Source organism: Silene latifolia, chromosome X, assembly GCF_048544455.1.
Source record: "Silene latifolia isolate original U9 population chromosome X, ASM4854445v1, whole genome shotgun sequence".
Lineage (NCBI taxonomy): Eukaryota > Viridiplantae > Streptophyta > Magnoliopsida > Caryophyllales > Caryophyllaceae > Silene > Silene latifolia.
The window spans coordinates 92614977-92759155 of record NC_133537.1 but is presented as its reverse complement, the minus strand read 5'-3'; the positions used below and the strand labels follow the sequence as shown (position 1 = coordinate 92759155).

At 38.8% G+C, this 144179-nt stretch overlaps 1 protein-coding gene across 1 annotated transcript; it reads left to right on the top strand.

The window, feature by feature from the left end:
* The first annotated feature begins 39431 nt into the window (after positions 1-39431).
* LOC141617862 (uncharacterized) lies at positions 39432-108721 on the top strand. The gene is made up of 3 exons (XM_074434996.1): positions 39432-39809; positions 40032-40366; positions 108550-108721. The coding sequence occupies exons 1-3, from the start codon at positions 39432-39434 to the stop codon at positions 108719-108721; spliced, it is 885 nt and encodes a 294-aa protein (XP_074291097.1).
* Positions 108722-144179: the final 35458 nt, after the last annotated feature.

The window sequence follows — 144179 nt, the reverse complement described above, 5'->3', positions numbered from 1 at the left end:
TGTTTTATGACTATATTCACATGTAAATTTTACGTTATAGTCCTGCAATTAAAGGGTAGTATACGGATATTAACCCACAAGACATTGCCATAATTGTCAGATCTTCGGGAATGTGCAACATGTTCCTCCCTCATTGCTTTACACCATGACATCTCCCTGACCATTTTCTGCTTGGGGAATTGACATCATCGGCAAGATCACTCCAGCCGGAACAGGAGGTCACTGTTTCATCCTAGTAGCAATAAATTATTTCACCAAATGGGTAGAAGCGGCTTCCTACACCCGTCTTACAGCCAAGAACGTGGCAAGGTTCATACAAACCAATATCATCTGCCGATATGGTTGCCCACATGAGATCATCAGTGACAATGGGTCACATTTCCAAGCTGAGACTGAACAATTGCTACCCAAGTACAAAATCAAGCATCACCACTCCTCGCCATATAGACCACAAACCAATGGCGCGGTAGAGGCAGCAAACAAAAACGTTGTCACAATTCTCAAGAAAATGATTGACAACTATAGAGATTGGCCAAGCAAGATACCCTTTGCTTTATGGGGATACCGTACATCCATTAGGACGCCCACTGGGGCTACTCCTTTCTATTTGACCTACGGCATGGAAGCCGTACAACCAGTCGAGCTAGAAATACCATTCTTGCGTATTTTACTCGAAAGCCAAATACCTGAAGCCGAGTGGAAGAGGGATAGATATGAAGAACTCATCCTCCTAGATGAACGAAGGTTACATGCATTACATAATGTGCAAACATATCAGGCGCGTATCAAACGGGCCTTCAACAAAAGGGTTAGGCCAAGGAACATCAAAGAAGGAGACTTGGTCCTCAAATCAAGTAGGGCTCTTTTACCTGTCGATCCACGAGGAAAATTCAAACCCAATTGGGCCGGGCCATTCCTAGTCAAGTCCATACTTCTAGGGGGTGCGGTTAGGATCACAAACCTAGACGGGAACGAATTTGCCAACCCAACAAACCTTAACCAATTAAAATGTTGTTATGCCTAGAATATGAGCAAAAAACGCGCCTCATGGGACCTCATGTGTCGCTCTTGTGGCACGAAATAATCGGCCCCTCGCCAAGTTGAATCAAGCTAATGTCATCTTGCTCTTGCACTTTGACAATTTGTCATTCTCATATCATCAAATAAACTAAATTGCATTCTCGGAGTAAGTACAGCACATGCTTATTTTCTAAAGTTCATTACAAGCTCTTGCTTAGAACAATTATTCTTTTATATTTACTCGAACTACGCGCAAGGGTTTGATTTAATTTTTTTAATTAATACGTAGGCAATCCTTCACGGGATACAACCCACTTAATTATTTTAAATGTAAATAGAAGGACATTTGCAAATGCATTTGAAATTCGACAAGAATAATGAAAAGAAAATCATAACGGTTTCATAACCAATTAACCTCTTTTATTTCATTAATAATAATAATACGTTACGTAATAAAATCATAATAAAAATAATAGGCTATGATTCTAAAAACCCCACCTTCTTACTACAATAATAATAATAATAATAATAATAATAATAATAATAATAATAATAATAATAATAATAATAATAATAATAATAATAATAATAATAATAATAATAATAATAATAATAAATAATAATAATAATAAAAACTTAGGCTATTCTTCCATTTTCCCTTTGCCTTTGTCCTTCTTATCATACTTCTTGTCACGACCTCGAACCGGACGCTCTTGCGCCACTTCCGACATAATCACCAATGGTCTCTCTCGTGGTCTCGCTTTGCCATTCTTGTCAACCACCATCTCAACGGCAGGAGAAGTCTTCGGTTTCTTCGAAGGATGAACAACTCGAAACCCGGCTTCTTCCTCTCCCTCAGTCAGATGCTTCTCCTTCTCCTTTTCCACCTCGCGAACCTTGTAGTCAACAGGTTCACACTTCCTCGATCTCTCGCGCTCCTCCGGAGTGGTAGCTTTCCTCCACCGCATATAGGAATCTGACACCCATATAGCACTGACAGAAGAATTCAAGAACCAAATGTTCCTCTGAGCCCATTTGATGGCCCATTCTCTCCGACTCTCAGTAGTAAGCGTCACGGCAGTCTGCGGAACAGTGTCAAACTTCGGGATCCTCTGCTTCAATCCAACCTTCCTCATCAACCTCTCCGGGAAAATGCATATCATGAACTCCAAGCCGGGAATGCAAACAGATCGGGTAGGATCCAGGGAAGATACTCCAGTGACAGATTTGAGGTGCCACCATGGTACGATCCATCTAATTAAGGGGCCATCTTCACTCTTCAGTTTATTCTCCCAGTAGTTGCACACTCGAGTAAAGTCCACCATGTAAAGCCTAATCCTCATTGCAATTGAGCGAGCATGATAAGCAGGAGCATAAGCTTGGGGCTCGATCAATCGAAGACGCTCCATAAGCCAGACCTACCAAAAGCGGGTATTAAAAAGAAACGAACGAAAAAAAAGCTTCTTTTACCTGCAAAATAATAGGACTTCCCAAGTAAGGTAGGTCGCGATTGGCTTTCCTGTTATCCAAACCCAATAGGATCTCTCCTAAGCACATACAAGCTGGGCTCCTGCGCAGCTCCATTTGCTCAATCAAGCTCAAAAGACGAGGGTCGCCCCTCATGTCCTCATCAACATGACCTTGAAGAACATATACATGCAACTGGCAAAACCCGAATGCCCTTCGCCTCGCAACATAAGAGACAGTGGGATCAGCCCTATTGATGAAGCGATCGATGAAATCCAATATTCGCACTCCTTTAGAAGTCACAAGACGGTCAACATCCACTCTGGCCAATCCAAGCAAGTCTCTAAACTTATTCTTATACCCTTGAGAAGTGGAGGGAATAGCAGGCAAATGTTCCGGATCCCAACCACCAATTGTAGCAATCTCCTCGGGAAATGGGCAAATGTCGCCCCCAAGAAAAGCAAATACGTGATAATTCGGGTCCCAAGAGTCACGACAAGCATCCAAGAACTGTTTGACTACCTTGATCAATTTCAAGCTCAAAAGTGCTCCAAAATTATAAGCACTCATGTCATACTTTTCCACACTAGAGAACTCATTTGTCCATTCTTTTGGACGAATCTCAAGAGTGTTCATGATGTAGGCTTATTTTGGGAGTTTTGTGTAATAAGACGATGAAAGACAGAAGAATGGTGTGAATAAAACCTCCCTCGACGTCTCTATTTATACTAGAAGCTGTTTCCTAAAATCCGTCAGAACGGACGCCTCAGAACAAAGCGCAGCAGTGTCTGCGCCTCTTCGAGGGACGCAGCTCTTGCTGCGCCTCTTCCTCAGCTCTTTTTCTGTGATTTTCCGCGTTGGATCTTTCCTAAATTCCTCAGCGAATAATTTCCTATTCATACGGGTTATTATTTTGGTAAATGCGTCAAGTTACCATATTTCGTGTTTCCTACTTTTGCGGGCACGCATCTCGGGACGATATCGACATTTTTGTCATTTTAGCACACTTGTACATTTCCTTTTAATTTTCTTTTTTTGGGAAATCATTTCACTCTCCATTTCAAACTTATATGTTTTTTCTTTTTTCTTTTTTTATGGGGTAACTCTCCCTACCGTCCGGCGATTTCCGACCAAATTTTTGCATCTTCATTTCCGACGAAATTTTTACGTTTTCATTGCCGGTCATATTTTTGCATTTTCGAGTCATTGTTTTGCGCTAATTTAGGCCATGTGTACAAATATATGTTCTATGAGATTCCTGTGTAAATTTCGGCAGCATGACGGCGTAAACCGTCGTCTACCAAACCTGTTCAAAACTAACCTGCAGGTACAAACAAAGCAACTCAGCAGCAAAGGCACTCAGGCCATCATATATACAACAAAAAAGGGATATGTACACCAAACTCGGGGCTCAAGCCCCAAAACAAAATCCAGGTGTCCAAAAGTGGGTTCTAAAAATGTATAAATGTACAAAAATACAACCAAAAAACAAGAAGCAACGCAGAAGGTACTGCTGGTCGCCGTCTAGCTCAGCAACTCTCGCCTCGAGAGCAGCAACCTCGGCGTCACGAACCTCAAGCTCCCTCAGCAGGCGAGCCGTCTCCTCTCGGGACTAGGCAAGCTCTCGCTCCAACTCGCGCTCCCTCTGCAAACAACAAAAATTGGCTCATGTCAATCACTCCAAACATAAAGGAAGATTAGAAAGTTCAAAATAAAGTAAACGGAAGGTTCATACCTGACGTCCTCGGCCACCAGCAAGTGCCTCGACGGCAGTAGCCCGTAGCCGGTTGGCTACCCTCCACAAAGCCACGAACCAGGATGGCTCGACCTGCATTTCAAAAGAAAAATGTTTAGCAATTGGACAAACTTGAGCAAACGTGTTCTTACACGAAATCATATAAATAAGAAGACTCACCCTCCGGATCAGATGCTGCCAATCGTCCAAGCCAACATCTCTCACCGCCACGTCAAAGTCACATAGCTCAGAGATCGTCGTCATCCCCGTCGTGTCAGTGTACTCAAGAGTCTCGGGGTACTCTGGGGGCTCGATGCCCGCCGCCTCGACCTCCTGCAAGATCAGATGACTTCCGTTAACCGATGATCTTTCATCATATTCTCAAACAATCATAAATGAAAGAGGGTAAAGCACTTACCACAACCGGCCAGTACGCCAACCTCCCGTAGACGAACGCCGAGTAGTCCTCACCAAGAAGAAGGAGAGAGTCGCCGCCGACGCCAGCCAAGTCAGCCTCCCTCTCAGCCTCAGAAGGCTCCCTAAACATCGTCCGAGGAGGATCGATGGGAACCGTCAAGACGTCCCGAGAGCACTGTCGAGTCGGGCGCTCACCCAAGTACCACACATGACCCATCGACGTCCTCAGCAGCAGTTGGCTCGAGATCCTGGGTTGAACGACCTCAGCCACGAAAGGAAGAGCGCCAGCGTGCTCCTCCCAAGGCCTAGGCACCCACTAGAAAAGCAAACGAAGGGACATTCTTATGATCAGTTCTAAAAGTAAGAGAAAGAAATACAGACAAATGTAAGGTAAAATACTCATGCCGTCCAGCTGAAGAGCGTTCACCTCCCACCGACAGACGTCGTGGAAGGAATGTCGACTCCTCGTGCGGCACATCAACCAATCCCTCACAACGGGATAGACCTTCTCCACCGGCTCCGTCCTCTTGGGCGCGAGGCCTGGAAAGTAGGAGTACACCCACGCCTGTAAAACAAGATAATCAACAACGATCTTTCGTGATTTAACAAGAAAAGGAAAAGATCTTTCATGAGAAGAAGTGAAGGTTCATACCTCCAACAGCAGTCCAGGGCCGACAGCTGCAGGAGAAGTCCCCTTCTCCATCAACTCCGGACGAACCATGGCCCTCATGAAGCGGATGAGGACAGCAAAATGAGCAGTGACCCAGTCCCAACGGCCTAGGGAGCTCAGGTCAAAAAGAAAGGGAAGAAGCTTCGTCGAAAGCCTCTCTCCCTTGTCTCCGAGGTAAATCGAAGACAGAAACCACCAGAGCCACAAGCGGACTCTCTACTCTGCGGTGTAGGGAGGAGGAGCCGTCTCCCTCCCCTCTATCACCACCAACGCCGAGGTCTTCCCCGCGAAGTAGTCTCGCACGTAAGAACTAGGCACCAAACCAAGTACCGCAGCCGCCTTCGGCGCCAAGTTCCAGCCGATCAGACTCCTAGCCTCCGCCGAGTCAACCCTCATGGTCTCTCCGCCACTCCACCACCTCGGTCCCCACACGGCGGACTAAATCATGTCGTAGTCCTCCAACGTGACCCCCACCTCACCAAAAGGCATGTGAAACGTGGAGGTCGTGTCCCAAAACCGGTCCAAGAAGGCTCGGACGAGACTGAGGTTAGCCCGAAGCTTCCTCATCGCAATATCCCTCCAAGCCTGCACCAAGGCGCCGAACGCTCCCCGCTCGATCATGGCTCGCTCCTCAGCCGACAGCCTCTCGTAGCACCCCATCACCGTCGTATAGCCCGAGAACGACCTGATGTTCCCGGCCTCCTATGTTTATTTGAAACAAAAGCTATCTTTAGCTCAAATGAAGGAGAAAAGGAATGAAAGAAGATGAATGAAGAGTTATGAATCCTATTTACCAAGCTCTTCACCGTCCTGTAGGACAGGTGACCCTCCGTAGCCCAAAGCAGGTGCCTACTGTCCCAATCTCAGCCCACGCAGGTGCTCCCCTCAGCTGGCTACCACCTCGTCCAATGTTGGCCCGTCTCGGGGCCTCCTCCTCCTCAACAACCTCCTCCTCCAGGACCTCCTCCTCAGCAGCCATCACCGCAGTGGTGAAAAGCTCCTCCAACGCCTCCTCAAGCACCTGAGAAGGGTCAACAGCAGTGTCCACGTCCATGGGAGCTCTCCCTGACGTAGAAGCCTCATCACCTGCAAAATTAAAGTAAATTTAGGCCGCGTCAAGTGACGACAAGCCTTGATTAGGGGATTTCCGAGTTTTCGGATCTCCGTAATCGCTCTTTTCTAGCGATCATTGGCAATTTTCCCACAAACCTGTCCACTCATGTGGTAATTTGGGTCAAGTCAAGCCTAAGTTGAAGCCTAGTCATGGGTTCGAGTCGGAATTTCGACAGCATTTCGTTATAACGGCGATTATGCCCTAGAGAGTGTCCCGAAAAAGCCGTCGCCAACCAAAATTCCGAGATGGTAGGAAGTTTACCCATAATACAAGGATTCCAAATATCAAATTTCGTCGCAAATGGGCGATCCTAAGGCTATTTTCGAAGCAATTTACGGTTTAGCTGTGAAACCGTCTCAATTTCACTCAAATGCGCAAAACTCAACGAAAATTCGAAACAAATACATGGTTATGATCCTTATATTACCAATTAGCCATTTACAAAGTCAATTTCGCAAGGCAAAATCATTTGGAGGAAAAGCCCCAAATTTTCGACTATTTAGGGTCGAAAACCCTAATTTTGTCGATCCCATTTGATCAAATGCGGAAGATAAACGCAAGATTGATATACATACCTCGATTAGTCATGGCAAATGCAAGTTTTTGGATCAAATTTTGACGGAAATGGTTGGAATTTGAGAGAGTAATTGAGATTTTATGTTTCGAATAAATGAAATGAAACCCCTGTTTCATCGGGTTTTTACGCAGAATTGCCACACCCAGGAATAGACGCAGCAGGAGCATCGCCTCTTCCAAGGGACGCAGCTATTGCTGCGCCTCTTCCTCGGCCTCCCTTCATACGAATTTTCAAAAATTCGTTATGAGTTCGTTATTTTGTGGGCCCATCTTTGGTGCGCCTCTTCCTTGATGCCACATCGAATATTTGGTCCGTTTGACGTATGTTCTTCACCCGGATCCACATCTTCCAAGCCAATAGCAAATTATCGCCTTTTTTATCCAAGACCTAGCTTGTCACAATGAGCAAATATTCTTTGACAGGTGTTTCGACACACCTTTATTCTGTTCCCCCAGCGAGAGTACACGGATAGAATTTCCCTCTCGAGACATGGAGATCAGTTCTCGATTATGTTCCCCCAGCGAGAGAACACGGATAGACTTTCCCTCTCGAGACATGGAGATCAGTTCCTGATTATGTTCCCCCAGCGAGAGTTCACGACCGACAGATACTCCCTCTCGAGACATGGAGATCAACATCGACCCCAAATCTTTCCGAAATTTGTTTAAAGCTGAACACAAGCAGATTTCTCCCAGCAGTTCCAGACTGTGTCCTGCTGCCTTATCCCAATATCGCGTTTTGTTTCCCCTGGAGTTTCAAGGAATTTCAGGTATGGTCTCTTCTTATGGCTGGAGAGCCTCCTTACGTAGTCTAATGGACTTTAAACGACCCTCCCCGATAGTCGACAGACTCTAAAATGTTCTCAACGACAGGTCCTTGGCTTGGACCCCTTGAGCCACCTCGCGTCGCCGTAGTCGTCAGGTTGTAATCTTCGATTGACCTGATGGCTATACTTTGACTTTCGCCTTGTCCAAGCCTCAGTCAAAGTGGGGGCTCTGTAGATACCTCATTTCTGCACCTCCCGCAAACCACCCGGTGATGATTGGCCGCATGTTTGGTACGCGGAACGATTTGTGACAGTTTGTAAGTTTATCGTCAAGTGATCGCTCAAACATTTATGTCTACCTCTTAATTGTCATCTACGTGCCGATACGGTCGTTTTGGCAGTAATTAGAGTACATTTGGAGTCCGTGCCTAAAACCGTCTTCATTTTATGATAACCGTTAAAAACTGAGTCAGAATGTTCTGGAATGTTCCGGATATTTCTATTCCGTATTTTATAAATCTTTTAATCTTTGGTAAACAGTTTCCCGTAATATTCACACAAAATATTAAAGAAAACCAAATTATTCCGTTATTCCATAAACTAAACACGGAAATCTTTCTTCCGCAGGAGGAAACCACTTAGGAAAGGACGCAGCAGGTGCTACGCCTTTTCCAAGAGATGCAGTGTCTGCTGCGCCTCTTCCCAAGTCCTTTTCTGCATATTTTTCGTATCTTTTTCATATCTTTTCGAGATTCATTTCCAAAGTTTCTACGAAAACCCTATTCCTCCGTGTGATTAGTATAAAAAGAGACCTTCGATCTCACATATTTCTCACGCGAGTGTCCGCCCTTCTCTTCTCCCTTTGCATTCTAGACCACGTTCTTACTTTTTGGCGTCTACATGCTTTAACTTTCGACCATGTAAGCTCAGATCTTTCTGAGTACCAGCCTCGTTTTGCATGACTGACCAATTTGACCAACTCCACCATAATCAATTTTAATCAATATTAGTCTTTTTTCCTTTTACGAGGGCACTTTTGTTACATTCGAGTTGAGCATCACTAATCGTAAACTTAGTTCATCTCGTTTCGTCAAACATGTATGTCTGAGGGTGTAAATCTCTCTTTTATTTATTGTTCTTTATTTTTGTAATCATATTGTAAGGTTTATGTCGAAAATATAATTAAAACCGATTTCTAAAACCCTTTGTTTAAATCCCTTTTTACGGATTAACAGGAGGCAGACGTCGAGAAGGGACCCAGCAACTGCTGCGCCTCTTCCTGAGGTTGCCGCCGTTCCTGCTTCTCTTCTTCTTCCTTCGTCTTTTGTTGGTTTCATCTCTTGTTTTCTCTCGTCTGTGTTTGTTCTTATTTCGTTCACATGATAGTTAACAATATTGTTCATCATCTTTAACATATAATTCGTCATTACCACATAATTTGTCATTAAGTTCCCGACTTAAATCCCTTATAACCAATATTTGCGGGTTTTCGTCGTTAAAGTCAAACCGGGTTGTAGAAGTTCGATTCATTCATGTTGGGTTTATGGAATTCGACCTTTGATATATTCTTATCCGTTTATTATCATGTTCATCATTAGTTCATCAATAATTCATCATATTCAACCTAATTAATTAGTTAGTTTCTTAATTTGTTAATTATTAATCTCATTAATCATGTAATTAATTCGTTCTAGTTAGTTTCATCCATTTTTATCGCTTTTATGACCATTAATCATATGTAAATAACCTGCTAATCACTTCCATCCGAGTAAATAATAATAATCAATCATTAAATTCACCAATGAACATTAACGACTTGCAATTCCGGCTTCACAGCCAGAACTCAGCCAAGGAACAGACGTAGCGACTGCTGCGCCTCTTCCAGAGGGCGCAGCTCTGCTGCACCTGTTCCTGGCTGATTTCTGTCTCTGAAATCCCGTTTCTGCCCTGACCTAGTTTTAGTTACATATTAATTAACTATTACTCGTATTATCACCCTTAATTCATGTTCGTTAATTTGTTTATTTATTCTTTTCTCAAATTGTCCGTTTTAAAGGTATTTTCGACATAAACCATTAACTCGATTGTAATTATTGTAATTTTATTTATTGTATTATTATTGTATCACTTGTATTGTATCACTTGTATGCCTTCACATGTAATCGATCCTAAATCTCAACTTTGACTCAAATGCATGTTAAATTAATTGTTCACCAACTTAGTCTAATTCTTCACATGCTAGGATTAATCTAATGGATGTTGCATTGCATGCATATAATCGACAATATATCGAGTATAAATAATTTCCCTAATCATTAGTAGAGGCCGCTATCGAGGCGGGCGGGATTAGGTGTTCGATCAAAAGAGCTTCCTAATATGTACCCTCACCCCTTACTCCAGATCTCTGTGAACATCCGTGTTCATTGGCATCCACGAGAGTCATTCTAGGCATAGAATGCTAAGGGTAATGAGTTCTTGGCGTTCATGTCACTACTTTGTGTCTTGACATGGCACGAGGTATTCGAACGGTTTCCAATTTTCCACAATAAATTGGTGGCGACTCCACAAATGCAAAACCTTATTTCCCAAGCGCCCCCGTGGCCCATGTCCACAGTGGGTTAGCCCCGTTCAAGTGGTACCTCAGAAAGGAGGTACCACGGTAGTGACAAATGAAAAGAATGAGCTAATACCCACAAGGAAAATCACCGGTTGGCGTATGTGTATTGACTATCGAAAATTGAATTCCGCAACAAGGAAGGATCATTTCCCCCTACCATTCATTGGCCAAATGCTTGAGAGGCTATCCTCCAACAAGTTCTTTTGCTACCTTGACGGGTATTCGGGATTCTTTCAAATCCCTATACACCCGGATGACCAACACAAGACCACTTTCACATGCCCTTATGGTACTTTTGCATATAGGAGGATGCCTTTTGGCTTGTGTAGTGCCCCCGCTACTTTTCAAAGTTGCATGATGAGTGTCTTCTCCGACTACCTAGAGACCATAGTGGAAGTTTTTATGGATTATTTTAGCGTTTACGGAAAGACTTTGACTTATGCTTGCATAATCTTTCTCTTGTATTGCAAAAATGTGAAGATGTTAGTCTCGTTTTAAATTGGGAAAAGTGTCACTTCCTGGTCAATGAAGGAATTGTTTTGGGTCATTTAATCTCGGAAAAAGGCATCGTGGTCGATAAGGATAAGGTTGAGGTGATAGAGAAACTCCCACCTCCCGTGAATGTTAGAGGGGTGAGAAGTTTTCTCGGTCACGCGGGTTTCTATCGCCGTTTCATAAAAGATTTCTCAAAAATCGTGAAACCCCTCACTCAACTCTTACTTAAAGATGCCCAATTCCATTTCAATAATGAGTGTGTTGAAGCCTTTAATAGAATCAAGGAAGCACTAATCTCGGCACCGATCATTCAACCACCAAATTGGGAACTACCGTTCGAGATTATGTGTGATGCTAGTAACTACGCCGTTGGAGCGGTTCTTGGCCAACGGGTAGGGAGAGCTCTACATGCTATCTACTATATAAGCAAGACTCTTGATTCTTCCCAAGTGAACTATGATACCACCTAGAAAGAGCTTCTTGCCATTGTCTATGCTTTGGACAAATTTCGTTCCTACTTACTTGGATTCAAAGTGATTGTCTTTTCGGATCACCATGCCCTTCGACATCTCTTGATAAAGAAAGAAGCAAAACCAAGATTGTTGAGATGGATTTTGCTTCTTCAAGAATTCGACTTGAAAATAAGAGATAAAAAGGGAGCCGAGAATGTAGTGGTGGATCATTTGTCAAGGATCCGGTTTCATGATGAAGAAGGAGAAATACCGATCAATGACTCTTTCCCCGATGATATCTTGATGGCTATTCAAACACAACTTGAGAGACATATCACCCCATGGTTTGCCGATTATGCTAACTATATTGTTGGAATAGTACTCCCTCCAAACTTAAACTACAACCAAAGAAAGAGGTTCTTATTCGAAGTAAAGAGGTATTTTTGGGACGACCCAAATCTTTACAAGGAGTGTAGTGATGGGCTCTACCGAAGGTGCATCCCTCAATGGGAGATTCAAGGAGTCTTGGAAGGATGCCACTCATCACCTTACGGTGGACACCATGGAGCAAGGAGAACCATTGCAAAAATTCTTCAATCGGGCTTCTATTGGCCTACGATGTTCCAAGATGCAAGGGAATTCATCCTTCATTGTGATGCTTGTCAAAGGACGGGGAATATCTCTTTGAGGATTGAAATGCCACAAAGGGGCATAATAGAGGTGGAGATCTTCGACGTTTGGGGGATCGACTACCAAGGGCCGTTCGTGACATCCAAAGGAAACAAATATATCCTTGTGGCCGTAGACTACGTCTCAAAATGGGTGGAGGCAATTGCCACCCCTACCGATGATGCAAAAACGGTCACTAAGCTCTTCAAGAAAATAGTCTTCCCAAGATTCGGAGTCCCTAGAGCAATCATAAGTGATGGAGGAACGCATTTTCACGAGAAGAAGCTCACATTCCTTTTGACCAAATATGGTGTTCAACATAGAACCGGCTTAGGATACCATCCTCAAACAAGCGGTCAAGTTGAAGTTTCAAATAGAGAGATCAAGCAAATTCTTGAGAAAGTTGTAGACAAGACTCGTAAAGATTGGAGCATGAAGCTTGATGACGCTCTTTGGGCTTATAGGACGGCCTATAAGACTCCCATAGAAGCTTCCCGTTACAAACTCGTCTATGGGAAAGCATGCCACTTGCCAATTGAGTTAGAATACATAGCTTTTTGGCCAATCAAAGCTCTCAACCTTGATCTCAAATTAAGTGGCCAAAGGAGGATGATACAAATCCAATAGTTGGAAGAATTCCGACTACAATCTTATGAGAATGCCAAGATTTACAAGGAAAGGACAAAGTTACTTCATGACAAGAGAATTAAGCAAAAGGCCTTGCACAAAGGAGATAAAGTCCTTCTATTCAATTCCAGATATCGACTTTTTCCCGGGAAGTTGAACTCTAGATGGATGGGTCCTTATGTGATCACCGAAGTAGGAAAGTATGGAGACTTTGAGATCAAATCGGAAGATGGAAGCAAATTCAAGGTCAATGGCCAAAGATTGAAGCCATATTATGAGGGAGCATTCATTGGAGAGGTCGAGGTAACCTACCTCGGGCCTCCTCATCCTTGAAGAGATAATCAAAAAGAGAGTTTTGTGGAGTCCTCCCTAAACCACCACTTGTAAATATACTAACCCTTCTTACTTGTACTTTTAATTTTATTGCATTTCTATCATAAACATGATTCTTTCTATGAGAGTAAGTGAGGGAGGGTCACTAATCATTTTGATGAATGAAGGAACTAATTTTCAAGTGTGGGGAAACATTGGTATCCGAGTGAAATAAAGTCAGGAAGAATCCGAGCGTCCCGAGAGGAAGACGGTCGTCCAAGCAGGAAATCCGAGCGTCCCATGGAGAACCAGCTCGTCCTACGAGAGCTGACAAGCAGCTGTTTAGTTCTGACCTGAAATCCGAGCGTCACAAGTGTTGATCCGCTCGTCTTATTCCGGACGCCCGTCGCGTTGGAAATCCGCTCGTCTAGTTGGCAATAATTTCTGGGATTTCTCGCTGTAAGAAATCCGAGCATCCCGATGACGAAGCCGCTCATCCTACTATTGAAAGACGCTAGTCCTGGCTGCTTCAATATCTGGAACTTTTCTCTGTAAGAGAATCCAAGCGTCCCACATAGAATCCGCTCGTCCCAGCACCTAGAAATTCGAGCGTCCCGATGATGAATCCGCTCGTCCCCCTGCGTCTTTTATTCCTAATTTTCGCAATAAAATTTCTCCCCCACCACACAATTTCTGACACCTCATCCTTCTTTCCACTTACAATATAAAAACCCCCTCTCTTATGACTCCAAAACATATCTCAATCACTCATTCACTCCACAAAAACAAAAACCCCCAAATTCTAGGGTGTCAAAAAGATTAAAAAGCAAGATCTACTTCACAAAGAGCATCTCCATCTTTCAACAAATTAAATTCCAAATCTACAGTCAAAGAATGGGACCAAGAGGATCTTCATTTAGGGAAAGAAGAAAACCAAGAGTGAGAGGAAGCTCATCTACTTCTCACATCAACACTCTAAGGAGGGAACATGAAGAGATTGTGGATCTCACAAAGCTTGACGATTTTTCCAACATTGAGTTTGTGAACGATGTTCAAAGGCTTGTCTTTCACCGACTACTTGGTAAGAATATTCTTCCTACCAAATTTCTATGCCATAAAACATTAAGAAAGCTTGGAATATACCATCAAACGGAAGCCCTTTTTTACTTGTTTGGTCTTTCTACCTTGTTTCACTTACATGAGCAAACCTACCGACCTCTTGTTCTTGAGTTCTTAAGTTTCTTAAAGATCACAACTTTGAACAAAACAATTTGTATAGAGTTTAGATTAGAGAATGTAACAAGGATGATGACTCTTGTTGAGTTTGCAAATGTACTCGGTTTTGATGTTTCGCCTACCCGAACATCAAGACCTAAAAAGTATAGTGTGGCACCATTGTGGAGAGCCATGACCGGTCGAGACTTTTTGTATATCAAGGAATGTTTGGCATTTCACATCCAAAACCCTATTCTAAGGCTCACTTACCGGTTCTTATCCGAAACTATTCTTGCACGCCAAGACCCGCCAATTGTGAATGAGCTTGATCTCGTATTCATGGAATCATATCTTGAGATCCAAGGAAGAAGTGGATATCATTTTAATGCACCACTCGTAATCCTTGAGAAATGGGCTAAGTTTCGAAATGGGGACGACGATGGGATGAAGCATATCGTCAATGGACGACTCATTACAAGACTCGCAAAACACTTCAATCCAAGGTTTAATGAGAATAATGAGTACACTCCCTTTCCAGGAAATACAAGGATAAATGAGGAGCTAATCCTTGTGCAACATCATTGGATAACCCACGAGGGTTTCGAAAAGAAAATCAAATGGATAACAAAAGGGAGCAATCCTATCTACTTGCCAATGAACGGTTAACCAAAAATTTCACCAATGAGGGGCCCTCTATCCCCAATCACGTCATACCTCATCCCCACAAATCCGAACCAAGCAAATTAAGCACCACCACAAACCCAACAATAACAAAACGAGCCACAAAAACACAATGAAAAGATCAAGATACCTCCCTACCCTTTTCAATACCAACCATACAATCACCCTAACCCCTTCATCCTTCCCCGAGACGATTTTATGACGGGAATTCTCCAAGACATACATCTCCGCCAATATGAAGCCGCCATGGATAGCTACCATGCTCTATACCCACAATTCCACCATTTGGTTCAATAAGGGAAGGTTAGCGAGGAGGGAATGTTTTCCTCTTGGGCCCAAATGGACATTCTCTTCCCAAACTCGGCAAGGTCCAATGAAGGAGCAAATGGGCAAGAAGGCGAAGGGGGTAATAAATCTTATGGTGGAGATATGGTGGAGCTCAATAGTGAGGGAGATGAGTTCATGGACTTTAATGCAAGTGATGCATCCAAAGAGGCTTGGGATAGTGACTTAGAGGAGGATGATGGCCATCTCTAGAGATATATTCATAGCTTGATGGAGCGGGCAAGAGGCACCCATCAAGGCTTATGTGAAGTTCCCTTTATCCCTTCTCTCTTTAACTTTCATGAAAAGAATTTAATGTTTTCATAATCTGTTGTACCATATTTGTTTTGATCATTTTATGGAGTCCTAGCAACATTAGAGGACTAACACCTTGGCTTCATTAAGGTGTTCTTTATCTTTGTTCCTAACTTGTAAAATCCAAAATGACAATCTTTAGTTTCATGCATTGCATTCCATGTGCATAAACTCCCCCGAAATTCATGACATTAGAAATAATGTCTATTTTGGTTTGGGGAAGTCCATGTATATGCATTGGGAGCTAATTTAAATTATGCTCTCCGCCATAACAAAAACGCATGCATCATGTAGTGTAGCTTAGTATAGTTTGCAAATCATGCATATTCATTGCATAATTTCCTATCGTATTGGCCATTGAGGACAATGCCCATACTAGTGTGGGGATGGGAAATTCTAACTTGACTTTTATTCAAAATCCAAAAAAAATCAAAAATTTCGAAAAATCCAAAAAAATTGAAAAATTGAAAATCCAAAAACAAGTTCATTTCCTTTGTAGTATAGATTTGTATATATTGTGTTTGTTCATCCTTGTTCACATTGATTGACTACGCCACATCCGAGACATGAGGATATTGAAGACCGCATGGTATGATCTTTCCAATCTCCTTTTTCCCTCTTTATGTTAATGACTATGTGGCTTTATTTTGATTGATGCGATATAAAAAATGTGAATTTAGTATTGCATTTAGATTATTTGGCATATTAGTTGGTAGAAGCATATGCATTAGGATGTATAAATGTTAGTTGCATCATGGCATGTAGTTTGCATGTTAAAAAAATTTTGTGAAACCGTTTATTTCGGAAGCTTGACAAGTGTATATAAGCCCTATTAGATGCTTTTTCTTCTTAAGACTTTGCTTGTTAGAATACTTGTAAAACACCCTAGGATGTGTCATGCTAGTATCCTTTGACCCATGGATTAAGGCCTAGTCAAGAGTACCTTGTGGTGTGATAACTCCTTGGCTACCGTTTATTCCAAGGTGACCCTTGAAACCATGCAACCATCATTCATCCATGATCTACCATACATTTTGTCATCAAAGGGAATGGGCACAAAAATTGTTCAAATTTGAGTTCAAGAAATGAAATGAAAAGTCAAAAAGTTTGCAAATTTCATCAAAAGAAAAGAGGAGTAACAAAAATAAACTCCTATGCTTCAAATATAAGGCACCCTCGTTACTAATTGGGGTGAATTTGAAAATGTTCAAAAGAAAATGCAAAAATTGAAAAGTTGTCGAGTGTTGAAATGACAAAAATCAAAAGAAATGGCAAAAACAAAGTGTTCTCGAAAGTTAATGCCACAAGAAATTGGGGGGAAAAACAACAACAAAAGCAAACTTCCACATGAAACTCAAATACAATTGATCCCTTTATCCATCGTATCCATTTTTGTGCATGGTAGAGAGGGGACGACCCTTCTTCTTGTCTAGGCAAGAAGGGGAATTCCGCGATCCTCCAGTGTTTCTAACACCATAGGTAGTTTATTCTTGACAAAAGCATTTAACTATTGAGGACAAAGGTACCCTAGCTTGACACAACTTGGAGGTGATTTATTGGTATCCTTCTGGGCTTAGTAGTTTGAAGAAACCATATCTATGAAGGAGTGTGTACCCTTGAATTCCTTCCCCTTTAGATAATTTCCGCCACTTAGATGAGGAAAGTGGCTATTCTTTTTGTAGATACATCCATTAATTGGTTTTGTGTGCTTTAATGATTGGATGTGTCGCCATTTTAGCAAGACCCACCTTGCCTTACAAGAAGGCATTCTACCTCATGGTTGTCTTGTTGTGAGTTGAAGGGGCGGAGTGAGACCCGCTAATTGTCTCATATCGGCTATATTAGTAGGATAGTTTAAATAAGGGTCCTAGTTTTGTCACCTCTTTACTCGGGACGAGCAAAGATTCGGTTTGGGGATATTTGATGTGATCAATTTTTGAGCATATTTAGTCCCCGAATTAGCCTCGTTCCTATGCTTTTTAGTGCATATTTGGGTCATTTACTATCTTTAGTCCTTTATTTTGCATATTCTTTGAGGTTTTGTTTCCTTGGTAGGAGAGGAGTGCAAACCTTGCATTTTCATGGCAAAATAGAGCTAAATTGATCGAATCTAATAACCAATCATCAAAGAGAAGACAAGACTAGAAGGCCTTTGTACATAATGTAGTAGATGGGCAATGATGAAGAAGATCCTTGCATCCCCGACAAATTCCCGGAGGATTGTTGGAAGAAGAGAAGAAGAAAAGAAGAAATGGAAGCTGAGCCAAGATCTGAGCGTCTCACCCACCAGGACGCCCGTGCAGCAGCTCCCCAAGACGCTCGTCCAAACCACTAGGCCGCTCGTCCAGAAGCTCCCCAATCCGCCCGTCCCGACCCTTGGACGCTCGGATTGTCCTCTAGAGAGACACGTCCTCTTCTTTCTTCATTCGAGATGCGCATATTTTTGGAAGACTAGCTAAAAGGAGACCCGCATCTTTTCTTGAGAGGAGCGATTCTTCAAGAACTTAATTGTCATTTAAGCCCTTAGTAACCCTAATTTGTGCACCTAATCCCCACTATAAATACCCCATTAGTCTAATTAGATTATCATGTTTTTCTTATCAATCTTTAGTGTAGTTTATATTATTCTAATCTCTCTTTAATCTTGTAATCAACTTCTAATCAAGTATTAATACAAATCTCATTTCCTTAATTTCTCTTTTGTTCATCTTTTGTTTTGGGTAATTGAAGATTATTTGGGTTTATTGGGAGATTGACATCCTTCCATCAATCATCAAGTACTTTTATTATTCTTTGCATTATTATTTTGGAATCATCATTAGGTATAATTCTCTGAATCTCTTTTTAATTATTGTTAATCATCTGCATTTATTCATCATGTTTTGCTTTGTTAATATGATTGACAACCTTGTTAACATGTTAAACTTGAAAATGAGTGAGTAGTTTCCTTAACTAGGGTTAATGGGTAATTAGGGGAAACCAACATGGGGGATGATTCATGCTTAATTTAATATGTTTTCATAATTTGTTTGCTTGCTTGTTGTGATCTCAGCTTATGCACATGTTATGTTTGATGAAATGCGAGCCTATGAATCCTTGCATTTTTTACCCATCACTTACCATTTCGATGAGACTTTTAAGACATAAACCAACTCAAGTCTCACTAGACCATGCATATAGTTGAGTAGGGAGGATTAAGTCGACTTGTAGGTGTTGTACAATCTAATCGATTCGGCTCCGGGACCCAAACCTTCCGAGGATTGTAAGATATAAACCAACTCGATCCTATCACAACAATAATATCTTGCTTTTAATTTGAGAATATGTTTGTATGATCAATTCCCATAAATCCCCTATGAACCCATGACACCCTAGTGCTTTTAATCAATTGTTTACATCTCATTTTAGTCATCTTCTTGTTTACTTTAATTGTTATTTAGTTTAGTAATCTTCTTATCTCAACCCAAATTGTGACACCCCTAGACACCACTACTTGCAATCGAAAATCCTACATCAATACCCGTCCCTTGGGATCCGACCTTTACTTGCCTCTTTACTAGTAGTAGAGTTGTTTGTGAAGTTATAAATATTGTTTTGGTCTAGGTGCTCCTAACGACAAGTAACCAAAATCTAAGCTCAAAGCGGACCGACCACTCACATTTGTAATCATTTACAGGGGCTTAGAAACGTAGAAAAGCTGAACAAGGGTGATGTAGATCTCCGACTAGGAAATGGAGCTAGGGTAGCCGCCACTTCAAAAGGGACTTATGTACTTGTTTTGGCTAATGGCTTTGAGTTTTACTTGCATAATTGTTATTTTGTACCGTCTTTATCTATGAACAACGTTTCCATTGCCATGTTAGACATGGAAGGATTTTCTTTTGCTATTAAGAATAATTATTGTGAAATTTCTAAGAATAACTTGGCCATAGGCCAAGGAACTTCAATTAATGGCATTTATGTTCTTGAAACTTTAAACTCGAGCAAAGATATCTATAACATACAATCCAAAAGACTCAAAACAAGTGATCCAAATGAATTATACATTTGGCATTGTCGATTAGGTCACGTAAACGAGAAATGCATCAAAAGGCTAGTGTCGACTGGAATTATTAGGCCATTTGATTTTCAATCATATGGAATATGCGAATCTTGTCTCCTTGGCAAAATGATTCGTGCTCCCTTTAGTGGTAAAGGGACACGAGCAAGTGATTTGTTGGGACTAATACATACCGATGTATGTGGTCCAATGAGTATCACCGCCAGGGGAAATTATGACTACTTCGTCACTTTTACGAACGATTTAAATAGATATGGGTATGTTTATTTAATCAAATATAAAAGTGAAGCTTTTGAGAAATTTAAAAAATTTCAAAAAGAAGTAGGGAACCAATTGAACAAGAATATTAAAGCACTGTGATCCAATCGTGGTGAGGAATATCTTAGCAATGAATTCAATTCTCACTTAAAGGATTGTGGTATTGTATCACAACTCACTCCACCGGGCACACCTCAACTCAATCGTGTTGCCAAAAGGAGAAATCGAACCCTACTAGATATGGTTCGATCAATGATGTTGATTTACCAGATTCCTTTTGGGGATTTTCCCTTCAAACAGACGTTCACCCACTCAATCGTAGCCCGACTAAAGCCACTGAGAAGACTCCATATCAGATGTAGAAAGGGAAGGTCCCCAATTTGTCTTATATAAAGATTTGGGGTTGTGATGCTTATGTCAAAATCAAGACTGACAATAACCTAGCCCCAAGATCCCAAAAGTGCATCTTTGTAGGTTATCCAAAAGAAACACATGGTTTTTACTTCTACATCCATCACGAAAACAAAGTGTTTGTGGCTCGTGAAGCTGTCTTCTTATAGAATGAGTTTTTTTCTAAGAGACAGAGTGGGAGAATTTTTGAACTTGACGAAGTTCAAGAACCACAAACTGGAAAAGAGGTGCAAGAAGATGTTCCTTCATCGTCTAATTAATTTGTTATTCCTTCCGTACCTAGGAGGTCAGGTAGGGTTAGTCACCAACCCGATCGATACATGGGCATCATCGAGTTGGATGACGAATTGGGCATCTTACTTTTGGAAAGTGACGAACCCGCAACCTACAAAGCTGCAATTTGTAGTCCGAATTCAACTTTATGGCAAGAGGCCATGCAATCCGAAATAAAATCTATGTATGAGAACCAAGTATGGGACTTGGTTTATTTGCCTAAAGGTGTGAGACCCCTTCAATGCAAATGGATCTTCAAGGTAAAGAATGGTGTAGAAGGGCATGATGATGTCTACAAAGCGAGGCTAGTTGCAAAAGGTTTCACCCAAGTTCATGGTTTACACTATGACGAAACCTTTGCCCCCGTAGCCATGCTTAGATCAATTCGGATTATGTTAGCAATTGCCGCGATTCATGATTATGAAATATGGCAAATGGATATCAAAACCACCTTCCTAAATGGGTATTTAGAGGAGGAAGTTTATATGGCACAACCTTAGGGTTTTGTACATCCTAAAAATCCTAACATGGTATGCAAACTTAAGAGATCCATCTATGGTCTTAAGCAAGCATCAAGAAGTTGGAGTCATCATTTTGATCATGTTATAAAAGAGAATGGTTTCACTCGAAGTGTCGAAGAACCATGTTTATACATGAAGTTTAGTGGGAGCAAAATCATCATTCTAATCTTGTATGTAGACGACATACTTCTCATTGGCAATGATATACCAATGCTTACCTCGTTTAAGGGGTGGCTGGGGAATCATTTCCAAATGAAAGATTTAGGAGAGGCACAACGTATAATGGGTATCAGGATCTGTAGAGATAGATCTAAGAGGATATAAGCACTAAGTCAACAGTCTTATATTGATAAGGTTCTTCGACGTTTCAACATAGACAACTCCAAGAGGGGTTTTATCCCAATGGGTAGTGGGGTTACATTGAGCAAGTCTCAGTCACCCACAGAACCTGAAGATGTGGAACGCATGAAATTGATCCCCTATGCTTCCGCCGTGGGATCAATCATGTATGCCATGATATGCACTCGTCCCGATATATTGTATGCTTTGACCATGACAAGTAGATATCAAGCCAAACCAGGTGAGAGTCACTGGATAGCCGTCAAGAATATCCTTAAGTACATGAGAAGAACTAAGGATTCATTCTTGGTGTTTGGAGGAGATTCCGAGCTAAGTGCGAAGGGTTACACTGACTCGAGCTTTTAAATTGATAGGGATGATTTGGAATCCCAGGCTGGCTTTGTTTTCATGATTAATGGTGGGGCGGTTAGCTGGAGGAGTTTCAAAGAGTCGGTCATTGCGGATTCTACTACGGAGGCTGAGTATATTGCAGCGTCTAAAGCTGCTAAGGAAGCCCCGTGGATTAGGCAATTTTGGAGGGTCTAAGGATAGTTCGTACTGCCAAAGATCCTATCACGATCTTGTGTGATAATAGTGGGGCAATCTTTCAAGCTAAATAGCCCAAGTCTAGTAGACACGTACTTAGAAAATTTCATGTAATTAGAGATTTCATTGGAAGGAAGGAAATAGCGATTTGTAAAGTTGGGACGGATGATAACATTATTGATCCTTTAACCAAGCCTTTATCGCAGGCTAAGCATGACCAACATCTTATTTCCATGGGTCTGAAACGCATGCCAAGTTTGTATTAGATTATAATATATGAAATGAAAAACTTCGTTTTTGGTTTATATATGATAATCGCATTTATCGTTTGAGTTTCTTTATGCAAACTCATTTATTTATTACTTTGTTATATCCAAATAGGTTGTTGAGACAATTTTGAACCCTATTTAAGTGAACTGGATTAACATAGTATTCGCCCCTAGTTACTTAAAAGAGATGACGTTTCGAAGTCACTAGAGTGTGATGCGATTGATGGCAAGTTCAAGTGCCATAAGGTCATATGGGATGACTAGTCGATCACATAGACAGACTGTATAGGACACTCTGGCGGGCAGTGACCGCTTATAGAGTTCTGTAAATTCATAGAGCCTGGTCGTGGCAAGAGCTACTATAGTATTCTTATGAGTCAATTCTTTTGACTAGAGACTATTCGCCCAAGTTGGCACAAGTTTCTAATTGGCTTTGATTTATACTCTACGATTGTCGTAACTAAAGTCAAATGAGTATATTTTGGGTTATGATGAACTGTGGCTAAACGAAGGGAATAGTGAAATAGGAATTGTCCACCCCCATGTCAGGGTTGCTTGAAATCTCAGGGCCACTCGAAGAGTAGTGAACTGCAAATGCGTGGCCACGCTCGGAAGATATCTACGGTAGATAATTCCGGTCAGACAGTTACTCTCCAGATCGAGGAAACCACTCAAGATATGATCAAATGCAAGTACGACCTACAAGACACCTTGCATTGAGTGGGAGATTGTAATAGGATAAGAGAATTGGTGACACACACTTGTCTCGGACAAGTGGGAGATTGTGGGAGTATGTGTCCTCAACAATAGTGCGATCACATGTTTAAATCTCAAAATAAGAATACTAAGGGATGATTCATTTATATAGTCAACTGGTCAACATTAATCAGTAATGATTGGCTAACTAGAGTTTGACATTACTGTCGTTTGACGGTGGTGATCAGTTGATCCCTTAAGGTCACACCTATATGACAATTCCCCTAATAGACTAGTTGATTAATAGTATGTTGATACAAGTTAATCAATTCCTTAAATTTGAACAATTCATTTGTGAGTGAGAATATTTATATCTTATTGTAATTTGATTAAATAAGATTTATTTTAGTAATTAAAAGATTTTATTACTAAAATTGATTATTGTTTATGAAACAATTAAGTTAAGAATGATTGATTGATTATAATTGCACAATGTTGTGAATTATAATTGTATGACCCATTTTATTTATGTGATCAAGAATTACTAGACAATTTGTTATATGTAATTTAATTAATGTATATAATGATATTTATTTGATAAATATGCATTAAATTAACTAATAACATGTTATATACTACATGTGACATATTGTGTGACAAATGACAAATTGACAAAATAAAATGGAATTCCATTTTATATGTAAACCGAAAATGGAGGGGTTGTAGTGGATAGTGGGTGATTTATTTTAATAGTTAAAATAAACATAATCATGACCCTAATGCACTAGCCTTACATCTATAATTCTTGTGAATAACAAAAGAAAAAGAGAGAAGGCCATGCATTGGCCTTTACATATAGAGAATTTCTTCTCTATATTTTGATTCATGCAATATTCATTCAACTTCTTCACACATCTCTCTAAAATGGTTTTGGAAACTCTAAATTGTTCATCTAAAATTCTAATATAAATATATAAGATTACTAGTGTAGTAATAAAGATATTATTAGAATTAATTTGAAGGATACTAGTATATTAATCTAGTTAGTTAATATATTAGTTTAAGGGTTTTGTTTTGGGTGCAAGAAGAGGAGGATCTCTATATTTGGGATTTGGGAGGATCATCCATTACACTTAAGCTCAAGAACAAACAAGGAAGGTGTCCTTGTTTGTGCCCTTATTTCGAACCAACTACAATGTAAGAACCATTGTTTTGTTATTTAATCTCTACTTTAGTTATGCATGCACTAGATCTTTAGAACTCATATTAAAATGTTAATTAGTTCACCATTAGAAAAGTCTAATAATAGGTATATGAACCTAACATATTTAATTTCCTTTCCTTTCTTCAAACACCAAACAAAATAATTTCCCTCACTTCAACCTTCAATCCCCTCATCCAAAAACACCATTTTCTCATCCAAATTCACCACAATCAAATCCAAACTTGCTCAAATCAAAAATAAATCACTCCTTTATCAACAATAAGACCATTCAAACATCAATTTCTTCACAAAATCAATCAAATTTTCTAGGGTTAGGTGAAAATCCGAAATTCCCAAATTGATTGAGCATTCAATTGAAATTAGGAGAAGAAAGGAGCATTCAAGCATAAACTTGGTTTGTTGATTCTAATTTGAAAGAAGAATAGCCATGGCAAGGACTAAAGGAGGCATCAAGGCAACAAAAACACCAACTTTATCCAAGAGACAACAAGCTCTTGCATCAAAGGCATTGGTCTTGGCTCAACAAAGGGAGCAAGCTTTGGAAACCGTCAATGCTATCAAGGAAGCTAATACTTCTATCCCGAAGGTGGAACAATTGAAAAACTATCTGGAGGTAAATTTCATTTCCGATAAGCATAGGCTTGCATTCGAATCCCTAGCCAAGAAAAAGATTTTAGCTACTAAATTTGTATGTCAAGATGCTTTAGGTAAATTGGGTGTCCTTGAGCAAACAAAGGCATTCTTCGAGTCTATGGGGTTATCCACCCTCTTTGAAATGAATTAGTTAACATACCCCTCTTTGACATTGGAATTCATTAGTTCCTTGAGTGAGTATAGAATTGAGACTCGAGATTATGTCGAATTCCGCCTTGAAAACAAGAGTAGAACAATGCATAAAAGTGATTTTGGTAAAGTGTTTGGGCTTAAGGACGATAACCGATTAATCAATAAGCCTTTAGAGTTTGACGCCAAGCCCATTTGGCAAGCCATCACCGGTCGTGAGTTCACTACTTTTCGGGAGTGCCATGCCTTGTACATTCATCATCCGGGTATTAGGTATTGGCACAAGTTCATGGCTAACACTTTGATTGCTAGAAAAGAAGCCAATCACTTGACCGAATTAGACTTTGTCTACCTTGAGTCCTTTTTGAATGTTGGTGGGAAGTCCAAAAGTGAGTACAATATTCTTCAATTATTGATCAAGAGATGTTTGGACATTGATAATGGGAAAGATGGCGCGGCTTTCATTGTTAATGGAGGCTTGGTGGCAAAATTGGCAAAGCACTTTAACCCGGATTTCAACAAAGACAACACTTACAAATCGGTTAAAGGAAGCAAACTTCTTGATATGAGCAATTTGATCCACAAATTTCTATGGGTCAAGCATGAAAACATAGACCAAAAGTACCAGTGGCTCATCATGGATGCCAATTCCATTATCTTGCCAAGCAAGATTTGTCGCATCTTCACCAACTGAACCAACTACCTTATTCCTGTTTTCGAAAATGCCGAGCGCATAATCAAGCAACAACAAAGTCCAAGTGAAGAACCCTCCTCCTCCATTGTTACACAACCATATCCCTTTGCCTACCATGATTTCAAACCGAGTAATGTTATGGCGGACAATGACTATTTGACAAAATTAATGCAACATATGCATAAGGAAGCATACAATGATCGGGTGAATGCCTACTACGCCCAATATCCACTCCTCTACCATCTTGCTAGGCAAAGACTCATTGATCCTTTGAGTTCTTTGCCAAATTGGGTGGATAGGAAAGTGTTGTTTCCTAATGCTTCTCAAGATGAAGAAAGGGATGATCGGGAAACAAGGAGAGAGGAGGATGAAGATGATGAGAGCGAGGAAGGTAACGGGTCTTACCATGATGAAGATGATGAAGAGCAAGGTTCTAGTTCTAGTGAAGAAGATGTTGGTGAAACCTCTGGTTCCATGGAGGTAGATGATGATGTTGTCGCGATGAGCGACAATTGATGGTTGACAAGGCATGAAGGACGACATCATATTGTGTGGTTGATGGCTTACACTAGTATTGACCTATTACATTGTGATCTCCTACCCCTCCTTTTTCTTTGTTTTTGTCTCATGTTTCTATAACTTGTATACTTTTTAACTTGTATCATTCAGAGAGTCACTTTGGACTCTTGGTAGTTTTGAGTTTTTAGTCCTAACACCACTCAAAGGACTCTTACCTCGGTCACATTGAGGTGTCTATCTTTTTGCTTCCACTACGAAGAATCTAAAATGACAAATTTCATTCATGCATTGCATTTCATGCCTTGTGAATGAACTTCCCTTCTTTTTGCACTAGAAATAGTGTTTTGTCCGGTTTGGGAAAGTTCACTCATAGGGAATGCGAGCTAATCTAAATTAGATCTCCGAAAAATAGAAAGCATGCATCATATAGTTTAGCTTAGTTTGCATCACTTGTATATATTTAGCACATGTAAATATTTCACATATAATTTGCATTTAGTATAGAATCATGCATCATTTCATTGCATTTGCACAATTCCCTATTATTTTGTCCATTGGGGACAATGTCCATTCTAAGTGTGGGGATGGGGAATTCTAACACTACCTAACTCAAAAATTTTAAAAATGATAAAAATTTTAAAAATTTTAAAAACCCAAAAACATGTTCTTCCCTTTTGTAGTGTAGAAATGTATATTGTATATACTTGTTGTTTGTGTTCACTTTAATCACATTGGACCGACTATGCCACATTCGAGGCATAAGAAACATGAATACCGCATGGTATGATCTCTCCAAATCTCCTTTTTCCTCTTGTATGTTAATGACAATGTGGCTTCTTTTTGTTTGATGCGATGCAAACCAATGTGCTCATAGGAGTTGCATTTAGATTAAATGGCATACTAGTAAAAGTAGCATATGCATTAGGTTGTATATATGCTTGTTGCATCACGGCATGTAGTTGCATATTAGGAAAATTTTTGTGAAAATGTCTAGTTGGGAAGGTTGGAAAATGTATATAGGCCCTTGTAGATAATTTTTCTCCTTGAGCCTTTGTTTGCTAGAATACCCTCAAAACACCCTAGGATGTGTCATACTAGTATCTTTTGACCCATGGACTAAGGCCTAGTCAAGAGTACCTTGTGGTGTGATTACACCAGGAAATTTTCTTGACATATCATAATATCATAAGACGGGAAATATGAATCACGGATTGTTGCATCGTTATGTGAATTGGTTGTATATATGTGAACTATATGTTTATTAAAGTTTCATGTCTAGAGATATGCGGTATGTGTTGCCCTTAACCTTTAGGCATAGAATTATGAAATTGCATGAATTAACGACTAAACATGTATCAAAATAATTAATTTATGAAAAAGAAAAGAGGAAGGCCGTGGGGGGCCGTGAGCGCTATGAGTCACCGTGGTTGGTCGGGCAAGACCAGCTCGATCAATTACACATTCTTTTGTATGCAGGAATTTTATCTTCTACCTTATACCCGAAAAGTTCTTTAGAACGGAAACTTATGTTTCTAATTTTATCTTATTAGAACCCGAATGGCACCCAAGAGAGCTACGCCTATAGCTATGACTCAGGAAGAGATCTATAGGCTCATTGAAACCAATGATGCTTTGACTGCTGCTTTACAATCAAAGACCGCGACGAAGGATCCTGCTAAGATCAGTGTTGCTATTGCTCGTCATAATCCAATGAAGTATGATGGACTTGGTGAACCGTCATTGCTGGGAGATTAGTGTAGGGAGTTTGACAATCTCTTCGAAGTATTAGACTATCCTGAGGAAATGCAAGTAGATCAAACTGCTCACTACTTGATGTGGGGTAATATCCGTATAATACCCTTAAATTATAGGACTATAACGTAAATTTAATATGCAATTTATTGTCATAAACGAAAAACAACAATGAAACGATAAAGATTAAGAATCAACCTCGAGTCCTTTGTAGTGCGGCGTAAAGAACAGAAATCAAAGTAGATTTCCTCCTAATCGTTGCACCCAAGACCGTCTGAGACTATGCCCTTGTGCTAGAATTACTCTCTAATTGACTTGCAATATTGAGAGAGTTGTTATGTGAGTTTTTCCGATGTCAGATCTGAATTTTGAGAGGCAATGTTCTCAAAACCCTAATAATTTTTCAAATGAATCACAATTAGGTTACAAAAGAGAGAGAGCTCTCTTTTGTTTGCTTGGTTCGGCCAAACCGAGTGGAAGAGGAGGAAATGGGCTTTCATTTTCTCCTTATTTTAACTCGTGGTCCGATGCTAAAATGTATATGACGCGGTTTTATTATAAATCGTCATCGGTTATCGGTTATTAAAACATCAACTAATAACTCGGGTTAGTTGAAATATTAATACATGTCCGACAAAGACAATATTGTATAATTAATTCAATATACATTAATTAAATATAATCGTTTATATTTAATTTACGAATTAATCATTTAATTCGCCTTAGCCCATTTTATTTAATCCGTATTAAATAAAATATCTCAACATCGCATTTTGACTAATTATTGGTCAAATAACTCGGACTAATCGCTTAGTCAATTTTACGCATCAACATGACTGTATTTTCATACCGTCACATCTCTCAAACGTATCCTACAGGTGTGACTTTTAGGGACCAGTTGATCACCGCCATCTGTATGACAATAACGTCAAACTTATCTAGCAAGCCAACCGTTATTGATAAACGTGGACCAACTGATTATAATACAAAAGTATACCCTTTGATCCTTTTAGAGATTTATAAGTCCTTGCACTAATCGTAAAGGATACCAAAATTAACGAGCTCCCACTTGTCCGTACAAGTGTACGTGCAATGACGTTATCCGCACTAACTGGAGGACACCACCTCCAACAAACTCCCACTTGTCCGTACAAGTGTATGTGCGATAACCGATTCTCATATTCATTTAAAATTTCTCCCACTCAATGTAAAACAATTTGCGGATCCGGATCCGCAAAGGTCGTATTTTACAATCGATTTGTATCAAGAGTGGTTTCCCCGACTAGAGAGTAACTCAACCGATAAAACGAATCAGATTCGAGCATGGCCATGCATTTCAGATTCTGACTCCTCGAGTGGCCCTGAGAAATATCGAGTACCCGATAAAGGCTGAATATTTCCTTCAACTCGACTCCTTCCGATCTAAGCACGAAAGATGAAATGACCCGAAAAATCTACTTGGCCCCTGTTACGGATGACCGTGAGAAAGAAACCAAAGTCACCCAAAATCTGCCTTAGTCTCAAGAGACAGTCGATAGTCAAAAGAATCGACTCTTAGGATCACCATGGAGGTCCTATCCACGACCGGGCACCGAATGTTATAAAACATTTAGGACTCCACGTCGATGTCACAATTGTGTCCTACGAGATATCCGTATAACTCGCCTTTGTGATTGGTCAGTCAACCGTTTGACTTATGGCTCGTTGAACCCACCATCAACCAACGTCACAAAGTAATTACCTTGAGTTATCAGCTCACGTGGGCAATTAAGGACTAAAATTATAATGTTTGTTCAGTTCACTTTGTGGTGTTCAAAATTGTCGTACAATTCCACATGAAAAACAAAATATATAAATATCAAAACGATGATGTCGTATAGAGTACACAAGAAAATGAATCTAATCCATAAAAGAGTACTACAACTCAGGAGCACGTTTAATTCCCATGGAATTAACATGCCCTTCATGCTTATCTTGTCGTAATGGTTTAGTGAGAGGATCTGCTATATTATCATGTGTAGCAATCTTTTCTATCACTACTTCCTTTTGCTCCACGTAATCTCGGATTAGATGAGCTTTCCGTTGTACATGTCTAGACGCGACATAGTACTCGGACTCGATCGTAGAATCTCTTTGTAACACTTTGTTTGGAACTCTTCCAAATGATCGCAGCGCCATTAAGAGTAAAAACGATTCCGGATCGAGATTTCGAGTCATCTCGATCCGTTTGGAAGCTAGCATCTGCGTAACCGGTTGCGCATAGCTTTTGATCGCCTCCATAAGTCAATGCCCAATCTTTAGTCCTCCGTAGGTACTTAAGAATGTTCTTGACAGCCATCCAATGTGATTCACCTGGATGCTGATGGAATCGACTTGTCATACTCAATGCATATGCCACGTCCGGACGTGTGCATATCATGGCATACATGATTGATCCTATAGCCGAAGCATAAGGAATCCGTGTCATGCGCTCTTTTTCTTCCGTTGTCTCTGGTTCCTGAGACTTGCTCAAATGCACCCCTGGAGCCATAGGAAGAAACCCCTTTTTGGAGTTAGTCATGCTGAATCTCTCTAGGATTTTGTCTATGTAAGACTCCTGACTGAGAGATAACATACGACGTGATCTATCTCAATAGATATGGATGCCCAAAATTCTTTGTGCCTCACCCAGATCTTTCATCTGGAAATGGTTCTTCAACCATACTTTTACCGAAGTTAAGAGAGGTATGTCATTCCCAATCAGGAGTATGTCATCAACATACAATATTAGGAAGACAATCTTTCGCCCACTTGACTTGATATATAGACATGGTTTCTCGACTGATCGAGTAAATCCATTGTCTTTTATCACTTGGTCGAAACGATGATTCCAACTCCTAGAAGCTTGCTTAAGTCCATGAATGGAGTCCACCTCGGATTTCACGGCCTCAAGCCAAAGCTTTGAGTCGGAACTAGTCATGGCACCTTTATAAAGTATGTCTTGACCGATCGTGGGCCGAGCTTATCCTCGTGTCTCCACTTGACATAAGCCTCGCAGCCCCAAACCCGTATAAAGGACAAGTCAGGGACCGTTCCCTTCCATAGTTCATATGGAGTATTGTCAACAGCTTTAGACGGACTTCGGTTAAGTATTAGAGCAAATGACGAAAGAGCATAACCCTATAATGAATCAGGTAATACCGTGTGACTCATCATAGATCGAACCATATCAAGTAGTGTTCGATTTCTCCGTTCGGACACACCATTCAATTGAGGTGTTCCAGGTGGAGTTAACTGTAAGGCAATCCCACAGTCTTTGAGGTGTTGATCAAACTCGTGAGAAAGATACTCGCCACCACGATCCGAACGTAGTGTTTTAATCTTTCTACCCAAAGAGGTTCTATACCCTATTCTGGTATTCCTTGAATTTCTCAAAGGATTCACTTTTGTGCTTCATTAAGTAGACATAGCCATATCTACTTAAATCGTCCGTGAAAGTGATGAAATACCTATAGCCTTCTCGTGCGGTGATTGACATAGGGCCACATACATCCATGTGTATGAGTCCTAATAGGTCAGCAGAGCGCATTCCAACACCTTTGAAGGAAATCCGAGTCATCTTACCGATGAGACATGATTCACACGTGCCAAATGATTGAAAATCAAAAGCGAGATAGCTCCATTCTCAGATGAGTCATTTAACGCGTTTCTCATTAATGTGTCCCATACGGCGATGCCATAGACACGTTTGATCTTTGTCACCAACCTTTAACTTCTTATTCATTACGTGTAATATTTCGGTGGTCTGATCTAAAACATAAATTCCATTCATGGAGACTGCCTTGCCAAAAATCATATCGTGTAATGAGAAAATGCAATTATTATTCTCTATTACAAATGAAAAACCAAGTTTGTCAAGTGCGAAACTCAAATAATGTTTTAGAAAGACTGGTACATAATAGCGATTATAAAAATAACTCAAATCCGCTAGGAAGTCGATCACGTATGTTCCCCTCGAGACGGCAAACAATCGTGCTCCATTCCCGATACGCAGTCCACATCACCCTTTACGAGGGGTTCGATGTTCCGAGCCCCTGCACATTATTACACGAGATGAGAACCACAACCAGTATCTAGTACCCAAGTTCCGTAACTTGCGTGGTTAATCTCAATCATATGAATAAAAGTAGAAAAGGATGAAGACATACCAACGGGTTTAACGCGACCGCTTTTATGTCCTCATGATAAACAGGACATGTACGCCTCCAATGCCGAGTCTTGTGGCAATGATGGCATTCCATGTTATCGGTCTTGCTCTTTGTCGCGCCCGATGAGTTGCTCGACTCACCAGGCCCACTCTTACCTGATCCCGACTTCTTAAACTTCGGTTTACCTCTTCTAGGCCTGGCTGAACTTTGCCCTTACCCTTGCCATTGTTTGTCACAACGAGAACATCCTGTTTAAGGCTCCCACTAAAATTCATGTCCTTCTCGGTGCATACGAGAAGGGAGTGTAGTGCGTGAGGACTTTTCTTCAAATCATTCATATAGTAATTGGCTCTAAAGAGCGCAAAACCATCGTGGAGTGAATGAAGCATGCGGTCAATCACAATGTTCTCGCTGATTTTACAATCAAGCGTCTCCGCTTCTCGACATTCTCAATCATGCGAGAATGTGTGGGCTAACCGTTGGCCCTTCGGAGTTTCGCCTCAAAGAAGCGACCGGTAAGCTCATAGGTCACGATTCTCGGTGCTTTCGAGAATTCCTTAGTGAGCGTAGTGAAAATCTTGTTTGCACTTTGGGCTATGAAGCGTTTCTGCAAATTGGATTCCATTGCAAAAATAAGTACGTTCTTTACCGCACCCGCTTCCATGGCGAAATCGTTATACTTGTCGATCTCGTTAATTCCACCGTGGGGCCTGGGTTTGGTGGGATGGGCTCGATCGGATATTTGAGCTTCCCATCAGCAATGGCGGCATTCCGTAATGCCGCCTCCCGATCCGTGAAGTTTGATCCATCATTCTTCAATCGAGTAGACTGATTCATCTGATCCATGAAGATCCGAAGCCAGGACTCACGCTCCAATGTGACACTTGGCATTGGGTCGTTAGTAAGACCAGCCATATTGTTATTAGCAGTTTAAAAGTTCGTGATCTACACTGAAAAAGAAAGGAAAACAAAAACGAAATAAGCAACTCATCGAGGTGATTTAAGTCTATTTAAAATTCATTTTAACGTGTAGACTCATTGCACTTGCATAATTGATCTCCCTCAAGAATAATACAAGTGATCCCAAGACTCAATTTCCGTAAATTGATAAGCCAACTGTTTAGCTAATTCTTCCGTAAGAACTCTTGGTCGATAGATTTCCGTAAATCCTATCTATAGTCCACCATGGTCACAGGATCGTACGAGTGACCATAGCGTTGAGATAAAATAGGTCAATCGGTTCCAACTTACCCGACGTAGAAGGGGTCATATTATGCCTACCGACGAAGAAGGGACTCATTGGAGTTTGACCTATAAAGACTGTTCTCAATTTTTGTTTATACGAGGAAGATCCCATCAACTTAGTTTTAATTCATTTTAAGTGAACGAAAAATCTAGCAACTGCGTGAATGAATTAATTTAGGTGATGGCTTAAAATGATCGTGTGACATAATAATGTCAAAGAAAACTAACGCGTAACCTCTATATGAGTCAGTTTTCATGCAATTATTAGGTGGTTTGGTTTTTAGGCGGAATATGATGCAATCTATCGTTACGATAAAAAATGAAAGAATGCAAAACGTAAATAAAAATTCCTAGTGTGGCCTATCCTAGTAAAAAGAACAAAATACAACTTTGGAATCCACCGTTGGACCCAAGAAGCTTGTCTTGATGTTCCATCTTTGTCCATGTAGCGGGAGTGAGCATCCGATCTCCATCTTTGGTCTTCTCAAAATTACAATTAAAATTTACAAAATATAAACCTATTTACATTCTAAATAAAAAACTGTAATTACAATGAAAAACCAAAACGGAGATACAAGATCTCAAAATACAACCAAGACCGTGTTCCATCATTACGGTAACACGTTCTACTAAGGCCACACTAAGTTACAACTGTTTGTAAAAATAAATAAATACGTAATAAAAACATTCAAGGCATTCAAAATAATGATAAATAAAATGCATCAACTAAAAACAAATTCATTCGTGACATAATTCCGTAATTATGTTAAATTTATCCAAACCACCAAAGATAATTAAAATTATGTGATAAAACCGCTTCTATCAGTTTAATTTTAATTCATCATAATCCGTTACTTTAAATGCTTTAAAATAACTAAATGGTACGTGAGTGAACTGTTTCACTATCAAGCGAATGCATAAGATCCGTGTTATGCATAAAACATGGCCGAAAAATAGAAGAACATGAAAAAACCCTTTTTTTTTCCTTTTTTCTTATTCACGGCTGGACAAAAAAACAAAAAAAATTTTTTTTTTTTTTTTAAGATCCAGCAGCTCATACCGAGAGCAAAAAGGCAAAAAAAATAATTTTTTTGCAGCTCATTGCCCGTGAGCCTTAACAAACCAAAAACAATGTCGATTTGTCAAAAATAAATCAATTGAAAATGTAAACTAATCCGTATTAAAACCAAATTACAATTGACAAAATATTAACATATTGTTATGAATATCGATTACAAGAACAATATGCAATGAACGATTGAAAACAAAACATCGCCCGATCGCACGGTAAAAGTTTGTCACGGTTTTCAATAAACAAAACAACAACAATCACAACCATGTATGAACAAGGCACGGTTTTCAAGAAAGGAAAAAACAGCAAAAAAAAAAAAAAAAAAAATTGCCGAGACAAAAATGCAAAAATGCCACACGGATTTCAATGCAAAAAAAAAAATTCTGCGAGATGAAAAATAGGCTCCGCACGCTATTTTTAAGAGGAAAAAAATATCGATTCAATTCCGTTTGATGAAAATCACATAGAAAAATTTACGTGGCCTCGCTCTGATACCACTTGTGGGGTAATATCCGTATAATACCCTTAAATTATAGGACTATAACGTAAATTTAATATGCAATTTATTGTCATAAACGAAAAACAACAATGAAACGATAAAGATTAAGAATCAACCTCGGGTCCTTTGTAGTGCGGCGTAAAGAACAGAAATCAAAGTAGATTTACTCCTAATCGTTGCACCCAAGACCGTCTGAGACTATGCCCTTGTGCTAGAATTACTCTCTAATTGACTTGCAATATTGAGAGAGTTGTTATGTGAGTTTTTCCGATGTCAGATCTGAATTTTGAGAGGCAATGTTCTCAAAACCCTAATAATTTTTCAAATGAATCACAATTAGGTTACAAAAGAGAGAGAGCTCTCTTTTGTTTGCTTGGTTCGGCCAAACCGAGTGGAAGGGGAGGAAATGGGCTTTCATTTTCTCCTTATTTTAACTCGTGGTCCGATGCTAAAATGTATATGACGCGGTTTTATTATAAATCGTCATCGGTTATCGGTTATTAAAACATCAACTAATAACTCGGGTTAGTTGAAATATTAATACATGTCCGACAAAGACAATATTGTATAATTAATTCAATATACATTAATTAAATATAATCGTTTATATTTAATTTACGAATTAACTGTTTAATTCGCCTTAGCCCATTTTATTTAATCCGTATTAAATAAAATATCTCAACATCGCATATTGACTAATTATTAGTCAAATAACTCGGACTAACTGCTTAGTCAATTTTCTGGCATCAACATGACTGTATTTTCATACCGTCACATCTCTCAAACGTATCCTATAGGTGTGACTTTTAGGGACCAGTTGATCACCGCCATCTGTATGACAATAACGTCAAACTTATCTAGCAAGCCAACCGTTATTGATAAACGTGGACCAACTGATTATAATACAAAAGTATACCCTTTGATCCTTTTAGAGATTTATAAGTCCTGGCACTAACTGTAAAGGACACCAGCCCCAACACTTGAAAGGAAAGGTTGGGTTGTGCTGGAACCGCAACAAGGCAGTAATTAGAGAGGCATGGAAAGAGAGTGAGGAACCGTTTGTCTCATAGAGAGGTTTTAAGGATACCTTAAGGGGCACGTTCGTACCTGAGCATGTTAGGAGTAAGATGAGGTCGGAGTTTGATTCATTTACAATGACAGAGGAGATGACCATAGAAGATTATCATAACAGATTCATGGAGTTAGATGAGTATGTGTCGGACTTGAATTATGGGGATGAGGTGTTGGCTTTAAGTTTTGAGAAGGGTTTAACTACGCGTATAAAAAAAAAACTGGCTGCTAGAGAGCCAAGTACCGTAGAGGAGGTGTACCAAAGAGCAGGTCATGTTGAAAGAATTGCTGACATGGTGAAGGAGGAGAAGAAAGACAAGGGTGAAAAGAGAAAGGTGGAGACTACTAGTGAAGGGGCTGGAGGAAGCAAGAAGCAGAATGACAATCAATATCGTTCGTTTTATGCCAGTGAAGCCGTGAGTGGAGGCGGTTTCGGCCGTAGTAGAGTGACAAGCGGAGCGAGTGGTGCGAAGAGGCCACATTGCTATGGATGTGGTAGGTTCGGTCATAAAATTCTCGAGTGTCGAACCACTGCAAGAAGGAATAACATGAATAATATGAATGGAGGTTTCGGTGGAAGAAATTTCAATGGATTTAAGACACCAGCGCCTAGCTATGGAAGCAATCGTTTTAATGGATCCTGGAATAACCAAAGGAGCTATAACAATAGCAACAACTTTCAGAATCGCTTTAACAATAGTCAAGGCAATGGAAATAGAGGGAGCCAGAATTGCACCGGGAAGCAAAGAGTGGCGTCGGCATCACCTGTACAAGGAGGCATGAAAAACAGTGGCAAGTTATTCATGATGGGGAAAGAGGCAGCTGAGGGAGATGCTCATGTGGTTTCTGGTACTTTTCTAACCAACTCTAAACCTTCTTATGTTTTATTTGATTCGGGAGCGACCCATTCATTTATATCAAGTGACCATGTTAAGGTGTTGGGATTAGTTGACCCAGTAGTAATAAAAGATGAAGTAACAATACCTTCTGGGGAGTCAATATCATGTACCCATGCATATAAAGACGTAGATATTCTTATCGGCGAAGTTTTGTTTTCCATGGACTTAATAGAGTTTCCATTGGGTGGTTTTGAGATTATTTTGGGAATGGATTGGTTGAGTAGAAATAAAGCTTTTATAGATTGTCATCAAAAGAAAGTATCTGTAACAGGACCGAAGGGAGTAAGAGTGTCTTATAGAGGATTTATAGTAAGACCAAAGGTGAGACTTATATCAACAGTTACCCTAAAGTCGTGTTTGAGGAAGGGAGGAGAGTTGATCTTGTGTCATGTAAAGGACATGCGTGATACAGCGAAAGGTGCGAATGAGATTCCAGTGGTGATTGAGTTTCAGGATGTGTTCCCAGAGGAAATTCCAGGTTTACCTCCACAGAGAGAGGTGGATTTTAATATTGAGTTGAAACCACGAACGGGACCTATTTCTAAAGCACCTTATAGGATGGGACCTAAGAAGTTGGAGGAATTAAAGAAGCAGTTGCAGGAGCTGCTAGATAAGGGATATGTAAGGCCAAGTGTGTCGCCCTGGGGAGCACCAGTGTTATTTGTTAAGAAGAAGGATGGGAGCATGAGATTGCGTATAGATTACAGGGAGTTGAATAAGGTGACGATTAAGAATAGATACCCTTTGCCTCGAATTGATGATTTATTTGATTAGTTGAGGGGAGCTGGAGTTTTCTCTAAGATTGACTTGAGGTCGGGTTATCATCAGTTGAGAGTTAAGGAAGAGGATGTACCTAAGACTGCCTTTAGGACGAGGTATGGACACTACGAGTTTGTATTTATGCCTTTTGGTTTGACTAATGCACCTGCAGTTAGACCTGTCAAAAGATGACCCGACCCGAAAAACCGACCGAAACCCGCCCGAAAATAACCCGACCAAACCCAACCCGAAAAAATGTGAACCCGAAAATTACCCGACCCGATAATGACCCGCACATTTAGGGTCAAGACCCGACCCGACCCGTAACCCGACCCGTTGATGGGAAATTTTATTAAAATTTAATATTTAAAGCAAATTATACTAACATAAAATGATTAAAAATATTCCAACTTTCAAAATATTAAATAAAGCATGCTGATATATGTTGTAAAGCATAGTTTTAGCACATGATTAATTAATCAAATGATTAGCAGATATATAGTCGGTACTCACAATTTGTCACGCACCGTATAACAACTTATCAGTTCAACATTTCGCACAAAGTTGTGATGATATCATGACTATAAACAAGAGTATCATTGAATTTTGGTATCAGACGAAAATATTTTGAATCTTCCAATTATTGTACCAGTTGCAACGCACAAGTTTTACATTATAATTAAGTTAATTACCCCGTTGCAACGCACGGGTGTGAAACTAGTAAATATATTATATATGTTATGTAAAAAAGGGAGACTACTAGATAGAAAAATAAAAGATAAATTGATCGTGAATTTAAGAGTAAATAAAATGATAGAAAAAAAATCTCGAAAAAAGAGATGGAAAAATAATAATTTATACAATTATTTAAAAAGGAGCCACTAAGACCCGTTTTGACCCTAACCCGACTCGAAACCCGTATAAACCCGACTCGCCGGAACCCGTATTATTAAAACCCGAAATTGACCCTAACCCGACCCGAAACCCGTATAAACCCGTATTTTACAAACCCGAAACTGACCCGACCCGTATTTTACCCAAACCCGAAATGACTGAACTAGTAATCTGCCCGCCCGACCCATTTGACAGGTCTACCTGCAGTATTTATGGATTTGATTAATAGAGTGTTTAGTCCTTACCTTGATCAGTTTGTAGTTGTCTTTATTGACGATATATTGGTGTACTCTAAGGATAGAGAGGAGCATATGAAGCATTTGAAGATTGTGTTACAAACTTTAAGGGAGAATGATTTGTATGCTAAATTGAGTAAATGTGAGTTTTGGTTGGATAAGGTAGCATTTCTGGGCCATGTAGTTTCAAAGGAGGGAGTGTCAGTTGATCCATGAAACATTGAGGCAGTGTCTAACTGGGAAAAACCGAAAAACGTGGCAAATGTAAGACGTTTTCTGGGGTTAGTTGGCTACTACAGGAGGTTTGTGAAATATTTCTCTAAGATAGCCAAGCCTTTGACAGCTTTGATGAGGAAGGAGAACAGGTTTAAGTGGGATGAGAGTTGTGAGACGGCTTTTCTAACTTTGAAGGAGCGCTTTACCACAGCTCCTGTTTTAGCTTTACTTAAAGGAAGTAAGGATTTTGAGGTGTATACCGATGCTTCGAAGAATGGATTGGGGTGTGTACTAATGCAACGAGGGAAAGTGATAGCCTATGCTTCAAGACAATTGAAATCGTATGAGGAGAATTATCCAACGCACGATCTCGAGCTAGGGGCGGTTGTGTTTGCTCTTAAGTTATAGAGGCATTATTTATATGGAGCTACTTTCAAGGTATTTTTTTATCATAAGAGTCTTAAATATATTTATACTTAGAAAGAGCTTAATATGAGACAGAGGAGGTGGATAAAATTGATTTAAGATTATGATATGGAGATAGTTTACCATGAGGGGAAGGCTAATGTAGTAGCAAATGCTTTGAGTAGAAAGTCGGTTCATGCTTTATGTTTAGCTATGTCGCGGGTTAAGTTGCAAGATGAATTAAAGCAAATGGGAATTTGTTTGATAAGAAAAGGGGATTCAGTTGGGGATTTGACGGTTGAACCGGAGTTGTATGCTGAGGTCAGAGAGAAGCAGAAAGGAGATCCAAAATTGGAGAAGTCGCGTGCGGCCGTGGAGGAGGACGTGCCGTCACGGTTTGTCGTAGGACTAGATGGTGGTTTGAGATTTGATGGAAGGTGGTGTGTACCTGATGATGAGGACTTGAAGAGAAAGATTATGACTGAAGCACATTCTACACCATATTCTGTGCATCCAGGAGGAGCTAAGTTGTATAAAGATTTGAAGGAAACGTTTTGGTGGCCTGGGATGAAAAAGGAAGTTACTGAGTTTGTTTCTAGATGTTTGGTTTACCAAAGGGTGAAAGGTGAGCATAAGAGACCACAAGGTAAGGTACAGTCTCTGAATGTGCCTGAATGGAGGTAGGAGAGAATTTCTATGGATTTTATTGTTGGTTTGCCTCGTACTCAGAAAGGGAATAATATGATTTGGGTGATAGTAGATCGTTTGACTAAGACAGCGCACTTTATTCCTATGAAAGACACGTGGAGCAAGGCTGAATTGGCTAAAGCATATGTTAAGAATATCGTGAAGTTACACGAAATTCCCAAGGATATCGTTTCTGATCGTGATTCAAGGTTTATTTCTAAGTTCTGGCAAGAGTTGCAAGAGTGTATGGGCACGACCTTGAAGATGAGCACTGCATTTCATCCAGCTATGGATGGGCAGACTGAGAGGACTATTCAGACATTAGAGGATATGTTAAGAGCTTGTGTCTTGGAGTTTGGAGGTTCATGGGAAGAGAGGTTAGATTTGATAGAATTTTCTTATAATAATAGTTATCATGCTAGTATTGGTATGGCACCTTTTGAAGCATTGTATGGAAGGAAGTGTAGGAGTCCAGTTTGTTGGGATGACATCACTGATGCCGTGACACTGGGGATGAAGTTTATTCAGCAGATGGTCGAGCAAGTGCATGTAATTAGATAAAAGATGAGAGCTGCACAAGATCGCAAAAGAGTTATGCAGATTTGAAAAGGAGTGAGATTGAGTTTGCTGTAGGAGACAAAGTGTTGTTGAAAGTTGATATAACTCCTATTACGCACATTTAGTCCCCTAACTAGCCTAGTTCCTATGCTGTTTAGTATGTATTAGGGTCGTTTCTTGTCTTTAGCCCCCTTCTATGCATATTCTATGAGGTTTGGTGTCCTTTGTAGGAGAAGAGCACTAACTTGACTAGATGGAGTGAAGCAAAGCTAAATTGAAAGCATTTAACGACCAAGCACTAAAGAGGAGACCAATACTAAAGGCCTAAGTCAATAAAACAAGTAATTGGGCAATGACTAAGGATCCCCACGACCCATGAAGGATCCCCAAGGATTGAAAGGGGGCCATTACAAGAGGAAATTGCTTGGAACAAAACCAGGAGTTAATTGTTTGGCTTAGAAACTAAGATAGATAAAACGGCGTCGAAAAATCAAGTAGTCTAGGCTTTTGAATCACTTCAATAAGAGTCCGGATGAGGAAATGACGTCCGTTTTACAATCCGATCTCAAATAGACAAGCTACCCGTCGGGACGCCCGACCCCACTCCAGGTCGCCCGGATTCACATGCAGGGAGATTTTCTCAATCATGGAGTCGTGGGGTTCCTCCTAATACTTTCAAGGCTCTAATCCTCTTTCAAGGGCTTAATCGTCATTTAAGCCCTTAGTTAACCTAATCCTTGCACTACTATATATACCCCTCTTATATTTGTTGGAGATTAAGCTTCCTTAGTTTAGATTAAGATTTCATTAGGACTAGATTAGAATAGATTAGTATTTAATCTTTCCACAAATTACACATTAATCTTTCTTTAATTATTGTTCAAGATTTATTATTTGGTAATTGAAGATTATTGGGTTATTATTGGAGAATTGACAACTCTTCATCAATCAATCAAGTTCTCTTCTATTATTCTTTGCTTTCCATTTGTTCATCTTAATATTGGTACAATTCCTTTAATCTTCACTTGCTTATTGTTTATTGTTTCACTCTATCATCATGTTTATACTTGTTAAGATGATTGACACCATTGTTAACATGTTTTCCATGATAATAGTGAGTAGTTTCCTAACTAGGGATTAGTGGGGGATTAGGGGAGTTAATCATGAGGAAGATTTATGCTTATTGAGTACATATGAATGCTTGGTTATTGTTTTCCAACTTATGCACTTGTCATGTTTGATGAAATGCTTGATTGACAACCTAGCATGTTTCTCTTATCCTTTCAACAAGACTTGTAATATATAAACCAACTCAAGGCTTGTTAGACCATGCATATAGTTGATTAAGAAGAATTAAGTCGACTTGTAGGTGTTGTATAGTCTTAACCGACTCGGCTCTAGGACCCAAACCTTTCTAGGACTCATTTATGTTATATCACATTAATAGGGAAAACCAAGTCGACTTGTAGGTGTTGTACAGTCTTGACCGACTCGGCTCCGAGACCTAAGGTTCCCCTAGAAATCGTAACATATACATTAAATCGATTCCAACAATAATAATTTCTTGCATCTATGAAACTTGTTTGTTTGATCTCACCATGATTCCCCTATGATCCCATGATTCCCTAGTATTGTTTATCATTTGTTCACATCCTTGTTTTATTGTTTGTTTATCTTTCATTGCTTTCATTAGTTTAGAATCATCAACCCAACCAATCGTGACACCTTAGTGCAACTACTATTAGATTGAACAATTTGAGTACCCTTGTCCTTTGGGTTCGACCCCAACTTGCTTGATATGCTAGTAGTTGGGTATAAATATATTTGAGAGCGGACAACGACACGTTCATCAAAATGGCGCCGTAGCCGGGGACGGTGTTGTGTATTTAAATCGTTCTTTTGTCTAGTTTTAGTTGTGCTTCTTCTTGACGGATCTTGGTTCCTTGAGGATTTTATTTCTTGTACTTGCTTTATTTCATTTGTTCAACATGTCTACTTTAACCTTTTGGCAATTCAAAAATGAGTCATTTGATGAATATATTGCAAGATTTGAAGGTTATATGACTCATGCTTGGTATCATGGTTTTACTCTTTCAAATTATGAAGCATGTTGTGTTGTTTATAATGGCATGAACCTTGAAACCCGCAACTTAGCATTTCACTTGAGTGGTGGTAGGATTTGTGAGATGTGTTGTGAGGAATTTTGGGAATTTGTTGAGTTCATGGCCACCGAATGTCTTAAGCAAACTATACATGACATCTTTGAAAGTGCCAAGGAAGGTATGATAGAAGCGATAAAAACCACATTTCAAAAATTCATTGAGGAAAACTATGATGAAAATGAGATTTTTGAGAATGAGACACCTTCCTATAACCTTGAGCCAACCTACTATGTGTAGATACCCAGTATCTACTGAGACTCCAACAAACACCCGATGATTATCGGACTACAACATGTTTTGAAATCGCGGCGTTTGATCGACAGTTTGTATACAACTCTACGACGTAAAACTTAAAACGATTTCGAAAATAAAACATTTTAAAACATTTCAAAAATACCTGGAGTGTTTAATGCATGACGACTGGGTCGCAATGACACTAACTAGAGTAAAAAACGACACCGGACCAAAAACCGACTCAAAAATTCAAATCCCGACTCCAACAACGAGTCAAACCAAGTCAACCACCAAAAACAAAACATTTCAAACCTTCTACCTTAAGTTTTCCCGGATTCATGAATGGTCGAGTACCAAACATGTGACTACAAAACCTAGGATAGAACAAATCATGATTGTGTTTGTTGTGAAAGCGACAACTCACCTCGAAGAACCGCGACGTGGCTCGCGCCTCTTTGAGCAGCCCAAGTGGCCACGTCACTCAAAACTCACATAACCACTCATTTTCCTATAAATACCCCTCAAATTCCCCCCATTTGAGACTTACGCGAGTGTCCGCCCCCTCTTTTCTCCCTTAAAATTCTCGACTCGACTTCTTAAGTCACAATCTGACGCGTGTTTACGACCTACCGATCGTAAATTCAAGCCTTACACATTGTTTGGTACCGTCATCGTGCGTTAAATCACTTGACCGACTACTTCGACCACTACAACGTCACTAAACTTAAAACACTCTTTTTACTTACCAAAACGGTTATAAACCGAGTCTTTTCCGACCAAACGAGTTGTTACACTTACGTCGGTCACTCGCCATAATCAAACATGTAAGTATGAGGGTGTAAAAATCCTCTTTTATTATGTTTTCATTTGTTTCATGACTATAACATGCTAAAACGTGCATAACATGAACCAAAACATGGAATAAACGAGCCAAAACTGATTTTTGGCCTGAAGTAGAAGCCCCTTGGTTCGCCGGCTAGCCCGCGCCTAAATGGGGTGTCCAGGTCAGAGATCAACCGTGTTTGTTCTCGTCATTTCCCTTTAATCCATTTTCATATTTGTAATCGGTTTTCACCATTTCAAATATTTTCAAACCCTTTTTATTTTATTTCATTTGTTTTAACCATAAAACATTTTTCACCCTTGGTTTCTCATACCATGACGGTTAAATCCGTGTTTCGGTGATAATATTTGGTTAATGACATTTAAAAGGTATTTAAAATCTTTTATTTCATTTCTTTATATTTTGAGAGGCATTTTAAAGCCTTTCATTATTTCTTTACATTTTCAAAACAAATATATTAGTCACCGACACAAAGTCATCCTTGGTTCTATATACCATGCTGGATTTCAACCCGGGTACGATGACGAGTATCGACTAATTACATTCAAACGAATTTAAAACAATTAGTTCATAATTATTTTCAAAACTATTCATATCAAGTTTGTCAAATCGAACCCGACACCGAATATTATCAAAATAATGATGATTATTCGGCTCTAGTTCTTCAAATCAACAAATGCGGTCTAAACGACCCTTTCAAATCAAACCGGGTCCAAACACCCATTTTCCAACGCGTTTTTCAAATGGTCAGAATACGGCATATAACCGTAGGCTAGCCCGCGCCTGAACAGGCCCTTCATTTCTCATTTTCAAAACCAAGGAGAGGCCCATTATACCGCCGGCTGGCTCGCTCCTCATATAGCTGTCCGGTACAGGGTCTGTTCCCTTCCAGCATTAGTCTAGGATGATCCCGACTCAATAGCCCGGATACAGGACGGATCAGATAACTATTTACTCGTTCAAAATCATGTTTGCAAAATACCAAGACAAATGGATCACGTTATGCACCCTAAACCTAATACGGTAAATGGATGTTTAATTTCCGTCTTGCATGTAAATCAATCATTAATCCAACTCGACATCTTATACTTGATACTTGGATTAAATCAACCGACTTATAAAGCTCTCACATGTTAGGTGTAAATTATTGGATGCGCATTCATGCATTAAGCCATTTTATCAACTTTTGCATTCAACCAACCAAGATCGATCAGTAGAGGCCGCTACCGCGGGCAGGATTGGGTGTCTAATTAAAGGGCTTCCCAATACGTACCTTCACCTCTTACTCAGAAGCTTTGGATAGTGGAAGACCTTATCCAGGGCATACAAGAGTCATTCTAGAGATAGGATGCTAAAGAGGGGCGATTTCCTTATCTTTAGTACCTATGTCAAATGTTGCTTTGTGCTTTGATTTGACAGAGGTATAAAGTGGAATTCGAATGGATTCCAGGCATCCCACAAATGCTTGGTGGCAACTCCGAACATCTCTAATCGTTTCGAGGCCCTTACCGAGACGAAACAGACCGATCTAAAATGATCCGGTCGAAAGCATTTTTCGCCGCCGAGCGTGGCTTTCAATAGACAGCTGCATGTCCACAGATTGGCCTGGCGTGCAGGTGGCCCGTGACTATGGACCGGTAGGTGGACCCCCAAATCCACAGACCGAGACGTGGCCCATGTCCACAGATTGGCGACTCCGCTGGGGATAACTAGGACACTTATGTCTTTGTGATCCCTAGATGGTGAGACTCGAACGAGGTCTCGGTTGGAATGCATTAATTGATATTACGGTCACGGACGGGTTCCTTGTCCGGGCCCACAACCTAACCCTTTTCGACCAATTGGCTCGTCTCGTCGGTGTGAGTTTTTCTCATCCCCGCGTTTCGAATCTTGATTGATTCAAGCATACCGTTGACGTTACACATTTCTGTTTCGTCAAAGAGCTTTCATCACCTTCGAGCACGAGGCTAGGGCACCCTCCTTACACATTTTGTTTGGATTGATATCCCTCTCGCAAATCGGGGTTTGATTGCTTGGTGAGTAACCCACCCTCTTAAGCCAAAACCGGTGTCAGCATAATGCATAATGTAATGAACTGTGAGTGCTTATGTGCTACTTGATCATAAGCCCTTCCGTGTCATTTCAAACTTTCAAAAACACCTTTTGGCGCCGTTATAATGGCCGTTTCAATCCTCGGTCTTTCGCCGACCGTTGCACGCCTTTCTAGGCCGTCGTAATGACGATTTTCAAACCCGGTTTTATAACCATTTCAACACGCCTTTCTAGGCCGTCGTAATGACGATTTGCAAACACGGTTTTTTATAACCATTTCAACACGCGTTTCTAGGCCGTCGTAATGACGATTTTCAAACCCGTTTTTTATAACCATTTCAACAAGCCTTTCTAGGCCGTCGTAATGACGATTTTCAAACCCGGTTTTTTTAAAAAAATTTCAACACGCCTTTCTAGGCCGTCGTAAAGACGATTTTCAAACTCGTTTTTTTTATAACCATTTCAAGTCACCTTTTTACGCCGTTATAATCGCCGCGTCTAGACACAGATTTTAACCCGTTTCGCGCCGACAATGGCTCTTTCAAAACCCGAGAAAAGCACACACCCTTTTCTCGAGACACTTTCGAGATCCCGAGGACCATGCACCGTCCCCGAGACCTCTTCAAACATTTCAAACCCGATTTTCAAAACATAAAATTTTGAATTTCAAAAAAACCGACTTGGGAAACAATACACTGTTTTCCGAGCCGATTCAAACTCAAACCGTCTTTTGCAAATAAACTTAAGACAACCCTTTCAACCGATCGACTTGCGGAGATCCCTATCTTCGAAAGCCATCCTTAAAGCGACAAATGAATCTTTTTGAAAATTTCTATTTTCGAAAACTTCAATCCGCCCTTCCAATTCCGCCTCGTGTCTATCGAGTCGAAGCAAACGTACTTATGGGTCTTTACTTATGAGTCGTCTCACCACGAGACCCGTCCAATGGCATCACGCCTTTATGTTGGACTCGTGTAAAAAAGGTTCGGTCAACACCGTCACGTCATAAATCGAGTCAGCACCGAGGAACCACGCACGATCACCCTCATCTTGTTGAGTTTGATCTTTGTCTCGTCCTTTGTGTTGTCTGCGTTCAGTCTTTGAACCGTGTCAGATTGAGTTGTAATGTGAGCCGTTTTTCTGCCTCAGAGCCATGGCCCCATCTTCAGCTTCGTCCAACAACAATGATAACAACAGAGATGTCACGACTGATCAACTAGCCAGCCTGCTCACCACTCTTAAGGTCACCCTGGATCGCGTCGAGACCCGTATCGATGCCCTGGAGAACAAGGAAATCGGAGAACATAATACTCCACCTCTGACTGAAACTGAGAAGAGGCTGAAGCTCTTGGAAGAACAGCTCCTAGCCCGGGGTAACAATATCCATCTTGAGAACAACCGAAGGGTTGAACCTGTTGGGGATCAATTACCTGACAACTTTACCCTGACTGATGTACCTAAGTTAAAAGGAGTGGAGTACTCGCTCAATCATATCCGTTCCTTCAAAGACTACATGGCCATCAAAGGAGTCAAATAGGAAATTTTTACCCGGATCTTCCCCTCCTCCTTGGAACCGATCCCTCGACAATGGTACTACTCCCTTGATCTGAAAAACCTTACTACTTGGGATGAGGTCGCTGTTGAGTTTGCCAAACAATATGCCGACAATGTCGAAATCCTGGCCAATACCCGTACTCTCGAAGTACTAACCCAGAACGATAAGGAGGGGTTCACCGAGTTCTTAACCCGTTGGAGGAGGGTGAGTACTCAACTGGTTAGTAAGCCAAGTGAATCAACTTTGGTGGAAAAGTTCGTCAACAGTCTCCGCCCAGTGTATGCCAACTTACTGAGATATCAAAATATCAAGACCTTCCGTGACCTGCAAATTCTGGGGACACGTATTGAAGATGACCTCTGTTGGAATATGTGTCCTCCGACAATAATGCGATCACGACTGATGATCATGATGATCACATGTTTAAGTCTCGTTAAAATGAATACAATTGGGAAGTAATATTGTTATCACAACTCGGTCAACATATATCGGTAATGATTGGCTGACTAGAGTTTGACATTACTGTCGTGTGACGGTGGTGATCAGTTGACCCCCTAGGTCATACCTAAAGGGCAACACTCTTAATTGATTATTTAATTAATCGTATAACGTTGCGAGTTAATTAAATTACTTGAAAATTGACGGACGATGTTGGAAGTAAAATTTACGTATCATATTGAAATGTGATTAAATAAGATACGGTCTGAGTAATTGAATTGTATCATTACTCGGATGAAATAATTGTTTAATGTAACAATTGAATTGGATGAATTGTTATAAATACAATCAGTTGTAATTTATAAATGGTAAAATATTTTGGCACAAGTAATTATAAAATTACTAAGTCGATTTTTGTATGTGACGTATTTTTGATAATACGTTGATTTTTAATATGTTAAAAATTACATAACAAATTTATGTCACATATGACATGTGACATATTGACAATTGACAAAAATAATATGGAATCCATATTATAGAGTGGGCCGAAAATTAGAGGGATTTAAGCTAATTATATGTTGTTTGTAATTAGTGGAAAACACAATGATTAAAAGCAAACCTAGCCATGCAAGCCCATTGTTCCTTGTGAAGAACAACTTCTCCATGCATTGGCTCCCCTTATGTCCTCCTCTTACACGGTTTGGAGAAGGCAAATGCCATCATTGTTTTTCCTATAATTTTCACCTAATAACACTAAAATGTTTTAGTGTATTCATTCATTCAACTCATCCAAAAATATAGAGTTCTAGTGAGAAGAAAAATCCTCTCTTCTTCTCTCTTAAAAACCGAAATATATAAGAGTTTTATAAATATTTTGGTTCAGTTTTCTACCTTGATTAATATTATACTAGTATTGTAATATTAATTAAAATTAAGAGAAGCCTTGGGTATAAAGCTTGGGGAGAGATCTTATACTTAGATCTTGTTCATCCATAAGGGAATAGCTCAAGAACAAGAGAGAAAGGTGATCTCTCTTGTGCCCAATATAACCGAAATATTAAATGTAAGGACATGATTTCTCCTCTATTTATATTATTGTTTGCATGCATAAAATCCATTTTAATTTTATGACAAATTTCTTTAGACATATATGAGTATGTTAGTATGTATATGAATCTACATTTCCTTCAATCGGTATCAAGAGCCACGGTTGTTTGCATGCAAATTGGTTAAAAGTTTTTCCGAGTTATAAGAATAACAAATAAAACTTTTAAAATTTGTGTTATTATGATATATCACGAAATTATTACATGCATGTTAATATTTCTGGTCCTAAAATGTTTTAGGATATTTTGGTTAATTTTTCGGATTTTTATTGTTCATAATTTACAATAATGGCATTTAAATGTGATTTTATGAGTAAAAATGTCATTTTTGGTCTAAAAATAGCTATACTTCGAATTTTCACTTGGTTTTTTGATATGTTGTCACATATATTATTTTGAGATAACCTGTAAATTTTCATAATTTTTGGACTTGTTATGCTCGAAAAATGAATTTTTCTTTATTAAATTCGGATTTAAGTGAAAAATAGGTTAAAATGAGTTAAATTTCGAATCTGGTCATAGAAAATTAATATGTTGTCACATGCAATTTTACAAGATGTGTGTAAAATAATTGGCTATAAAGAAGTCTTTTTGCATGATTTATGAATTTTTGAAGAAAAATAGCATAAATAGTGACATTATTAGTGAAAATTAATAAAACATAATCTATGACTTAGGAAAAACGTGTAATGTTGCAATTTATTATTTTTTTCAGATCTAAAATTGAAAAGTTAATGAAAATAATTTTTCCATGTTTTTATGATTATTTTATTAAAAATCGATAAACCGCAACATTGTTTTTCCGGAAAAATTTCGAATTTTTTTTTTAACCTAAGATTTTGAACATTATGAGTGTCATGGAAATTTTCCAGAATGTTCATGAGTTTAAATTTCAAATTTCAAATTTATTTGAAATTTTGTGATTTATTTGAAGTTTAATAGCTTATTTTTGTAATTTTTGGTCCATTTATGAACAATTTTATAAAATATGGGTTAATTATGGTCAAATTATTAGTGAAGACTATATTTTGAGTCCTAAGAGGTTAGGGTAATTAACTTATGCATAAATATGAGTTTATGTAATTTTTGTGATTATAAAACGTTGAAATCACGCAAATCCGTAAAAACCGAGTAATATATGATATTGGCTATTTAAAGGCGATTTAGCATAAAAATTGAGCATGTTCATACATATTATAATGCTGCACTTTCTTTATGATTGTCATAATTTTAATTTATGTAATTTTTGAATTATGTAATTTTACTTAGTATGGCCTTAGATTTAATTGGTATTTCCCGAAATGTATGGGAATATCGATTCGGTTGTAATTTTTATTGTGATCTCGTATCACCGTTTTGTAATTTAATAGATTTATTTTATTTTAGTTACAAATGTATAATAGGAAATTATGTAATTTATTATGTAATTTTATTCATTCCGGAGTTCCAAAAGACGGATTACTTCAAGAATGGCGATACATAAAGACGGTGTTACCTCGAGATGCGTGTCACAACCGAAGTTCAAGGGACCAATGGAGTTGGTTTCCGAATATGTAATAGATAAATAGTTTTCTATTTTAGGATAGGCCATACTAGGATTTATTTATCTTTATGCTTGCATTTTATTTTATGTCGCATGCATCGCTAAATCGCCATAACTAAACATGCATTCTTATTTTATCGAGTTTATCGACCGTGTCAAATATAATTATCGTAGTTCACCGCTTTAGTTCACTTAAAACGTTATAGATAATAAATTGACATGACCTCTCGCTAAAACTATCAATTGAGACATAGCCTTACCAAATAGTAGAAACCATGAAAACCTATTTCGTGAGGGAGTGCACTCGGCCACACCGGGGTACAAACCTTGTTACGTAGGGGAAGTGGGTGATAAATGTTAATCCACCGAATTCATGTTGATGAGGGATGTATCGGCCCCACTGTGCCCAAGTTAATGTGGGTTTGGATCATGGACACATTTATTCGAAATTTGGATTGAACTCAACAAAAGTATTTGATAAGGGATGTATCGGCCCCACCGTGCCCTTGTCGATGTGTTTTGGGCTATAGATAATTGTTAATGTAATATTATCGACCAAGAGTTCTAAAAGTAGAATCGATTAAACGTTAATCCACCGAGTTATATTGATAAAGGATGTATCGGCCCCACCGTGCCTAAGTCGATATGAATTTGGGTCTTGGAATCATTTATCTAGTTGGGTAGAGGTCACTAGAAAAATGCATATAACTTGTTTAAATCATACATTTTTACGAGTATTATTAAAACGACAATTGTTTTACTCCTTATATTTTGTTTTGTAGACCACTTCTTTTTCATAACAAATGGCAACACCAACTCCTAATGCTACACCACTCGCTACTTTATCTTGGCTCCGATCTTTTATGGATCGATGTAAACTTGAAAAGAATGGGTCAAATTTCTCCGATTGGGATGCCCAACTCAAATTAGCCGCCGAAGGTGACGACAAGCTTCGTTACCTTATCGAGGCCTCTCCACCCGAACCCTCCACTAGGTCGACCGCGGCCACTAGGGAAGCCTATGAGGCTTACCAAAAGGAGTCCGCCGCAATGAAAAATGTCTTAATATTTGCGATGGAGGTGGACCTCCAAAGGAGAGCCTTCAAAATGGGCAATGCTAATGAGATTTACTCCAAACTTGTGACCATGTTTTCACAAACTCCGCGGATCGTCCAATATGAGGCGGCCGCGGCATTCTTTGATCTCGACTTCAAAGAGGGCCAAAAGGTTAGCCCTCATGTGCTCAAACTCATGGAGCTTGTAGAGACCTTGAAAATTCAAAAGGTTGAAATCCCCAAAGAACTCATCGTAGATAGGATTCTACACTCCTTGTCTAAAGTCAAGGCATATGTGCAATTCCGGGTGAATTTCAACATGCAAGACAAGGATGTGTCTCTTGAGGAGTTTCACAAGTTACTTGTGCAAGCCGAGAGGGACATGGGGTTAAATGTGAACCCTCCCAAGGATGTGCTTAACATAAGCACAAAGAGTAAGGGGAAGTTCAAGAAGAATGGGAGAAAGGGCAAGAAGCAAGCTCCCACATTCACCAAAGCTAAGTCTTGTGAAGCTAGCACCTCCAAAGTCAAGAAGGGTCCTCTTGATAAGTGCCATTATTGTAATGGCATGGGACATTGGAAAAGAAATTGTTCCAAGTACCTTGGTGATATCAAAGTCTGGAAAGATCACTCCAAAGAGGTAAATGACTAACCTTCTTTTATGTTTCTAAATTCAACTATGGTATTATGATGCAAAGTTGTGATAATGTATCTCCCTTTTTATTGTAAATAGGGCCTCCACCAAGCAAAGACAAAGGAAAGGAAAAACAAGCATGAGAAACCATGGAGAAGCTTAGGATAGCTTTTATGGAGCTTTGTTTTTCAATTGTCTTATTTTAAGTAATGTTTTGGATTTTAGAACTTTAAGTTTCCGTGTTCGACATGGAAAAGTATTTTGGATAATGAGTTGTATTTTGGATGATGGTGACTTGGTTTGCAACCCAAGTCACCCGTTTTATCATTTATCCTTTATGTTCTAAAATTTCATCTTTAAATGCTTGCTCCTTGAAACATAAGATTAGTCACTTAAGGTGATCTAATAGACAAATATAATGACGGGTTTCATTATATGTCCACATGCTTAAGGCGTGTGTATGATCATTTATAAAGTGATTTTGAGTCTATGAACTCTCTTAAAAGTATATCAATCACCAAGTACTCATATGAAATCAATTAGTCAACCTATGAGGTAGTTCTCCTTATATTTCAACATCATTATTTTGTGTCTCATATTAGCTATCTTTGAATTTTTAGTGTATTTATTCTAAAGATAGAGTGGGAGAAAAATGAGGACACAACACACAAGGCAAGATTAAATTGTGTACTTGTGTAAATAAAGATCTACGCAAGAGAAAATGATTTGAATGAAGGTATATCTATGAAAATAGTATACCGAATAGATGAGATCTATGGTCTCAAGTTATTTCTATATGACTAAAGAGACCAAGTGTAATAATCATAAGAGTATATTCTCAAGATAACTACACGAGGAGACCAAAAGAAGTTTTGGAATAAAATGACTAATGTAAAGTCTTAACAAGTTTTTGACTATGTTTATGAAACATTTGACCAATAGTTTCAACCATGAGATTTACTTAAGAGCCTAAATGAATCAAAGTAACATACTAGTTATGATCGAGTTGCAAAATTGATATACCGATATCTTCAATGGCCAAAGTTTTTAACCACGCAAATGTCATTGTTTAACCTCACTATGAAATGGTTAAACCTCCTTCCAAAGGGTATTTGCGAAGGATGTGTTCTAAATATTGTTTATATTTGAAAATGACATTACTACACGTCATTATGACATGAGTGTGTTGGAGATTTAAAATCTCTTTCCGCAAGGTTAAGATGAGACCACTTCAAAATAGGCATTTTGAAAGGATATGATGGGAACATATATGGTTTTATCTTAATAACTTGGCAATGCAATTTATATTTCAATTCTTGAATAAATTTTCGATTGAGAAGTCAATTTCGAAATGTGTAGAATTGAGTGGGAGTTAGGAAATTCTCATGTGAAGACATGGAATGTAGTGGGAGCTATCATCCTTTGAATGTTTACAACTCATCACTCATTAAAGAATGACGAGCTAATACCTTCTTTCATAAAGAAGCTTTTGAGTTTTCAATTCTGGATGAAAATGGACAATGATGAATCCAATTACATCAAAGGATGTTGGATTAGTATTAAGAGATACACATCGTATCAACATACACATAGGTTATTCATATGAATGAAAATGGGATTACCATTAGCAGTCATGGTAATTCATTGAACCTAAGAACGGTTGATCTCATGATTATCAATAACTAATGTTTCCGCCATTAGAATAATCATGTACGTGTCCAATTGTGAATCATATGCGTAAGAGCATGATGATTGATTGGTGAGCCATAATAGAAACGTCATGTATTCTCAAGAAGAATCCGATGAGCGATTTCGGTGTTTAACGGAATACTCCATTATGTGATAAGAGGTTGCACATATTGTAGAAAATCCGAGCACATATGAGGATTTAAGAGAATCCCAATTCTTTCAAGCCTAGAAAGAGAAATGAGAAGTTTTGGAAAGATGCTTGGTTAAATAAGAGGTTATTCAAAAATCAATCTTTCCTAGTAAAGCTAGGACTTGTGAGAAGTGCTAAGCTAAATAATCTTGTCAATTGTTACAAGATTCTACAAAACATATACCTAGTGCATTGTGTGTGGATAGAATACTTGATCGGTACAAGTTGTATTATTCATCGCAAATTCGTTCGTTATGAGATGATCGATAAGAAAGTTCTTTCAAGTTAAAGAACCGAAACCAAGGTTGGGAACCTTGATGTGTACTTGGTAAGATTCATGTTATGAGAACATGAATGTGAAGGAAATTGCAAGTGTAAGAAGTTTGAACACATGGACACATGAGATGTTAAACTTCTATTGCAATCAATAAGTGTTTACACTGACGATATACATCACAAGGTTGTAATATGATATTGACTACCCGAGTGTGATGTCGACATTTGTCGTTTGAGTTATTAATAACTCACCTTGTACATTGTTATATCCAAACGAGTTGTAGAGACAATTGAACCCCGTTAAAGTGAACATGGATTAACATTGTTTTTGCCCATAGTTACTTATATGAGGTGACGTCTCGAAGTGACTAGAGTGTGATGCGATTGATGGCAAGTTCAAGTGCCATAGAGTCATGTGAGATGACTAGTCGATCACATAGGCGGATTGTTAGGAACATTTTGTCGGGCCTTATGACCGCTTATAGAGTTCTGGCAAATTTATATAGCCTGGTCGTGGCGAGAGCTACTATAGTATTCAAATGAGTCGATTCTTTTGACTAAAGACTATTCTCCTAAGATGGCACAGTTTCAGATTAACTTTGATTTGTGTTACTACGACCTTCGTAAATGGGGTCAAATGGGCATATTTTGGGTTATGATGGCTGTGGCTAGTCGAAGGGAATGAGTGCGATAGGAATTGTCCACCCCTAGTCGGGGTTATAACAATATCTCGGGGCCACTCGAGGAGTAATGAATCGAAATGCGTGGCCACGCTCGGATGGCATCCGAGTGGATAAATCCGGTCAATCGCTTATTCTCCGGATCGAGGAAACAACTCTCGATATGATCACTTGCAAGTACGACCTGAAAGACACCTTGCATTGAGTGGGAGATAGTAATAGGACAAGAGAATTGGTGACGCACACTTGTCGAGGACAAGTGGGAGATTGTTGGAATATGTGTCCTCCGACAATAATGCGATCACGACTGATGATCATGATGATCACATGTTTAAGTCTCGTTAAAATGAATACAATTGGGAAGTAATATTGTTATTCAATCGGTCAACATATATCGGTAATGATTGGCTGACTAGAGTTTGACATTACTGTCGTGTGACGGTGGTGATCAGTTGACCCCCTAGGTCATACCTAAAGGGCAACACTCTTAATTGATTATTTAATTAATCGTATAACGTTGCGAGTTAATTAAATTACTTGAAAATTGACGGACGATTTTGGAAGTAAAATTTACGTATCATATTGAAATGTGATTAAATAAGATACGGTCTGAGTAATTGAATTGTATCATTACTCGGATGAAATAATTGTTTAATGTAACAATTGAATTGGATGAATTGTTATAAATACAATCAGTTGTAATTTATAAATGGTAAAATATTTTGGCACAAGTAATTATAAAATTACTAAGTCGATTTTTGTATGTGACGTATTTTTGATAATACGTTGATTTTTAATATGTTAAAAATTACATAACAAATTTATGTCACATATGACATCTGACATATTGACAATTGACAAAAATAATATGGAATCCATATTATAGAGTGGGCCAAAAATTAGAGGGATTTAAGCTAATTATATGTTGTTTGTAATTAGTGGAAAACACAATGATTAAAAGCAAACCTAGCCATGCAAGCCTATTGTTCCTTGTGAAGAACAACTTCTCCATGCATTGGCTCCCCTTATGTCCTCCTCTTACACGGTTTGGAGAAGGCAAATGCCATCATTGTTTTTCCTATAATTTTCACCTAATAACACTAAAATGTTTTAGTGTATTCATTCATTCAACTCATCCAAAAATATAGAGTTCTAGTGAGAAGAAAAATCCTCTCTTCTTCTCTCTTAAAAACCGAAATATATAAGAGTTTTATAAATATTTTGGTTCAATTTTCTACCTTGATTAATATTATACTAGTATTGTAATATTAATTAAAATTAAGAGAAGCCTTGGGTATAAAGCTTGGGGAGAGATCTTATACTTAGATCTTGTTCATCCATAAGGGAATAGCTCAAGAACAAGAGAGAAAGGTGATCTCTCTTGTGCCCAATATAACCGAAATATTAAATGTAAGGACATGATTTCTCCTCTATTTATATTATTGTTTGCATGCATAAAATCCATTTTAATTTTATGACAAATTTCTTTAGACATATATGAGTATGTTAGTATGTATATGAATCTACATTTCCTTCAACCTCCAAAAGGGTGTCCTAGCCAAGACCATTGGCAGAGGCTACCAGGGATCCACATCAACCGGATCTCGCCCTTATGGTTAAACGAACAAGATCGATGAGGTTAACCTCGTTGAACCATCTGCTAAGAGAGCTGAGCGCCCACAAAGAGTGTTCACTAATATAGGGTCAACCTACGCAAGTGCTCTGAAGTGGCTCATGGACCAGGGGAAGTTACAACCAATCGGACCCACCCCGGATCCGACCGACGCTAAGAAATCCTGCTTCTGGAACCCCAATGCCTACTTTCAGTACCATGAAGGAAAAGGGCATGATACTGAAACCTGCTTTAAACTCAAACGCATAATTCAGGACATGATTGAGAAAGGACATTTGCCTTAAACCCCACAAACTAAGCCAAACACCAAAACAAATCCTCTGGGAATCCACGCCATCTCCAACGATGAGCCAACCCTGGACTGCTCTCACCTCATCCTGCCAGTTAATGATGAGGAGAATGCCTTGGAGAAAGATCCGTCAGACGGGGTGTTCGTGTTTACTGCTGCCACTATGCTCACCATGTTCCAACAGGTTGAGGAAGCCATAGCCTGTCTCTCCGAAAGGATCACCCGACTTGACGATGCCTACCGTCAACTTATCTTCAATCCTCCACTACCGCGCCCAAGGGAGAGTCCCCCGAGCGCCCAAAACTAACCACACCAGGACGGATTGCTCCCGCGACCATTCTGGCATGCACCTCACAACAATCAACCCCACGAAAACTACCCTCACAATAACTACCCTCATAAAAATCACCCTCACAAAGATCACCCCCACAAAAATATCCCTCACAAGAACTACTTGCCAAGGAATACCCCTCCAAGGTGCCTTCGAGATCCTGAAATCAACGGCATCTGGAGAGATAATGTTGAAGACGTCTATATCATCCCGGGGAAACAGAAACGGACGAAAGAGATCGGTCACCTCACCCGATCCGGACGCCCCTATCAAAACCCGAACAATCCAACGGTCGTTCCAACAACGAATGACCAAGAAGTCCCGGAAGTAGACATTCAACCGAGGGCTCCTGAGAATTCAATCCTCAAACAGCTTCAGAAAGCAAAAGCTGAAATCTCAATCTGGCACCTGATCGCAACGTCCTTTGAGAATCGACAAGCTTTGCTACAGGCCTTGGGAAAGTTAACCGTGCCCTCCACCTCTTCCCCAGAAGAAATAGTGGCACATATGACGGGGGACGCCCCTGATCTGAACAACCCAATCGTCTTCTATGACGAGGATATCCCTCCCTTCGGAGCCAATCATAACCTTGCCCTGTATATCACCGTACAATGCCTCAAGAAAAATGTACTCATGGTCCTCGTAGATGACGGATCCGCAGTGAATGTCATTCCTCTCAAGACCGCTCACAAGCTGGGTATTAAGGAAGCTGATTTGGTCCCGATAAATCAAGGAGTACGCGCCTACGATGGCACTCGTCGCAAGGTCACGGGGCTCGTCACTCTGACCGTCGCAACCGGACCACTGTTTTGTATATATTGTGTTTGTTCATCCTTGTTCACATTGATTGACTACGCCACATCCAAGACAAGAGGATATTGAAGACCACATGGTATGATCTTTCCAATCTCCTTTTTCCTCTTTATGTTAATGACTATGTGGCTTTATTTTGATTGATGCGGTATAAACAATGTGAATTTAGGATTGCATTTAGATTATTTGGCATATTAGTTGGTAGAAGTATATGCTTTAGGAAGTATAAATGTTAGTTGCATTATGGCATGTAGTTTGCATGTTAGAAAAATTTTGTGAAACCGTTTATTTGGGAAGCTTGACAAGTGTATATAAGCCCTAGTAGATGCTTTTTCTTCTTAAGACTTTGCTTATTAGAATACTTGTAAGACACCCTAGGATGTGTCATGCTAGTATCCTTTGACCCATGGATTAAGGCCTAGTCAAGAGTACCTTGTGGTGTGATAACTCCTTGGCTACCGTTTATTCCAAGGTGTCCCTTGAAACCCTGCAACCATCATTCATCCATGATCTACCATACATTTTGTCATCAAAGGGAATGGGTACAAAAATTGTTCAAATTTGAGTTCAAGAAATGAAATGAAAAGTCAAAAAGTTTGCAAATTTCATCAAAAGAAAAGAGGAGTAACAAAAATAAACTCCTATGTTTCAAATATAAGGCACCCTCGTTACTAATTGGGGTGACTTTGAAAATGTTCAAAAGAAAATGCAAAAATTTAAAAGTTGTCAAGTTTTAAAATGACAAAAATCAAAAGAAATGGCAAAAAGAAAGTGTTCTCAAAAAGTTAATGCCACAAGAAATTGGGGGGAAAAACAACAAGAAAAGCAAACTCCCACATGAAACTCAAATACTATTGATCTCTTTATCCATGGTATCCATTTTTGTGCATGGTAGAGAGGGGACGACCCTTCTTCTTGTCTAGGCAAGAAGGGGAATTCCGCGATCCTCCAGTGTTTCTAACACCATAGGGAGTCTATTCTTGACAAAAGCATTTAACGATTGAGGACAAAGGTACCCTAGCTTGACACAAGTTGGAGGTGATTTATTGGTATCCTTCTGAGCTTAGTAGTTTGAAGAAACCATATCTATGAAGGAGTGTGTACCCTTGAATTGCTTCCCCTTTAGATAATTTCCGCCACTTAGATGAGGAAAGTGGCTATTCTTTTTGTAGATGCATCCATTACTTGATTTTTTGTGCTTTAATGATTGGATGTGTCGCCATTTTGGCAAGACCCACCTTGCCTTGCAAGAAGGCATCCTACCTCATGGTTGTCTTGTTGTGAGTTGAAGGGGCGGAGTGAGACCCGCTAATTGTCTCATATCGGCTATATTAGTAGGATAGTTTAAATAAGGGTCCTAGTTTTGTCACCTCTTTACTCAGGACGAGCAAAGGTTCGGTTTGGGGATATTTGATGTGATCAATATTTGAGCATATTTAGTCCCCGAATTAGCCTCGTTCCTATGCTTTTTAGTGCATATTTGGGTCATTTACTATCTTTAGTCCTTTGTTTTGCATATTCTTTGAGGTTTTGTTTCCTTGGTAGGAGAGGAGTGCAAACCTTGCATTTTCATGGCAAAATAGAGCTAAATTGATCGAATCTAATAACCAATCATCAAAGAGAAGACAAGACTAGAAGGCCTTTGTACATAATGTAGTAGATGGGCAATGATGAAGAAGATCCTTGCATCCCCGACAAAATCTCGGAGGATTGTTGGAAGAAGAAAAGAAGAAAAGAAGAAATGGAAGCTGAGCCAAGATCTGAGCGTCTCACCCACCAGGACGCCCATGCTGCAGCTCCTCAGGACGCTCGTTCAAACCACCAGGCCGCTCGTCCAGAAGCTCCCCAATCCGTCCGTCCCGACCCTTGGACGCTCGGATTGTACTCCAGAGAGACACGTCCTCTTTTTTCTTCATTCGAGATGCGCATATTTTTGGAAGACTAGCTAAAAGGAGACCCGCATCTTTTCTTGAGAGGAGCGATTCCTCAAGGACTTAATCGTCATTTAAGCCCTTAGTAACCCTAATTTGTGCACCTAATCCCTACTATAAATACCCCATTAGTCTAATTAGATTATCATGTTCTTCTTATCAATCTTTAGTGTAGTTTATATTATTCTAATCTCTCTTTAATCTTGTAATCAACTTCTAATCAAGTATTAATACAAATCTCATTTCCTTAATTTCTCTTTTGTTCATCTTTTGTTTTGGGTAATTGAAGATTATTTGGGTTTATTGGGAGATTGACACCTTCCATCAATCATCAAGTACTTCTATTATTCTTTGCATTATTATTTTGGAATCATCATTAGGTATAATTCTCTTAATCCCTTTTTAATTATTGTTAATCATCTTCATTTATTCATCATGTTTTGCTTTGTTAATCTGATTGACAACCTTGTTAACATGTTAAACTTGATAATGAGTGAGTAGTTTCCTTAACTAGGGTTAATGGGTAATTAGGGGAAACCAACATGGGGGATGATTCATGCTTAATTTAATATGTTTTCATAATTTATTTGCTTGCTTGTTGTGATCTCAACTTATGCACATGTTATGTTTGAAGAAATGCGAGCCTATGAGTCCTTGCATTTTTTACCCATCACTTACCTTTTCAATGAGACTTGTAAGACATAAACCAACTCGAGTCTCACTAGACCATGCATATAGTTGAGTAGGGAGGATTAAGTCGACTTATAGGTGTTGTACAATCTAATCGATTCGGCTCCGGGACCCAAACCTTCCTAGGATTGTAAGATATAAACCAACTCGATCCTATCACAACAATAATTGCTTGCTTTTAATTTGAGAATATGTTTGTATGATCAATTCCCATGAATCCCCTATGAACCCATGACACCCTAGTGCTTTTAATCAATTGTTTACATCTCATTTTAGTCATCTTGCTTGTTTACTTTAATTGTTATTTAGTTTAGTGATCTTATTATCTCAACCCAAATTGTAACACCCCTAGACACCACTACTTGCAATCGAAAATCCTACATCAATACCCGTCCCTTGGGATCCGACCTTTACTTGCCTCTTTACTAGTAGTAGAGTTGTTTGTGAAGTTATAAATATTGTTTTGGTCTAGGTGCTCCTAACGACAAGTAACAGAAATCTAAGATCAAAGCGGACCGACCACTCACATTTGTAATCATTTACAGGGGCTTAGAAACGTGGAAAAGCTGAACAAGGGTGATGTAGATCTCCGACTAGGAAATGGAGCTAGGGTAGCCGCCACTTCAAAAGGGACTTATGTACTTGTTTTGGCTAATGGCTTTGAGTTTTACTTGCATAATTGTTATTTTGTACCGTCTTTATCTAAGAACATCGTTTCCATTGCCATGTTAGACATGGAAGGATTTTCTTTTGCTATTAAGAATAATTATTGTGAAATTTCAAAGAACAACTTGGCCATAGGCCAAGGAACTTCAATTAATGGCATTTATGTTCTTTAAACTTTAAACTCGAGCAAAGATATATATAACATACAATCCAAAAGACTCAAAACAAGTGTTCCAAATGAATTATGTTAGGTTAAAATACCTATTATTAGACTCCTCTAATAGTGAACTAATTAACTTGTAAATTATTTGTTCTTTAGATCTACTGCATGCATAACAAAATGAAAGATTTATAAGAAAAACAATGTCCCTTACATTGCTAGTTGGTTCGAAAATATGGGCACAAGTAAGGTCACCTTCCTTCACTTGTTCTTGAGCTAAATATGATGGATGATCCTCCTAAGACTCCAAGTATAGAAGCCACTCCAATAAATTTCACCCAAAATTAATCCCAAAAAATTCCTACTAATATTAACTAGATATATAGTAGAAATGTGACCTTAATAATACTAATGTTTCTTGTATTACTACCTCTAGTAATAGATGATGAGTATTAGTATTTTTAGAGAGTTTTTATGATTTTGCATGTTAGGAAAGTTAAGACAAAATAAGCAAAAACAAGTAGTGCAAAATGAGCAACAAGTGCTCATATAAAGAGCACCAAAAACCGGTGGCTCCATGCCAAAAGGGGGAATCTTTTCCATTTGTTTTTACTTGTTTGTTTATCATGGGTAGAGTGTAGGAAAAATGTTTGTAAGATGTGTCATAGAAGTGTCTCAATCACACTATATTCTAACAAATGAACAAGACAAAAAAAGCATCTATTATTCCCTTCATATGACTGAAATATAGGACCCATTTTGGTCCATTTTTGCCTTTTGTCATTTGTCCCACAAATGCTTATAAGTCATATGTTTAACAATCTTACATAATTAATTATTAATGTAATCATTAAAACTTAAATATTACAATTAATAATATAATATAAACTCTACTTTTTGAGTAGTATACTACCATTATATCAACATATAGTGGGTCCCATTATTACTAGTTAGTTAAAATTACAACTTCTTGTAACTTTAAATAACTAATTACCTCTACCTCAAAACGTATATAATACCTCAACTAATTTAGTAATTTAACACTTAATTACTAAATTTAATCTTATTTAATCACATTACAATAAGACGCAAAATTACACTCCCATAATTAAGGAATTAATTAATCTGTATCGCATACAATTAATTAAATATCTATTTGGGCCTCATCCTATAGGTGTGACCTAAAGGGATCAACTGACCACCACCGTCACACGACAGTAATGTCAAACTCTAGTTAGCCAATCATTACCGATTAATGACGGTCAGTCGACTATATAAAGAATCATCCCTCACGTATTCTTAGTATGAGATTTAATTATGGTATTTAAATCATGTGATCGCACTATTGTTGAGGACACATTTCCCAACAATCTCCCACTTGTCCTCGACAAGTGTGCGTCACCATGTCTCTTGTCCTATTACAATCTCCCACTCAATGCAAGGTGTCTTGCAGGTCATACTTACATTTGATCATATCTTGAGTGGTTTCCACAATCTGGAGATTAATTGTCTGACCGGAATTATCTATCATAGATACCTTCCGAGCGTGGCCGCGCATTTCCAGTTAACTACTCCTCGAGTGGCCTTGACATTTCAAACAACCCTGACAAGGGGTGGACAATTCCTATCGCCCTATTCCCTTCGTTCAGCCACCGTCCATCATAACCCAAAATATACCCAGTTTGACCTCATTTACGAAATCGTAAAGTATAAATCAAAGCTAATCAGAAGTTATGCCAACTTGGGCGAATAGTCTCTAGTCAAAAGAATTGACTCGTAAGAATACCATAGTAGCTCTTGCCACGACCAGGCTTTATGAATTACCATAACTCTATAAGCGGTCACTGCCCGACAGAGTGTCCCATACAGTCTGCCTATGTGATCGACTAGTCATCCCATATGAGTCTATGGCACTTGAACTTGCCATCAATCGCATCACACTCTAGTCACTTCGAGACGTCACCTCATATAAGTAACTAGGGGCGAATACCATGTCAATCCAGTTCACTTTAATGGGGTTCAATTTGTCTCTACAACCCATTTGGATACGACAAGGCAGCGGGTGAGTTTAATGAAACTCAAACGATAAATGCGATTATCACATATGAATAGTCAATACACTATTACTACTTCATATTCTATAATCTTTAATGTATTATTAACACTAGTTTAAAATGCAATACAAGTTTGGCAAGTGGATATACCCGATATCCATATATTCCAACTTTATTAATTGTTATTTCCTTCCATTCAATTGTCATCTCTAATGACATGAATTTATCGAAATATATGTCTAGATTTTTTACTGGACTTGGACTCTTTAACTTGAAAGATGCTCCCAGTGTTATCGCATAATATGTGACAAAATCATTTGTAGAGGGATTCACCCTTAATCCCTTCATTGACGATTTTATCACAATTTACTTAGATTCCTTTTGTTGAATTTGCAATGCGCGATACTAAAACACCTTTCTTAGTCTCTTACTCCTTTGTCAATGATGTGACCATAATTAGAGCACATTTAGTCCCCGAATTAGCCTTGTTCCCATGCTTTTTAGTGCATATTTGGGTCATTTATTGTCTTTAGTTGTTTGTTTTGCATATTCTTTGAGGTTTTGATCCCTTGGTAGGAAAGGAGTGCAAACCTTGCATTTTCATGGCAAAATGAGACTAAATTGATTGAATTCAAATGACCAAGCATCAAGGAGAGACAAGATTAGAAGGCCTTTGTACATACTATAGTAGATGGGCAATGATGAGAAAAGATCCTTGCATCCCCGAGGAAATCCCCAAGGATTTTATGAAGAAAAAGGAAGAAAAGAAGAAGAAAGCAGACTGCCCAGCAATCCGTGCGTCTTCCCCAGAAGACGCCCGTCTCCATCACCACAATCCGCCCGTCTTCACCCCAAGACGCCCGGGCAGCAGCTCCAGAAGACGGCCGTCTTCACCCCAAGACGCCCGGGCAAAGACCACTGAATTCGCCCGTCCCGTGCTAAAGACGCCCGGATTCCAAGGCAGACAAATTTCGTTTCTTCAAGCTTCAAGAAAGATGCCCATTGATGCGTGTCATTTATATGATGTTTTACACCCTATTTTACACGCATTTCAGAGCTCATTTATGTAGTTTAAGGCTACTATTTGGCCCATTTCGTCTACTTTCGTATTTTTGTGTAATATTGCAGATTTATGCGGAAATGAGTAGATTTTGAGCCAAATCCGTCCCCGAGTATCTTGCATTGCATCTTACGTGAAGTATTTACTCAAGGAACGAGCTTGGTGAGCATTTCAAGGCCCGAAAGATAAATCCACGAGAAGTTAGAAGTCCAGAATCAGCTAAAGCAGTCGATCGACCGCTACCTATGGTCGATCGACCATACCACGACTTCCAGGAACTACTGTGTATCGCAGACCAGTCGATCGACCGATCCCAGTGGCCGATCGACCAAACCGATACTTCAGACGTGAATTAAAAGATCGAGGAACTTGAAGCCCATTGTATTTAGGTTTTGGAAATAAGAGCTACGTTGTATTCTATATAACATAAGCTAGGTATTCAGAATAAGTATCCAATTATTAATCAAGTTTTATACATTCAGTTTTCATTAAGTTCTTTATTAGTTTTTAGAATATCAAATTAGGGTTCGGGATACTGTTTCGTACAATTTACTCTCGCATTTGGTTTGATCTTCCTTCTGAAATTCCGTCCGGTACTATTCTGTTCTTATTCCATTTTATTACTTTATTTGCATTCTTAGACATAGCATTGCTAGTTAGTATCCCAAGGTCAATTATCGTTTATGTTATTTGCTTATTTAATCGTTGCAAGTATGAATTAAATAGTTTATTTCGTTATCATTATTGTTGTTTTTATCAGTACCATGAGTAGCTAAATTAATTGTGCTAGGATGTAGGGGAACTGTAGGTTAGGCGGCATTAGATTTAACACGGCCTGAAATCGCATGCCGGTCGATCGACTGGGTTTCCTGGTCGATCGACTGGCCACGCTGAGATTGTTTCGTTTTAATTGTTTTAATTGTTGTGTTTGACGAATCGAGTGGACGCGACCAGTTGAATACCTAGGATTTGACCGACCCAATAAAGACCGGAAGATAGGGGAGGGAGATAGCCTACTTAATTAAGACGACTAGATTAATTAGATCGAAAGATAGATTAATTTAGACCTTTAGTCACTTTTCAGGACGAAAGTCAGTATTAGTGGTATTAGGGACCCGTAGCGAGATCGAAAGATGCTACCTGTGAGAGTGGACCGAAAGGACCTCTTATTCTCCCGTCTCACGTGATTGTTTTGGACCTACTTAGTATGCTGCCGCCGAAACTATAGTGAACCGACCATCCTTGCACCCCTTTTAATATTTGTTTTATCCGTCTATTTAGTTTATTGTCTTTTATTGCCCTTAGTTATAGACTAAATCAACTAAACCCCCACATTCGTTACCTTAGAATAGAATTAGACAACTAATAATTACATCTGCCTCTCTGTGGTTCGACCCTGTTACCACTAGCTTTAGTTAGTCTTAATAGGAAATATAAATATTATTTTTGGTACTCACAACGACGGGTATCAAATTTTGGCGTCGTTGCCGGGGAGGCAATTGTTCTAATTTTTAGTTGTTTTATTTTAGTCTGTTTCTTAGTTTAAGGGACATTCGTTCCTTAAACTATTCTCAAATTCTTTTTGTAGTTTCTTCTGATGCGCAGGTCACAGGGTGGTGAATTAGTACCGATCAATCCCGAGATTGAGAAGACCTTGCGTGAGTTGAGACGATCATCTAGGATATTGCCGACAGAGGAAGAGCTGAGTACTCTGTCTAGTTACTACGAGAACGAGCTATACGAGGAGGATCCACCTTCATCACCCATTTCCACTTCTTTAGCTGAGACAGTTACATCTCCAGAATTTCCAGTCATGGCTGAAGAAGCAAGTATAGCAAGTCATTCTGAGCCGACAGCTGCAAACCTATACAAGGGGTTCGAATTACCGGGAGCTGATAGGAAATTCGAACCGAAGCCTGCTTATATAAACTTGGTTGAGAGGAACCAATTCGGGGGAGCTGCACATGAAGATGCAGCTAAGCATATAGAGATATTTATTGATTATTGCTGCTCTATACCCCCGCCGACCGGTGTGACCCAGGACCAGATAAAGGAGACTATGTTTATATTCTCACTCCGCGATGCTGCAAGGGAGTGGTACAGAGATCTGGACCGTGATGCTAATGGGATCATCGACTGGAATTCTTTGGCCTTGGCATTCTACAAGAATTATTTCTCTGCCTCGAAGACGAATGCTATTAGAGCTCAAATCAAGAGCTTTAAACAGGGGCCTGATGAGAACTTTCATGAGGCATGGGTCCGTTTCAAGAAACTGGTCCGAACCATTCTGCATCATGGGTTTGAGAAGTGGAGCCTATGCAATCAGTTCTATAATGGGCTCTATGATGATCAGAGGGCTATCCTGGATGCGACAGCTAATGGCAGATTCCAGGAGAATACGGGGGAGACTAAGGGGTGGAAGATCATTGATGACTTAGCCACCCACAAAGCTGAGTATGGAAATTCCCAGGGAAATCAAAGGAGAGCTGCTGAATCTCCTTCTGTAGCTGCATTAGAAGCTCTCACGGCGAGATTTGACAAGTACGAGTTGGGAGGAGCTTCAAAAGGAGGGATTTACCATGTAAATGCTTTTTTGTGACGGTCCTTTCGTCTCAAAAGATGTGGAGCTGAGGGACATGTTTCAGACAATTGTCCTAGTCCCTTTGAGTCTTCTGCTGCCTTTCAACATTATAGGCAGACAAATACTTACTATGAGCCGAATGTCCACCCCAACTTGAGGTGGAGTAGCCAAAATGTCTTGAATCCGACTCAACCTCCACAAAGAAAGAAAGAAAGAGCAGCAAACTATGTGCCCCCTCATAAGCAACAACGGACCAAAAGCCTCCGTATGTCCCACAACAACAGCAACAAACCCAAGGTTCTGATTTCAATGAGTTGAAGAATTTGTTGCTGAAGGAATCCCAGGCTAGAGAGGTCGGGATGAAGATGTTAGAAAGCCAAATTGCCCAATTGGCTAGCAAGAATACAACTCGAGCTCCGTGACATCTACCGACTCAAACTGATCAAAAGGAGACCCTTAATGCCATTACCTTGAGGAGTGGCTCTACCCTTGATGGACCCATTATGGTTGAGGATGTCACTGAAAAAGATGAGGCGGAAACAACCAAGAAGAAGGCAGTGGCGAATAAAAACAAGAAAAAGACGATCAGCAGGTATGTCAGTCGATCGACTGATATACCCGGTCGATCGACTGAAGTGCGACAAATAGTAGCTTCTGGTCCTGTTGAACTCAGTTGATCGACTGACCAACCTGGTCGATCGACTGAGATTGCTGCTGAAGGTGATTCCTTTCGTCCTCCAATGCCCGATAACCTGAGGGATCACTTGTTTCGGGGTACTACTGGCCCAAAAATATTGAGGACAGACCCAACTGCTGATGGGTCCGTTCCGGTTCTGAAGTACGACCCTTTGTCAATTAATGGTTCACATTTGAGACGGTCTGAAGAAGGGTCGAGCTACAACAAGGAGAAGGTTGTGGAGTTCCAGCCTAAGTCCACCGATGTCGGCATGAGAGATTTAGAGGAGAGGGCTAAGTTTCTACTTTCAGCCCCCTATCCGGAGAGATTGGTGCCGACAAAGGAACAGGTATCATTTAATAAGTTTGAAAAGGTTATTCGTAGTTTAAATGTGCAAGTTCCTTTCCTTGAATTAGTCAATCAAGTGCCTGCTTACACGAAATTCATGAAACAACTCTTGTCTAAAAAGAAGTCACTTGAAACTGTGCCTACTGTCGCACTCACTGAGGAGTCATGCTCTTATTTGACCCATACTGCACCCCTTAAGCTAGAAGACCCGGGTAGTTTTTCTGTCCCATGTAATATTGGCACCTTTCCTATAGAGAAAGCCTTATGTGACTTAGGAGCCAGTATTAGTGTAATGCCCTTGAGTCTTGCTAGGAAGCTCAAATTGACTAGGTTTGCAGTAACCAAAATGACAGTACAGATGGCCGATCGCTCTGCGGTCCAGCCAATAGAAGTCTTAGAGGACATTCCCGTGCAAATAGGAAAGTTCTTCTTCCCTGTTGACTTCGTAGTACTCGATATGCCCGAAGATGCCCACATTCCTATTATTCTGGGTTGACCATTTCTGCACACTGCTGGTGCAGTAATTGATGTTGGTTCGGGAACTTTGACCTTTAAGGTAGGCAAGCATTCCATTGTCTTTTCCCATACAGCTAGGAAGAAAGACCCCATGTGGCCTGTAACTTGTAATACAGTTTCTGAAAGAAATCTTATTTTATACTTCCTGATATGCCTGTCTCTATTCCTACTCCTGTTGTGACACCTCCGCCCCAGACTGGGAGCAAAGTGGAGGAAGATTCTACTGTTTTAGATATTGCAGGAGCTGGTTTGGGGAAGGAAGAGCTACATGTTGCTCCAGCTGTGAAGGAGCCAGTTGTTCAAAGAGGTGGTCTAGGATGCCTTAGCTATGGCACTGATGAGGAGCCTGAAGATGAGCCAGTCAGAGCAACGGAGTCTGATCTGGATTCCGACGAGTGAGAGGAGGTCATTGAGTGGGAAGATGTCCGACAGGTTGATCCGTTGAGTTCTGCTGAGAAGAGTGCCGCTGAGAAGATGAGCACTGTTGAGGCTACCTCTTGTAGCCAGAAGCCAGTCAAGTGGGCCATTCCATGGCCGTTCTTGATCAACTATTAGTTGATTAAAGCTTTTTCACAAACTTTACATTTTATTTGCTTTCGTTGAACCTTTTTATTTATTGCTTTTGTGTGCGCGAGACTTCGCATTTTATTTCGGTTGCTTAGGATTTTAAACAATTTAGATCGTTACTTTGGGTTTTGCGCAATTTTGGGTGTGTATTGTTGTGCATTTGCAGGTTTTTAGACCTTATTAGCTCATGTTCTCGAGCAAATTGAGAAATCAGAAAGTTACAAAGATATTCCTGGCGATCGACCGACCCTTATGGTCGATCGATCGAGCCGCATGCCCAGGAGCTTCATTCTGTTCACCTGGTCGATCGACTGGGTGAGATGGTCGATCGACCGTTGCCTGCTGTTGTACCTGTTCACGACCTTTCCCCTGCTGTGTTTGGTCGTTTTGCGGAATTGAGGGAGTTTTTCCTTCTCTTTATTTTCCGGCATAATTCTATTTTCTTCAATTTCTTCATCTTATGCACATTATACCGCTTCAAAAATTGTTTTCTCGGACTTATTCGTGGTTCTTTTGTCTTTTCAGGTACTTATTGGTAGCACTGCTGGCTACTGAAACCTCCTAGCTCACGCTGGTTTGGGGAGGTTTCCTTTTGCTGCACTTTAAACCTTGTGAGTTCCCGAGCTTCACTTCATGACTTATTTACTTAATTTTCTCGCAAATTCCCGTTTCTCTTTTCTTTCATTACATGATTTTGCACAATGGGGACATTGTGCGATTTGGTTTGGGGAAGGGTTTTGCGTCGCATATCATTTGCTTGCATTCACGTTTACATTTCAGTTTGCATTTGTTTATTTCATTTCTCATATATACAAAAACTCAAAAAAAAATTGAAAAATTTCAACAAAATTCAAAAAATGCACGTTTATTTTAGCATATAGGTTGAGTCGGAACGGTAGTATTTCAATGACGACATTGCATTTGCATCTGTTTTTTTGCCTAAGCCTTGCTAAATCGACATGTTATTAGTAAAATCACATATGCATAGTCTACGAGTTTTCATTACATTTCTTGCTGAACTTGAGACTTGACTTAGATTTTTGGCAAACTACTTATATTTCTGAGTTTTAGAGCCTATAACTGGTGACATCCATGACCAGTTCATCTAGGATTGTGAGTAGTTACTCCGTATGAGACATGTTACATAAATGTGCATAAATATGAATTTGATTTTCTTAATACCTGTATGCATTCGGTTTGTGGTTAGTTGACACATGTGGTAGAGGTTTCCTTTATTCATTTTGCCCATAAGCCCCACACCGCCAAAAAATAGCCTTTTTGTCCCATTACTACATCCTACATTTAGCCTGCCCATGTCAAGCTAGTAGTTTACGTTCTGGGATTGTTCCTTTGTTTTTTTAGCATATGCTCATGTTTGAGATGTTGTTGTTGGGGTTGGTGTCCTTAACAGTTAGTGCAAGGACTTATAAATCTCTAAAAGGATCAAAGGGTATACTTTGTATCATAATCAGTTGATCCACGTTTATCAATAACGGTTGGCTTGCTAGATAAGTTTGACGTTATTGTCATACAGATGGCGGTGATCAACTGGTCCCTAAAAGTCACACCTATAGGATACGTTTGAGTGATGTGACGGTATGAAAATACAAATGGTGTAGATGCCAATTTTGACTAACCAGTTAGTCTGAGTTATTTGACTAATAATTAGTTAAAATGTGATGTTGAGATATTTTATTTAATACGGATTAAATAAAAATGGCTAAGGCGAATTAAGCAATTAATTTGTAAAATTGAATATAAGCGTTTTATATTTAATTAAATGTATATTGAATATAATTATACAATACTGTTTTGTCGGACATGTATTAATAATTCAACTAACCCGTATTATTAGTTGATGCCTTAATTTCCGATAACCGATAACAGTTTATAATGAAACCGCGTCATATACACTTAGCGAGTTATGGACCGGACCACGAGTTTAAGTGAAGAGAAAATGAAAAGCCCATTTGGGCTCCTCTCACTCGGTTTGGCCGAGGCTCCCATAGACAAAAGGGGAGTCTTCTCCTCTTGTCTAACCCAATTCATTTTGCTAAAATAATTAGGGTTTTGGGAATTGTGCCTCCTGAATCCCGGATCTCTCATCCAACACAAACTCACAAAACAATCCCCTCGATATTGCAAGGCAATTAGGGGATTCTCTCTAGCACAAGGGCATTACTCGGACATCTTGGGTGCAACGATTAGGAGGAGATCTAACTTGATCTCTCATTGCCTTTTGCACTAGGACCGAAGGTTATTTCTATATCTTTGTCGTTTCCTTGTTATTTTCGTTTCATGACTATAAACTACATATAATTTTTGCGTTATAATCCTATAATTAAAGGGTATTATACGGATATTACCCTACAAGTGGTATCAGAGCGAGGCCACGTAAATTTTTATATGTGTTTTTGATCAAACGATTGTTGAAACGATGAATTTTGTTCAAATATTGGCCACGGCTGCCTCCTTTTTGTCTCGGCATTTTTTAAAAAAAAAAAAAAAAAATTGCTGTGTTTTTCTTGGGAACCGTGTCCATGTACATGGTTGTTGGTTGATTTTGTCTTGTTTTCTGTTTTGATTTAATCTTTGCATATTATTTGTAATCGATATTCATTGAAGTATGTAAAGATCTATCAATTGCAAAACGAAAAAAAAAAAAAAAACGTGTGGCTGTTTTATCTCGGCTGTTTTTTTTTTCACGGACTGTTTTTTTTGCATTGGAAACCGTGTCAAGTTTACACGGTTGCATTGTCGTTTTTTTTGGTTTTGTTTACGATTTGTTCTTTGCAATTGTTGTTTTAAACGATAATTACAACAATATGTGAAGATCATGTCATATTGTAGTTTGAATTCTAGACGGTTTAGATTAAATTGCAATTGAGTTTTATCAAATCGTTTTGTTGTTTGATCACATGTTTGATCTCGTTTTAGCCGATTAATATTTTTTTTGGCCTTTAAAGGCACTCGGCATTTCAGCCGAATTTAAAAAAAAAAAAAAAAAAAATTTTGGCCACTGGTACTGTTCACGTTCAGCAGTACAGAAGAAAAAAAAAAAAAAATTTCCTGTTTTTTTTTTCCGGCCCCTTTTATTGCATAAAACGTTTTTATGCTCTCGCTTGTTAGTGAAACGGTTCACCCACGTAAATTAAAGTTACTTTAAAACGTTTTATTGTAACGGATTATCTCGGATTAAAATTAACTTGACTAAAGCGGTTTTGTCATGTAATTTTAATTATCTTTGGTGGTTTGGATAAAAAATTTAACATAATTACGGAATTATGTCACGAATAAATTTAATTTTTTAGTTGATGCATTTTAATTTATCGTTCTTGTTTATATTTTGAATGTTTTGAATGCCTTTTAATTACGTATTTAATTATTTTGCAAACGGTTGTAACTTTGTGTGGCCTTAGTAGAACGTGTTACCGTAATGATGGAACACGGTCTTGGTTGTATTTTGAGATCTCGTATCTCCATTTTATTTCTTTTAATTACAGTTTTTATTTAGAATGTAAATAGGTTTATATTTGTAAATTTTAAATTGTAATTTTTGAGAAGACTAAAGATGGAGACCGGATGCTCACTCCCGCTACATGGACAAAGATGGAACACCAAGACAAGCTTTTCGGGTCCAACGGTGGATTCCAAAGTTGTATTTTGTTCTTTTTACTAGGATAGGCCACACTAGGAAATTTTATTTACGTATTGCATTCATTTATTTATTCTTGTAACGATAGTATGCATCATATTCCGCCTAAAAACCAAACCACCTAATAATTGCATGAAAACTGACACATATAGAGGTCACGAGTTAGTTTTCTTTGACATTCGCATGTCACACGATTTTAAGCCATCACCCAAATTAATTCATTCACGCAGACGCTAGTTATTCGTTCACTTAAAATGAATTATAACTAAGTTGATGGGATCTTCCTCGTATAAACAAAAATTGAGAACGGTCTTTATAGGTCAAACTCCAATGAGTCCCTTCTTCGTCGGTAGGCATAATATGACCCCTTCTACGTCGGGTAAGTTGGAACCGATTGACCTATTTTATCTCAACACTATGGTCACTCGTACGATCCTGTGACTATGGTGGACTATAGATAGGATTTACGGAAATCTATCGACCAAGAGTTCTTCCGGAAGAATTAGCTAAACAGTTGGCTTATCAATTTACAGAAATTGAGTCTTGGGATCACTTGTATCATTCTTGAGGGAGATCAATTATGCAAGTGCATTGAGTCTACACGTTAAAATAAATTTTAAAATAGACTTAAATCACCTCGATGAGTTGCTTATTTCGTTTTGTTTTTCTTTCTTTTTCAGTGTAGATCACGTTCTTTAACTGCAAATAACAAATGGCTGGTCACTTGAACGACCCAATGCCTAGTGCCACATTGGACCGTGAGTCCTGGCTTCGGATCTTCATGAATCGGATGAATCGATCAACTCGATCGAACAATGATGGATCAAACTTCGCGGGACGGGAGGCAAGATTACGGAATGCTTTGCCCGCCGACGGGAAGCTCGATTTCGCTTGAGCCCATGCCGTCACACCCAGGCCCCACGGGCCGGAGTAAACGAGATCGACAAGTATAACGATTTCGCCTTGGAAGCGGGTGCGATTAAAAACGTACTCATTTTTGCAATGGAACCCAATTTGCAGAAACGCTTCATAGCCCAAGGTGCAAACAAGATTTTCACCACGCTCACCAAGGAATTCTCGAAAGCACCGAGAATCGTGACCTATGAGCATACCACTCGCTTCTTTGATGCGAGACTCGAAAAGGCCAACTGTTAGCCCACACATTCTCAAAGATGATTGAGAATGTCGAGAAGTTGGAGACCTTTGATTGTAAGATCAGCGAGAACATTGTGATCGACCGCATACTTCACTCACTCCACGATGGTTATTCGCAATTTAGAGCGAATTACTATATGAATGATTTGAAGAAAACTCCCCATGAACTCGCACTCCTCCTCGTACGGACCGAGAAGGACATGAAGTTCAGTGGGAGCATGAAACAAGATGTTCTCGTTGTGACAAACAAGGGAAAGGGTAAGGGCAAAGCTCGAGCAAACCTAGCGGAGGTAAGGCGAAGTTCAAGAAGTCGGGTTCGGGTAAGAGTGGGCCTGGTGAGTCGAGCAACTCATCAAAGTGCGACAAAGAGCAAAACCGAAAACATGGAATGCCATCACTGCCACAAGACTGGGCATTGGAGGCGGACATGTCTTGTTTATCATGAGGACATAAAAGCGGGTCGCGTTAAACCTGTTGGTATGTCTTCTTCTTCTACTTTTATTCATATGATTGAGATTAACCATGCAAGTTACGGAACTTGGGTACTAGATACTGGTTGTGGTTCTCATCTGTGTAATCATGTGCAGGGCCTCCGAAATCTCGAGCCTCTCGTAAAGGGTGAGGTTGACCTGCGTGTTGGGAATGGAGCAAGAGTGGCCGCCATCTCAAAGGGGACATATGTGATCCAGCTTCCTAGCGGATTTGAGTTGTCATTATATGACGCTATTATGTTCCTAGTCTTTCCAAAAACATTATTTCGGTTTACGCACTTGACAAACTTGGTTTTTCATTTGTAATAGAAAATAATGCGTGCATTTTCTCTTTACACGATATGATTTATGGCAAGGCGCCTCCATGAACGGAATTTATGTTTTAGATCAGACGACCGAAATATTACACGTAATGAATAAAAAGTTAAAGGTTGGTGACAAAGATCAAACGTATCTATGGCACTGCCGTATGGGACACATTAATGAGAAACGCGTAAAACAGCTCATTAAAAATGGAGCTATCTCGGCCATTGATTTTCAATCATTTGGCACGTGTGAATCATGTCTCATCGGTAAGATGACTCGCATTTCCTTCAAAGGTGTTGGAATGCGCGCTGCTGACCTATTAGGGCTCATACACACGGATGTATGTGGTCCTATGTCAATCACCGCACGAGAAGGCTATAGGTATTTCATCACTTTCACGGATGATTTAAGTAGATATGGCTATGTCTACTTAATGAAGCACAAAAGTGAATCCTTTGAGAAATTCAAAGAATACCAAAATAGGGTACAGAACCTACTTGGTAGAAAGATAAAAACACTACGTTCAGATCGTGGTGGCGAGTATCTTTCTCACGAGTTTGATCAACACCTTAAAGACTCGTGGGATCGCCCTACGCTTAACTCCACCTGGAACACCTCAGCTGAATGGTGTGTCCGAACGGAGAAATCGAACACTACTTGATATGGTTCGATCCATGATGAGTCACACGGTTTTACCTGATTCATTATGGGGTTATGCTCTTTTGTCAGCTGCTCTAATACTTAACCGAAGTCCGTCTAAAGTCATTGACAAGACTCCATATGAACTATGGAAGGGAACGGTCCCTAACTTGTCCTTTATACGGGTTTGGGGCTGCGAGGCTTATGTCAAGTGGAGACCTGAAGATAAGCTCGGCCTGCGATCGGTCAAGACATACTTTATAGGTTATCCTAAAGGAACACGTGGTCATTACTTCTATTCGCCAACCGAACAACGTGTTTTTGTTGCGGCTAGTGCGACATTCTTAGAGAAGGAATTTCTCGAGAATGCAAAGAGTGATAGAACCTTCGACCTGTCGGAGATTCCAGAACCAAACACCGAGCAACCATTGGAGGAACCTATTCCTTCAATCCCGGCCGCGGTGAATATTCCTGAGGAACCTAGGAGGTCGGGAAGAGTCTCTATTCCTCCAGACAAATACATTGGTATGGTCGAGGAACATGATATAGACGACGTTCTACTCTTAACGAGTAGTGAACCCGCAACCTATAAAGGTGCTATGACTAGTTCTGACTCAAAGCTATGGCTTGAGGCCATGCAATCCGAGATGGACTCTATGTATGAGAACAACGTATGGGATCTTGTTGACTTACCTGCTAAGGTTCGTCCCCTTCAATGCAAATGGCTTTACAAGATAAAGCATTCTGTGGAAGGTCAACAAGATATCTATAAAGCACGACTTGTTGCTAAAGGTTTCACCCAAGTGCCAGGTTTGCACTACGATGAGATTTTTGCACCCGTAGTCATGCTGCGTTCCATTCGGATTATCTTAGCGATTGCCGCTTTTCATGACTATGAAATTTGGCAAATGGACGTGAAAACCGCCTTCTTAAACGGTTTTTTGGAGGAAGAGTTGTACATGGTACAACCCGAAGGTTTCATCGATCCAGAACATCCTAAGAAAGTGTGCAAGCTTAAGCGTTCCATTTATGGACTTAAGCAAGCATCAAGGAGTTGGAATCATCGCTTCGACCAAGTGATAAAAGAAAATGGATTTACTCGATCGGTCGAGGAACCATGTCTATATATCAAGTCGAGTGGGAGCAAGATTGTCTTCCTAATATTGTATGTTGACGACATACTCCTGATTGGGAATGACATACCTCTCTTAACTTCGGTGAAAGTATGGTTGAAAAACCATTTCCAGATGAAAGATCTGGGAGAGGCACAAAGAATTCTAGGCATCCGTATCTATCGAGATAGATCACGACGGATGCTATCTCTCGATCAGAGTCTTACATAGACAAAGTCCTAGAGAGATTCAAAGATGACTAACTCCAAGAAGGGGTTCCTTCCTATGTCTCCAGGGGTGCATTTGAGCAAGTCTCAGGCACCAGAGACACCGGAAGCAAAAGAGCGCATGGCACGGATACCGTATGCCTCGGCAATAGGATCAATCATGTATGCCATGATATGCACACGTCCGGACGTGGCATATGCATTGAGTATGACAATTCGATACCAACAGCATCCAGGTGAATCACATTGGTTGGCTGTCAAGAACATTCTTAAGTACCTACGGAGGACTAAAGATTGGGCATTGACTTATGGAGGCGAACAAAAGCTATGCGCAACCGATTCTGCAGATGCTAGCTTCCAAACGGATCGTGATGACTCGAAATCTCGATCCGGATTCGTTTTTTACTCTTAATGGCGCTGATCACCGGAAGAGTTCGAAACAAACTGTTACAAAGAGATTCTACGATCGAGTCCGAGTACTATGCCGCGTCTGAAGCTACAAAGGAAGCGATATGGATGCGTCAATTCTTACATGGGCTATCTGTAGTGCCCAGTTCGAATGACCCGATCACCATCTATTGCGACAATAGTGGTGCCATCTTCCAAGCTAAGGAGCCAAAGTCTAGCAACAAGTCTAGACATGTACAACGGAAAGCTCATCTAATCCGGGATTACGTGGAGCAAAAGGCAGTAGTGATAGAAAAGATTGCTACAGATGATAACATAGCAGATCCTCTCACTAAAGCATTACGACAAGATAAGCATGAAGGGCACGTAAATTCCATGGGAATTAAACGTGTTCCTAAGTTGTAGTACTCTTTTATGGATTAGATTCATTCGCTTTTGTACCCTATACAACATCATCGTTTTGATATTTTATATATATTTTGTTTTTCATGTGGATTTGTACGACAAATTTTGAACACCACAAAGTGAACTGAACGAACATTATATTTTTTTCACCCTTAATTGCCCACATGAGCTGATAACTCTGGCAATTATTTTGTGACGTTGGTTGATGGTGGGTTCAACGAGCCATAAGTCAACAGGTTGACTGACCAATCACAGAGGCGATTTATACGGATATTTCGTAGGACACAATTGTGACAACGACGTGGAGTCCTAAATGTTTTATAACATTCGGTGCCTGGTCGTGGATAGGACCTCCATGGTGATCCTAAGAGTCGATTCTTTTGACTATCGACTGTCTCTAGAGACTAAGGCAGATTTTGGGTGACTTTGGTTTCTTTCTCACGGTCATCCGTAACAGGGGCCAAGTAGATTGTTTCGGGTCATTTCATGCTGTGCTTAGATCGGAAGGAGTTCGAGTTGAAGGAAATATTCAGCCTTTAACAGTACTCGATATTTCTCGGGGCCACTCGAGGAGTCAGAATCGAAATGCATGGCCATGCTCGGATACGGATTCGTTTTATCAGTTAAGTTACTCTCTAGTCGGGGAAACCACTCTAGATCCAGATCGATTGTAAAATACGACCTTTATGGATCCAGATCTGCAAATTGTTTTACATTGAGTGGGAGAAATTTTAAATGAATATGAGAATCGGTTATCACACATACACTTGTACGGACAAGTGGGAGTTTGTTGGAGCTGTGTCCTCCAGTTAGTGCGGATAACGTCATTGCACATACACTTGTACGGACAAGTGGGAGCTTGTTGGGGTTGGTGTCCTTAACAGTTAGTGCAAGGACTTATAAATCTCTAAAAGGATCAAAGGGTATACTTTGTATCATAATCAGTTGATCCACGTTTATCAATAACGGTTGGCTTGCTAGATAAGTTTGACGTTATTGTCATACAGATGGCGGTGATCATCTGGTCCCTAAAAGTCACACCTATAGGATACGTTTGAGTGATGTGACGGTATGAAAATACAGTCATGTAGATGCCAATTTTGACTAACCAGTTAGTCTGAGTTATTTGACTAATAATTAGTTAAAATGTGATGTTGAGATATTTTATTTAATACGGATTAAATAAAAATGGCTAAGGCGAATTAAGCAATTAATTTGTAAAATTGAATATAAGCGTTTTATATTTAATTAAATGTATATTGAATATAATTATACAATACTGTTTTGTCGGACATGTATTAATAATTCAACTAACCCGTATTATTAGTTGATGCCTTAATTTCCGATAACCGATAACAGTTTATAATGAAACCGCGTCATATACACTTAGCGAGTTATGGACCGGACCACGAGTTTAAGTGAAGAGAAAATGAAAAGCCCATTTGGGCTCCTCTCACTCGGTTTGGCCGAGGCTCCCATAGACAAAAGGGGAGTCTTCTCCTCTTGTCTAACCCAATTCATTTTGCTAAAATAATTAGGGTTTTGGGAATTGTGCCTCCTGAATCCCGGATCTCTCATCCAACACAAACTCACAAAACAATCCCCTCGATATTGCAAGGCAATTAGGGGATTCTCTCTAGCACAAGGGCATTACTCGGACATCTTGGGTGCAACGATTAGGAGGAGATCTAACTTGATCTCTCATTGCCTTTTGCACTAGGACCGAAGGTTATTTCTATATCTTTGTCGTTTCCTTGTTATTTTCGTTTCATGACTATAAACTACATATAATTTTTGCGTTATAATCCTATAATTAAAGGGTATTATACGGATATTACCCTACAGTTGTTGGGAAGATGAAAGAAAGGAAAGAAAGAAATAGAAAAGAAAAAAAAAAGAAGAAAGAAAAATGATTCGAAAAAGAAAAAAAAAAGGAGAGTCTTATTGTTTAAGCCGGTCGATCGACTGCTCTAATTGGTCGATCGACCGAAGCCCGAGAAAGAAAAGAAATCAATTTCGCATGATTCAAGTCTTTATTAGATGGCGATTTTTGCTCCCATGTTTCATTTATTTATTATGGGGAGTTGATTTATTACGGAGATCGTGAGTTTTGTGCTTGCTATAGCACCGTATTGATTGAATTTTGAGCAAGAAGAAGGATGTTGTCATATGGCTTTGTTTCGGTACTAGCTTGATCACCTGTACCCCCACGTTTCCATAAATGTTTTGCCTTTCTTGCCCAATACCTCACATATCCTATATATACCTCGGCATGTGTCATGGTCATTTGTTCGGTTGGAATGCATATGTACGGTTGTAGAGATTGCTTTCATTTTATATTGCAGGCATGTTCTTATAGGTCGTAGTTAGGTGAGTGTCACCAACAAAATGAATTCTTTCTATCTTATACTTATATTCACCTGTATTTATTGAGTGATTTGAGCGACCCGTGAGAGTCCGATTTGATAAGTCTCTACAGTTGACGGTTTTGCAGTTTTTAACGACTCTATAACTCGTTTGCAAGATTCACATCTCTAATTGATTGTTAATTTTGCATTAAATTGGTTTAGGCTATTCAATTGCATTTCGCTCTGAGATTGAACTCGTTCCTTTAGATCGAGTCTAGTTCTTGCTTGGGGACAAGCAAGGGTTTGGTTTGGAAAAGTTTGATGCGTGTCATTTATATGATGTTTTACACCCTATTTTACATGCATTTCAGAGCTCATTTATGTAGTTTAAGGCTACTATTTGCCCCATTTCGTCTACCTTCGTATTTTTGTGTAATATTGCAGATTTATGCGGAAATGAGTAGAATTTGAGCCAAATCCGTCACCGAGTATCTTGTATTGCATCTGACGTGAAGTATTTACTCAAGGAACGAGCTTGGTGCGCATTTCAAGGCCCGAAAGATAAATCCACGAGAAGTTAGAAGTCAAGAATCAGCTAAAGCAGTCGATCGACCGCTACCTATGGTCGATCGACCATACCACGACTTCCAGGAACTACTGTGCATCGCAGACCAGTCGATCGACCGGTCCCAGTGGTCGATCGACCAAACCGATACTTCAGACGTGAATTAAAAGATCGAGGAACTTGAAGCCCATTGTATTTAGGTTTTGGAAATAAGAGCTACGTTGTATTCTATATAACGTAAGCTAGGTATTCAGAATAAGTATCCAATTATTAATCAAGTTTTATACATTCAGTTTTCATTAAGTTCTTTATCAGTTTTTAGAATATCAAATTAGGGTTCGGGATACTGTTTCGTACAATTTACTCTCGCATTTAGTTTGATCTTCCTTCTGAAATTCCGTCCGGTACTATTCTGTTCTTATTCCAGTTTATTACTTTATTTGCATTCTTAGACATAGCATTGCTAGTTAGTATCCCAAGGCCAATTATCGTTTATGTTATTTGCTTATTTAATCGTTGCAAGTATGAATTCAATAGTTTATTTCGTTATCATTATTGTTGTTTTTATCAGTACCATGAGTAGCTAAATTAATTGTGCTAGGATGTAGGGGACCTGTAGGTTAGGCGGCATTAGATTTAACATGGCCTGAAATCGCATGCCGGTCGATCGACTGGGTTCCCTGGTCGATCGACTGGCCACGCTGAGATTGTTTCATTTTAATTGTTTTAATTGTTGTGTTTGACGAATCGAGTGCACGCGACCAGTTGAATACCTAGGATTTGACCGACCCAATAAAGATCGATAGATAGGGGATGGAGATAGCCTACTTAATTAAGACGACTAGATTAATTAGATCGAAAGATAGATTAATTTAGACCTTTAGTCACTTTTCAGGACGAAAGTCAGTATTAGTGGTATTAGGGACCCGTAGCGAGATCGAAATATGATACCTGTGAGAGTGGACCGAAAGGACCTCTTATTCTCCCGTCTCACGTGATTGTTTTGGACCTACTTAGTATGCTGCCGCCGAAACTATAGTGAACCGACCATCCTTGCACCCCTTTTAATATTTGTTTTATCCGTCTATTTAGTTTCTTGTCTTTTATTGCCCTTAGTTATAGACTAAATCAACTAAACCCCCACTTCGTTACCTTAGACTAGAATTAGACAACAAATAATTACGACATTTGCCTCTCTGTGATTCGACCCTGTTACCACTAGCTTTTGTTAGTCTTAATAGGAAATATAAATATTATTTTTGGCACTCACAACGACGGGTATCACCCATCCTTCAAAAAAGACCGGCGTTTCCTTAAGTAGGGACTTAATCGTCATTTAAGCCCTTAGTTAACCCTAATTCCTACACCTAATCCCCACTATAAATACCCCATTAGTCTAATTAGAAGAGCATGTTCTTCTTAGCAATCTTTAGTGTAGTTAATATCAATCAAATCTCTCTTTAATATTGTAAACAACAATTAATCAAGTTTTAATACAAGTTTTATTTCCTTAATCTCTCTCTTGTTCATCCTTTATTTTGAGTAATTGAAGATTATTTGGGTTATTATTGGGAGATTGACATCCTTCCAATCAAGCATCAAGTACTTCTTTTATTCTTTGCTTTATTATTGGAATCATTAGTAGGTATAATTCTCTTAATCCCTCTTTAATTATTGTTAATCACTTTCATTTATTCATCATGTTTCACTTTGTTGGTATGATTGACAACCTTGCTAGCATGTTCAACATGATAATGAGTGAGTAGTTCCTTAGCTAAGGTTAATGGGTAATTAGGGGAAAGCAACATGGGGAATGATTCATGCTTAAATTAATATGCTTTCATAGTTTATTTTGCTTGCTTGTTGTGATCTCAACTCATGCACATGTTATGTTTGATGAAATGTGCGCCTATGAATCCTTGCATTTTTTACCCATCACCTATCTTTTCAATGAGACTTTTAAGACATAAACCAACTCGAGTCTCATTAGACCATGCATGTTGTTGAGTAGGGAAGACTAAGTCGACTTGTAGGTGTTGTACAATCTAATCGATTTGGCTCCGGGACCCAAACTTTCCTAGGATTGTAAGATATAAACCAACTCGATCCATCACAACAATAATTGCTTGCATCTAGTAGGAAACATGTTTGTATGATCAACTCCCATGTATCCCTTATGAACCCATGATATCCTTGCTTTTAGTCATTTGTTTACATTTCTTAGTTCATTGTTTGCTTTACTTTGTTACTCTCATTAGTTTAGAATACAACTACAAACCCCATCAATTGTGACACTAGCATAAATCGAGAAAGATAGACTTAGAACCCAAAGCACACCGTCCCATGGATCGACCTCGACTTACCACTAACTAGTTGTATGTTGAGTATTATAAATGTGTTTGATTGGATGTGTGACGACCAACTCTTGTCCTTATCAAAAATGGCGCCGTTGCCGGGGACGGTGTTAACTTGATTTAGATTTTCTTATATTGTTATTAGTTGTGTCTTTCTTTGCCTTGGGGAAGTAAAACTCCTCAAGGTTTGTTCTAATTGTTTTCAAGTTGTTTGATATTTTGCAAGATGGACCTTATAGATTGTTTTGTAGAGGACCACTTAAGTATACCTTTCTTCAAAGATCTCATGCAAGCATTGGAGGCCTTGGAAGCAAGTGAGGCTAAAAATATGTATTGGGAATTGGAGGTAGATCTTTTTGAGGCCGCTCTAGCTAACAAAGAACTTACTCATGCACAATCCGAATTAGTGCATAACATCCTTGTGGAAGCATGTCAACCTATAGAAGATGAGCAATCCATCCTAGTTGACATTTTACAAGCTCAAGAGCAAGAGGAATCCATCATGGAATTTGAATGTGATGAGATTATTGAGAATGAAGAACAAGTTGAATATGCTATGAGAATGGAATGTCTAATGGAGATGGAGCAAATTCTCAATGAAACTCCAAAGGAGGAAAATGAGGTACAAACTCCTACTCTAAAACCCCTTCCCCCAAATTTGAAATATGCTTACCTTGATGAATCAAAGACCAAACCCGTGATTGTTAATGATAGACTTGATGAGAACCATTTGGGAAAATTGCTTGATGTCTTGAAACAACATGAGAAGGCTATAGGTTATAGTCTAGATGACCTTAAGGGAATAAGTCCCAACTTTTGCATGCATAGAATTCATCTAGAGGAAGACCATAGACCTACCATTCAACCTTAAAGAAGATTGAACCCCCACATGCAAGAAGTTGTCAAAGGAGAGGTTATGAAATTACTTGATGCGGGAATCATATATCCCATATCAGACTCTTTGTGGGTTAGCCCCGTTCAAGTGGTACCTAAGAAAGGAGGTACCACGGTGGTGACAAATGAAAAGAATAAGCTAATACCCACAAGGAAGATCACCGGTTGGCGTATGTATATTGACTATCGAAAATTGAACTCCGCAACAAGAAAGGATCATTTCCCCCTACCATTCATTGACCAAATGCTTGAGAGGTTAGCCTCCAATAAATTCTTTTGTTACCTTGACGGGTATTCGGGATTCTTCCAAATCCCTATACACCCGGATGACCAACATAATACCACCTTCACATGCCCTTATTGTACTTTTGCATATAGGAGGATGCCTTTTGGTTTATGCAATGCCCCGCCACTTTCCAAATATGCATGATGAGTGTCTTCTCCGATTACCTAGAGACCATAATGGAAGTTTTTATGGATGATTTTAGTGTTTATAGAAAGGACTTTGACTCATGTTTGCATAATCTTTCCCTTGTGTTGCAAAAATGTGAAGATGTTAGTCTTGTTTTAAATTGGGAAAAGTGTCACTTCATGGTCAATGAAGGAATTATTTTGGGTCACTTAATTTCGGAAAAGGGCATCGAGGTCGATAAAGCTAAAGTTGAGGTGATAGAGAAACTCCCACCTCCCGTGAATGTTAAAGGGGTGAGAAGTTATCTCGGTCACGCGGGTTTCTATCGCCGTTTCATAAAGGATTTTTCGAAAATAGAGAAACCCCTCACTCAACTCTTGCTTAAAGATGCCCAATTCCATTTCACTGATGAGTGTGTTGAAGCCTTTAATAGAATCAAGGAAGCACTAATCTCGGCACCGATCAATCAACCTCCAAATTGGGAACTACCGTTCGAGATTATGTGTGATGCTAGTAACTACGCCGTTGGAGCGGTTCTTGGCCAACGGGTAGGTAGAGCTCTTCATGCCATCTATTATATAAGCAAGACTCTTGATCCCTCCCAAATGAATTATGATACCACCGAGGAGGAGCTTCTCGCCATTGTCTATGCTTTGGGCAAATTCCGTTCCTACTTACTTGGATCCAAGGTGATTGTCTTTTCGGATCACCGTACTCTCCGACATCTCTTGATAAATAAGGAGGCAAAACCAAGGTCGTTGAGATGGATTTTGCTTCTTCAAGAATTTGACTTGGAAATAAGAGACAAGAAAGGAGCCGAAAATGTAGTGGCGGATCACTTGTCAAGGATCCGGTTTCATGATGAGCATGGAGAAACCCCGATCAATGACTCATTTCCCGACGATATTTTGATGGCCATTCAAGCACAACTTGAAAGGCACATCACCCCATGGTTTGCCGATTATGCTAACTATATTGTTGGAAAAGTACTCCCTCCAAATTTGAACCACAACCAAAGAAAAAGGTTCCTATTCGAAGTAAAGAGGTACTTTTGGGATGACCCAAACCACTACAAGGAGTGTAGTGATGGGCTCTACCGGAAATGCATCCCTCAATGGGAAGTCCAAGGAATCTTGGAAGGGTGCCACTCATCACCCTATGGTGGGCACCATGGAGCAAGGAGAACCGTTGTAAAAATTCTTCAATCGGGCTTCTATTGGCCTACAATGTTTCAAGACACAAGAGAATTCATCATTCATTGTGACGCTTGTCAATGAACGGGGAATATCTCTTGGAGGAACGAAATGCCACAAAGGGGCATTCTAGAGGTGGAGATCATCGATGTTTGGGGGATCGACTAACAAGGTCCCTTTGTGACATCCAATGGGAATAAGTACATCCTTGTGGCCGTAGACTACGTCTCAAAGTTGGTGGAGGCAATTGCCACTCCAAATGATGATGCAAAGACGGTCACGAAGCTCTTCAAGAAAATAATCTTCCCAAGATTTGGAGTTCCTAGAGCAATCATAAGTGATGGAGGAACGCATTTTCATGAGAAGAAACTTGCATCTCTTTTGACCAAATATAGTGTTCAACATAGAACCGGCTTGGGATATCATCCTCAAACAAGCGGTCAAGTTGAAGTTTCAAATAGAGAGATCAAACAAATCCTTGAGAAAGTTGTGAACAAGACCCGAAAAGATTGGAGCACAAAGCTTGATGATGCTCTTTGGGCTTATAGGACGGCCTATAAGACTCCCGTAGGAGCCTCCCCTTACAAGCTTGTCTATGGAAAAGCGTGTCATTTGCCAATCGAATTGGAGTACAAAGCTTTTTGGGCAATCCGAGCTCTTATCTTGATCTTAAATTAAGTGGCCAAAAGAGGATGATTCAAATTCAAGAGTTGGAGGAATTCTGACTACAATCCTATGAGAACGCCAAGATTTACAAAGAAAGGACGAAATTGCTCCATGATAAGAGGATTAGACAAAAGGCCTTGCACAAAGGGGACAAAGTCCTTCTATTCAATTCCCGCTACCGACTTTTTCCGGGAAACTTGAACTCTAGATGGATGGGTCCATATGTGATAACCGAATTTGGAAAATATGGGGACTTTGAAATCAAGGCGGAAGATGGAAGCAAGTTCAAAGTCAATGATCAAAGGTTGAAGCCATACTATGAGGGAGCGTTTATTGGAGAGGTCGAGGTCACCTACCTCGGGCCTTCTCATCCTTGAAAGAACCATCAAAAGGTAGAGTTTGGTGGAGTCCTCCCTAAACCACCACTTGTAAATATATTAACCGTCTAACTTGTATTTATAATTTTATTGCATTTCTTTAATCATAAACATAAACTCTTTCCATGAGAGTAAGTGAGGGAGGGTCACTAACGAAATTTGAATGAAGGAAGGAACCAATCTTCAAGTGTGGGGAAGCATCTATGAGAGGAAAGGAAATCAAAGGAAAAATTCGCAGCTGGACCCGAGCATCTTCATTGGAATCCGCCCGTCCTGCTGGAATCCGGGCGTTTTATGAAGAATCCGTTCGTCCCTCTAAACTGTGAAATTGAAAATTTTGGGACTGTCGAAGAATCCGAGCGTCTCAGCAGGGAAGACGCTCGTCCTAAGGAATCCGCCCGGCTTTGCAGAAAGACGGCCGTCTTTTTGCCTGTGCATTTCAAGAAATCTCAATGTCTCAGAATCCGTCCGTCTTTGAGAAAAGACGCCTGTCTGGTTTTCAGAGAATCCGAGCGTCTTGGGGTCGGGACGCCCGTCTCTGTGGCGTCATATTTTTGGAAAGTTAACTGTGACAGAATCCGGGCGTCTTCCCACAAATCCGCCGGTCCCGAGAAGCTGGAATCCGAGCGTCTTCTGCTCGAATCCGCCCGTCTTCCTGCGATAATTCGGCCCGACTTTTCTTAATTTTATTACACCCCACCACACAATTTGTGACACCTCACCCTTCCTTCCACTTGTATTATAAAAACCCACCTCCTTATGACTCCAAAGCATATCCCAATCACTCTTTTACCCCACAAAATCAAAAAGCCCCAAATTCCTAGGGTTTCAAAGGCAACATTCAATCCACAAGGAGCATCTTTATTCTTTAACAAATCAAAAATCCCAGCTCAATAATCAAAGAATGGCACCAAGGATATCTTCTTTTAAAGATGGGAGGAGACCAAGGGTAAGAGGAAGTTATTCTACCTCCCACATCAACACATTAAGAAGGTAGCATGAAGAAATTGTGGATCCTACAAGACTTGATGACTTCTCAAATGTTGAATTTATCAATGATGTGCAAAGACTAGTCTTCCACCGGCTTCTAAGTAAGAACATTCTCCCTACTAAGTTCTTATGTCATAATACTTTAAGGAAACTTGGGATTTATCACCAAGTGGAAGCTCTCTTTGAAGTATTTGGTCTCTCTACCCTTTTCCACATGTATGAGCAAACTTACCGATCCCTTGTGCTTGACTTTTTGAGCTTTTTGAAGATTACAACCTTGAATAAAACAATATGCATAGAATTTAGGTTGGAAAATGTTTCAAGGATGATGACCCTTGTGGAATTCGCAAATGTGCTCGGACTCGATGTTTCGCCTACCCGGACATCGAAGCCAAAGAAATACAGTGTTGAACCTTTATGGAGGGCCATGACCGGCCGAGATTTCATACACACCAAGGAGTGTCTCGCTTTTCATATTCAAAATCCGATTTTGAGACTCACTTACCGGTTCCTCTCCGGCACCCTCCTTGCTCGCCGAGATCCGGCGATTGTGAATCAACTTGACCTTGTGTTCATGGAATCTTACCTCAATATTCAAGGAAGAAGTGTGTACCGCTTCAATGCGTCTCTTGTGCTACTCGAAAAATGGGCAAAGTTTAGGAATGGTGATGATGATGGGATGAAACACATTGTAAATGGAGGACTCATTACTAGGCTTGCGAAGCATTTCAATCCGAGATTCAATGAGAATAATGAGTATGCTCCTCTTTCGGGAAACACAAGGATAAATGAAGATCTTCTTCTTATTCATCATCATTGGATAACCCTTGAGGGGGTTGATAAGCGGATCAAGTGGATAACGAAAGGAAGTGATCCGATTTATCTACCAATGACCGGCCTACCACGAATTTCCCCAAGAAGAGGACCTTTATCACCAATCCCATCCTACCTCATCCCTCCAAACCCAACCCAAGCAAGACAAGCACCACCACCTCCAAATCCCCAACAACAACAACAAGAGCAACAATCTCAAGATGAGAAGATCAAAGTGCCTCCCTACCCATTTACTTATCAACCGTACAACCATCCCAACCCCTTTATCCTTCCCCGTGATGACTTTTTCACGGGAATTCTACAAGATTTGCACCACCGACAATATGAAGCTACCGTGGACAATTACTATGCACTATATCCTCAATACCACGATATGATTCATAGGGGAAAGGTTAGTGAAGAGGGATCATTTCCCTCTTGGGCACAAATGGATCTACTCTTCCCCAATTCGGAGAGGGCAAATGAAGGGGCAAACGGGAGACAAGAGGAAGGGAGCAACAATTCTTGCGGAGGGGACACGGTGGAACTTGAAAGTGAAGAGGACGAGTTCATGGACCCGAATATGAGTGATGCATCAAAGGGGATATGGGATAGTGATCTAGAGGGAGATGACGGCGATCTCTAGAGGATCACTTCATAGCTAGATGGAGCGGGCGTGAGGCACCCATCTAAGTTTAAGTGAAGATTCCTCATCTCATCTCTTTAATTTTCAATTTTCTTAAAAGAAGTTTATATTTTGTTAACTTGTATTTTATTCAATCTTGATCATAGTTGGAGTAGTCCTAGAAACATAGAGGAATAACACCTCGGCCCCATTGAGGTGTTCTAATTTCATTGTTCCCATTTTTGAAAATCCAAAATGACAAATTTAGTTTCATGCATTGCATCTTGTGTGCATGAACTACACCCAATCTTAGGACATTAGAAATAATGTCTAACTCGGTTTGGGGAAGTACATGCATACGCAACGGGAGGTAATCTAAATTACGCTCTCCGTCATAAACAAAAAAAACCATGCATCATGTAGTGTAGATTAGTGTAGCTTGCATTTAGAGTAGAATTCATGCTTCATGTTTGCATGATTTCCCATCACTTTGGCCATTGAGGACAATGCCCATATTAGTGTGGGGATGGGGAATTCTAACTTGACTCTTATTCAAAAATCCAAAAAATTGAAAAATTTCGAAAAACCATAAAAATTTGAAAAACCAAAAACAAGTTCATTTCCTTTGTAGTGTAGTCATGTATATATTGTTGTATATATTGTGTTTGTTTTATCCTTGTTCACATTGATCGACTACGCCACATCCAAGACATAAGGATATTGAAGACCGCATGGTTTGATATTTCCAATCTCCTTTTTCCTCTTTATGTTAATGACTATGTGGCTTTATTTTGATTGATGCGGTATAACAATGTGAACTTAGGACTTGCATTTAGTGTATATGTCATATTAGTTGGTAGAATCATTTGCATTAGGATGTTTATATGCTAGTTGCATCATGGCATGTAGTTTGCATGTTAGAAAAATTTTGTGAATCCGTCTACTTGGGAAGTTTGACAAGTGTATATAGGCCCTAGTAGATGATTTTTCTTCTTAAGACTTTGCTTGGTGGAATACTTGTAAAACACCCTAGGATGTGTCATGCTAGTATCCTTTGACCCATGGATTAAGGCCTAGTCAAGAGTACCTTGTGGTGTGATAACTCCTTGGCTACCGTTTATTCCAAGGTGACCCTTGAAACCATGCATCCATCCATCATCCATGTTCTACCACATTTTTGTCATCAAAGGGAATGGGCACAAAAAGAAATCAATTTGAGTTCAATGAAATGAAAAATGAAAGGAAGTTTGCAAAAATTCATCAAATGAAAAGAGGAGCAAAAATAGAACTCCTAAAGCTTCAAATATAGGCCACCCTCACTACATATGGGGTGACTTTGAAAACGTTCAAAAAGAAATGCAAAAAGTTGTCAAGTGTTGAAATGCCAAAAATCAAAAAAAAAAATGGCAAGAAAGTGTTCACAAATGTTATATGCCACAAGAAATTGGGAGGAAAAACAAAAACAAAAGCAAACTCCCAAAGTGAAACTCAAATATCTATCGATCCCTTTATCCATCGTATCCATTTTTGTGCATGGTAGAGAGGGGACGACCCTTCTTCTTGTCTAGGCAAGAGGGGGAATTCCGCGATCCTCCAGTGTTTCTAACACCATAGGGAGTCTATTCTTGACAAAAGCATTTAACGATTGAGGACAAAGGTACCCTAGCTTGACACAACTTGGAGGTGATTTATTGGTATCCTTCTAGGCTTAGTAGTTTGAAGAAATTGCATCTATGAAGGAGTGTGTACCCTTGAATTGCTTCCCTTGTAGATAATTTCCGCCACTTGGATGAGGAAAGTGGCTATTCTTTTGTAGATGCATCCATTATTTGATTTTGTGTGCTTAATGTTTGGATGTGTCGCCATTTTGGCAAGACCCACCTTGCCTTGCAAGAAGGCATCCTACCTCATGGTTGTCTTGTTGTGAGTTGAAGGGGCATAGTGAGACCCGCTAGTTGTCTCTTGTCGGCTATGTTATTAGGTTAGTTTAAATAATGGTCCTAGTCTTTGTCACCTCCTTACTCGGGACGAGCAAAGGTTCGGTTTGGGGATATTTGATGTGACCATAATTAGAGCACATTTAGTCCCCGGATTAGCCTTGTTCCCATGCTTTTTAGTGCATATTTGGGTCATTTATTGTCTTTAGTTCTTTGTTTTGCATATTCTTTGAGGTTTTGATCCTTTGGTAGGAAAGGAGTGCAAACCTTGCATTTTCATGGCAAAATGAGACTAAATTGATTGAATTCAAATGACCAAGCATCAAGGAGAGACAAGATTAGAAGGCCTTTGTACATACTATAGTAGATGGGCAATGATGAGAAAAGATCCTTGCATCCCCGAGGAAATCCCCAAGGATTTTATGAAGAAAAAGGAAGAAAAGAAGAAGAAAGCAGACTGCCCAGCAATCCGTGCGTCTTCCCCAGAAGACGCCCATCTCCATCACCACAATCCGCCCGTCTTCACCCCAAGACGCCCGGGCAGAGACCACCGAATCCGCCCGTACCGTGCTAAAGACGCCCGGATTCTAAGGCAGGCCAATTTCGTTTCTTCAAGCTTCAAGAAAGATGCCCATCCTTCCAAAAAGACCGGCGTTTCCTTAAGTAGGGACTTAATCGTCATTTAAGCCCTTAGTTAACCCTAATTCCTACACCTAATCCCCACTATAAATACCCCATTAGTCTAATTAGAAGAGCATGTTCTTCTTAGCAATCTTTAGTGTAGTTAATATCAATCAAATCTCTCTTTAATATTGTAATCAACAATTAATCAAGTTTTAATACAAGTTTCATTTCCTTAATCTCTCTCTTGTTCATCCTTTATTTTGGGTAATTGAAGATTATTTGGGTTATTATTGGGAGATTGACAACCTTCCAATCAAGCATCAAGTACTTCTTTTATTCTTTGCTTTATTATTGGAATCATTAGTAGGTATAATTCTCTTAATCCCTCTTTAATTATTGTTAATCACTTTCATTTATTCATCATGTTTCACTTTGTTAGTATGATTGACAACCTTGCTAGCATGTTCAACATGATAATGAGTGAGTAGTTCCTTAGCTAGGGTTAATGGGTAATTAGGGGAAACCAACATGGGGAATGATTCATGCTTAAATTAATACGCTTTCATAGTTTATTTTTCTTGCTTGTTGTGATCTCAACTCATGCACATGTTATGTTTGATGAAATGTGAGCCTATGAATCTTTACATTTTTTACTCATCACCTATCTTTTCAATGAGACTTGTAAGACATAAACCAACTCGAGTCTCATTAGACCATGCATGTTGTTGAGTAGGGAAGACTAAGTCGACTTGTAGGTGTTGTAGAATCTAATCGATTCGGCTCCGGGACCCAAACTTTCCTAGGATTGTAAGATATAAACCAACTCGATCCATCACAACAATAATTGCTTGCTTATAATTTGAGAACATGTTTGTATGATCAATTCCCATGAATCCCCTATGACCCCATGACACCCTAGTGCTTTTTATAAATTGTTTACATCCCTTTTAATTCATCTTGCTTGTTTACTTTCAGTGCTATTTAGTTTAGTGATCTTCTACATCAACCCCAATTGTGACACCCCCTAAGACACCACTAGTTGCAATAGAAATCTCATCTCAATTCCCGTCCCTTGGGATCCGGCCTTTACTTTCCTCTTTACTAATTGTAGAGTTGTTGGTGAAGTTATAAATTGTGTTTTGGTCTAGGTGCTTGATACTGTCGTTTCGTACCAAAAATAATTACCTAAGTTACTACTAACAAAAGTCAGCGGTAAGTAGGGTCGATCTCCACAGGGAGGCTAAATTGCTATCTATCTGTTAAACTCGGTCTGTTAGGGTGTCACAGAAATGGGGGTTTTGAATTGATTGTGAACTAACTAAACTACTGAAACTAAAGGCAAGAGAAGGGAATAAAGGAAATTAAAAATAAGAGAAAGGAAGTATGCTAAGAGTCGGTCTACCGTGGCAGCTATCAGATCTTATACTATCGGGAATACTAAGGCGATTAGACTATTGATAAGAAGAGCTATGGTCGTCACCTTTCGGTCCTTAAACCGCCCTAGAGCGTAAAATGACTTAACTTTCGCCCTCACTGCAATACCCTATTGTAATTAAGCAAGCCTTCCCTTCCAATCTTTCGATCTAGGTCGGGGTTAACTAAATTTATGGTCTCCTGCATGCATTCATTCGACCGGATAACAATTAAATTGCCTAATACAATTCCTATCGCAAGACTAATCTATATAAGTCAATTAAAACATCGCTACCACGGCTTCCCTAATTCTAACATACTACGGGGAATTAGCTAGACATGATTAAAGGGAAAGCAAGAAATAAAGGAAGAACAATAATAAACATCAAGTAATTAAGGAGAAAAAGGAAAGAAGTTACTGAATTAAATGATCCGGAATTGAGCAAGAATAAAAGTAACAGTGTGTAAAGAAAGGGAGAAGAGTAACGTACTAACTCCGTGATTACAAATGACATCCTCACTCCTATTTATAAGAAAATAGGAGTATAATTAAACCTAATGACGAAATTAGAGCAAAAAGCCCAACCCATCAGCGAAATCCCCTCGATCGAGTAAAGAAACCACTCGATCGAGCAAACTCAGCCAGAAAACAGCTCGATCGACCAAGTAAAGTGCTCGATCGAGTAAGTGCATATAAGGAACCGGTCGATCGACTACAAATTCTACTCGATCGACTGTTTATTCAACCTAAAACCACTCGATCGAGTGGTAAACTACTCGATCAGGTGGATCTTGACTTCACCAGCTTATAATTCTCGTTAATTTGACCTTGACTTGTCCTTTTAGCGCCCGAAACACCTTCACGCATCCCAAGACAGCAATATTTCCCGCTCCAAATTATCTCTTCCTCCAAATGCATGCAAAACGGACGGTAAATGACTTGATTTCACTACTTTTGGATTCATTCCTGCAAATAAGACAAAATACACCAAAGTAGCATATTCGGGGCATTTCGTAGCATAAAACCACGATAAAAGCATAGAAATACGTGCATAAAGTAGGCTAAAAGACTATATAAAATGCACGTATCAAATCTCCCCAAACCAAACCTTTACTCGTCCTCGAGTAAACTAAATGCAAACTAATGGAACGGAAAAGATAACTCAGAGCTAGCTACAAATGCCCACTTAAGCCGATTTAATGCAGACAAACTAACACCTATAGCTAAACAGTCAAATGCAAACGAGTTATAAGATGTTTATAATAAAGCTGAACCGTCGACCTTGCAAGACCTTTAACAATGGACTCTCACGGGTCACTCTTCTCTCATGATTCAAAGGGTGAACAGATATATATAAGAGAGAAAGAAAAATAGTCGCTCACCTAAACTACGACCCACATAAACATGCATGCAACTAATATGATAGACAATTCTAACTACCGAACATACATTCCAACCAAACAAGGTCCTGTCACAGCCGAGGGCTTACAAAAATATGGTAAAGTGAGGCAATGGGTAAGAAAAGGCAAAACATTTATGGGAATGTGGAGGTATAGGTGATCAAGCTAGTACCTAAACAGAACCATATGAGACATATCCATTTCCAACTCAATTATAGAATAAAGCACATGCCCTTCATTTGGCATAAAACTCACCAAACCGAACCAAACATACTCCTCAAATGATATAGATAAAACATAGGAGCGAAACCGATCTCATCAAACAGCATCTTTTTTTTCTTTTCTGATTTTTTCATTTTTCTTCTTTCTCATTCCTTTCGGTTTCTTCTTTTTTTTTCGAATTCTTTTTCTTTTTTTCTTTTCTTTCAACTTTTATTTTTTCAATTCATCCTCCTTATTCTTTATTTCTACCAACTCCGAATCAACAGAATACGCGCCAAGATTTGATACAATAAACAGTATACCGCAGAACAATCTAAACTAGCTTGACAAGGCAGGCTAAATTTGGGATGTAATTAAGGGTCAACAGGCAAATTTGGCTAATGTGGAGTTTATGGGTAAAAATGAAAGAAAGGGAAAATGTAAGCACCTCCCTGCATGTGACACCAACCACTAACCCGAATGTATGTAGGCAAAAAGCAATTAAATTTCATATACATGCAAATTGATGATACATGTTATGCAAGGAGTAACTACTCACAATCCTACATGAAACTGGTCATAAATGACACCAGTTTATAAGGCTCTAAATCTTAGAAATTATAAGTAGGTTGCCAAAATCTCAGGTCAAGTCTATATGTTCAGCTAAATTAAACATTAACTCGTAGATATGCAATAGGACAAAGCTAAAAGATAACAGTTTAATGCAAGGCTCAAGCAAAAAGACAGATGCAGTGCAATTTCATCATTGAAATCCACCGTTCCGACTCAACCTATATGCTAAAATAAACATGAATTTTTTGAATTTTTAACAATTTTCTGATTTGTAGGGAATTTTATGAATTTTAAACAAAAATAAACAACAATGCAAACATAAATAGAACGTGATAACAGAAATGCATTAAAAACAATATGCAGACACAGATATGGATGCATAACCTCCCCAAACCAAACCGTACAATGCCCTCATTGTACCAAAACATGGAAAGGAAATGCAAACTGAAAGAGAAAGAGAGGAAATGCGGAAAAACTCACAAAATGCGCGAATAAAGGGACCTCCCCAAACCGACCATGAACATGGGAGGTTGCTAAGGGCCCGGAAAACCATCTCAAGAAGCTAATCCAAGTCAAACGAGTGAATGGGCATGCAGAAACTGCTCGATCGACTGGAATAGTGGTTGATCGAGTGGTTCTCTAATCTGCAGGTGGTCGATCGAGTACAATTGCCACTCGATCGAGTGAATTCATCAGCAAAAGTGCTCGATCGAGTAGAAAAACTACTCGATCGAGTGGTCCTCGGTGTAATTCCTGCAAAACGCCATAAAAACAGCCCGCAAACTAACAAAAACAAGCCTAACTGAGACCGTCTATGGTATAAGAACCATTTATTACAACTGAAATTGAATAAAAAGCAAAATAAAATCGCCGGGTTGCCTCCCGGGTAGCGCTAGCTTCAGTCAGGTCCCAGCTCGACCTTCTTTTTCTTCGAGCCTCTATAATTAATCACAATCAAAACAGCTCAAAGCGCGCAGCAACCTGTCAAATAGCTGCGCATGTGCTACACAACAGCATAAGTAGCACCAAAGTGGAATCAAGAAATAGGAAATGAAATTAAACAACCGTTTGAGTCTAACAAATTTCTTATGTGAGCTCCTAAATTTATCCACATAATAAAGGAGCGCTGGAGCAACTGTCAATATATTAGGGTCCCGATTCAGATTAACAGTTTTGAAATGACGAGGACGGTGAAAATTCGTTAAATTATGCGTCCACATATGAGAGGGTGTAGCATTAAAAGAAGGAGCACAAATTAAACGAGGCAATATACTGTTAAAACAAACAATAATGAAATTATCGCTTACTACCTCGGGTTGGTCGCTCTCAACGACGGAATCACTGACAAAGGAATGCATTACCTCATCCGTGCTAGGAGCAATTACCGTCTCAGCTGCTTCTTCATCAACCTCCTCAGTGGAAACCATCCCGTAAATCGCAGCTTCAAGTGTATCCGACTCGGCTGTGAATAAGGGAGGTTCACCGTAACCGTCATCATCGTCAAAATCGTCATCCAAAATGAACCCAAGTGACGAATTAAAGCTCCCAATGGCCAATTCAGTCGATCGAGCAGAATAATCACTCAATCGACCACTTTCCTCCCGCATCTCACTCGATCGAGTAACAAAATCACTCGATCGAGAACTATCCTCCTGCATGTCACTCGATCGAGAAGAGATATTACTCGATCGAGGACTTTCTTCCTGTACAGCGCTGATATCCTCGCATAAAATCTGGAAATATGATAGAAATTCGTCATCCGAAATATAGAAATCATTTTCAGCATTGGGCAACGCGGGTTCTGCATGGGAAAAACCGCTCTTGGTCAAGTACACCTCTTCTGGTTGCGGATCATCCAACCCAGCTGTTAACCGAGCAATTTCGGACGTTAAACGAGCAATTTCAGTGACTTGAGCACCCATATATCTATCATATTCTAGAATTAAGGATTTCAGCTCCGCGACTTCTTTTTTCTGTATATCACGAGGATCTTGTTGCGGTGGCCATTGATGGGGTGGATGTGGCAGCACAACTACAGCTGCATTGTGCTTAGCAGCACCACATCCCCAAGATTTCTTCCTTTCCCAACTAGCAGGTTTCTCAGCTTGGGCTTCAAACTGAGCAATTAGTCGGGAGACAGATGTCATCTTGGCAAGAGGGATTGAAGGTACTCAAGCCTTCCCTTCGATAATCTCCCTCGTGCTTTGTTTAATACACCTGTAGGCCTATCAAAACAGCACTAACGAAAAAGATAAGACGGCCTCAAGGTACTTAGTCTTCCCTTGAGGCGAAAGGACAAACAAAATAAAACAGATAAAAAGCGTCGCCTCCCCGGCAATGGCGCCAAATTTTGATACTGTCGTTTCGTACCAAAAATAATTACCTAAGTTACTACTAACAGAAGTCAGCGGTAAGTAGGGTCGATCTCCACAGGGAGGCTAAATTGCTATCTATCTGTTAAACTCGGTCTGTTATGGTGTCACAGAAATGGGGGTTTTGAATTGATTGTGAACTAACTAAACTACTGAAACTAAAGGCAAGAGAAGGGAATAAAGGAAATTAAAAATAAGAGAAAGGAAGTATGCTAAGAGTCGGTCTACCGTGGCAGCTATCAGATCTTATACTATCGGGAATACTAAGGCGATTAGACTATTGATAAGAAGAGCTATGGTCGTCACCTTTCGGTCCTTAAACCGCCTAGAGCGTAAAAATGACTTAACTTTCGCCCTCACTGCAATACCCTATTGTAATTAAGCAAGCCTTCCCTTCCAATCTTTCGATCAAGGTCGGGGTTAACTAAATTTATGGTCTCCTGCATGCATTGATTCGACCGGATAACAATTAAATTGCCTAATACAATTCCTATCGCAAGACTAATCTATATAAGTCAATTAAAACATCGCTACCACGGCTTCCCTAATCCTAACATACTACGGGGAATTAGCTAGACATGATTAAAGGGAAAGCAAGAAATAAAGGAAGAACAATAATAAACATCAAGTAATTAAGGAGAAAAAGGAAAGAAGTTACTGAATTAAATGATCCTGAATTGAGCAAGAATAAAAGTAACAGTGTGTAAAGAAAGGGAGAAGAGTAACGTGCTAACTTCGTGATTACAAATGACATCCTCACTCCTATTTATAAGAAAATAGGAGTATAATTAAACCTAATGACGGAATTAGAGCAAAAAGCCCAACCCATCAGCGAAATCCCCTCGATCGAGTAAAGAAACCACTCGATCGAGCAAACTCGCCAAAATTTCGATCGACCAAGTAAAGTGCTCGATCGAGTAAGTGCATATAAGGAACCGGTCGATCGACTACAAATTCTACTCGATCGACTGTTTATTCAACCTAAAACCACTCGATCGAGTGGTAAACTACTCGATCAGGTGGATCTTGACTTCAGCAGCTTATAATTCTCGTTAATTTGACCTTGACTTGTCCTTTTAGCGCCCGAAACACCTTCACGCATCCCAAGACAGCAATATTTCCCGCTCCAAATTATCTCTTCCTCCAAATGCATGCAAAACGGACGGTAAATGACTTGATTTCACTACTTTTGGATTCATTCCTGCAAATAAGACAAAATACACCAAAGTAGCATATTCGGGGCATTTCGTAGCATAAAACCACGATAAAAGCATAGAAATACGTGCATAAAGTAGGCTAAAAGACTATATAAAATGCACGTATCAGTGCTCCTAACGACAAGTTACCGAAAAGACATAGTCCCGACCAGTCAATAAGTCATCCTAGGATTTCAACAAATCTCTTTTAAGTTTGGAAACTAAAGTTTGTACAACACTTCAACACCTAACTTAGTTTGTCATCCAAACATGTGAACGAATCCTTAATTCTTCTCAAGAATCTCAAGGATGTTCTTTAAGGCTTTCACAAGCCATAACGTGGGAATTATCCCTTTAATTAACTTATTGTGCTCTCAGCATATATCACATCATGGCACGTGCGTCTGTTGGCATACATGATCATTCTAATGGCAGAAACATTAGAATTCAATTTCATGTGATCAACAACTTAATAGGTTCAGTGAATGATTATGACTCCATCATAGTAATTCTACTTCCAACAACATGAATAGCCTATTTGACCTTCTTGTTGTTTTACAACAGATATGAAATATCTTATCCTCATAAGACTCTCAACTCTATGCCAATATTCTCTCACATAGATTCAAAATCTAGAATACTTTGCATCCCTTTCAAAGTCTCCCAATTACTCTTGCCAGAAGAGAGCATTGGTACATTATTCTCAATAAGTAATATGTAATCGACATATAAGACATGGAGAAACAATTCTAGCTTCCACTTAACTTCATGTATAATCATGTGAATGAAACAATTCACTATAATCACATGAACGAAAAGTATAATCCTTTAATACTTGCTTAAAATCACTTAAGAAAGCTACGCATAATATGATAGGATTCATAGATCTTCATCTAATATTTTGTGTTTCAAACACTTCCTTCTCTAAATTCCCATTTTAGAAAAGCGAATTTTATCTGCCATTTTTCATTAAAATGAAATGTGGCAAGTCCTAACACAATATATGATCAACATCTTTATGTAAATCTTATGCATTTGAGTACTCGGAGCTCTATTTACTTTTGAGGAGACCCTCGCTTTAAAGTAAATCTACTCTTGAGTAACAATATTTGGATTGTAATGCTTCGGCTCGTATGTAACAAGGTCATTCTACTATCACTTTCACAAAGTAATATTTTAACAATAAGACATGTGCGATAAACTGCCACTGAACTATGCTCTCATTCTATCTTCATAGACTATAGTTCATTACCAACTCCCACTCTATAATTCTATTACTTACACAAAGTAATATTTCAACTATAAGAGATGTTTGTGACGATTCAATCTACTCCCACTCTATCGCTCAGAAATACATCTATCTTCTTGAGAGATAGATTTGTGAGTTACAAACATATATATTTAACGGAGTATTAGTAGTTTATCTTGACTATGTATTAGCTTTCAAAAGGCCATCCCAAACATGGCAGCTTGATACATGTAATATGGCAGTCTGATCCATGTGATTTGGTTTAATAGACTCTCTATTATAGGTATCAAATGGTTGACCATCCTTTTAGAATTACTTGTCCGTATTGGATTGTAAATTCCCAAAATTGAGTTCAACAACTCAAACCAACTCATATTAGTTTGATCTTATGGGTAGTGACATTAGGTCATAATCCATCTTTAATAAATCAAATTTATTACTTAGATCTTTGCTACTACGATCGGATCGTAATGCTTTCGTCTTTTCTTCAATTGGTTCTCTACACCATTTAGAAATTTCTCAGATTTCTTAAATGCTTCACTTTATATTTGAATAAGTAAATATATACCCATATCTACTTAAATCATCGGTAAAAGTGACGAAGTAGTCATAAATCCCCTTGCGGTGATGCATATTTAGAACACATACATCGGCATGTATTAGTCCTAACAAATCACTTGCTCGTGTTCCTTTACTACTAAAGGAAGTGCAAATCATTTTGCGAAGGAGACAAGATTCGCATATTCCATATGATTGAAAATCAAATGGTTCAATAAATCTAGTCGACACTAGCCTTTAATGAGTTTCTCTTTTACGTAACCAAATTGAAAAATCAAATGTACAAATCATTTGCATTACTAGTTATGAGTCTTTTGGATCGCATTATGTAGATATCATTGCTTGAGTTGGAAGTGTCTAAAACTTATTTATTATAAAGATAAGTGACATGGCTCACATCCATGTCTAATTTCAATAAAATACAACAATTGTCTTTGATGACAAAATATAAATCCTTTCATGTCTCACATAGAAATGGAAATCATGTTTTAGACTAAGTGGGTACATAATAACAATTATGTATGTTATAACTCAAAGCTATTTGCTAAAACAAGTATATAAATCTCTCTTGAAGTGGCGGCTACCCGAGCTCCATTTCCTTGTCGGCGATCCACATCACCCTTGTTTAGCTCTTCCACATTTCCTGTTGGAAATCTATATCTCATTATATAACATATTCATATATGTTTCAAATTAATTTAGTCATAAAATTAATTACAAATCTTATGCATGCAAACTAAAATAAATAAGTGAAGAAATCATTTTCTCACCATATGAATTTCGGTCAAATGGGCACCAACAAGATCTCCTTCTTGTTAGTTCTTGAGCTTTCCATATTGGATGAACATACATGACCTCAAAATAGAAGCCCTCCAATTAGTTGCACCCAAGACTATCCCTCAAACCCACAAACTAATATGTACTAGATATTTATATTGTGGTTTACCTTAAAATTGATTACTAATACTCATATATTACATTGATAATTTTAGTAATCTTTTGAACAAATTTGAATCAAAAATTCATCCTTTTTGATGAAGATTAAAGAGAGAGAAGAGAGGAAAACTACATGAACTTTTGCATGTAAAATTAGAATGAATGATAAGTGAAAATTAAGAGAATAAAATTCACCCATAAGCCTCACAAAACCGGTTGGCATCTATCATTATAGACCATAATTATTTTTCTTTTTGTCTTCACAAGACAAATAGGTGTAAGGCTTTTTCATGGTTATGTCACTATCAAGTGTCATAGACAAATGAATAAGACCAAAACCCACTAAAACACCCACCTAATTTCGGTATACATGTTGTAATATGGAGTCCATTTTATTTTTGTCAATTTTACAATTGTATGTCATGTGACATGTGACATGTCTTATGTCATGTTTTAATTTAAAACGCATATTTAACAAATTAAATATCATTTACAAATTAAATAAATCATATTTAACAAATTGACTAGTAATATAAAATTACTTTCTCATAAAATGGTCATTTAATTACTAGTTAGTATAATTCACAATATCTTGTAATTATAACTAACCTATCATTCTCATCTCGCGTGTTTCGCAAACACCGATTAACTTTAGTAATATAACTTCTTAAATTACTAAATAAAATCTCATTTAATCACATTATAATAAGATGTCATTTTTTCTCTCTTATAATAATTTGTTCAATTTTAAGGAATTAATTAATCTGTATCGGTATACAATTAATTAACCTTTTCAATTAAAGGAATCGTCCTTTAGGTGTGACCTCAAAGGATCAACTGGTCACCACCGTCGCACGACAGTAATGTCAAACTCTAGCCAGCCAATCATTACCGATATGTGTGGACCAGTTGACTATATATATAATGTATCATCCCTTCCGTATTCTTGTAATGAGATTTAATAATGATATTTAAATCATATGATCGCACTATTGTTCAGGACACATTTCCCAACAATGTCCCACTTGGAGTAATAAGTCCAACTTTAATATCTTCCAAATACTTGGGGCAATTTCGCTTCCAATGGCCCATGACATTATAATAATGACATTCCTCATAGGATTTGGCACCCTTCTTGGTCTCGGTCTTGGTAGTCCCACTACCCATTTCCAATTTATAATCAGGTTTGGGTTTCTCGCCCATTATTGCCTTCCCTTTATTAATACCAACACTCCTTTCATTTGCAAGGACATTCTTGCTAGAACTCCCACTCAATTTGATATTTCTCATTGTTTCTTCAAACAAGGATGCCTTGGGTTTTGTAAGATTTTCTTCACAAGATTTTCTTTCCAAGGTGGTGGGCAATAATATTGGAGTGGGTGGAGTGGAGGTGGTAAAGAAGCAAAAATTTCCATCCTGACCAATGCCAATGCGTAAGTCTCTAATCTTATCATTGTCATACTCGGAGCATTTTTCATCAAATGATAGGAGCCATGTATCAACGGTGATTGGTGTAGGAGTATTAGATGAATTCATTGCGTATTATTTAACTACAAAAAGGAAAATGAAGGAAATAATTAACATCTATCGTTTTAATAATACTCGTAAATATAACTACAAGCATTGCATTTATATAGTGACCTCCACCCAACTATATAAATGATTCCGAGATCCAAATTCATATTAATACGGGTACAGTAAGCCGAGTCATCCCTTATTAATATAACTCGGTGGATTAACTCTTTAATCGGTTCTACTTTTAGAACTCTCGGACGATAAAAATTACTCTAATTTTCATCTTTAGCCCGGAACACATGCGACTACGGTCAACAATACTTCCGTTGAGCTCAATCCAAATTTCGATGTAATAACATTTTACTGCCCCACTTCGCCAACGTAACAAGGTTTGTATTACGGTAAAGCCGGCTCAACTCCCTTATGAAATTGGTACTTCATGGGTTTCTACTTTTTGGCAAGGCTAATTCTCAATTATTATATGTGAGAGGTCTTGTCAATTTATTATCTATCACGTTTTAAGTGAACTAAAGCGGTGAACTACGATAATTATAATTGACACGTTCGATGACTCGATATGATATGCATGTGTTGTTGTGGCGATTTGGCAATGCATGTAACATATTAATAGAAATGCAAAGCAATAAATAAAATTCCGAGTATGGCCTTCCTAAAATAGAAAATAAAATAATCTATTACATATTCGGAAACCAACTCCTTTGGTCCCTTGAATCTTCAAGTGGCACGCCTCCCAAGACACCGTCTTCGTCGGATCACCTTTCCGAATGGCACCGTCTTTGAAGATGCTCCATAATTACAAATAATAATAAAAATACAAAGTTATTCCTATTATAAATTTGTAAAATGAAAAAACTAATAAAATAAAGTGATGCGAGATCACATTAAATTACAACCGAATCAATATTCCCTTTCATTACGGGTAATATCGATTAAAACTAAGGCCATACTAAGATAAAATTACATAATTCAAAATTATATAAATAAAAGACATTCAACAATTAAAATATGCAGCATTATAATATGTACCTATCATGCCAAATGATGTGCCAAATCGCCCTATTTAACTTATGTCGTACATATAACCCGGTTTTATGGAAATGCGTGATAATAACCTTTTAAAATCACTAATTAACACTTAAATCACATCTAAGCTCAAGTTAATTATCCTAACACCTTTTAGGACTCAAAAATTAGTCATCACTCAATTTTTTACAATAATTCAACTTGATTTAATTTTATGCTCATTTTTGACCTTAAAATCATAATATTAATGAAATAAATCCAAATTAATTTATAAAAATTTCAAAATTTGAATTTTAAATTTTTGAACATTCTGGAATAATTCCATGACACTCATAATGTCAAAAATCATGGTTAAAATTTTGGAATTGAATTTTGAGAAAATATAGTTGCATTTTATCGGTTTTAACACATAAAATACTTAAAGTATCCGAAAATTAATCCAATAATTTTTACAACCTTAGATCTGATAAGTGGGATATTAATGAAACTTAAAATAATTTTCTCAAGCCATGCAATACGTTTTAGCTAATTTTGCTAAAATAGTCACTATTTATGCCATTTTTACTCTAAAAATCCATAAATCATGCTAAAAGATATATTTTAATCTAGAAATCTACATACTCTCGGTAAATTATGCATGTGATATCATATTAAAAGATCATGTCTTAATTCGAAATTTAACTAATTTTAACCATTTTACCTCTTTTAATCCATTTTTATCTCATAAAAATCATAAATCATGCAAACTTAATCAAATTAACTCGACTTTTTACACACAACTTGTAAAATATGCATGTGAGGTCATATAAAATTTCCAAGGTCATAAACTTTGTTTAACTATTGTTAGCATTTTAATTCCCATTTTAGTCATAAAAATGTAATAAAATGACCAAAAATCAGTAAAATGAGCAATAAATTTCCATAAATCATAACAATGACCTAAAAACATTTTAGGACCAGAACATATAACATGCATGGTGATTTCGTGGCTTATACTTATAAATCACAAATTTTTAGTTTTGTATGTTAACCTTTTAACTCGCAAAAACAATAACCGATTATGCATGCAACATCCTTATGCTCTAATACCACTTGTTAGGTTCAAATACCTATTATTAGACTTCTCTAATAGTGAACTAATTAACTTGTTAATTATTTGTTCTTTAGATCTAGTGCATGCATAACAAAATGAAAGATTTATAAGAAAAACAATGTCCCTTACATTGCTAGTTGGTTCGAAAATATGAGCACAAGTAAGGTCACCTTCCTTCACTTGTTCTTGAGCTAAATACGATGGATGATCCTCCTAAGACTCCAAGTATAGAAGCCACTCCAATAAATTGCACCCAAGATTAATCCCAAAAATTCCTACTAATATTAACTAGATATATAGTATAAATTTGACCTTAATAATACTATTGTTTATTGTATTACTACCTCTAGTAATAGATGATGAATATTAGTATTTTTAGAGAGTTTTTATGATTTTGCATGTGAGAAAAGTTAAGGCAAAATAAGCAAAAACAACTAGTGCAAAATGAGCAACAAGTGCTCATATAAAGAGCACCAAAAACCGGTGACTGCATGCCAAAAGGGGGAATCTTTCCCATTTGTTTTTATTTGTTTGTTTATCATGGGTAGAGTGTAGGAAACATGTTTGTAAGATGTGTCATAGAAGTGTCTCAATCACACTATATTCTAACAAATGAACAAGACAAAAAAAGCATCTATTGTTCCCTTCATATGATCGAAATATTGGACCCAGTTTGGTCCATTTTTGCCTTTTGTCATTTGTCCCACAAATGCTTATAAGTCATATGTTTAACAATCTTACATAATTAATTATTAATGTTATCATTTAACACTTAAATATTACAATTAATAATATAATATACACTCTACTTTTTGAGTATACTACCATTATATCAACATATAATGGGTCCCATTATTACTAGTTAGTTTAAATTACAACTTCTTGTAACTTTAAATAACTAATTACCTCTACCTCAAAACTTATATAATACCTCAACTAATTTAGTAATTTAACACTTAATTACTAAATTTAATCTTATTTAATCACATTACAATAAGATGCAAAATTACACTCCCATAATTAAGGAATTAATTAATCTGTATCGCATACTATTAATTAAATATCTATTTGGGCCTCATCCTATAGGTGTGACCTAATGGGATCAACTGACCACCACCGTCACACGACAGTAATGTCAAACTCTAGTTAGCCAATCATTACCGATTAATAACGTTCAGACGACTATATAAAGAATCATCCCTCACGTATTCTTAGTATGAGATTTAATTATGATATTTAAATCATGTGATCGCACTATTGTTGAGGACACATTTCCCAACAAATTATACATTTGGCATTGTCGATTAGGTCACGTAAACGAGAAACGCATCAAAAGGCTAGTGTCGACTGGAATTATTGGGCCATTTAATTTTCAATCATATGGAATATGCAAATCTTGTCTCCTTGGCAAAATGATTCGTGCTCCCTTTAGTGGTAAAGGGACACGAGCAAGTGATTTGTTGGGAGTAATACATACCGATGTATGTGGTCCAATGAGTATCACCGCTAGGGGAAATTATGACTACTTCGTCACTTTTACGAACGATTTAAGTAGATATGGGTATGTTTATTTAATCAAATATAAAAGTGAAGCTTTTGAGAAATTTAAAAAATTTCAAAAAGAAGTAGAGAACAAATTGAACAAGAAGATTAAAGCACTATGATCCAATCATGGTGGGGAATATCTTAGCAATGAATTCGATTCTCACTTAAAGGATTGTGGTATTGTATCACAACTCACTCCACCGGGCACACCTCAACTCAATGGTGTTGCCAAAAGGAGAAATCGAACCCTACTAGATATGGTTCGATCAATGATGTTGATTTACCAGATTCCTTTTGGGGATTTGCCCTTCAAACAGACGTTCACTCACTCAATCGTAGCCCGACTAAGGCCACTGAGAAGACTCCATATCAGATGTATAAAGGGAAGGTCCCCAATTTGTCTTATATAAAGATTTGGGGTTGTGATGCTTATGTCAAAATCAAGACTGACAATAAGCTAGCCCCAAGATCCCAAAAGTGCATCTTTGTAGGTTATCCCAAAGAAACACATGGTTTTTACTTCTTCATCTGTCACGAAAACAAAGTGTTTGTGGCTCGCGAAGCTGTCTTCTTATAGAATGAGTTTATTTCTAAGAGACAGAGTGGGAGAATTTTTGAACTTGACGAAGTTCAAGAACCACAAACTGGAAAAGATGTGCAAGAAGATGTTCCTTCATCGTCTAATTAATTTGTTATTCCTTCCGAACCTAGGAGGTCAGGTAGGGTTAGTCACCAACCCGATCGATACATGGGCATCATCGAGTTGGATGACGAATTGGGCGTCTTACTTTTGGAAAGTGACGAACCCGCAACCTACAAAGATGCAATTTCTAGTCCAAATTCAACTTTATGGCAAGAGGCCATGCAATCCGAAATAAAATCTATGTATGAGAACCAAGTATGGGACTTGGTTGATTTGCCTAAAGGTGTGAGACCCCTTCAATGCAAATGGATCTTCAAGGTAAAGAATGGTATAGAAGGGCATAATGATGTCTACAAAGCGAGGCTAGTTACAAAAGGTTTCACCCAAGTTCATGGTTTACACTATGACGAAACCTTTGCCCCCGTAGCCTTGCTTAGATCAATTCGGATTATGTTAGAAATTGCCGCGATTCATGATTAGGAAATATGGCAAATGGATATCAAAACCACCTTCCTAAATGGGTATTTAGAGGAGGAAGTTTATATGGCACAATCTGAGGGTTTTGTACACCCTAAAAATCCTAACATGGTATGCAAACTTAAGAGATCCATCTATGGTCTTAAGCAAGCATCAAGAAGTTGGAGTCATCGTTTTGATCATGTTATAAAAGAGAATGGTTTCACTCGAAGTGTCGAAGAACCATGTTTATACATGAAATTTAGTGGGAGCAAAGTCATCTTTCTAATCTTGTATGTAGACGACATACTTCTCATTGGCAATGATATACCAATGCTTACCTCTCTTAAGGGGTGGCTGGGGAATCATTTCCAAATGAAAGATTTAGGAGAGGCACAACGCATATTGGGTATCAGGATCTATAAAGATAGATCTAAGAGGATATTGGCACTAAGTCAACAGTCTTATATTGATAAGGTTCTTCGACGTTTCAACATAGACAACTCCAAGAGGGGTTTTATCCCAATGGGTAGTGGGGTTACATTGAGCAAGTCTGAGTCACCCACAGAACCTGAAGATGTTGAACGCATGAAATTGATCCCTTATACTTCCGCCGTGGGATTAATCATGTATGCCATGATATGCACTCGTCCCGATGTATTGTATGCTTTGAGCATGACAAGTAGATATCAAGCCAAACCAGGTGAGAGTCACTGGATAGCCGTCAAAAATATCCTTAAGTACATGAGAAGAACTAAAGATTCATTCTTGGTGTTTGGAGGAGATTCTGAGCTAAGTGTGAAGGGTTACACTGACTCAAGCTATTAAACTGATAGGGATGATTTGGAATCCCAGGCTGGCTTTGTTTTCATGATTAATGGTAGGGCGGTTAGCTGGAGGAGTTTCAAAGAGTCGGTCATTGCGGATTCTACTACGGAGGCTAAGTACATTGCAGCGTCTAAAGCTGCTAAGGAAGCCGCGTGGATTAAGCAATTTTGGAGGGGCTAAGGATAGTTCCTACTGCCAAAGATCTTATCACGATCTTGTGTGATAATAGTGGGGCAATCTTTCATGCTAAATAGCCCAAGTCTAGTAGACACGTACTTAGAAAATTTCATGTAATTAGAGATTTCATTGGAAGGAAGGAAATAGCGATTTGTAAAGTTGGGACGGATGATAACATTGTTGATCCTTTAACCAAGCCTTTATCGCAGGCTAAGCATGACCAACATCTTATTTTCATGGGTCTGAAACGCATGCCAAGTTTGTATTAGATTATAATATATGAAATGAAAAACTTTGTTTTTGGTTTATATATGATAATTGCATTTATCGTTTGAGTTTCTTTATGCAAACTCATTTATTTATTACTTTGTTATATCCAAATAGGTTGTTGAGACAATTTTGAACCCTATTTAAGTGAACTGGATTAACATAGTATTCGCCCCTAGTAACTTAAAGGAGGTGACGTTTCGAAGTGACTTGTGATGCGATTGATGGCAAGTTCAAGTGCCATAGGGTCATATGGGATGACTAGTCGATCCCATAGACAGACTGTATGGGACACTCTGTCGGGCAGTGACCGGTTATAGAGTTCTGTAAATTCATAGAGCCTGGTCGTGGCAAGAGCTACTATAGTATTCTTATGAGTCGATTCTTTTGACTAGAGACTATTCGCCCAAGTTGGCACAAGTTTCTGATTGGCTTTGATTTATACTCTACGATTGTCGTAACTAAAGTCAAATGAGTATATTTTGGGTTATGATGAACTTTGGCTAAACGAAGGGAATAATTTAATAGGAATTTTCCACCCCCTTGTTAGGGTTGTTTGAAATCTCAGGGCCACTCGAAGAGTAGTGAACTGCAAATGCGTGGCCACGCTCGGAAGATATCTACGGTAGATAATTCCGGTCAGACAGTTACTCTCCAGATCGAGGAAACCACTCAAGATATGATCAAATGCAAGTACGACCTACAAGACACCTTGCATTGAGTGGGAGATTGTAATAGGATAAGAGAATTGGTGACACACACTTGTCTCGGACAAGTGGGAGATTGTTGGAGTATGTGTTCTCAACAATAGTGCGATCACATGTTTAAATCTCAAAATAAGAATACTAAGGGATGATTCATTTATATAGTCAACTGGTCAACATTAATCAGTAATGATTGGCTAACTAGAGTTTGACATTACTGTCGTTTGACGGTGGTGATCAGTTGATCCCTTAAGGTCACACCTATATGACAATTCCCCTAATAGACTAGTTGATTAATAGTATGTTGATACAAGTTAATCAATTCCTTAAATTTGAACAATTCATTTGTGAGTGAGAATATTTATATCTTATTGTAATTTGATTAAATAAGATTTATTTTAGTAATTAAAAGATTTTATTACTAAAATTGATTATTGTTTATGAAACAATTAAGTTAAGAATGATTGATTGATTATAATTGCACAATGTTGTGAATTATAATTGTATGACCCATTTTATTTATGTGATCAAGAATTACTAGACAATTTGTTATATGTAATTTAATTAATGTATATAATGATATTTATTTGATAAATATGCATTAAATTAATTAATAACATGTTATATACTACATGTGACATATTGTGTGATAAATGACAAATTGACAAAATAAAATGGAATTCCATTTTATATGTAAACCGAAAATGGAGGGGTTGTAGTGGATAGTGGGTGATTTATTTTAATAGTTAAAATAAACATAATCATGACCCTAATGCACTAGCCTTACATCTATAATTCTTGTGAATAACAAAAGAAAAAGAGAGAAGGCCATGCATTGGCCTTTACATATAGAGAATTTCTTCTCTATATTTTGATTCATGCAATATTCATTCAACTTCTTCACACATCTCTCTAAAATGGTTTTGGAAACTCTAAATTGTTCATCTAAAATTCTAATATAAATATATAAGATTACTAGTGTAGTAATAAAGATATTATTAGAATTAATTTGAAGGATACTAGTATATTAATCTAGTTAGTTAATATATTAGTTTAAGGGTTTTGTTTTGGGTGCAAGAAGAGGAGGATCTCTATATTTGGGATTTGGGAGGATCATCCATTACACTTAAGCTCAAGAACAAACAAGGAAGGTGTCCTTGTTTGTGCCCTTATTTCGAACCAACTACAATGTAAGAACCATTGTTTTGTTATTTAATCTCTACTTTAGTTATGCATGCACTAGATCTTTAGAACTCATATTAAAATGTTAATTAGTTCACCATTAGAAAAGTCTAATAATAGGTATATGAACCTAACATATTTAATTTCCTTTCCTTTCTTCAAACACCAAACAAAATAATTTCCCTCACTTCAACCTTCAATCCCCTCATCCAAAAACACCATTTTCTCATCCAAATTCACCACAATCAAATCCAAACTTGCTCAAATCAAAAATAAATCACTCCTTTATCAACAATAAGACCATTCAAACATCAATTTCTTCACAAAATCAATCAAATTTTCTAGGGTTAGGTGAAAATCCGAAATTCCCAAATTGATTGAGCATTCAATTGAAATTAGGAGAAGAAAGGAGCATTCAAGCATAAACTTGGTTTGTTGATTCTAATTTGAAATAATAATTGCTATGGCAAGGACTAAAGGAGGCATCAAGGCAATAAAAACACCAACTTTATCCAAGAGACAACAAGCTCTTGCATCAAAGGCATTGGTCTTGGCTCAACAAAGGGAGCAAGCTTTGGAAACCGTCAATGCTATCAAGGAAGCTAATAATTCTATCCCGAAGGTGGAACAATTGAAAAACTATCTGGAGGTAAATTTCATTTCCGATAAGCATAGGCTTGCATTCGAATCCCTAGCCAAGAAAAAGATTTTAGCTACTAAATTTGTATGTCAAGATGGTTTGGGTAAATTGGGTGTCCTTGAGCAAACAAAGGCATTCTTCGAGTCTATGGGGTTATCCACCCTCTTTGAAATGAATTAGTTAACATACCCCTCTTTGACATTAGAATTCATTAGTTCCTTAAGTGAGTATAGAATTGAGACTCGAGATTATGTCGAATTCCGCCTCGAAAACAAGAGTAGAACAATGCATAAAAGTGATTTTGGTAAAGTGTTTGGGCTTAAGGACGATAACCGATTAATCAAGAAGCCTTTAGAGTTTGATGCCAAGCCCATTTGGCAAGCCATCACCGGTCGTGAGTTCACTACTTTTCGGGAGTGCCATGCCTTGTACATTCATCATCCGGGTATTAGGTATTGGCACAAGTTCGTGGCTAACAGCTTGATTGCTAGAAAAGAAGCCAATCACTTGACCGAATTAGACTTTGTCTACCTTGAGTCCTTTTTTAATGTTGGTGGGAAGTCCAAAAGTGAGTACAATATTCTTCAATTATTGATCAAGAGATGTTTGGACATTGATAATGGGAAAGATGGCGCGGCTTTCATTGTTAATGGAGGCTTGGTGACAAGATTGGCAAAGCACTTTAACCCGGATTTCAACAAAGACAACACTTGTGTATCAGTTAAAGGAAGCAAACTTCTTGATATGAGCAATTTGATCCACAAATTTCTATGGGTCAAGCATGAAAACATAGACTAAAAGTACCAGTGGCTCATCAAGGGTGCCAATTCCATTATCTTGCCAAGCAAGATTTATCGCATCTCCACCCACCGAACCAACTACCTTATTTCTGTTTCCGAAAATGCCGAGCGCATAATCAAGCAACAACAAAGTCCAAGTGAAGAACCCTCCTCCTCCATTGTTACACCACCATATCCCTTTACCTACCATGATTTCAAACCGAGTAATGTTATGGCGGGCAATGACTATTTGACACAATTAATGCAACATATGCATAAGGAAGCATACAATGATCGGGTGAATGCCTACTACGCCCAATATCCACTCCTCTACCATCTTACTAGGCAAGGACTCATTGATCCTTCGAGTTCTTTGCCAAATTGGGTGGATAGGAAAGTGTTCTTTCCTAATGCTTATCAAGATGAAGAAAGGGATGATCAGGAAACAAGGAGAGAGGAGGATGAATATGATGAGAGCGAGGAAGGTAACGGGTCTTACCATGATGAAGATGATGAAGAGCAAGGTTATAGTTCTAGTGAAGAAGATGTTGGTGAAACCTCTGGTTCCATGGAGGTAGATGATGATGATGTCGCGATGAGCGACAACTGATGGTTGACAGGGCATGAAGGAGGACATCATAATGCGTGGTTGATGGCTTACACTAGTATTGGCCTATTCCATTGTGATCTCCTACCCCTCCTTTTGCTTTATTTTTGTCTCATGTTTCTATAACTTGTATACTTTTTAACTTGTATCATTCAGAGAGTCACTTTGGACTCTTGGTATTTTTGAGTTTTTAGTCCTAGCACCACTCAAAGGACTCTTACCTCGGTCACATTGAGGTGTCTATCTTTTTGCTTCCACTACGAAGAATCCAAAATGACAAATTTCATTCATGCATTGCATTTCATGCCTTGTGAATGAACTTCCCTTCTTTTTGCACTAGAAATAGTGTTTTGTCCGGTTAGGAAAAGTTCACTCATAGGGAATGCGAGCTAATCTAAATTAGATCTCCGAACAATAGAAAGCATGCATCATATAGTTTAGCTTAGTTTGCATCACTTGTATATATTTAGCACATGTAAATATTTCACATATAATTTGCATTTAGTATAGAATCATGCATTATTTCATTGCATTTGCACAATTCCCTATTATTTAGTCCATTGGGGACAATGTCCATTCTAAGTGTGGGGATGGGGAATTCTAACACTACCTAACTCAAAAATTTGAAAAATGATAAAAAATTTAAAAAATTTAAAAACCCAAAAACATGTTCTTCCCTTTTGTAGTGTAGAAATGTATATATTGTATATACTTGTTGTTTGTATTCACTTTAATCACATTGGACCGACTATGCCACATTCGAGGCATAAGAAATATGAAGACCGCATGGTATGATCTCTCCAAATCTCCTTTTTCCTCTTGTATGTTAATGACAATGTGGCTTCTTTTTGTTTGATGCGATGCAAACCAATGTGCTCATAGGAGTTGCATTTAGATTAAATGGCATACTAGTGAAAGTAGCATATGCATTAGGTTGTATATATGCTTGTTGCATCACAGCATGTAGTTGCATATTAGGAAAAATTTTGTGAAAATGTCTAGTTGGGAAGGTTGGCAAATGTATATAGGCCCTTGTAGATAATTTTTCTCCTTGAGACTTTGTTTGCTAGAATACCCTCAAAACACCCTAGGATGTGTCATACTAGTATCTTTTGACCCATGGACTAAGGCCTAGTCAAGAGTAACTTGTGGTGTGATTACACCAGGAAATTTTCTTGACATATCATAATATCATAAGACGGGAAATATGAATCACGGATTGTTGCATCGTTATGTGAATTGGTTGTATATATGTGAACTATATGTTTATTAAAGTTTCATGTCTAGAGATATGTGGTATTTGTTGCCCTTAACCTTTAGGCATAGAATTATGAGATTGCATGAATTAACGACTAAACATGTATCAAAATAATTAATTTATGAAAAAGAAAAGACGAAGGTCGTGGGGGGCCGTGAACGCTGTGAGTCACCGTGGTTGGTCGGGCAAGACCAGCTCGATCAATTACACATTCTTTTGTATGCAGGAATTTTATCTTCTACCTTATACCCGAAAACTTCTTTAGAACGGAAACTTATGTTTCTAATTTTATCTTATTAGAACCCGAATGGCACCCAAGAGAGCTACTCCTACAGCTATGACTCGGGAAGAGATCTATAGGCTCATTGCAACCAATGATGCTTTGACTGCTGCTTTACAATCAAAGACCGCGACGAAGGATCCTGCTAAGATCAGTGCTGCTATTGCTCGTCATAATCCAATGAAGTATGATGGACTTGGTGAACCGTCATTGCTGGGAGATTGGTGTAGGGAGTTTGACAATCTCTTCGAAGTATTAGACTATCCTGAGGAAATGCAAGTAGATCAAACTGCTCACTACTTGAAAGGAAAGGCTGGGTTGTGGTGGAACCGCAACAAGGCAGTAATTAGAGAGACATGGAAAGAGAGTGAGGAACCGTTTGTCTCATAGAGAGGTTTTAAGGATACCTTAAGGGGCACGTTCGTACCTGAGCATGTTAGGAGTAAGATGAGGTCGGAGTTTGATTCATTTACGATGACAGAGGAGATGACCATAGAAGATTATCATAACAGATTCATGGAGTTAGCTGAGTATGTGTCGGACTTGAATTATGGGGATAAAGTGTTGGCTTTAAGTTTTGAGAAGGGTTTAACTATGCGTATAAAAAAAAAATTGGCAGCTAGAGAGCCAGGTACCGTAGAGGAGGTGTACCAAAGAGCAGGTCATGCTGAAAGAATTGCTGACATGGTGAAGGAGGAGAAGAAAGACAAGGGTGAAAAGAGAAAGGTGGAGACTACTAGTGAAGGGGCTGGAGGAAGCAAGAAGCAGAATGACAATCAATATCGTTCGTTTTCTGCCAGTGGAGCCGTGAGTGGAGGCGGTTTCGGCCGTAGTAGAGTGACAAGCGGAGCGAGTGGTGCGAAGAGGCCACAATGCTATGGATGTGGTAGGTTCGGTCATAAAATTCTCGAGTGTCGATTCACTGCAAGAAGGAATAACATGAATAATATGAATGGAGGTTTCGGTGGAGGAAATTTCAATGGATTTAAGACACCAGCGCCTAGCTATGGAAGTAATCGTTTTAATGGATCCTGGAGTAACCAAAGGAGCTATAACAATAGCAACAACTTTCAGAATCGCTTTAACAATAGTCAAGGCAATGGAAATAGAGGGAGCCAGAATTGCACCGGGAAGCAAAGAGTGGTGTCGGCATCACCTGTACAAGGAGGCATGAAAAACAGTGGCAAGTTGTTCATAATGGGGAAAGAGGCAGCTGAGGGAGATGCTCATGTGGTTTCTGGTACTTTTCTAACCAACTCTAAACCTTCTTATGTTTTATTTGATTCGGGAGCGACCCATTCATTTATATCAAGTGACCATGTTAAGGTGTTGGGATTAGTTGACCCAGTAGTAATAAAAGATTAAGTAACAATACCTTCTGTGGAGTCAATTGATGCGTGTCTTTTATATAAGGTTTTTACCTCATTTTTACACGCATTTCTGTACTATTTATGTAGCATCTAGCTACAAATACCCCCGAATATCCTACTTTGGTTCGTTTTATGTAATTTGCAGGAATTAACCGAAGAGGAGCTAAATCGAGCCTTTTACCATCCGTTTAGCATGCATTTGGAGGAAGAGTGAATTTGGAGCGGGAATGTAGCTATTTTGGGATGCGCAAAGAAGAAAGATAGCTGGGCGAGCAAAGGAAGAACTTCAAATTGCTAGTGCCTACTTTGGAGAGCCATATCTCGAGTTCTACAACAGATATTCAGGTGATTCTAATTGGAGATGAAATTTTGTCCTCTTAGCTTTCCAACGCCACCGGAATCGCCCTATTTGCCCAAGTAACGAAGAAATGGCAGCCGTTTGAAGTTCAGTGCGCAAAGCAGGAAAAGTACTCGATCGAGTAGATATATGGTCGATCGAGTACTAGCTACAGCGAGAAGATTTTAGTCGAGAATAAGTAGATTAATAATAATACTACTTAGTATAAATAAGAGTAGTTTAGACCTAATAAGCATTGAATTCATTCCCTGGAGTCAGTAGAGGGAAAGGACGACTGCTTTGTTCTTCATTTCTCTATTTTTCGGATCAATTGTATTTCTCTTCTCTTCTCTCGTTCAATTTCATTTCTTCCTTAGGTTACTGTTCTTTGGGATTTTGTTCTTCCTTATACTTTTGCTACTCAGATTCGGATTGTATTGGTACTATTGTTCTTCTTTAATCTTTTAATCATTTTTATTGCTTAAATTCCTTCCTCCCTTATTTATTATCATAATTGCTTTTATTCAATCCTTATCAGTTTTATCATTATGTTTAGTTTCAATTATTTATTTATTGTTGTTGTTAATTCAATGATAATGAGTAGCTAATTTTCATATGCTAAGGCTATAGGGGATCCATAATCATGAAGGGAGAGTAATCGATTTATTGGGTTAATGCTGGTATTGTCTTTGTTGGTTAAATGCTGCAGTTAATTGTATCCGTCTGATTGAGTCAACGCAATTAGGCATTTAATTCTTAGTGATCCTCGACCTGGACCGAAAGGTTGGAAGAGGCGAGACTTGTAGCGAACAATAGAGTATTGCAGTGAGGGCGAGAGTTAAGCTGTTTACACTTTAGGGTGAATTAAGGACCGAAAGGTGACGTTCGTTACCCCTTAGACCGTATTTGCATTGACCTGAGACCTAGATTACTTGACCGGATGATTATGGTGAACCGTTTGTCTTAGCTGTTTCTCTATATCTGTTTAATCCCTTTCTCTTATTCTCTTTTCCTTACTCTTATTAGTTTAGAAAATCACATTTAAACCCCCATTTCTGTGACATCCTGACAGACTGAGTTAAACAGATAATTAGCAAAATAGCCTCCCTGTGGAGATCGACCCTACTTGCTGCTAGCTTCTGTTAGTTGTTTTTAGGTTTATTTTTGGTACAGAAACGACCGTATCAAATTTTGGCGCCGTTGCCGGGGAGGCGACGCTTTTATCTGTTTTATTTTTGTCTGTTTTTCGCCTCAAGGGAAGACTGGGTACCTTGAGGCCGATCTTACCTTTTTCTTTAGTGATGTTTTGATAGGTCTTACAGGTCTATTAGACAAATTTTAGAAAGAGATTGTCGAACGGAAGGCTTGAGTACCTTCGATTCTTTTGCCAAGATGACGTCCGTCTCTCGACTTATTGCTCAGATTGAAGCTCAAACTGAAAGATCTACTAATTGGGAGAGGAAAGAATCTTGGGGTTGTGGTAATCACTATGAGGCTGCTCCTCCACTGAGGCCTAGACCACAACCGTTGCTGCAACAAGGCTATCCACCGCCTTGTTATTCTTTCTCACCGCAACCAATTCCCCCACTTGCTCGGAATGATGAGGCTGAAGAAGTTAAGTCAATGATAAAGGCACTTGGTGAGGAATTTGCCATCCGTATACAGAAGCTACAGGCTTGGGTGAACCAACTAGGTGTCGAGCAAATCCAAGAGCAATATGAGACGGTGTATGCTATCAACACCGACACCATTCCGTCTCATGAAGAACCCGTGTCACGCAATGTTGAGAATGATTTCTATGACTCGGATGACGAATTCCTATCGTACTTCAAGAGTTTATGCGAAGATTCAACCCTGTACAGGAGGAATCACTCAATCGAGTGACTAACATAGGTCGATCGAACGAAGCTGGAAGGGATCACCACGATCGAACAGACTCAGATAATGTTCGATCGATCACTGCTGGGAAGGAGAACCTCGATCAAACAGTCACAAGGTCTGTTCGATCGAGCACGGTTGAAGAACAAAATCTGGATCGAACAGTCTCTGTGACTATTCGATCGAGCAATATGAGTGAAGAATGCTCTCGATTGAGTGCTGTGATACCTCGATCGAATTGCCTTGCTATGGACAGCACTGATACGTCAATAATGCCTATTTCTAATGACGATAAAAAGGAACATATAGTCAACTCCTATTCTGTTCAAGTTCCTTATCCACAACAATTGCTACCACACCGTGCATTCCTGGACCGTATCCGAGATCTCAATGTCGCTGATCACTACGAAGCGATGATTGCCCAGGTACCCTCTTATTCTGAATTTATTGGCCAAATTAATTGGTCTAAGAAGGATATTAGTGATGTTAATACGGTAATGAATGTTGCTATGACTGAAGAGTGTAGTGCACTTCTTCGAAATGGGAGCCCACCCAAAATGTCTGACCCAGGTCGTTTTTCTATACCATGTTCAATAGGGACCCATTCAATTGATAGTGCCTTATGTGACCTAGGAGCTAGTATTAGCGTTTTACCTTTGTCTCTTGCCTTGAAATTTGGGTTGACTATGTTCACACGCGCTAAAACGACTGTTCAGCTAGCTGACCATTCTTATGTTCGGGTCAAAGGAGCTCTACATGATGTACCTGTTAGGATCGGGAATTTCTTTATTCCCGTAGATTTTATTGTCTTAAATATACCCGAGGACCGTAACATTCCCGTTATTTTGGGAAGACCATTTTTGTGCACTGCTGGTGCAATTATCGATGTCGGGGTTGGGACACTTACCTTTCAGGTCGGAGGGGAGGACTTGGTTTTTACTAAGTCTGATGACCCTAGGGAACCCATGCACATCACGCCATGTGAGGATGTCCCTCATGAAGAGTACTTTGATATACCGTCTGATAGTCCTTCTGAGTCACATATTGTCCCTGCTGTTGTAACACCTCTGCCCCATTCTGGGAGCGAATTGGAGGAACACTGCTTTGTTTCTCTTTTTACAGGTCTTGACAAGTTCACAGACCCGAGAGGCGAGATGGGTGCTCTGAGTCTGGAATCTGGAACTGCCTGGATAGACGACCCAAGAGGAGGTGTTGATAAAGCTACACCGTCTAGGAAAAAGCTGCTTGATGAGGTGATAGATTGGGACCCGGATGCTGTGGGAAGCTGCTATTCTTACATTGCCAAGTTGTGGAGGCCGGATGTCCGCTGACGATTCTTTGAAGCTACAGCGACAGAGAGAGGCCTAGTAGTAGGCAACTGATTTGTGCTGTTGGATGATCCGGGAGGCAGCCCGGACTGTTTTATTGTACTTTTGTTGAACTATTTATTTTTCCTTAGCTTATTGTTGAACTTTATACGCTGTTTTATGAACTTCCCATGTATTTCCTTGCTTTAAATGCGTGTTTTCCAGGTCAAAGTACTCGATCGAATGGTTTTGTGCTCGATCGAGCACTTTTTTGAGGCAGTTTTCACTCGATCGAGTGATATTGTCCTCGATCGACCAAAACCAAAATCATGCTTACTCGATCGAGTGGTTTTCTACTCGATCGAGTCCTTCCAAGCACCAGTTCACTCAATCGCGCTGTTCCAAGTGCTCGATCGAGTAGTTTTGACTCCCAGCTGCTGTTTTCCGTCTATGGAGCTACCGTTTGACTTTCTTTGACCTCCCATGTTCATGGTCGGTTTGGGGAGGTCCCTCTATATGACGTTTTGTAAGTTTTCTGACTCCATCTATCCTCTTCTCTTCAGTTTGCATTTCTTTCCCTATTTTTGGTACAATGAGGGCATTGTACGGTTTGGTTTGGGGAGGTATGCATCCATATCTGTGTCTGCATGTTTCTTGCATTTCTGTTTGCACGTTTATTTATTCTCGCATGCATTGTTGTTTTAATTAATTCAAAAAAATCATATAAAAATCATAAAATTCAAAAAAATCATATAAAATTCATAAAATTCAAAAAAATTTCAAAAATTTCATGTTTAAATTGAGTCGGAACGTTTGAACATTGACGCTACTTTGAACCCTTACTTGAGCCCTGCATATTCTTGACATTTAGTTGGCATGATTATGTGCATAATCTATGAGTTTTTGTTTCTCTCTTATCTGAACGAATAGACTTGATTCATTGTGTCGGCAAGCTACATTACATTCTGAGGTTAGAGCTTTATAACTGGTGACATTCATGACCGGTTTCATTTAGGATGTGAGTAGTACTCTCTTTAAGGCATGTAACATTAATTTGCATAAGCATGAGTCTAGTCTTCTTAATACCTGTATGCATTCGGTCTGTGGATGGTGACACATGTTAGGAGAGGCAGTTCCCTTTATTTCAATCTACCCATGAACCCCACATAGCCAAATTGCCTTTTTGCCCTATTAACTACTTTCTATAATACTTCCTACCCTAGCCGAGCTAGTGACGAGTAATTATTGGAATGTTTTATTGCAATATGGTTATTATATCTGATTTCAGAAGATGGTGGAAGAATTGAAGGGAATGAAAGAATTGTTGAAGAAAAAAAGAAATGAAAAGAGAAAAAAAAGAGAACGAAAAAAAAATGGAAATAAGAAAAGAAAAAGAAAAAAAATCATGTGAAAAAGAAACTGGTTAATGATTTTCACTCCCATGTCCTATTCATATCTTGTGGGGAGTTGACGAATTCTTGGTGTTTCATGAGTTCAGTGCATGGTTTTGCACCGTTTCATCTTGCTATATTGAGTACGAAGTTGGAATGCAGTTTAAATTTGGATTCGTTGTTGCTAGCCTGGCTATTAACCCCACATATCCAAATTCATTTTAGCTCCTTCTTACCCATTACCTCACTTACCCAAATGTAAGTCCTCGGCGTGTGTCTTGGTCATTAGTATGGTTGGAATGCATATGTACGGTTGTAGAGACTTTATTCATGTTAACTGCATGCATGTTCTTATAGGTCGAGTTAGGTGAGTGTCTTACTTCTTTCTATCTTTCATATATATACTCACCTTGTGCCTAATTTTGAGTGATGAGCGACCCGTGAGAGTCCGATATCTTTTGAATCTTGCAAGGTCGACGGTTCAGTAAGTTTGAAACATTGATTTAACTAGTTTGCACTTCTCATTTGCCACTTTGTCAGTTATTGCATTAAATTGGTTTTAGTGGGTGATTTGTAGCTGATGCGTTGGTCCCGTTCCACTGTTGTTTCTTAGTTGCATTCATATTTTCTTGGGGACAAGCAAAGGTTTGGTTTGGGGAGATTTGATGCGTGTCTTTTATATAAGGTTTTTACCTCATTTTTACACGCATTTCTGTACTATTTATGTAGCATCTAGCTACAAATACCCCCGAATATCCTACTTTGGTTCGTTTTATGTAATTTGCAGGAATTAACTGAAGAGGAGCTAAATCGAGCCTTTTACCGTCCGTTTAGCATGCATTTGGAGGAAGAGTGAATTTGGAGCGGGAATGTAGCTATTTTGGGATGCGCAAAGAAGAAAGATAGCTGGGCGAGCAAAGGAAGAACTTCAAATTGCTAGTGCCTACTTTGGAGAGCCATATCTCGAGTTCTACAACAGATATTCAGGTGATTCCAATTGGATATGAAAGTTTGTCCTCTTAGCTTTCCAACGCCACCGGAATCGCCCTATTTGCCCAAGTAACGAAGAAATGGCAGCCATTTGAAGTTCAGTGCGCAAAGCAGGAAAAGTACTCGATCGAGTAGATATATGGTCGATCGAGTACTAGCTACAGCGAGAAGATTTTAGTTGAGAATAATTAGATTAATAATAATACTACTTAGTATAAATAAGAGTAGTTTAGACCTAATAAGCATCGAATTCATTCCCTGGAGTCAGTAGAGGGAAAGGACGACTGCTTTGTTCTTCATTTCTCTATTTTTCGGATCAATTGTATTTCTCTTCTCTTCTCTCGTTCAATTTCATTTCTACCTTAGGTTACTGTTCTTTGGGATTTTGTTCTTCCTTATACTTTTGCTACTCAAATTCGGATTGTATTGGTACTATTGTTCTTCTTTAATCTTTTAATCATTTTTATTGCTTGAATTCCTTCCTCCCTTATTTATTATCATAATTGCTTTTATTCAATCCTTATCAGTTTTATCATTATGTTTAGTTTCAATTATTTATTTATTGTTGTTGTTAATTCAATGATAATGAGTAGCTAATTTTCATATGCTAAGGCTATAGGGGATCCATAATCATGAAGGGAGAGTAATCGATTTATTGGGTTAATGCTGGTATTGTCTTTGTTGGTTAAATGCTGCAGTTAAGTGTATCCGTCTGATTGAGTCGACGCAATTAGGCATTTAATTCTTAGTGATCCTCGACCTGGACCGAAAGGTTGGAAGAGGCGAGACTTGTAGCAAACAATAGAGTATTGCAGTGAGGGCGAGAGTTAAGCTGTTTACACTTTAGGGTGAATTAAGGACCGAAAGGTGACGTTCGTTACCCCTTAGACCGTATTTGCATTGACCTGAGACCTAGATTACTTGACCGGATGATTATGGTGAACCGTTTGTCTTAGCTGTTTCTCTATATCTGTTTAATCCCTTTCTCTTATTCTCTTTTCCTTACTCTTATTAGTTTAGAAAATCACATTTAAACCCCCATTTCTGTGACATCCTGACAGACTGAGTTAAACAGATAATTAGCAAAATAGCCTCCCTGTGGAGATCGACCCTACTTGCTGCTAGCTTCTGTTAGTTGTTTTTAGGTTTATTTTTGGTACAGAAACGACCGTATCATCAATATCTTGTACCCATGCATATAAAGACGTAGATATTCTTATCGGCGAAGTTTTGTTTTCCATGGACTTAATAGAGTTTCCATTGGGTGGTTTCGAGATTATTTTGGGAATGGATTGGTTGAGTAGAAATAAAGCTTTTATAGATTGTCATCAAAAGAAAGTATCTCTAACAGGACCGAAGGGAGTAAGAGTGTCTTATAGAGGATTTGTAGTAAGACCAAAGGTGAGACTTATATCAACAGTTACCCTAAAGTCGTGTTTGAGGAAGGGAGGAGAGTTGATCTTGTGTCATGTAAAGGACATGCGTGATACAGCGAAAGGTGCGAATGAGATTCCAGTGGTGATTGAGTTTCAGGATGTGTTCCCAGAGAAAATTCCAGGTTTACCTCCACAGAGAGAGGTGGATTTTAATATTGAGTTGAAACCAGGAACGGGGCCTATTTCTAAAGCACCTTATAGGATGGGACCTAAGAAGTTGGAGGAATTAAAGAAGCAGTTGCAGGAGCTGCTAGATAAGGGATATGTAAGGCCAAGTGTGTCGCCCTGGGGAGCACCAGTGTTATTTGTTAAGAAGAAGGATGGGAGCATGAGATTGCGTATAGATTACAGGGAGTTGAATAAGGTGACGATTAAGAATAGATACGCTTTGCCTCGAATTGATGATTTATTTGATCAGTTGAGTGGAGCTGAAGTTTTCTCTAAGATTGACTTGAGGTCGGGTTATCATCGGTTGAGAGTTAAGGAAGAGGATGTACCTAAGACTGCCTTTAGGACGAGGTATGGACACTACGAGTTTGTATTTATGCCTTTTGGTTTGACTAATGCACCTGCAGTTAGACCTGTCAAAAGATGGCCCGACCCGAAAAACCGACCGAAACACGCCCGAAAATAACCCGACCAAACCCAACCCGAAAAAATGTGAACCCGAAAATGACCCGACCCGATAATGACCCGCACATTTAGGGTCAAGACCCGACCCGACCCGTTGATGGGAAATTTTATTAAAATTTAATATTTAAAGCAAATTATACTAACATAAAATGATTAAAAATATTCCAACTTTCAAAATATTAAATAAAGCATGCTGATATATGTTGTAAAGCATAGTTTTAGCACATGATTAATTAATCAAATTATTAGCAGATATATAGTCGGTACTCACAATTTGTCACGCACCGTATAACAACTTATCAGTTCAACATTTCGCACAAAGTTGAGATGATATCATGACTATAAATATGAGTATCATTGAATTTAGGTATCAGACCAAAATATTTTGAATCTTCCAATTATTGTACCAGTTGCAACGCACAAGTTTTACATTATAATTAAGTTAATTACCCCGTTCCAACGCACGGGTGTGAAACTAGTAAATATATTATATATGTTATGTAAAAAAGGGAGACTACTAGATAGAAAAATAAAAGAAAAATTGATCGTGAATTTAAGAGTAAATAAAATGATACAAAAAAAAATCTCGAAAAAAAAGATGGAAAAATAATAATTTATACAATTATTTAAAAAGGAGTCACTAAGACCCGTTTTGACCCTAACCCGGCCCGAAACCCGTATAAACCCGACCAGCCCGAACCCGTATTTTAAAAACCCGAAATTGACCCTAACCCGACCCGAAACCCGTATAAACCAGTATTTTACAAACCCGAAACTGACCCGACCCGTATTTTACCCGAACCCGAAATGACTGAACCTGTAACCTGCCCGCCCGACCCATTTGACAGGTCTACCTGCAGTATTTATGGATTTGATGAATAGAGTGTTTAGTCCTTACCTTGATCAGTTTGTAGTTGTCTTTATTGACGATATATTGGTGTACTCTAAGGATAAAGAGGAGCATGAGAAGCATTTGAAGATTGTGTTACAAACTTTAAAGGAAAATGATTTGTATGCTAAATTGAGTAAATGTGAGTTTTTGTTGGATAAGGTAGCATTTCTGGGTCATGTAGTGTCAAAGGAGGGAGTGTCAGTTGATCCATGAAAGATTGAGGCAGTGTCTAACTGGGAAAAACCGAAAAACGTGGCAAATGTAAGAAGTTTTCTGGGGTTAGTTGGCTACTACAGAAGGTTTGTGAAAGATTTCTCTAAGATAGCCAAGCCTTTGACAGCTTTGATGAGGAAGGAGAACAGGTTTAAGTGGGATGAGAGTTGTGAGACGGCTTTTCTAACTTTGAAGGAGCGCTTTACCACAGCTCCTGTTTTAGGTTTACTTAAAGGAAGTAAGGATTTTGAGGTGTATACCGATGCTTCGAAGAATGGATTGGGGTGTGTACTAATTCAACGAGGGAAAGTGATAGCCTATGCTTCAAGACAATTAAAATCGTATGAGGAGAATTATCCAACGCACGATCTCGAGCTAGGGGCGGTTGTGTTTGCTCTTAAATTATAGAGGCATTATTTATATGGAGCTACTTTCAAGGTGTTTTTTTATCATAAGAGTCTTAAGTATATTTATACTTAGAAAGAGCTTAATATGAGACAGAGGAGGTGGATAGAATTGATTGAAGATTATGATATGGAGATAGTTTACCATGAGGGGAAGACTAATGTAGTAGAAGATGCTTTGAGTAGAAGGTCGGTTCATGCTTTATGTTTAGCTATGTCGCGGGTTAAGTTACAAGATGAATTAAAGCAAATGGGAATTTGTGTGATAAGAAAAGGGGATTCAGTTGGGGATTTGACGGTTGAACCGGAGTTGTATGCTGAGGTCAGAGAGAAGCAGAAAGGAGATCCAAAATTGGAGAAGTCGCGTGCGGCCGTGGAGAAGGGCGTGCCGTCACGGTTTGTCGTAGGAATAGATGGTGGTTTGAGATTTGATGGAAGGTGGTGTGTACCTGATGATGAGGACTTGAAGAGAAAGATTCTGACTGAAGCACATTCTACACCAAATTCTGTGCATCCAGGAGGAGCTAAGTTGTATAAAGATTTGAAGGAAACGTTTTGGTGGCCTAGGATGAAAAAGGAAGTTACTGAGTTTGTTTCTAGATGTTTGGTTTACCAAAGGGTGAAAGGTGAGCATAAGAGACCACAAGGTAAGGTACAATCTCTGAATGTGCCTGAATGGAGGTAGAAGAGCATTTCTATGGATTTTATTGTTGGTTTGCCTCGTACTCAGAAAGGGAATAATATGATTTGGGTGATAGTAGATCGTTTGACTAAGACAGCGCACTTTATTCCTATGAAAGACACGTGGAGCAAGGCTGAATTGGCAAAAGCATATGTTAAGAATATCGTGAAGTTACACGAAATTCCCAAGGATATCGTTTCTGATCGTGATTCAAGGTTTATTTCTAAGTTCTGGCAAGAGTTGCAAGAGTGTATGGGCACGACCTTGAAGATGAGCACTGCATTTCATCCAGCTACGGATGGGCAGACTGAGAGGACTATTCAGACATTAGAGGATATGTTAAAAGCTTGTGTCTTGGAGTTTGGAGGTTCATGGGAAGAGAGGTTAGATTTGATAGAATTTTTCTTATAATAATAGTTATCATGCTAGTATTGGTATGGCACCTTTTGAAGCATTGTATGGAAGGAAGTGTAGGAGTCCAGTTTGTTGGGATGACATCACTGATGCCGTGACACTGGGGACGGATTTGATTCAGCAGATGGTCGAGCAAGTGCATGTAATTAGACAAAAGATGAGAGCTGCACAAGATCGCAAAAGAGTTATGCAGATTTGAAAAGGAGTGAGATTGAGTTTGCTGTAAGAGACAAAGTGTTGTTGAAAGTTGATATAACTCCTATTTACGCACATTTAGTCCCCTAACTAGCCTAGTTCCTATGCTTTTTAGTATGTATTAGGGTCGTTTCTTGTCTTTAGCCTCCTTCTATGCATATTCTATGAGGTTTGGTGTCCTTTGTAGGAGAAGAGCACTAACTTGACTAGATGGAGTGAAGCGAAGCTAAATTAAAAGCATATAACGACCAAGCACTAAAGAGCAGACCAATACTAAAGGCCTAAGTCAATAAAACAAGTAATTGGGCAATGACTAAGGATCCCCACGACCCATGAAGGATCCCTAAGGATTGAAAGGGGGCCATTACAAGAGGAAATTGCTTGGAACAAAACCAAGAGTTGCTTGTTTGTCTCTGAAACTATGATAGATAAAACGGCGTCGAAAAATCAAGTAGTCTAGGCTTTTGAATCACTTCAATAAGAGTCCGGATGAGGAAATGACGTCGGTTTTACAATCCGAGCTCAAATAGACAAGCTACCCGTCGGGACGCCCGACCCCATTCCAGGTCGCCCGGATTCACATGCAGGGAGATTTTCTCAATCATGGAGTCGTGGGGTGTTAGAAATCTATATCTCATTACTTGATATATTCATATATGTTTTAATATTAATTTAGTCATAAAATTAAATGTTGATCTTATGCATGCAAACAATAATAAAATTAAAGAAGAAATCATCATCTTACATTGAAGATTTCGGATTTTATGGGCACAAGTGAGTTCTCCTACTCACTTGTTCTTGAGCTTCCTTAAGTGGATGAACAAGGATTCAAGTAGAGAATCCCTCCCAAGGATTAATACCCAAACTAACAACTTAATAAAATTAATATTATTATTACTAGAACAATATTAATTTTGTATAAAATTGACCAAAATATTTCTTTGCTCTCTCAATATTTCGGTTAAGAGAAAGGGAGAAGGAGGAAGATTTTATCTCACTAAAAACTCTTATTTTTAGATTATGAAAGAATAATCCACTAATGTTTTTGGGTAGTGTATAATAGGTAAAAATTAAGGAGAAAAACCCATGGTTTTCTCCTCTTGAAAAACCGGGTGGAAGGGGGAGGAAGTGGTCAATGCATGCACAAGGTTGTCTTCACAAGATCAAGTAGGGTTGCATGGCTAGGTTTAGGAAGAAATGATTATGTTTACCACTAACATAATCAACATAATATATTCCTAATATCACCCCTAATTTCGGTCATTATAGATAAAATGGACTCCATTTTATTTTTGTCAATTTGTCACATGTCACATAAAATTGTTATGTATTTTTAACATATTAAAAATCAACGCATTAATAAAAATACGTCATATACAAAATCGACTTAGTAATTCATAATTACTTGTACCAAAATATTTTACCAATTATAAATCACAACATCTTGTATTTATAATAATTTATTCATTCAAATGCAATTGTTTCCTTAAACAATAATTTCATCTAAGTAATAAAACAATTCGATTACTTAGACCGTATCTTATTTAATCAAATTACAGTGAGACACGTAAATATTACTTCCAAAATCGTCCGTCAATTTTAAGTGATTTAATTGACCCGTATCGTCATACGATCAATTAAATGATCAATTAAGAGTGTTACCCTTTAGGTATGACCTAAGGGGATCAACTGGTCACCACCGTCTCACGACAGTAATGTCAAACTCTAGTCACCAATCATTACCGATATGTGTGGACCAAATGACAAGAAAAAATTACTTCCCAATTGTATTCTTTAAAATGAGACTTAAACATGTGATCATCATGATCAACAACCAGATCGCATTATTGTCGGAGGACACATATTCCAACAATCTCCCACTTGTCCTCGACAAGTGTGCGTCACCAATTCTCTTGTCCTACTACTATCTCCCACTCAATGCAAGGTGTCTTTCAGGTCGTACTTGCAAGTGATCATATCGAGAGTGGTTTCCTCGATCTGGAGAATAACTGATTGACCGGATTTATCTACCATGGATATCTTCCGAGCGTGGCCACGCATTTCCAGTTCATTACTCCTCGAGTGGCCCTGAGATATTGTTATAACCCTGACTAGGGGTGAACAATTCCTATCGCACTCATTCCCTTCGACTAGCCACAGCCATCATAACCCAAAATATGCCCATTTGACCCCATTTACGAAGGTCGTAGTAACACAAATCAAAGTTAATCGATCTTTGTGCCATCTTAGGCGAATAGTCTTTAGTCAAAAGAATCGACTCATTAGAATAATATAGTAGCTCTCGCCACGACCAGGCTATATAAATTTGCCAGAACTCTATAAGCGGTCATAAGGCCCGACAAAGTGTTCCTAACAGTCTGCCTATGTGATCGACTAGTCATTCTCATATGACTCCATGGCACTTGAACTTGCCATCAATCGCATCACACTCTAGTCACTTCGAGACGTCACCTCATATAAGTAACTATGGGCGAATACAATGCTAATCCGTGTTCACTTTAACGGGGTTCAATTGTCTCTACAACCCGTTTGGATGTAACAAAGTATAAGGTGAGTTAATAATAACTCAAACGACAAATGTTGACATCACATCCGGGTAGTCAATACCGTATTACAACCTTGTGATGCATATCGTAAGTGTGTAAACACTTGTTGATTGCAATAGAAGTTTAACATACCATGTGTCCATGTGTTCAAACTTCTTAATCGCAATTTCCTTTATATTCATGTTATCTCTCATAGCATGAACCTTACCAAGTACACATATAGGTTCCCAACCTCGGTTTGGGTTCTTTATCTTGAAGAACTTTCTGGTCGATTATCACATAACCAATGAATTTGTGGTGAATGATATAACTTGCACTGATCAAGTACTCCACCTACTCACAATGCACTAGGTAAATGTTTTGCAGAGTCTTGCAACAATTGTCAAGATGATTTAGCCTAGCACTTCTCACAAGTCCTAGCATATTAGAAAATATTAGTTTTGAGTAACTTCTTACTTCAACTAAGTATCTTTTCAAACTTCTTATTTCTTCTCTTAGCTTGAAAAGCTTAGGATTATCATAAATCCTTATGCGTGTTCGGATTTTTAATATGTGCAACCTCTTGACACATAACAGAGTGTTCTGTCCAACACTGAAATCGCTCATCGGATTCTCCTTGAGAATACATGACGATTCTTTTATGGCTTGCCAATGAATCATCATGCTCTTATGCATATGATTTATTATTGGACATGTGCATGATTATTCTAATGGCGGAAACATTAGTAACTTTTAATCATGTCATCAACTATACTTAGGTTCAATGAATGACCATGACTGCTTATGGTAATTCCATTTTCATCGATATGAATAACCTACGTTTCTTGTTGATTTGATGCGTATATCTCAATACTTATCCAACATCTCATGATGTGATTGGATTCATCATAGTCCATTTTTCATCCAGAATTGAAAACTCAAATACTTCTTTGTGAAAGAATAGTATTAGCTCGTCATTCCCAATGATTAATGAGTTATAAACCTTTACAAGATGATTGCTCCCACTAAATTTCATGTCTTCACATGATAATTTCCAAACTCCCACTTAATTCCACATGTTTCGAAATTGACTACTCAATTGAAACATTTCAAGAATTGAAATATATTGCTTTGCTAAGTTATTAAGATAAAACCATATATGTTCCCATCATATCCTTTCAAAATACCTATTTTGAAAAGGTCTCATCTTAACCTTATGGAAAGAAATTTTAATCTCTAACTCATTCATTTTATAATGATGCATAGCAATTTCATTATTTAAATATGAATAATATCTAATACACGTCCTTCAAAATACCCTTTTCGGAAGGAGGTTTAACCATTTCATTTTCATAATGAGGTTAAGTAATGACATTAGCGTGGTTAATACTTAACTTAGCTATTGTGGATATCGGTATATCAATCCTTGCAACTTCTAGTCATAAATCTCGTTTATTTTCTAGTATGTTACTTTGATTCATTTAGGCTCTTATGTAAATATCAATATTGAAACTATTGGTCAAAAATATCATAAACTAGTCAATTAAGACTTCACATTAGTCATTCTTCTTCCAAAACTTTATTTTGGTCTCCTCGTGTAGTTATCTTGAGAGCATATTCTTTTGATTACTTCACTTGGTCTCTTTTGTCATGTAGATCTATTCGAGACCATAGATCTCATCTATTCGTGTATACTATATAAATAGAAATACCTTTATTCAAATCATTCTTCCTTGCGTAGATCTCATTTACATAAATTTTTCCTGATGTTCTTTGTGTCTTCATTTTTCTCCCACTCTATCATTAGAATGAATAAACTTGAGATTCAAAGATAGCTTATGAGACACAAATTATGATTTTGAAGTAGAAGGAGGACTATCTCATAGGTTGACTAATTGTTTTAAATTTGATAAGTGTACTTGGTGATTGACATTCCTTTAAGAGAGTTCATCAACTCAACATCACTTTATAATTGATCATATACAAGCCTTAAGCTTGTGGACATATAATGAATTCCATCATTATAGTTGTCTATTAGATCACTTTAAGTGAATGATCATATGTTTCTATGAGCAAGGGGATAAAGATGAATTTTAGAACAAGGATAAAATACGATAAAACGGGTGACTAGGGTTGCAAACCAAGCCACCATTATCCAAAATACAACCAATATCCAAAAACATTTCCATGTCGAACACGGAAATCAAAAGGTTCTAAAATCCGAAACATAAATTAAAATTAGACAATAAAAACCAAGCTTCATGGAAGCTACTCCTAGCTTCTCGATGGTTTCTCAAGCTTGCTTTTCTTTTCCTTTGTCCTTGCTTGGTGGAGGCCTTATTTACAATAAAAAGGGGATACATTATCACAACTTTGTATCACAATACCATAGTTGAAATAGAAACATAAAAGAAAGGATAGTCATTTAGCTACTGGAGTGATCTTTTCAGCTTTGATGTCACCAAGATATTTGGAACAATTTCTTATCCAATGTCCAACACCATTACAATAATGGCATTTATCAAGAGGATCCTTCTTGATCTTGGAAGTGCTAGCTTCATAAGTCTTAGCTTTGGTGAAAGTGGGAGCTTGCTTCTTACCCTTCTTCCCATTCTTTTTGAACTTCCCCTTACTCTTGGTGCTTATGTTAAGCACATCCTTGGGTGGGTTAACATTTAACCCCATGTCTCTTTCGGCTTGCACAAGTAACTTGTGCAACTCTTCAAGACACACGTCCTTGTCTTGCATGTTAAAATTCACCCGGAATTGAACATATGCCTTAACTTTGGATAAGGAGTGTAGAATCCTATCTACAATGAGTTCTTTGGGGATTTCAACTTTTTGAATCTTCAAAGTCTCGACTAGCTCCATTAATTTAAGCACATGAGGGCTAACCTTTTGGCCCTCTTTAAAGTCGAGATCAAAGAATGCCGCGGCCGCCTCATATTGGACGATCCGCGGAGTTTGTGAAAACATTGTCACAAGCTTGGAATATATTTCATTAGCGGTGCCCATTTTAAAGGCTCTCCTTTGGAGATCCGCCTCCATCGCAAAGATCAATACATTTTTCATTGCGGCGGACTCCTTATGGTAAGCCTCATATGCTTCCCTAGTGGCGGTAGTCGACCTAGCATTAGGTTCGGGTGGAGAGGCCTCGGTGAGGTAACGAAGCTTGTCATCACCTTGGGCGGCTAATTTGAGTTAGGCATCCCAATCGGAGAAATTTGACCCATTCTTTTCAAGTTTACAACGATCCATGAAGGATCGGAGCCATGAAGTATTAGTGAGAGGTGTGGCGTTGTTGTTGTTTTGAGTGGCCATTTGTTATGAGAAATAAAAGTGGTCTACAAAACAAAATAGAAGGAGTAAAACAAATGTCGTTTTCATAATAATAATACTCGTAAAAAAATTTAATTTAAACAAGTTTTATTGCATTTTTCTAGTGACCTCTACCCAACTAGATAAATGATTCCAAGACCCAAATTCATATCAACTTAGGCACGGGGTAGCCGATGAAACCCTTATCAATATAACTTGGTGGATTAACCTTTTAATCGATTCTACTTCTAGAACTCTTGGTCGATAAAATTACTCTAATATTTATCTTTAGCCCAAAACACATCCGACAAGGGCACGGGGTGGCCGATGAAACCCTTATCAAAAACTTTTGTTGAGTTCAATCCAAATTTCGAATAAATGTGTCCATGATCCAAACCCATATTAACTTGGGCACGGGGTAGCCGATGAAACCCTCATCAATATGAATTCGGTGGTTAGACATTTATCACCCACTTCCCCTACGTAACAAGGTTTGTACCCCGGGGTGGCCGAGTGCACTCCCTCGCGAAATAGGTTTTCATGGTTTCTACTATTTGGTAAGGCTATGTCTCAATTGTTTATTTTAACGAGAGGTCATGTCAATTTATTATCTATCATGTTTTAAGTGAACTAAAGCGGTGAACTACGATAACTGTATTTTACACGGTCGATAAACTCGATTAAAGATGATGCATGTTTTAGCTTTGGCGATTTAGCGATGCATGCGACATATAAATAAAATGCAAAACATATAATAAATCCTAGTATGGCCTTCCTAAAATAGAAAATCTAATTAACTATTACATATTCGGAAACCAACTCCTTTGGTCCCTTGAACTTCGGTTATGGCACGCATCTCGAGGTAACACCGTCTTTATGTATCGCCTTCTTGAGTGACATCGTCTTCAAGGAACTCCGGAATAATTAAATTACATAACAAATTACATAATTTCCTATTATACATTTGTAATTAAAATAAAATAAAATTATTAAATTACAAAACGGTGATACGAGATCACAATAAATTACAACTGAATCGATATTCCCATACATTTCGGGTAATACCAATTAAAAACTAAGGCCATACTAAGTAAAATTACATAAAATAAAATTATGACAATCATAAATAAATGCATCATTATAATATATATGAACATGCCCAATTTTATGCTAAATCGCCTTTAAGGAGCCAATATCGTATATTAAACGGTTTTTACGGATTTGCGTGATTCAACCTTTTAAAATCACAATAAATTACATAATTCATATTTATGCACAAGTTAATTACCCTAACCAACTTAGGACTCAAAATTAGTCTCCACTAACTATTTGACTATAATTAACTTATATTTCTTAAAATTGTTCATTAATGGACTCAAAATTACAAAAATGAATATAAACTTCAAATAAATCACCAAAAATTTCAAATAAATTTGAAATTTGAAATTTAAACTCATGAACATTCTGGAAAAAAAAAAAACCATGACACTCATAATGTTCAAAAACTTAGGTTAAAAATTTCGAAAAATTATCGGAAAAACTATGTTGCGATTTATCGGATTTATCAATAATAATCATAAAAACATGAGAAAAATTATATTTATCAACTTTTCAATTTTAGATTTTAAATAGGTAATAAAATGCAACATGTGACATTTTTCCTTAGTCATGAAGTATGTTTTAGCAATTATTCACTAATTAAGTCACTATTTATGCTATTTTTCATCAAAAATTCATAAATCATGCATGAAGACTTAATTATAGCCTATTATTTTACAGACATCTTGTAAAATTGCATGGGACAACATACTAAATTTATATGACCAGAATCGAAATAGTTCCCATATTAACCTATTTTTCATTTAAATTCGATGTTTATCATCAAAAATCCATATTTCGAGCATAAGAACTCCAAACATTATGAAACTTTACAGGTCATCTGAAAATAATATATGTGAATATATATACAAAAACCACTGAAAAATTCGAAGTTAGCTAATTTTAGTCCGAAAATGACATTTTAATCATGAAATCACATTTTTAATGCCATTATTATATAGGATGAACAATAATAATCCATAAATTAACCAAAATATCCTAAATACATTTTAGGAACAGAAATTTTAACATGCATAATTTATTTCGTGATATATCATAATAACACAAATTTACAAGTTTTATATGTTAATCGTATAACTCGGAAAAACTATAACCGATTTGCATGCAAACAACCAAGGCTCATGATACCGCTTGTTAGAAATCTATATCTCATTACTTGACATATTCATATATGTTTTAATATTAATTTAGTCATAAAATTAAATGTTGATCTTATGCATGCAAACAATAATAAAATTAAAGAAGAAATCATCATCTTACATTGAAGATTTCGGATTTTATGGGCACAAGTGAGTTCTCCTACTCACTTGTTCTTGAGCTTCCTTAAGTGGATGAACAAGGATTCAAGTAGAGAATCCCTCCAAAGGATTAATACCCAAAGTAACAACTTAATAAAATTAATATTATTATTACTAGAACAATATTAATTTTGTATAAAATTGACCAAAATATTTCTTTGCTCTCTCAATATTTCGGTTAAGAGAAAGGGAGAAGGAGGAAGATTTTATCTCACTAAAAACTCTTATTTTTAGATTATGAAAGAATAATCCACTAATGTTTTTGGGTAGTGTATAATAGGTAAAAATTAAGGAGAAAAACCCATGGTTTTCTCCTCTTGAAAAACCGGGTGGAAGGGGGAGGAAGTGGCCAATGCATGCACAAGGTTATCTTCACAAGATCAAGTAGGGTTGCATGGCTAGGTTTAGGAAGAAATGATTATGTTTACCACTAACATAATCAACATAATATATACCTAATATCACCCCTAATTTCGGTCATTATAGATAAAATGGACTCCATTTTATTTTTGTCAATTTGTCACATGTCACATAAAATTGTTATGTATTTTTAACATATTAAAAATCAACGCATTAATAAAAATACGTCATATACAAAATCGACTTAGTAATTCATAATTACTTGTACCAAAATATTTTACCAATTATAAATCACAACATCTTGTATTTTTAATAATTTATTCATTCAAATGCAATTGTTTCCTTAAACAATAATTTCATCTAAGTAATAAAACAATTCGATTACTTAGACCGTATCTTATTTAATCAAATTACAATGAGACACGTAAATATTACTTCCAAAATCGTCCGTCAATTTTAAGTGATTTAATTGACCCGTATCGTCGTACGATCAATTAAATGATAAATTAAGAGTGTTACCCTTTAGGTATGATCTAAAGGGATCAACTGGCCACCACCGTCTCACGACAGTAATGTCAAACTCTAGTCAGCCAATCATTACCGATATGTGTGGACCAGTTGACAGTAAAAATTACTTCCCAATTGTATTCTTTAAAATGAGACTTAAACATGTGATCATCATGATCAACAGTTGTGATCGCATTATTGTCGGAGGACACATATTCCAACATGGGGTTCCTCCTGGTACTTGCAAGGCTCTAATCCTCTTTCAAGGGGCTTAATCGTCATTTAAGCCCTTAGTTAACCTAATCCTTGTACTACTATATATACCCCTCTTGTATTTGTAGGAGATTAAGCTTCCTTAGTTTAGATTAAGATTTCATTAGGAGTAGATTAGAATAGATTAGTATTTAATCTTTCCACAAATTACACATTTATTGTTCCTTAATTATTGTTCAAGATTTATTATTGGGTAATTGAAGATTATTGGGTTATTATTGGAGAATTGACAACTCTTCATCAATCAATCAAGTTCTCTTCTATTATTCTTTGCTTTCCATTTGTTCATCTTAATATTGGTACAATTCCTTTAATCTTCACTTGTTTATTGTTTCACTCTATCATCATGTTTATACTTGTTAAGATGATTGACACCATTGTTAACATGTTTTCCATGATAATAGTGAGTAGTTTCCTAACTAGGGATTAGTGGGGGATTAGGGGAGTTAATCATGAGGAAGATTTATGCTTATTGAGTTCATATGAATGCTTTGCTTATTGTTTTCCAACTTATGCACTTGTCATGTTTGATAAAATGCTTGATTGACAACCTAGCATGTTTCTCTTATCCTTTCAACAAGACTTGTAATATATAAACCAACTTAAGGCTTGTTAGACCATGCATATAGTTGATTAGGAAGAATTAAGTCGACTTGTAGGTGTTGTACAGTCTTAACCGACTCGGCTCCGGGACCCAAACCTTCCTAGGACTCATTTATGTTATATCACATTAATAGGGAAAACCAAGTCGACTTGTAGGTGTTGTACAGTCTTGACCGACTCGGCTCCGAGACCTAAGGTTCCCCTAGAAATCGTAACATATACATTAAATCGATTCCAACAATAATAATTTCTTGCATCTATGAAACTTGTTTGTTTGATCTCACCGTGATTCCCCTATGATCCCATGATTCCCTAGTATTGTTTATCATTTGTTCACATCCTTGTTTTATTGTTTGTTTACCTTTCATTGCTTTCATTAGTTTAGAATCATCAACCCAACCAATTGTGACACCTTAGTGCAACTACTATTAGATTGAACAATTTGAGTACCCTTGTCCTTTGGGTTCGACTCCAACTTGATTGATATGCTAGTAGTTGGGTATAAACATGTTTGAGAGCGGACAACGACAGGTTCATCAAAATGGCGCCATAGCCGGGGACGGTGTTGTGTATTTGAATCGTTCTTTTGTCTAGTTTTAGTTGTGCTTCTTCTTGAGGGATATTGGTTCCTTGAGAATTTTATTTCTTGTACTTGCTTTATTTCATTTGTTCAACATGTCTACTTTAACCTTTTGGCAATTCGAAAATGAGTCATTTGATGAATATATTGCAAGATTTGAAGGTTATATGACTCATGCTTGGTATCAGGGTTTTACTCTTTCAAATTATGAAGCATGTTGTGTTGTTTATAATGGCATGAACCTTGAAACCCGCAACTTAGCATTTCACTTGAGTGGTGGTAGGATTTGTGAGATGTGTTGTGAGGAATTTTGGGAATTTGTTGAGTTCATGGCCACCGAATGTCTTAAGCAAACTATACATGACATCTTTGAAAGTGCCAAGGAAGGTATGATAGAAGCGATAAAAACTACATTTCAAAAATTCATTGAGGAAAACTATGATGAGAATAAGATTTTTGAGAATGAGACACCTTCCTATAACCTTGAGCCAATCTAGTATGTGTAGATACCCAGTATCTACTGAGACTCCAACAAACACCCGATGATTATCGGACTACAACATGTTTTGGAATCGCGGCGTTTGATCGACAGTTTGTATACAACTCTACATCGGAAAACTTAAAACGATTTCGAAAATAAAACATTTTAAAACATTTTAAAAATACCTGGAGTGTTTAATGCACGACGACGGGGTCGCAATGACACTAACTAGAGTCAAAAACGACACCGGACCAAAAACCGAGTCAAAAATTCAAATCCCGACTCCAACAATGAGTCAAACCAAGTCAACCACCAAAAACAAAACATTTCAAACCTTCTACCTTATGTTTTCCCGGATTCATGAATGGTCAAGTACCAAACATGTGACTACAAAACCTAGGATAGAACAAATCATGATTGCGTTTGTTGTGAAAGCGACAACTCACCTCGAAGAACCGCGACGTGGCTCGCGCCTCTTTGAGCAGCCCAAGTGGCCACGTCGCTCAAAACTCACACAACCACTCATTTTCCTATAAATACCCCTCAAATGCCCTCTATTTGAGACTTACGCGAGTGTCCGCCCCCTCTTTTCTCCCTTAAAATTCTCGACTCGACTTCTTAAGTCACAATCCGACGCGTGTTTATGACCTACCGATCGTAAATACAAGCCTTACACATTGTTTGGTACCGTCATCGTGCATTAAATCACTTGACCGACCACTTCGACCACTACACCGTCACTAAACTTAAAACACTCTTTTTACTTACCAAAACGGTTTTAAACCGAGTCTTTTCCGACCAAACGAGTTGTTACACTTACGTCGGTCACTCTCCATAACCAAACATGTAAGTATGAGGGTGTAAAAATCCTCTTTTATTATGTTTTCATTTGTTTCATGACTATAACATGCTAAAACGTGCATAACATGAACCAAAACATGGAATAAACGAGCCAAAACTGATTTTTGGCCGGAGGCAGAAGCCCCTTGGTTCGCCGGCTAGCCCGCGCCTAAATGTGGTGTCCAGGTCAGAGATCAACCGTGTTTGTTCTCGTCATTTCCCTTTAATCCATTTTCATATTTGTAATCGGTTTTCACCATTTCAAATGTTTTCAAACCCTTTTTATTTTATTTCATTTGTTTTAACCATCAAACATTTTTCACCCTTGGTTCCTCATACCATGACGGTTAAATCCGTGTTTCGGTGATAATATTTGGTTAATGACATTTAAAAGGTATTTAAAACCTTTTATTTCATTTCTTTACATTTTGGGAGGCATTTTAAAGCCTTTCATCATTTCTTTACATTTTCGAAACAAATATATTAGTCACCAACACAAAGTCATCCTTGGTTCTATATACCATGCCGGATTTCAACCCGGGTACGATGACGAGTATCGACTAATTACATTCAAACGAACTTAAAACAATTAGTTCATAATTATTTTCAAAACTATTCATGTCAAGTTTGTCAAGTCGAACCCGACACCGAATATTATCAAAATAATGATGATTATTCGGGTCTAGTTCTTCAAATCAACAAATGCGGTCTAAACGAACCTTTCAAATCAAACCGGGTCCAAACACCCATTTTCCAACACGTTTTATAACAGTTTTCAAATGGTCATAATACGGCATATAACCGTAGGCTAGCCCGCGCCTAAACAGGCCCTTCATTTCTCCTTTTCAAAACCAGGGAGAGGCCCCTTATACCGCCGGCTGGCTCGCGCCTCATATAGCCGTCTGGTACAGGGTCTGTTCCCTTCCAGCATTAGTCTAGGATGATCCCGACTCCAGTTAGCCCGGATACAGAACGGATCAGATGACTATTTACTCGTTCAAAATCATGTTTACAAAATACCAAGCCAAATGGATCACGTTATGCACCCTAAACCTAATACGGTAAATGGATGTTTAATTTCCGTCTTGCATGTAAATCAATCATTAATCCAACTCGACATCTTATACTTGATACTTGGATTAAATCAACCGACTTAGAAAGCTCTCACATGTTAGGTTTAAATTATTGGATGCGCATTCATGCATTAAGCCGTTTTATCAACTTTGGCATTCAACCAACCAAGATCGATCAGTAGAGGCCGCTAACGCGGGCGGGATTGGGTGTCTGATTAAAGGGCTTCCCAATACGTACCTTCACCTCTTACTCAGAAACTTTGGATAGTGGACGACCTTATCCAGGGCGTACGAGAGTCATTCTAGAGATAGGAGGCTAAAGAGGGACGATTTCCTTATCTTTAGTACCTATGTCAAACGCTGCTTTGTGCTTCGATTTGACAGAGGTATAAAGTGGATTTCGAACGGGTTCCAGGCATCCCACAAATGCTTGGTGGCAAATCCGAACATCTCTAATCGTTTCGAGGCCCTTACCGAAACGAAACCGACCGATCTAAAACGATCCGGTCGAAAGCATTTTTACGCCGCCGAGCGTGGCTTTCAATAGACCGCTGCATGTCCACAGATTGGCCTAGCGTGCAGGTGGCCCGTAACTACGGACCGGTAGGTGGACCCCTAAATCCACAGACCGAGACGTGACCCATGTCCACAGATTGGCGACTCCGCTGGGGATAACTAGGACACTTACGTCTTTGTGATCCCTAGATGGTGAGACTCGAACGAGGTCTCGGTTGGAATGCATTAATTGATATTACGGTCACGGTCGGGTTCCTTGTCCGGGCCCACAACCTAACCCTTTTCGACCAATTGGCTCGTCTCGTCGGCGTGAGTTTTTCTCATCCCCGCGTTTCGAATCCCGATTGAGTCAAGCATACCGTTGATGTTACACATTTCCGTTTCGTCAAAGAGCTTTCATCACCTTCGAGCACAAGGCTAGGGCACCCTCCTTACACATTTTGTTTGGATTGCTATCCCTCTCGCAAATCGGGGTTTGATTGCTTGGTGTGTAACCCACCCTCTTAAGCCAAAACCCGTGTCAGCATAATGCATAATATAATGAACTGTGAGTGCTTATGTGCTACTTGATCATAAGTCCTTCCGTGTCATTTCAAACTTTCAAAAACACCTTTTGGCACCGTTATAATGACCGTTTCAAACCTCGGTCTTTCGCCGACCGTTGCACGCCTTTCTAGGCTGTCGTAATGACAATTTTCAAACCCGGTTTTTATAACCATTTCAACACGCCTTTCTAGGCCGTCGTAATGATGATTTTCAAACCCGATTTTTTATAACCATTTCAACACGCGTTTCTAGGCCGTCGTAATGACGATTTTCAAACCCGGTTTTTATAACTATTTCAACACGCCTTTCTAGGCCGTCGTAATGACGATTTTCAAACCCGGTTTTTTTAAAACCATTTCAACACGCCTTTCTAGGCCGTCGTAATGACGATTTTCAAACTCGGTTTTTTTATAACCATTTCAAGTCACCTTTTTACGCCGTTATAATCGTCGCGTCTAGACACGGATTTTAACCCGTTTCGCGCTGACAATGGCTCTTTCAAAACCCGAGAAAAGCACACACCCTTTTCTCGAGACACTTTCGAGATCCCGAGGACCATGCACCGTCCCCGAGACCTCTTCAAACATTTCAAACCCGATTTTCAAAACATAAAATTTTGAATTTAAAAAAAAAACGACTTCGGAAACAATACACTGTTTTCCGAGCCGATTCAAACTCAAACCGTCTTTTGCAAATAAACTTAAGACAACCCTTTCAACCGATTGACTTGCGGAGATCTCTATCTTCAAAAGCCATCCTTAAAGCGACAAATGAATCTTTTTGAAAATTTCTATTTTCGAAAACTTCAATCCACCATTCCAATTCCGCCTCGTGTCTATCGAGTCGAAGCAAACGTACTTATGGGTCTTTACTTATGAGTCGTCTCACCACGAGACCCGTCCAATGGCGTCACGCCTTTATGTTGGACTCGTGTCAAAAAGGTTCGGTCAACACCGTCATGTCATAAATCGAGTCAGCACCGAGGAACCACGCACGGTCACCCTCGTCTTATTGAGTCTGATCTTTGTCTCGTCCTTTGTGTTGTCTGCGTTCAGTCTTTGAACCGTGTCGGATTGAGTTGTAATGTGAGCCATTTTTCTGCCTCAGAGCCATGGCCCCATCTTCAGCTTCGTCCAACAACAATGATAACAACAGAGATGTCACGACTGATCAACTAGCCAGCCTGCTCACCACTCTTACGGTCACCCTGGATCGCGTCGAGACCCGTATCGACGCCCTGGAGAACAAGGAAATCGGAATACATAATACTCCACCTCTGACTGAAACTGAGAAGAGGCTGAAGCTCTTGGAAGAACAGCTCCTAGCCAGGGATAACAATATCCATCTTGAGAACAACCGAAGGTTTGAACCTGTTGGGGATCAATTACCTGACAACTTTACCCTGACTGATGTACCTAAGTTCAAAGGAGTGGAGTACCCTCTCAATCATATCCGTGCCTTCAAAGACTACATGGCCATCAAAGGAGTCAAACAGGAAATTTTTACCCGGATCTTCCCCTCCTCCTTGGAACCGATCCCTCGACAATGGTACTACTCCCTTGATCCGAAAAACCTTACTACTTGGGATGAGGTCGCTATTGAGTTTGCCAAAAAATATGCCGACAATGTCGAAATCTGGGCCAATACCCGTACTCTCGAAGTACTAACCCAGAACGATAAGGAGGGGTTCACCGAGTTCTTAACCCGTTGGAGGAGGGTGAGTACTCAACTGGTTAGTAAGCCAAGTGAATCAACTTTGGTGGAAAAGTTCGTCAACAGTCTCCGCCCAGTGTATGCCAACTTACTGAGATATCAAAATATCAAGACCTTCCAAGACTTGCAAATTCTGGGGACACGTATTGAAGATGACTTCCGGAAGGGTGTCCTAGCCAAGACCACTGGCAGAAGCTACCAGGGATCCACATCAACCAGATCTCGCCCTTATGGTTAAACGAACAAGATCGGTGAGGTTAACCTCGTTGAACCATCTGCTAAGAGAGCTGAGCGCCCCCAGAGAGTGTTCACTAATATAGGGTCAATCTACGCAAGTGCTCTGAAGAGGCTCATGGACCAGGGGAAGTTACAACCGATCAGACCCACCCCGGATCCGGCCGACGCTAAGAAATCCCGCTTCTGGAACCCCAATGCCTACTGTCAGTACCATCAAGGGAAAGGGCATGATACTGAAACCTGCTTCAAACTCAAACGCATCATTCAGGACATGATTGAGAAAGGAGATTTGCCTTTACCCCCACCGACTAAGCCAAACAACAAAACAAATCCTCTGGGAATCCACGCCATCTCCAACGATGAGCCAACCCTGGACTACTCTCAACTCATCCTGCCAGTTAATGATGAGGTGAATGCCTTGGAGAAAGATCCGTCAAACGGGGTGTTCGTGTTTACTGCTGCCACTATGCTCACCATGTTCCAACAGGTTGAGGAAGCCATAGCCAGTCTCTCCGAAAGGATCACCCGACTTGACGATGCCTACCGTCAACTTATCTTCAATCCTCCACCACCGCGCCCAAGGGAGAGTCCCCCGAGCGCCCAAAACAACCCACACCAGGACGGATTGCTCCCACGACCATTCTGACATGCACCTCACAACAATCAACCTCACAACAATCAACCCCACGAAAACTACCCTCACAATAACTACCCTCATAAAAATCACCCTCACAAAGATCACCCCCACAAAAATATCCCTCACAAGAACTACTTGCCAAGGAATACCCCTCCAAGGTGCCTTCGAGATCCTGAAATCAACGGCATCTGGAGAGATGATGTTGAAGACGTCTATATCATCCTTGGGAAAGAGAAACGGACGAAAGAGATCGGTCACCTCACCCGATCCGGACGCCCCTATCAAAACCCGAACAATCCAACGGTCGTTCCAACAACGAATGACCAAGTCGTCCCAGAAGTAGACATTCAACCGAGGGCTCCTGAGAATTCAATCCTCAAACAGCTTCAAAAGCAAAACCCGAAATCTCAATCTGGCACCTGATCGCAACGTCCTTTGAGCATCGACAAGCTTTGCTACAGGCCTTGGGAAAGTTAACCGTGCCCTCCTCCTCTTCCCCAGAAGAAATAGTGGCACATATGATGAGGGACGCCCCTAATCTGAACAACCCAGTCGTCTTCTCTAACGAGGATATCCCTCCCTTCAGAGCCAATCATAACCTTGCCTTGTATATCACCGTACAATGCCTCAAGAAAAATGTACCCATGGTCCTCGTAGATGACGGATCCGCAGTGAATGTCATTCCTCTCAAGACCGCTCACAAGCTGGGTATTAAGGAAGCTGATTTGGTCCCGACAAATCAAGGAGTACGCGCCTACGACGGCACTCGTCGCAAGGTCGCGGGGCTCGTCACTCTGACCGTCGCAACCGGACCACTGGAAAGGCAAACCAGTTTTCAGGTGGTCGACATCGACGCCTCCTTCAATATGCTCTTGGGACGTCCCTGGATTCACGCCGTCAAGGCGGTTACCTCAACTCTCCACCATAAAATCAGGGTCCCCTTCAACGGGAAAAC

Excerpts from the sequence above, each read along its gene's own strand:
- LOC141617862 (XM_074434996.1), top strand. The coding sequence starts at position 39,432 with ATGGAGATAGTTTACCATGAGGGGAAGGCTAATGTAGTAGCAAATGCT. Across the intron at positions 39,810-40,031 it reads CACATTCTACACCATATTCT|AAAGGGAATAATATGATTTG; the intron begins GTGCATCCAGGA and ends CCTCGTACTCAG. Across the intron at positions 40,367-108,549 it reads GGAGGTTCATGGGAAGAGAG|GGATGATTTGGAATCCCAGG; the intron begins GTTAGATTTGAT and ends TTAAACTGATAG.